Here is a 114721-nt window from a genome sequence, read left to right as displayed (position 1 = left end):
AGTTGGATGTAAACCCAAATCGCAGAACAAACAATTCCACAAGCGAATGTCGCCAACAATGGAGACCAACTCACCTGGCCATCTCCAATTCAACCAATAAAAAGGAACAATTCTAGAGCTAAAAAAGAAAAAAGATTACATGGCCAACCATGTTAGGGCGGTGGTTTGCGGAAAAAAAAAGCCAAACTTAACAAGACCCAAAACATGATTCCATGGACAAAGTCTTTCAAATCAAGAAGAATAACATAAGCACAAATTCCGCAACTCTAGAAACCCAGGTGAAACAAAAGGGAAATCGAAAGAGAAGGAAAGACCGTTTTAGCATTCCTCCATTTAATTCATGCCGGCGTTCACAAGCCAAAAATGGAAACTTATTCACAACATAACAAGCAAGAAAAGGCCCAATATACGCTTAATTTTTTAAACCCCAATCGTATCCGTGAAGCTCAATCTGTCTACCTATTGGGACAAAAAAAAAGATATAGAATCCTCGTCTTCTTTGAGGAACACATAAAAACAGAGCAAATCACGAAAAAGGAAAACATGGGGTTGGTTTATACACGGGAATTAGTGCACCAAAAGATAGATGGAAGGGATGAAGATGCCGTGGACTCACCATGAATGGAAAGAGCACGCCATGGAAGCCATGGATGAAAGGGTGCCTTGACTAAACAGTGCGCATGAGGGGAGGGCTCTCCATATCCCTCCCTTCACTACTCATCCACATTCAAAACGACGAGTGCATTTTAATTGACGCCATGACCAGTGTAAAATTTAAAGTACCTATAAGACTCAAAAAACAATTACATAGAATTTAGGCAGGGGCAGCGGGGGCAGAGTTATAGTCAACCAGACTGAATCAACTAAGCCCAGTGAGAAAGTGCTAGAACATGTGACAAGTTCGAATACTAATAGTGTGTGCTTGCAATTCGAGAGCAATGGATTTTGCGTTGGACTACAATTTTGACAAATCAGACAATAATTATAAAAAAAGACAGCAATCATCTAACATGACCCTAAAATCGTACTTATGCAAGTTCAACATGGATATTAATTAGAAAGAACTTATCAATTTAGCAAACAGATAAAAACTTGCAAAACATGGCCAATTCTGAGTGTGTTGGTTCCTATTTTGTGTCAGTGTCACTCAATTCTTCATCCTTATTAGTTCTTATGTTGTGTAGCAATAATCTGTAATCATCCTTGAAGGAACAGCTGATAGACTGATTCTGTGATCCTCTCCTGCAGTATCAAACACTTTGATGGTTTCAAATTATAAAACTGTAACCATGATGATGATTTGGTATGTTGTCTACTAAAAGATTGAATTTGCCTGACTGCAATTATCTACAAGAACGGTTACTGTGGCTATCAAGCTATCCTGTATAGGAAATAAAATAAAAATTAAGTAAAAAAATGTTAAGGGTACTTATTTTATATGAAGAACCTCAACTTAAACTTATGGCACAGGAATGTCAGCAACAAGCAATTGGCCCAACGATTAGTTTTGGAAAACTAGAGTGTTGTTGGGGCTTTGTCATTTCTCGTGTCCTGCACAATTTAGTATGTCAAATTTTCAGGTAAGCGTATGAACACCGACAGGGTTTAGGTTGTTAGGGAACGACGTTCTGACTGGGATGCATAATATAAAGGAGGATCCCTGCTTAAATATGAGGAATCTATGGATTTTACAAGTGTTGTTGAATACTACAAGAAGTTTAACATAAAATTACATAACTACCTTAAAAAAATAGCCTCGGGGCTAACACTCACTAACCCCAGCTTATGGACTGGGAAGCTGACCCTCCTCTAGCTAATTTATATTCAGGTAGGAAACAAGCTCCACAATTCTTCAACACAGGCATACATACAGAGGGAAAGTTTAACTAGCAGTCTAGAACAATTGGCTACACCAATTCAACGTGGACACAAGTCATGGTTTTGAGATTAGGTGCGAGGTGGATTCGCTGATCCATTATTCTTGCATGCTAGCTACACTAGACCAATGGCCCCACTAACTGCTGTCAACATGGCTTCAGTGGTGCGATATGTGGGGGTGGACCAATGGAGAAGCTGAGCAGAATCATTCTTTAGCTGAGCGACACAGTCCAGGGATCAATATGTTTTAGCAAATTTTGTAGGCACAATACCCACTGAACACTGTTGGGGAAAACACTGACATTATCGTGCATAGACCATACCTTCCAAATGCAGGCAGTTGGGGACCATCCAAAGTAGCTTCCCAGGAGTTGTTCTTTTACTTTGTAATGCCATAGGGGGGCACTGGGCAGGTAGCCCCACAAGCATATCTCCACGGGGCCCCTTGGAATTGCTGATTCCAAAACAACCACCTTGGGGTAAAAAAGTTTGAAAAAAGCGAACAGATATCATGTTTTGCATGTATGTACACGACAGCATACACATCTCAGCACATGGTAGCTTATAGGCAGGTGCATGGGAGATTTTAATTAGACAATACGCATGTTACCAAGAACCAACACAAACATAAAGTCCCCATCGCTAGAGTCCTAAGCAAGGTAGGCTTTTATATTTTGCAGTTCATTTTTCACTCGCTCCATCACTAGAGACCTAAGCAAGGTAGGCTTTTAAAGGAACAATAGATTAATATTGCAGTCCAATTATTAGTCGTACTTGATCTAAATGGAAGTCAATGCAGCAATCACGTCACTTGATCTAAATAGTTTTGGGACAACTTTTCTATTTTGTAAACTTCCTAGTTCTTTGGACCATAAAAAAATTTCGTTTATCCCTGTTGTTAAAGTAAAAACGTGTCCCCATCTCATAACAGTATTCATAAGAAATAATGGGCAATAAAAAACGGTGTATAAACTCAAATCTTGGTTTGCAAGAGTCCAAATTCAGTCTGGAGGAAGTGATTAGCTTTTCTCTTGATCCTAAATGGACCACAGAACATGCAGAATACCGAGAATGTATACCGACACCAGGTGAGAGTCCTTACTGGCTTCTTCTTCAAGTGGATCAGAAAAATATATTCTTTTCTTTTTTGAAAGAAATAAAAGTGAAGATTACCGCTTTTCCTAAAACAAGCATCAGCCAAACTTTTTTAAAGAAATATTCGTCATGACTGACTGAGATGGGAGGAAGAATTTCATGATGAATGTTAAAGAAGCATAAGGACAGGTAATCACCGTGGGCTCCAGTGATTTACCACCTAACTCCAAGAATTCCAGAAATCCAATTTCCCACTTAATTTCTGTACTTAAACCCTTGACCAAACGCCTCACCCGACAGTCCTATCATATAACATATTCCACCCTCTGCTTCCTCACTGAAGACAGTTGTATATATTACCGAGCAATAATCACATGCACCACGTGCGTCTCTCACGGGTGGCTGCCTGCATTGATGAGAGGACGACCCCCCGTGATGTCTTTGGCTTTGTCCTTTTTTTTTACTGACATAAGTGCCCTAGATAATTTACTCCTTTTCTATGAGTTCTGCAAAGAAGATACAAAGGCATCCTTATTAGTTTTCACGTGAACGGTTGAGTGAGTGAATAGTGTATCTTGAATTCCATGTTGCCACCGTGAGTTGCAGTTACCCACGCTGTGGATAACCTCCGGCAGAATGTGTTCCTTCCGATATACATGCATAGAATCAGAGGGAACAGTTACTCAAATTGTTTCCTTTCTACGCTTATAAAAGGGGTATCCATGAGTGACCCCAACACAGGAAAAATATAAAAGTGAAGAGGTAGAAACCCTTTACCTTTTCATCCAGTATTTTTTCATTCAGAGGGAAAGGTAATCCTGTTCATCGACTGCTACAAGTAGCCTACACTCATTGGAGGGCAACAGTTCGGCTGAGAAAGAGAAGCTCCCCCTGCTCCAGCCACCACCAGCCATCATCCGAGCTCAACGATGGCTGCGTTAGGTATGCTCCTGCATGTTGTCCTTTGCTTTTCTGTCGCTGTGCGCAAGTTGCCGCCCAACAATGGGTTATGGGCCCATGCATCTGTCACTACGTTTATGCCCTTCAGACCAGGGGTTTTTTCTGACGGGATTGTCGCCTGTATGACTACCCCTTTCTTTCCCTTTTCTCGAACTCAATAGGGTCAAATTTTAAAGGTAGAAAGGAGCATATGCCATATTCAGAGATATAATAACCAGTTCATACGGTTTTAAGACCGGTTCAGGAGTTTTATAACTGGTTCTTTCAGTTTTGAGACCAATTCAAGGGTCATTTGACCGGTTCATCCATTTTGGGGACCGTTTCGGAGGACATTTGATCAGTTCTTTCGGTTTTAAGACTGGTTCAGGGGTCTTTTTGTAACGTCTCAAAATTTTAACCTAGATTTTTCAGGGTTTTTTTTTTACCAACAAATGATTCTAGGGTTAAGCATTCCAGAACGATACAGGAAGGTAAAAGCAACCATACCATTTATTTTTATTTCAATAATAATAGAATCCAAACAGAGTTTATCACATCATCAGTCTTAAGACAAAAATTTCAATCAAAAAGCCATTAGGACCGCCAGGGAACAAATAGATCCAGTTCTGGTCAGCGCCGCATCCTGCTTCGCTCATGGACTACTCTGTGCCTGAAAATGATAAAAATTATAGGAATTAGACTACCACGTCTAAGTAGGAAAACTGTAATTATTCTTGCAAGTAGATCATGTGTCAGGTGTGTGATGTGGGTGTCGTGTTTGATTTTCAGTCTAAACATAAACACATAAGGAATTTGATGCAACCGCAATAACAAACATATATCTAAATAAAAAGGTGGGTGATGTAACAGTTATACTTAATCACAAAAAGCACGTTATGCAACTACAACAATTAAGCAAGGTATTAAGCAATTAAAGCAGAACTTATACTAACATGAATAACATCTATATAACATTCATAATATGAATTCAATTAACTAATATATGCACAGTTTAGAAAGTTGTTTCATCATAAGCACCAAATATAAAGCATGATGAAAGAGTATGCAAATGTCTTTTTAATGACTCCAACACAGTGATACCTAACTGTTCTAGTTGATGTTTATCTTTTCTTATCCCGCGGGTACACACGGGCCAAGGCAACCATCACAGAAGAGAACGTTCGGGGGTATATTATTCAAAGTTGTCTTATTAACCCGAACATTCTAACTGTGACTGAAATCCCAAGGGAGCGGCCAGTGACCGAGAGAAACTCCCAAAGGCCAAAACTAAAACAGGATGCATCACTAACTTCTGCAGAAGAACATGAAACTACCGCCTAGGACACAATTGGTAGACCGGGTCCCCCGACTCTGAGGACTGGGACCAACGAGTCGCTTTTACACTCGAAACTAAACACATGTCCCCAGAGTTTTGTACCACCTACCCTCTCCAAGGTAAGCCCGAAACTGAGTGGGTTACTCTTTTTATTTAAATTTATTTCCCGAAGTACAGGGCCTTTTCCCAACTTCCTTCTACTACCACGGCAGTAGAATTCCCATCCTTAGTTTATTTACCAAGGTGACTAAACCCTCCAAATCCTTTTTCTATATTGATTGCTCAAACCCACTCAAAGTGCTCCGGTGCCTTTAAACCAGTCAAGCACAGAAATTAAATTTAAGTTTCTTACCAGTGTTTTGATCATTATTCATAATGTTTCGGTACCTTTAAACCGTCAAGCACCAAGACCCCGGTGCCTTTAAACCAGTCGGGCGCACAACCTTTAATATTAAGTTTTTCATCAGTTTTATTGCCATAGCATACAAGCTAATAGTCTAGTACCCGTACCAGGTATTCAACCCATATTGCCCATTAGGCTGGGTTTCTCAAATGACACTAGTTATAGTTCATCCAATCCATTTTGTGTTATGTTAAATCATAATGGGTATAGTCCCTTTTAGATGATTGAGCATGGTGCATATACACAACAGCTAATGGAGTACTGCTGAAACGACTCACCCAGCCTATCTAAGCCTATAAATTTTGAATCCAACATGTGCAAGAATTAAGTCTTAACATTTTCCTCCAACAGGTACAAGGGGTTTTGGATTGATTAGGTCACAGTCCAACTACAGTAATTGGGCCTGTTGGTTATCACAATTCAGCATGCAAATTTTGCCATGAGCATAAAATTGGGGTAAAGCAAACAATGTATAGGTATCCATTACAAGTAGTTTTCTTCAAAATAATAAGCTGCACAGTTAAGGCTACTTTTCATATGCTACAGCCTATTGATCAACATATTGCAAGCTAATATAAGTTAACCAAAGTTATGTATACAGGTCCTAGGCATGCCTCACATCAACCTTTCATATAATGCTTAAAGAAAGTTGCACAAAACAATTCATGAAATCTTTAAAAATATGTGCAGAACTAATTCATGAGCTTCCAAGCATTTTTCCTTCAAATATCAGATCTTGATGAAATAAAAAATACAATCCTTTAGTTGATATCCGAGTGTACGAAAAACCAAACCGCACTTAATTCAATTACTCGAAACAGTCCTGTATTTAAGTGTGTGAGTGATATGTGACCTGGTTACATACTAATCTACGTGTTTAAGAATCAGCATACTATTTTATGTATTTATTCCACATGTTATTTGCAAGATAGAACCCTTAATAGTGGTACAACAATTTACTTAATAGTAACCTGTGAAACCTTACCTTAAACTTTATGGATTTGGAAACATAACATGTTAATATAAGGGATAATCAGAACCAGAATCATCTAAAAAAAGACAAGCAGAGTCTGATATATGAAGTGAATGTGAAATAGCCATCAACAGCTAACCAGACTTGCTAACAGTAAGCGAAGTCACTTCACTGTCAAATGGTATAAAACCGATTTGATAACAAACTACCTATAATACTTTTTGTCACGTCAGCTTACAGTATCAACTTACTAAGTCCTAAATGTTAGCAGGCATACCACTCATCAATATCTGGATAGATTAACAGTTAACTAAACAAAACAAAAAGATTTCAACACTTTCAATTTAACATGAAATCAAACTCAAAAATTAACAGAGATTCATATACTTGACAACTACACAATCGTCATATTGGTTTGGGTACCAGCAGTGTACCCAATCATGACCCATACTGCAGAAAATTGCACGATACTTCAAAAAAAAAAAATTAAAGAACAGGTACAACTATTTAGAGATTCGTGAATCCCTTAACAGGACTCAGCAAAAATCCCATTTGAAGTCCCCTCATTACACGAATACCCCATCACTTATTTGGATTTTTCACCGTAGCCGAAATTGAAATTCCCTTTTTACAGAAATGTGAAACCATTAACCCCCTTTACGATAACACTCCTAAACAAACCCTATCGATTTGGGTTGTAGACAACCCACACTCCACCAACACATGATAATCCTGAAAAAAAACAATCACAGAAACCTACCATTATTCGGCGAGGGTGTTGCGGCATCCACGAGAGGGGTCGGTCGGCCTGGACAGCACCACCACCGGAGAGGTCGGTTGCGTCTCCTGACACGGCTTCAATCAGCAGGCCCGAGCTCGGGGGAGGGGAATCCGAGGGTTAGAGCGAGAAGAGAGAGAGAGAGAGAGAGAGAGAGAGAGAGAGAGAGAGAGAGAGAGAGAGAGAGAGAGAGAGAGAGAGAGAGAGAGAGAATGGAATTGAGAGAGAGGGGTTCGGGGTCCCCTCTTTGTAGGAGGGTGGCCACCCAAAAAGGAAGGAGCTCCTCCTCCCGGCGGCTGCGGTGTGCTCCCCCACCTCCCATCTCCTTATGTGTTAGGGTTCGGCTGAACCCTAACACCCGATATCTCAGGGGAGAGGGTTTCCCCTCTCAAAAACTTTTTATCGGGCAACCCATATCGGGTTGCCCCCTTTTTAACCCCTCTTTTCATTTAACAGGGTGTGGGTCGAGTCCGGGTCCGAACCACGACCTGCGATGCCGGATCCGATTGCGGTTTGGATCCGGGTCGCGTGGATAGCAGTGGATCCAGGAGTTGGATCCACTTGAGTCCAACAATGGTTTTTTAAAAAAAAATTTATTATTACTTATTTATTTATATAGTATTACTAAAATACTCAATTATGCACATTTTTCTTTTGGATCCAATAATGGATCCCAGGCCCAAATCCACATAATTCTTTAAGTTTTAGTGTAAAATTTGTGGTTGTTACACTTTTTAACTGATTCTTTCCATTTTGAGTCCGGTTCAAGGAATTATGTCTCCAGATCAAGGAATTATGTCACTGATTCATAAAGATAGAGAACCGATTCAATTAATTGGTGACCACTTTCAAGGTTTTATTTCATCGATTTATCAATTTTTTATATGAATATGTTTTTCTTCTTCAGTCTATGGGCATAAGCATTAAGTTACAACAATGATTAAAGCTTTATGTCATATTTTTATGAATATCCAATGTTGGCATTAAGGATAGTTAGATAATTTAGTGAATTCACATCACCAAAGTGACTAAATACATGTATGTTGTCGAAAATTTCAGTACTACCATACAACTTTAGCCAATATAAATATTGTACTTAGATTCGTGAAACAATAAATTATCCAAAGGAAGTTTTATCGTGTTTGAAATTTAGGTAGGATAAAATAAGGTAAATATATCGAGATACATCACACATATGCATCCAAAGGTACCTTGTGTTAATAGTCTAACTTCACATGAACCTTAGTTGTATCAAATATGGTCGGTAGGCGAAGTGATTTCGCGTGTTGGAGCTCTTACCAAAGTAAGGCTTCAATGACCCCCCTACACTCGCCTGAAAATAAACATATCAAGGGCTTTTATTCATTTATTGCTTTTTTCATTTAGTTTTGTCTCGTATGAATGCCTTTTGGTACATATCTTTTGTCATGCAGTTTCTAGTCCTGTGATTCTAGATGGCTCTAGTTGAATTTTCTTTCTACATGAATCTAACTTTAGTGACTGGAAAGAAATTGTTCTCTTTACATTAGGGTATATGGATTTAGATCTGGGCCTAAGAATAAATAAACCTGTTGTCGTGACTAATCAAAGCATTGCTGATCAAAATAGTGCTTTTGATAAGTGAGAGCGCTCAAATAGGCTTAGCCTATTGCTTTTACAATCTAAAGTGACTAAGAATATTCACAATGCTATCCCACAATGCAAGACAGTGAGAGAATTTCTGAGTGCTATTGAAGCACAATTCGTGAATTCAAATAAGGCCAAAGCCAGTACCCTGATATCAAAGCATGAATCTATAAAATATACTGGAGAGGGGAATATTCGTCAGCACATTTTAGAAATGAGAAACATAGTGTCTCAGCTGAATGACATGAAGCCGACAATTTCTGATTCTTTCTTAGTGCATTTAGTTTTAGCGTCCTTACCCTTGGAATACAGACCTTTCAAAAACTCTTACAACACGCATAATGATGAATGAACGTTCAATGAACTTATGTCCAAGTGTGTTGAAGAAGAAAAGTGATTGAAAGGAGAGAATGTATAGTGTGCACATATGGTTTTTCATGGACCCAAGATACGACTGAAGAAGAATGCATTCAAGAAAAATGTTAGAAAGAAGCCAACAAGGGATAAGACATCCTAAGGAAAGCAATCTGACTCTGCTCCCATAAAATGCTTCTTTTGCAAGAAGAAGGGACACAGAAAGATAAATTCTATAAAATACAAGAAGTGGTTAGAAAATAAAGGTAATTTATCATTTATTTTTCATAAATGTAATTTGTTACAAATTCCTGAAAATAGTTGATAGATTGATTCTGGTGCTACTGAAACTGTCTATAGTTGTTCTTGAGTATAAGGGAACCAACAATGCATGAAAAGGGCATCTATTCGGGAAATAAGATGTGTTCGCATGTGAAGGGTGTTGGGACCTACATAATTACTTTAGATATATGCATAGATTTCAATTTTCATGATATCTTTTATGTTTCATCATATAGTAGAAACTTAATTTCAATTTTAAAATTGGATAAATTTGGATATTGTTTTAAGTTTGAAAATTCCAAATTGTCCATTTACAAAAATTCTATTAAAATTGGCTCTGCATCGGTTTATGATGGTTTGTACAAATTGAACATGAAGATCCAAACTCAGAAGTCCCTGACTTCTGAATACACATTTGTTGTAAATAAATATAGCTTAATAAATGATAAATCCTTCATGCTTTTGCATTGAAGGTTGGGTCATATCTCTGAAAAGAGAATAAAGATAATCGTAAATGAAGAGATCTTGAAATCGCTAATTTTTTACCAACAGTGACCCATGTGTTGATTGTATAAAAGCTAAGTATACAAACACATACAAAGAGGGTGTCGAACACAGTAGTGAGATATTAGAGATAGTCCACACAGATGTATGTGGACCTTTTATCTCTTGTTACATAGGCAAAAAATATTTTGTCATATTTATTGATGACTATTCACGGTATATGTATTTCTATCTGATCTTTGAAAAATCTGATATTTTTTAGATGTTAAAAAACTTTAAGAAAGAAGTAGAGAAACAAACTGATAAAGTTATTAAGATAGTCAGGTCTGATAGAGGTGACGAATATTATGGTAGGTTTACTGAGATGGGGCAAAAAAAGGACCATTAGCGTAATTTCTCAAAGAGAAAGGCATTATGCCTCAATATATCATGCCTGGTAGTGCCTAGCATAATGATGTAGCTTAAAGGAAAAATCATACGCTTAAAGAAATGGTCAGGGCCATGTTGAATTAATCAACACTTCACATGAAGTTGTGGGGTGAAGCCTTAAGAATAGCTGTGTATAATTTAAATAAGGTACCTACAAAATCTGTGTCTAAAACTTTCTACGAGTTATGGATAGGTAAGAAACTATCTTTGTCTTATATGCACATATGGGGATGTTCTGCATAAGCTAAGTTGTATAACCCCCACATTAAAGTCTTTGATCCAAGAACAACCAGTAGATATTTTATTGGTTATCTAGAAAGATCAAAAGGATATAGGTTTTATTGTTCATCTCACTCACCACATATTATTGAAACAGATAAGGCAAAATTTCTTGAAGATGGTTTAGTAGGATTAAGTGCACTTCAAAACTTTGATTTTGAGGAAGTAAAAGATTTAGTTTCACCATATGTTAAAGAAAATACTAAAAGATACCACATTATGATCCCTAATGGTGATCTGGTTGATCACCAGGTTGCTGATGCACAAATCCAAAGTGAACCTATTGTGAACTATGCATATGAGTACGAACATGTTCAATCTGAGCCTGAAGAACAACTTGTTTGGAGATCCACAAGAATTAGGAGATCCGCCATGCATCCTGATTATAAAGTATACCTTCAGGAGCTTGATGATTTCATAGATATAGACGATGACCCGTTGACCTTTATGGAAGCTGTAGAAAACAAACAGTCTTCACACTGGATAGAAGCCATGAAAGAAGAGTTATACTCTATGGCTAAGAATCAAGTATGAAATCTTGTCGAGTTACCTAAGGGAGTAAAACCCGTAAGGTGTAAATAGGTCTTTAAGACAAAAAAGGACTCCAAAGGTAACATAGAGATATAATGCAAGATTGACTGCTAAAGGGTTCATCCAGACGGAGTGCATTGACTATAATGAGACATTTTCTTCTATCTCAACTAAAGAGTCAATGAGAATAATTTTGACTCTCGTAGCTTATTATGACTTGGAGCTACACCAGATGGATGTGAAAACAACGTTCCTCAACGGAGATCTAAAAGAAAATGTATACATGGATCAAACTCTTAGTTTCTCTAAAAATGATCGTCTGGTTTGCAAGCTCAACAAATCTACATATGGACTTAAACAGGCCTCCCGACAATAGTATATTAAATTTTTCTAAGTTATTATGACTTTCGGGTTTACAGAAAACATTATTGATTAATGTATATACCTTAAGAAAAGTGAGAGTAAGTTTATTATATTGATGTTGTATGTGGATGACATTTTGCTTGCAACCAATGATATGAAGTTACTTTCAGAGACAAAACAGTTTCTTGCATCACATTTTGATATGAAAGATATGAGTGAGGTTGCTTATGTACTTGACATAGAGATTCGTCGAGACAAAGCAAAAGGTTTTCTAGGCCTTTCCCAAAGATCCTATATAAATAAGGTGTTAAAGCGATATGGAATAAAAAATTGTTCTCTTAGTTCAACACTCATATCAAAAGATGACAAACTGAGCCAAAATGATTGTCCACATGATGATATTGACAAAGTACAGATAAGTGTTTGTCCATATGCCTCAGTTGTTGACAGCTTGTAATATGCGCAGACTTGTTCTCGTTCAGATATTTCCTTCGCAGTAGGGATGCTTGGTAGATTTTAGTCTCTAACACAGACATATCTCATTGAAAGGCTGTCAAGAAAGTCTTGCGGTATTTGCAAGGGACAAAAGACTATATGTTGACGTATCATAAAGTTGATCACCTCGAGGTCATTGACTACTCAGATACGAACTTAGGAGGATGACTTGATAGTAGAAAGTTTACTATTAGGTATGTCTTCTTACTTGCTGGGGGCACGATCATTTGAAGAAGTGGAAAACAGACGACTACTGATGCTCACACTATGAAGACAAAATTTATAACATTGTACGAGACTATCTCGGAAGCCATATGATTGAGGAACTTTATATCATAGTTAAATGTGGTCGATTTTATTGAGAAGTCACTGAAAGTCTACTGTGATAATGAAGCTGCGATGTTATTTTCGAACAAAAGCACTACATCATGCAAGCATATGAAGCTAAAATATTTTATTGTTAAAGAAATGATAGAGAATCATCTAGTGCATATTGTTAATATTGATATCAAAGAGATGATTGTTGATCCTTTTATTAAAGGGCTAGCAACGAGATTATATTCTAAAGAATATGAGTTTGTTAACTCTTTTTGACATATGCGATTACATTTAGTTCATTGATTCTCTTTGTTATTTATTTATTGTCGATCTTATAAAGATTAGACATTCAAAAGATCTATATAATAAATTATAAAAGTTAATATATTCATCAAGTCATTCTCATAAAATCTTTTAATTAAAGGATTTAACGTCGAAACAAGTGAGAATGTTTGGGATAAACCACTCAGAGTTGTAGATAACCTCTCTTACAAGTGTTCCTTCCTGTGTACATGCCTAGAATCGAGAAAAACGGTTAAGCAAACCGTTCTCTTTCTGCGCCGTGATCCTGCTCACTGTACAAGTAGCCTGCGCTCATTAGAGGGCAGCAGTCCGGCTGATAAAGAGAAGCTCTCCCTGCTCCAGCCACCGCCAGCCATCATCCGAGCTCAACGATGGCTGCCTCAGGTATGCTCCTGCATGCTGTCTTTTGCTTTTCTGTCTCTGTGCACAGGTCGCCGCCCAACATTTCACTCAAGTGGCATGTTCTGTCTCTTGCCTCACCAAGGGTTCTGTGTCCATTTGCATCAGAATACGTGGGTGAGTACAGTCCATTAGAATACAAGAAGCTTAAACAACACACACAGATGGACAATAGGCGGTATTAGAGATGCATAAAAAGGGGTTGAAATGTGATAATAAAAGGGTTCGGGAAGTTTCTGTAAAGAGCTGATTATTTGGCCGGCTTTTGCAGTGTACTGTTTCTCTGTTGCTTCTCCCCGGCTAAGGTTCTCTCGAAAAGGCAATCGATGCTTATTACGCACGATATAACGGAGGTGGTCCAATTTGATGCTGGCAAGTAGGTTACTTTCTTTTCATTCTAACTCGGAAAATGACTTCAAAGGAAGAATCATGATCCTTGCTGTTTGCCTAAACCTGTTTACAGATTCTCAATAGTGAAACTACTGCTTTAAATGCTTGTTGGCTGAGCTGGTTGTCTACCTATTCATGCTTATTGCATTTGAACTGAGTTCCACGTTGGTTCCTCGATTTTTAATTGTACCCATCTGTGTACTGATTCTTTATGTTTTGCTGGTTCGCTTGTCTTCCCTCTCATGGCTTATGAAGTTGGATTTTGAATTGGTTCATATAGAGAGATTTATGGCCTTAATTTGATTTACTCTTTCGATATTGTAGTTAACTTGCATTCCATTCTCTATATCTGTTTTGGTGACATCTTGTCACCTCTTCCACTCTTCTGTTACTTGCTGTTTTTACTGATTAATTCAACTTTCCTTACTTTCAACAAAAAAAATAAAAAGGTTCATTACATACCAAAAACTTGGTTACTGGATTACTTGAAGAGCACGTCTCAGAAACCCATGAACAAACGTTTTGCTTCATAGTTGGTATGTTCTTTTGGTTACTTTCATTCAGTTCTTCTTGGTGTTTGTTTTGCGCTTTACTTCATAGTTGGTATGCTCTTTTGGTTACTCTCGTTTAGTTCTTCTTGGTGTTTGATTTGTCTGATTAGTTCCAAGAGTTGGTCCGTGTTGGCTAGTCACAGTTTGGTTGTCGTTGGGTGGTAGTTTGGATATTCAAGTGTCCCAAATTCCCCATCTGAATTTGGTATTGAGAGGAATTGATCAGGTTCAGCTGTCTTTCACCATGAAACCCGGTTTGCTTGCTTCTGTGGTGGTCTTCTGGTGTTGGTTTACTGTCCAAGTTATGGGGCAAAACAGCACCAGTGTTGCTTCAAAGCAGAGAGTTGTGAATGTTGGTGCGTTGTTCACTTTCGACTCAACAATTGGGAGAGTAGTGAAAGCAGCAATACAGGCAGCAGTCGATGATGTGAATGCAGATTCTAGTATTCTACAGGACACGAGGTTAAACGTCATTATGCAGGACACTAAATGCAATGGTTTTCTTGGAACCGTACAAGGTATGGTTGTTTTAATTTTCCTCTATCTCTGTCTTCGGTTTCTAAGATTTTCAAACTTATTCTGCTTTCTGAAGGTGGAATTATTTGTTCTTGTTTATTAGTTTTTTTTTTCATGTGAGATAATTTCATATTCTATTTTTCTTTTAATCCTTATGCGGAATAGTCCTAGGAGGTGGTCACAATTGACACCCCTCATCTAAGCTGGTCTGGCATTTTATCTCCAGCAAAGACATTATGCCAGTCATCATCTCGTTCTGCTGATGGAATTGTTCACATAATCAGATAATGAGGTTGCACACCCACTTCAATTTTGTGAACTTAGAACCCCCATTTTCTGGCATGCTCCTAGTGATGTTGTATATTTTGTGAGCTTATTTATATTCCCTCACACATTTAACAAGGATGTAATCAAATGACGTTCACATCCCTCACTTAAGATGATGGTCCAAATAGATTAGAAACACACACATCATTAACAGAAAATCCATCTTAATCTTCACAATGAAAAAAACAGATGTCATTGGAATTTCTTTTGCAAGATAAAGTGAGATTTCTTGGTAAATACTTATTAAAACTTATAGTGGCTATTGTAGAACAGACATATTAGCAATGATGGATAGCATGTCTATTTGTAATTCTTGAAATTGACTGCCTTGTACTTGCAGCTTTGCAGCTGATGGAAAAGGATGTCGTGGCAATAATTGGCCCTCAATCATCAGTAATTGGTCATGTGATCTCCCATGTGGTTAATGAGCTTCATGTGCCTCTGCTGTCATTTGCAGCTACTGACCCAACTCTGTCTGCACTGCAATATCCTTTTTTCCTCCGTACAATTCAGAGTGACTATTTCCAAATGAAGGCAGTTGCTGATCTAATCGAGTATTACAAATGGAAGGAGGTCATAGCCATATTTGTGGATGATGACTATGGGAGAAATGGGATATCTGCATTGGGTGATGCACTTGCGCAGAAACATTCCAAAATTTCCTATAAAGCTGCATTGCCATCTGGTGCTGATGCCAATTCAGTTAAAGACATGTTGTCTTCAGTAAATTTGATGGAAGCCCGGGTATATATTGTACATGTGAATCCAGACTCGGGCCTGTCAATCTTTTCTATTGCAAAAAACCTTGGGATGCTGAGCAGTGGCTATGTATGGATAGCAACAGATTGGCTAGCTTCTGTTTTAGATTCATCTGAGTCTTTCAGTAGTAATACAACAAATCTTCTTCAAGGAGTTGTGGTGTTTCACCATCATATACCAGATTCAAGCCTCAAAAGAGATTTTACTTCTAGATGGGGCTCTCTTGTTAAGCAGGGGAAAGCTACTTCAGGCTTGAATTCGTATGGGCTTTATGCTTATGATACTGTTTGGATAATTGCTCATGCTGTTAATGATTTTTTGAGTGGAGGAGGAAACATTACTTTCTCTGACGATCCCAAATTACATAATTTGAATGGAAGTGCATTTAATCTAGCAGTACTCCAGGTGTTTAATGGAGGCCAGCAGTTACTTCAGAGATTGTTGCAGATAAACTCTACAGGTCTCACTGGTCAGATCCAGTTTAATTCAGATAAAGAATTGATTCATCCAGCATTTGATATAATTAATATTGGTGGGAAGGGATCTATGAAAATCGGTTACTGGTCCAATTATTCTGGTTTGTCAATTGATCCCCCGGAAACATTATATGGAAAGCCACCAAACACTTTTGACAGCCCACAACTCCCTAGTGTTATATGGCCTGGTGAAACAACAGTAAAACCACGTGGATGGGTGTTCCCAAACAACGGGAAACCATTGAGAATTGGTGTTCCTTACAGAGTAGGTTATAAGCAGATTGTATCAAAAGGAAGTAGCCCTGACACTGCAAAAGGTTTTTGCATAGACGTGTTTGAGGCTGCAGTTAAACTGCTGCCTTATCCTGTACCCCACCAATTTATATTATATGGAGATGGCAAATCAAACCCAAGCTACAATGATCTTATCAGTATGATTGTTTTAAATGTCAGTAAGCATTATGTGTTTTTCCCAGTGTCCTGTGATTATTTATTTAATGTTTACTATGTTCATAAAATTTATCTTTGTTAAGCCACTTTGCATGTTTGCCATCTTCAGAAATTTGATGCTGCTGTTGGGGACATAGCCATTGTTACAAACAGGACAAGGATTGTTGATTTTACTCAGCCTTTTATCGAATCTGGCCTTGTTATAGTTGCACCAGTGAAGGAGATTAACTCAAGTCCTTGGTCCTTTCTGAAGCCATTTACATGGCAGATGTGGTTGGTGACGGGAGTCTTTTTTCTTATTGTTGGGGCTGTCATCTGGATTCTGGAGCATCGTGCAAATGATCAATTCCGTGGTCCACCAAGTCAACATTTGGTGACAATATTTTGGTAATGCATAATCTCTCTTTGTTTCTTTGTTGTTTTCCTTTTCTTTTTGTTTTTATCCCCAGATTATTTCCCATTCAAAGAGGATTCTAAGTTTCCTTTCCCATTGAGTGCAAACGTTTTACTGTACTACAAGCTGGTGTTCATTTATATGTTTTGTTTTTCTTCCCTTGTCATTAATTTTGCATTTCTTGTGGATTAATTTCAATCAGTTATATTTTGTTGCATTGCCCTCTTTTATTATATTTATTAATCATTAGGTAAAATGTGTTATTGGTGCTAAAGACACTAGACCTTTGTAAGAAATAACTTTAGTTTACATCAATGTTTTCTGTATGAAAGGCACATTTTTCATAAACTAGCGCTGTCAGATGGGAAACCACTTTCCCAGGGAGAGGGGTTGTGAAGGCGGTCTCGAGGTAAATGCAATATTTCATAAGAAGATGGTGGGACCAACCATATAGATCTTTGTTTCAAGCATGGTGGGAAAACGTCAAACAAATGGACCCTGAATGTTGGTTAGTTTCCTCTTAACATTGTGAGACATGCTTAGATTATGCTTTGTCATATGGAGGCTTCAATAAGATGAGATGAAACGGAAAGTGCTCATACATTAATTAAATAGTTGGAATCCACCACAGGGAAAAGGACATGTCTTGCACGATATTTATTCAGGCTAATGAATTAAGAAATAGCCCAAGAATATGTGATACTCTTATCATTAAAAAACATATGAAACTATGCATAGTATATTCTTAAATGGTTAATATGTCCTCAAAGGTATCACCTTACGAAGTTACAAATGGGTAATTCTCACTGGTTAGATGACTCACTTTATAGATGTGTAAGACTAGAAAGTGATGATCTATTTATCTTTTTCCCAGAAATTTTAACCCTTTTTGCAACATCTTCAGATTTTCACCTCAAAAAATGCATATTGATGTGCTATTATTTTTCCAGGACATATCAGTTTATATAATATAATATAATATAATATAATATAATATAATATCTATATATACTCTTCAGTGACTTCATTACATTCTTCAGCATCCTATGGATTGGTGAGTGGAGCAGGTGAAAGCGAAACCCAGTTACTAGGATATGCAGTCTTTACATGTGTCAGGATTATGCATCCACACTGATGTACATGTGCACATGCACCAACATATACAATCCAAGAGGTTTATCATACCTTATTAAGATACCAACCTTTATATTGGTGACATATTAAAAGTGTCTATTGTTGAAAGTTTAGGGATTAACAATTGAAGGAATCAAATGAGAAGGGAAATTGAATAAAATTTGATGTTCACCCAATCAATGCTTTCCCTCTTACTCACACTGTCTGCCTCTTCTATTTATATGGCTATCCTGTTTGGTCTCACCGGCCTACCAAACGTCCCAGCCAAAGTTCACAACACCTTCTTTACAAAATGTCTCTCCATTTGAAAAACTCTTTAAAATGACTCCGTATTTTAGAAGATTAAGAATCTTTGGTTGTAAGTGTTACGTGCTTACTCATAAAAATGATAAACTATCTCCAAAAGCCATTGAATGTGTTTTCTTTTGATATGAGAAAAACAAAAAAGGTACTATTGTTTTGGCTCAATAAATAACAAACTCTATGTTTCTAAAGATGTCACCTTCATTTAAAATGAAAATGGATTTGATAGCAAAAGAACTAAAAAAGAAATTGACTATTCATTTATATTTGATCTATTGTCAAGACATGATGAGTTTAACGGTACTTGTGTTAGACCCTATTAGACATACCTAGACTGCCCTAGACTCTCGGGATCAAATCCTTGCAGATCTTGACTAAAAACCCTACTCGAACGACTTATCAGACCTAGTTTCGACCTTTCTGATTTAGCCGTTTGACCTTATTTTTCTTATACTTTCCAAACGATTGAGATGTGTCACGACATAGATCTTAGGATTGCGGGTAGGGGCCACAATATATTCAAACTAGTTATCCTATAAACATGCTTCAAACATATATGACAAATTAATCAATGAATTGCAATACTCAACACAATTATCTTACAAGCATGCTTCACACACACATATTTATAATATTTTAAAGAATGAATTGCAAGAATCAATATAATTATCCTAAAAACATGCTTTACATATACATGATAAGCTAATCAATCAATTGCAATATTCAAATTAGTTACCATATAATCATATTTCACACACACACACATATATACATATATATATATATATATATAAATATAAATAAATAATGTTTTAAAGATTGAATCTCTTTCTCTCAAATTAACTATCCAAAAAGGCTTCATACACACATATATATGATAATTTAATAAATATATATATTTAAACTAGTTATACTATAAACATGCTTCAAATATATATGACAAATTAATCAATGAATTGCAATATTCAACATAATTATCTTACAAACATGCTTCACATACACATATATTTATATATAACATTTTAAACACTGAACTGCAATAATCAAATTAGTTATCTTACACACACATACACATACACACACACACACACACACACATATATATATATATATATATATATATATATATATATATATATATGACAATTTAATCAATGGTCGAATGTAAAATTGATATATAACCTTGCTTCCTTTTGTATTTTTGAAATCTTTCCAGTTTCCAACGTAAATTGCTTATATAGAAATTTGAAACAACACATTCTCCTATCTCCTATATTCCAAGAGGATCTATGTTTGTAAATATTGGAAAACATCCGGTTTTCACCTTCACTACTTTCAACTTATTTTACCATTTCTGCAGTTTTTCCCACTTGACTCCTGTCCAAAATCATCAATCATATAATTTAAGGATGATGAGCATCGAAACCTCATTATCCTCAATACTCAATGCCATGCAATTATTTGGGTGGTGGTGGCTTGCAGGTCATGATAAAGGCACATGTTTTCAGTTTGTTTTTCTCCTCTATACTTAGCTGTAGACTGTCATTTTCTGCACAATTTTCTATTGAAGTGCTAATTTATATGTGTCATTTTCTTGTTCTATTTAAACCAAAAAGTTCTTTAGTAGAAAGTTTTTCAGAAATATGATATGCAGTCCATGTGCTTTTCACAATATCACAGACCGTGAAATTGTTAACCCATTTTTCTCATCTTCTATTTGTTCCATTTGTCCCTTTCATGGTTATGGTAGCGAGTGTCTTGTACTTACTGTTCTTTGCAGCCTAATTTTGGTTCCTGGCCCCAAGGGCATCCCGAAATTCCTCCAAACTGTAGCATGGAATCATCCCCTAGTCATAGCTTTAAATTTTAATATTTTTTTATGTTGAAACATATCTAATACCCTGTCAATGCAATTGAACTACCCAAGCATGTGTTATTCAATTAAGATCATCCTGTACGTATACTTTCAGTTCTCTAATCCAATCCTTCTAAAGCCACCGAGTATTTGTTCCTTAAATCACCTCCCATTCAAATTTTGTGTCTTTTTTATTTGATCTATAGTTAATTTCATATAAGATTTTCTCTGATATCACACTTCATGGATCTTGAGACTACTTATGCTTCTATCCTTTGAAGCTATATCCACAGCCAGCTACCGATTTAAGCACCCATCTGGAACATAAGTGAACTTCCCTTCTCTTCAGAATGGTTTCAGAACTTCGAGGGATTTCGATTTCATTTTTATTATCTTTTATCAATTAATCTTCAAGTTGCTGAAAATTATGGTGCAAAAAGCTCAAGACAAATAATGTCATACAACTCTGTTATGCAACAGTTAAAACTATTTGTGATGGTTCATGTTAACATTCAGTTAATATTCTATAATATGGATTTGTCAATTGCAATGAATTCTATGCAACAAAAGTTAAAGATGACAGAGGTGGTTATGGAAGGCGAAGTCAAGAGAGATGTTAGTACCATGGTGCGATTAATGATTAATCACTTGTCACATTGATATTCAACTGATGGGACAATGTATGCGTGCATGTAATGACTTGACCTGACAAAAGAACAAAAATACCCTTGTAAGTCGTATACAAGAGTTTGTGCTTAGATAGTTGCTTTTGATGCACAACTTTTAGTGTTATCTTGATCTTGGTAAGTTATTGCCGAGTGTTAGTTCCTATTGGATACTAATGACACTAATGGTTTATCTACTCCATCTTGCAGGTTTGGCTTTTCAACAATGTTCTTTGCGCATAGTAAGTACATCTTACAATGTTCATTGCCACAACTTTCCTATATATTTTACTGCCAACTTATTTCCAGTTCGGCTAATTATGCAACCTTTTATTTGAACTATTTGATTAAAATTAATAATGTATGACCTGAATTTATTTCAGGGGAGGACACTGTCAGCACACTTGGACGTTTTGTGATGATCATATGGCTGTTTGTTGTACTGATTGTCAATTCGAGCTACACGGCAAGTTTGACATCAATCCTTACAGTGCAGCAGCTTTCTTCACGGATCGAAGGAATTGACAGCTTGATCTCAAGCAATGATCCAATAGGATATCAAACTGGTTCATTCGCTAGAAATTATATGATTGAAGAGCTGAATGTTGCAGGTTCAAGGCTCAAACCTTTGGGGAATCCTGACGAATATGCAAATGCTCTTTTGCTTGGGCCAAGCAATGGAGGAGTTGCTGCAATTGTTGATGAGCTTCCTTATGTGGAACTCTTCTTGTCAAAAAACTGCAAGTTCAAGATTGTGGGACAGGAATTCACCAAAAGTGGATGGGGATTTGTAAGTATTTCCATGTTAGTCATTTACAGATTGGCATTTATACGGTAAACTATAGAACTCCTGTATTTATTATAAATCATGCCATTATGGCCAGAAATTTGTTCAATCAATAACTACTATACTCTCATTTGGATTGATATTCCTGGTGCTTCACTTTCAGTTAGAACTTTTATTCCTGTTAGTTGGTACCTTTATAGGGCTAAGAGGTTAAACAACAATGATCAAAACTTTCCATTATTTAGCTAAATGATAATTTGAATTAGTCCTCACATGCTACTTCATTCTTTGCCGCATCTGTCATAATTTTGGATTTCCTTATTATAAGTTGTACCTCACTGATCCTAGCTTTCATAACATTCTGATAAGAATGTGCTGGATTTGTTCAAGATTTTGCTATCATTTCTGTGAATTGTGGCATGCATCATAAAAAGCTTTTTTTCATGAGAATACATGTGGTAGTTTGATGTTGCTTTGCATTCACACTTTAGCACCTTCTTTAATTACAATGCATAATGACCAATTTGTAGTTCTTTTCCATTATTCTACTGTTCATTATGATAGCAAGAAATATTTACGAGTCAGTATGAATCCCTGTGTTCTCTGCAGGCTTTCCAAAGAGACTCGCCATTAGCAGTTGATATGTCAACTGCCATACTTGCACTTTCAGAAAATGGTGACCTTCAGAGGATACATGATGAATGGTTACAGAAAAGTGGGTGCACCAATAAGAGCAATGATGCATCTTCTAACCAACTTGGCCTCCAGAGCTTCTGGGGACTCTTCCTTATTTGTGGGGTAGTGTCCGTTCTTGCACTTGCAATTTTCCTTATACGTGCAGCTATCCAGTTCATAAAGTACGGTGGCAACAATGGTGAGCATGCTTCATCTGACTCAAGTCACCAACCTGTGAGAGAAAAATCTGGCATCAGGGACTTTTTTGGCTTCTTAGATGAAAAGGAAGGGGAGGTCTCTAAAACAATGAAAAGGAAACAAAGTGACAAGCACCAAGGAAGTTCAAGTTCTCAGAATCACAATTTTAATGACCACTCCACCTCTCCTGCTTGAGGTATAACTGAGTAACTTCCTACTAAAAAGAATGGAAGGTGCAATGCATGCTTTCTCTTTTTCATCAAACTTTATGCATCAAAGATTATGCCATAGTATACTGAAGTGTAAGAAGGGTGACTAGAAATAGTAACATCAAAGTCTCGGAAGATGAGGATGATTGCAATAATCAACTAAGATTTCTTTGCTGGCATCCAGATGGGCTTTACCTTCATTTGATCCAGAATTTTGAAAAATTGTCCAATTTCCTATGTATCAACAGCAGTTAAGTAGATAACTACTGGTCTGATATTCCATGAATTGAGAAATCCTATCTTACAACTACAAAGTGTAACAACTGCAGCTTGGGTGGAAGAAATGAATATCCACTAGGCTGCTCTGTCAAAAGCTATTACTAAACATAACTGGAATACATAGTGTTGATTTGTTTCATCTAGTTTATAAGTTCTGTTTTCAGACTCTGGAAGCTAGAGCAGACTTGGGCCATTGTTCCATCCAGGACATTGGTCGTGCAAGCTTGGTGTGTTTGGGACAATCAAACTTCACAAGCTCTGCCTAACATGGGCTACTCAAGAACCCTTCTGCCAACCGTATCTACTAAAGTTTGAAACTTCCCACTTGCTTGCTCTAGCATGTCAATTTCTTGAATAAGGACGCAAATGAAAAACAAGAGTCCCCACTGATGCAAATAGTTCAGGCACCTCATAAACTGCTCAACCAAGTGTCTCAAGTCAACAGTAAGCAGCAGCGAGACCTGCAGTTTGCATGCAATTATCAATCCACTATCAAAATACATTTATGGGTTCTGTATGTCTTATCCTTTTTTCTTGTTTCATGGCCGTTAGATTTGAGTGAAGTTTCATGTGCATGTTACCAACAGGGCCGTGTTTCATAAAGTAGCTCTATTGGAAAATTAACCAAAGGGCATGCAAAGAAAGAAGAGTGAATGTACACATTCACGGTTGGAGACAGCAACTTGTCAAGGCTTTGGAAGTCCATGCATCTTCCAAATTCTAATCCAAACTTATAACTGCTTAATTTGGTATAGAATGTACAAGAAGCATGCAAAAATTGATAAATGAACTCAACATGTCTTTGTTGCTGAAAACTAATAAAAAACACAATAAATGTAGGGAAAAAAGTAGCTTGGACATACGGGCTCATTTGCCAACTTGATAACTGTTCAGCTTTAACATGTCCTCCACTTTCCAAGCCTTCCCGCTTCATGTTGATGGTACTCAATACACCACTCATGTGGCTTCACACTTCCCTCTCTCCAAGGTCCAACATCAATTTCCAACCATTCGATGTAAACATAAGAAATGCTTTATTTTTCTTGGATAGGCAAGCTGGGGTTAGGCAGGCCCTTACCACTTTTAATAATAAAAAAGGGCAGATTGCATACAATCAGAATTGTCCCTTATGGGATGTCAGTCAAGGGGATTATCTTTCCAAGATTCACCATCCCCAACCTAGCTAATAGGCTAGTCACCTAGCCAAAAAATTTGTGTGTCTATCGACCTTTTGTATCTTAATTCTATCAAAACTGTACAACAACAAAAAAAAGATGTCCTGATGGCACTCGTTATTGCTCCCTCGACCCTCCAAAACCTTGTTAGTTCGTCTGACCAAATCTGTTATGCCGGTTTCAATAATGAAATTCTCAGTCTTCCTGTCCTACAGAACCCCGGCCCCAAGTTGACCATAGGGATGGCAGTGGACCGGGGGAAAGCGGGGCCCCGCCCCGCCTCGCCCCGTTTGGACTGGGGATGGAGGGTATGAAACGGGGATGGAGGCGGGGACGAAGGTTAAAATCCATCCCCGTCCGGGGGTGGAGGCGGGGATGGACTGGCACGTTCCCCCGCCCCGCCCCGCCCCGCCCCATCCCCGCCCCGCCCCGGCCCATCCCCGCCCCGCCCCCGGCCCATCCCCGTCCCGGCCCCGCCCCGCCCCATCCCCGCCCCCAACCCTTTATATTTTTCTACATGTTTACTAACCCTAACTCCCTTCCCTAATTTCCTAACCCTGGAGCCGCCGAGCCGGGCCGTCGCCTCTTCCCCTTCCCCATTCGCATTATCATTGGAGCTGGGCCGTCGCCGACCACCGTTGGCCGACGCCGACCACCGTTTGCCGACACCGACCACCGTTGGCCGACACGATCTCTCCCTCCTTCCATGGCTGATGCATTGTTTGACATCTTCTGAGATCTTAAAAACAACTTTTGACATGGCTGAGGCATTGTTTGTTTGTCAGCGTATGAACTATCAAAAAAAGAAGGTAAGGTTGGGACACCTGAGAGACCACTCTCCGATCTTGGTAATCTAAGTTATCGTGGCTACTGGACTAGGGTTTTGCTTGACATTCTGAAGAAGCATAAGGGCAATATTTCCATTCTGCTTTCTTTCTGGACCTTCATGTTTTAAATTTGTGTTGCACTCTGTGGTTTTGCTTGTGCTATCAAATCTTCTCATATAGTGGACACATTTTTCTGTGATTATAAAGCAGGTTTCAATAGGTTAATTTTTTCATTTATAGTGGTTGTTTGATTTGGCTTAATTTTTTTTAACATTTCAGATCAACTTATTTGCATATTCATTTTTCTAATTATTAAATAATATTCTCCAGTTCAGAAAAAATTGGAGGATGAGGAACTGAGTCCATTCAATATCTTCTAGAGCATGATCCATGGATGTTATGTATTAGTTTACTAGGCACAAGTAAAATCTAATTTTTGTCTGGGCTATGAAGGCGGGGAGATCCTGTTTTCCATGTGGATGAATTCATTTATCATTAACTGAAATATTAACGTGAATGATTTCTAAGTAGGGATGCAATTTGACAAACGGGGACGGGGACGGGGCGGGGGTGGAGGACACGAAACGGGGATGAAGGCGGGGGTGGAGGATAAAATCCATCCCCGCCGCGGAGGCAGGGCGGGGGTGGAGGATAAAATTTTGAGGCGGGGCGGGGGTGGAAACCTTGTCCCCCGCCCCGCCCCGCCCCACTGCCATCCCTAGTTGACCATCCTCTACCTTCTATGCTATGAGAAGCATCCAACCTCTATAAAGTAGTCGGCATAGTTGCGAATCATGAAACCTATTTTCCACTCTTCCTGGAAAAAGCTGAAAACATTGATTTTTCTCCATCCTGAAGGTGGGGGGTCCCAAGCATCCAAGGATCTCCATCTATTTGCCTATGAATCATTGGAGTTTCGGAGAAAGTGCATCACGTCTTTCCTTACCGTGAGAAGGGACTCATTGAGAAGTGTCTCATTCGTTTTGTTTGTTGTGTCAAACAAGATTTCATTCCTCATAAACTAGGTCCTCCATACATGTAACACCCCGATTTGAGACTTTGAGAGTCCAAGTTCGATTGGTATTGCTTCTCAAAGAGAAAACATACAAACAAAACATGATTAATTTATTTTTTCTAATAACTCAATTTCTTTTACAAAGTTCATCATTCATAATATACAGAAATAATAATTTGATAGGTATTCAATGACAAGAAATAAACTAATAAGTACTCTGCTATAAATTCAGACTAGTCAATCACGTTCTGCTTGTGCTAGTGTGTCTAAAACCTACAATTGTAATTATACAGAAAGTAAGTCTATAACTCAGTAAAGAATATTTATAAGCAAATTAATAATAATTTTAATTTACAACTGTAGTGGAGCTCTAAGCCTTTAGTCTAAATTTAGTTTTCGACACACCACACAAGGTTTGTATGTTTTAAATTTCTCCCTTAACTCTCTCAATCAAACACTCACTCATGTCAGACTATAACACTAAGTCGACTATACCGGTCATAGTTGTCTATGAGCATAAAAACCATCATAGAATACCCAAATTCTACATTATTGACGAGACTATAAACCATACACTCCTAGTAATCCCCGGATCACCAGGTACTACAGTGAAACAATAAGGTAGACCTCACCGGTAGCGGAAGGTCAGGCTCAAACTCAAATTCGACATGGTTCATGATATATCATAACCATAACAACTTTCAACCATCCATGGTTGTCTAGAGTCTCAGATATTATGTGAATATAATCCTAAGTCATATTTTATGTTCATTATATTGAACCTTACTCCCAAGCTCGTGTTTTACCCATTCTTCCACGAGTGCTATCGTGAAATAATCATGTTGGATCTCACTCTCAATCTTAGAATGGCATTAGGGTTCACATTTTGTATCATACTAAGCATGCAAAGAGGTAGAATCTTTACATCATTAAATCACCGACGACCCACTCTCCATAATGGTTGCACTCTGGCCGTGAACCAGGTAGCCCTTTTCGCAGGTCACCACTTTTAGGATTTAAAGGGTTATGCATGTTAATTTAAATATAAAATTCACATGACATGACTAGATTTAAAGAACTCAAGGCTAATCACAATCTCATCACAATGCATGTTATTTGCAGATTATAACATAGATATGTTATCATAAAAATAATTTCTTTCTAATATGCATGACATATCACGACTAACGTGTTTATATAATCATCTCATTGCAATAATCTTATGTATGATCATTTTATGCATATCGTGTTTACACTCAAGAGCTACATTTCTAAACATGCTAATATGCAACATCAATAATAACATGCAACATAATATGGTTTGTTCACAACTAAGATTACTTATAATATCTCTTACCTCGAATACAAATATTGTACTCTGGTCGCAATTGAGTCTCAAGTAGCTCTAACAATAGGATCTGATCATCATACAAGCATGTTCATATTAATACACATAACTTCTCTATATTTTGACAAAATTACCAAAATACTCCTAAGTTGACTTGTTAGACCTCAATTTTTGTGCCCCTGATTTGACCAAAATCAGAGGACAAGAAGATTTTTCTCTATGATATGAGTCCAACACAATAAACCTCACTTAATTCTAAATTTGGAGTGCAAAGTTATGTCTATTTTACTTAATCAGATATTGGGTACACCTAGGAATAATTTGGTTATTTCAACTCTTATGATTTGACCTGACTCATCTTAGGTCAAAACAAGTTCGATTTGAGTTTTAAGTACTAGGTTTACTGAATCTAGTCTCGACTCATCTGAGTTTTGTTTAAAAACTTAATTGGATTATCAAAATTCATAATTAATCACAAGCTGGATCCAAATTCAATTCTGGTCTGGATCTAAAACTGTTAGATTGAATCTAGAGCTAATTCTGATCTAGATCTAGAACTTATCCATCCAGCTATGAGTTGGATCCAGATCCAGCTCTGATATGGATTCAGAACTATCGAACTCGATCCAAAACTGATCTATCTAGTTGGATCCAGATCTAGCTTTGAGCTGGATCCAACACTGATCCAAACCAGATCCAGTTTTGATCTAGATCTAGATTTGTTAGACGAGATTTGGACCCAATTTTGTTTGAATCCAGTTTAATTTGGATCAGTTCAGACCGACTCGATCGAACTTGACCTAGATTCGGTCTGGTTCAGATCAGACCAAATCCAAAAAGGAACCAAGACCCTCTCAAACTTGACTTGGTCAGAACGGATTCGGTCAACCAAGTCGAGTCTGAAACAGTTGACCAAACTCAGTCTAGATTGAACCGAACCGAGTCAATCTTGGTCAAACCCAACTCAGTTTTGTTCACACCTAGATCCGTTCGATCTGACCGAGCCTAACCGGTACAGTAGATTATTTTTTTTGTTTACTTGGTTCGATCTGGGTTTGACCCGGACCGCCTGGTTTGGTTTGGGCCGCACCTAAACCGACCCAAGTCAGAACTTTGTATAAGGCAGAAGGGGCACAACCTCTTTCGACTTCTTCTCCCTCTGCTGCAGAGCGGCGGGCAACCAAAGTTGACCCTCTCTTTCTCTCTCTCTCTGCAACAAGGCTGACAACTATGGTTGTCGTCTTTTATTGTCTAATTTTTTTTCTTCTATGGTCGCTGACGATGAGCTTGGGTAAGCCTCTCTCCCTCTCTACAACTCTTTCTCATTTTTTTCCCTCACACTCTCTCACTCTCTAAAGAGCCCCCACGGTGGGTGAGGATAAACCTCACACCATCCGTCAATCGTGGGGGGCGAGGTTTATCCTCACCCCCCTATGACGACAATGGGGAAGACAGTTCCGCAAATGAGGAGAACCGTCTTCCCCTGATCTATTTTTTTTCTCCACCCAATGAACTCGTCAGGTGGTTTTACAATACAACAAATTGAAGGGCCCTATCCCAACTCACAATAGTCGGTTGGATCTTAGCAGTGGACCGTTTCTTGAGTACTAGTTTGATATTGTTGGGGGAGCTTCCATTTCCTACCATAGAGGGATAAGATTCTATTCCACAAGCTTTTAGTCCACGGGCACTACAGGAAAAGGTGACCAGTGGTCCCTTCTTCGGCGCATTCACACATACTGCACATGTAAGGCAACGAGAAATTTAAATCTTTCAGTCTTAGTGTGAGAAGCTTCCCTTCTACTGCAAACCTAAGGCTTAGGGGTGCTCTTGGGAACCCATGTTTACACCAAATTAGCTTAACTATATGATCTTGACTGCCTTTCTCCCTATGCATTTCTCAGATTGCTTTGATTGAGAAATTCCTGGGGGCTTTCCATACCAACATATCCAGATTGGAGGGTTGCCATTCACAAAGTTGAATGTTCCTATATACCTCATCTGAAAGTCTCAGCCCTAATAAACATGAGAAATGTTTTTCTTGAGGAAAGTGTCTTATTTTCAACGTGCGACCCCTCCTTTGCGCAGACTCATTTTCCAGAGATTGTGTTCTGCGGAAGAAGGCACTACGACAGGCAGACATGCATTGAAGCTATCTCTTAATTATTTGAATTCACCTTCTTAAATGTGTTAGATTTGTCTTGCAATACCTGTGTCTGCAGTGACTGAATGAAGCTACATTGCAACAGAGATGAGCTTACATGCAAGTAAGGCCGAAGGAGACACACATGCTTAAGTACTCATCATTCGTACGTAAGAGCACCATAAAGATGGTGAATCATCGCAATCAACTTAAAGATTGCACTATTTGAATTATACAAATATAAAGTTAGGAAACCATGATCGCTAACCACGGTGGTGATGGTGATGATGATCACAATCATCATGTATTGGCTATATAAGTGTCAAAATTTATCCTCTAGTTATATACACCTAGTAAATGATCGAAGAGGGTGGTGTATGTTCTCCCCCGAAGACGGTCGTTAGCTACATCTCGTGCTCGGGGGTCCCAATAAGTGCCATGTATAAGAGCTCATGGAGCTCGTATCCCCATGTGTGTCAGCATCACTTAGCATCAGAATCTGGTGCGGTTGCAAAGACTTAAGTACCCTTTCCTGCTATGCTCGTCATGAAACATCGGTTCGAGAAAATTACAAAAATATCCTCCATTCAAAAGAAGGGAAACAACGGTTCGAGAAAAGGACAAAAAAATCCTCCATCCAGAAAGTATGATGTTAACTCTTCAAAGTCCAAATGTTCCATTTTCGCCTTAAGCAGTGAACTTTTGCGCCATCTGCTGTAACAGGAGCTCCCTTTGACAACGCAAACTGTGTCGTCGTCTTTAGTCGAGGTTTTCGCCTTATTTTTTAGCATGTTTTACAACACATTATCGCCTTCTCGTTCTTGCCTTGTGTTACAAAACATTCCCGTGTTCGCGATTGACTGGTTCGATCATTGCTGGGTGTCATAGGCGAATTTGTCGACCATCTCTTTTTACAGTCTTATTTTTCTTTGTCGTTAGGCATTATGGAAGAAAGCAATGATGCACAAACATTCCAACCAGTGCCATTAAGGCATCGTGAGTATCTTTCCATGTCATCATGCTATCGTTGAAGAACATATGTCATCTTGAGTGCCATTAAAACATTGTTTTGTTATTACAGGTGGATCTTGTCCTTTCGATGATTGAAAACTTATCAATATTTGTAAGATGCTGGGATCTGTTGACAAGAATGCTTATTTACAAATGCAAGGAAGGGCCTTTTCCCCATTCGATATCCTCCATTCACTCAGTATATGCATTGTATCTCAAATCGCGGTTTAAGTAACATGCTACCGATTTGTGAGATATTGTTTTGTTATTTAATATCGATTTGTTTGCTATTATGTTGAATTTATGTATCGATTTATAATATATTTTGCGATATATTTATCAATTTGTAAGATATTATGTGTTTTGTAGTGTCGATTTGTAAGTTATTATGCTGAATTGTTATATCGATTTGTAATATATTATGATATGTATATCAATTTGTAAAGATATTATGTGTTTTGTAGTATATATTTGTAAGATATTTGTAGAAAGACTTTTAAAACGTGTGCGTGCAGAAATACATTTTTATGCGCTTGCAGTGGCGATTTTCGTATGCAAATCATTGCGCAGTTAGTGATTTCTGTTGAACTCGCTTCACAGCATCATAGATATAATTAAAGCGCTATCGTCAACAAACATATACTACATGTCGTTTCTTTTATTGGCATGGTAAGTAACAACTCGATGCATAGTATAAGCAAATAACAAACCGCAATTGCCTTTATATTGCGATTCACTAAATCGTTTCTTTGACTTGCTTAACCTTATCAGTATCCATTGTTATATGCATCCTGAATGAATCATAGTAAACGTATGTACTTGCTAATGCAAATTGATATCTTGCTTATAGCAGTGGTGAGCTTATCATCTGGTTGTAACGAAAATGATCTATCTCAATCATTTGAAAGATATGGAGAAGTGAACATATGTATTAATGGCACACCTGAAGAAGTGAACACGTGCACTAATGATGCACATGATAACAAGGATGCGTGCATTGGATTCACTCTTGACTTGAATGTTTCGACAGAAGAAATGCAATTCGATAATAAGGTAGACGATCCTGACAGTACACTTGATAAAGGTGCAGGCACTGAGAATATACATGATAGTACACCTGGCTCTGTTCCAGTAGAAGGAATGCAGTTTAATACTGAGGATGCTGCATATAAATGTTACAATGATTATGCCTTAAAATTTGGCTTCAGTGTTAGAAGGTTTTCGTGGTCAAAAAATACACAGGGTGTCGTGGTGAGAAAAACATATGTTTGTTCTAAGGAAGGTTGGAAGAAATCAATTGGAAATCCAACAAGGAGCATGCCAGAATCAAGATGTGGATGTCCAGCGAGAATAATGTTAAGAAGACTTTTGAATGAGAAATATATAGTTCATACTTTAATCAGTGATCATAATCATGATTTATCTGCTTCATTTATGACTCATATGTTAAGGTCACATCGTAAAGTAACTGTAGCGAATGCTGCAATGACTGTAATAATTGATAACACTAGCATTGCACCAATGAAGACATACAATTTATTTGCCCACATAGATGGTGACCACAAGAATATGTCATTCACACCTATGAATCTAAGAAACCATTTGAGAAGGAAGAGGACATATAACATGAAGAATGAATAAATATGTTCTTTGGTTTATTACTTACAGAAGAAATCAAGCATTGACCCTAGTTTCTTTAGTGCAATGCAACTGGATAAAGATGAATATGCTGTGAATATGTTTTGGGCAGATTCAAAGTCAAGAGTAGATTATGAATGCTTCAATGATATGCTTGTTTTTTATACAACAATGAAGATTAATACTGAACAGTGGCCATTTGCGCAGTTTGTCAGAGTGAACCATCACTCACAGAGTTGTATATTAGGCGACACTTTTTTGTATGACCAGACCAAGGAAAGCTTTGAGTGGTTGTTCAGAGTATTTACACATGTAATGAATGAAAAACAACCTGAAGTTGTACTTATAGATGGTGATCACGCAATTGCGGCTACAATGTTTCATGTGTAGCTAGATGCACATCATCGCCTATGTTTGTAGCATATCTTTCAAAATGCAGCAAAGAACATAGGACACATATTTAATCAGAAGACAGAGTTTGACAAAAAATTTACAAGGTATGTACTTGAGAGCATAGACGAGGTCACCTTTATGTCATATTGAGAGGAAATGATTCAGATATACGACCTTGAAGACTGTCTGTGGTTACAAAATTTATATGCAGAAAAAGAGAAGTGGGCATTGGCATATAGAAGACAATACTTTTGTGCAGGTATGATAAGCACACAAAGAGCTAAATCTATGCATGCCACGCTGAAAAAAACTCAGTATTCATGTTTAACAATGTTTCACTTCTTAGAACAATATGAATTATTTATAGATGGTCTAAGACAAAATGAGCTTAAACAAGATGTGAAATGCTTCAATACATGTCCTGTAACTTTTTGCATAAAAATATTGATGCGACCTGCAGATCTGTATACACTAACTGTATTTGAATGGATTAAGAAAGATGTTATACATGTCATGAATTGCAACATAGAAGGACTCATGCAAACCGAGAATATGCACAAATATCATATTTTATGGGAGGGCGAAGAGCATCAGAAAAGACAACAAGCACATGTCACGTACAATGTTGACAACAGAAAAGTTGAATGTACGTGCAAAATGTATGAATTCAAAGGTATTTTATGTTGTCATGCATTAAAGACACTTAATCGAGAGAAGATACAAGAAATACCTGAATCATATTTAATGCGAAGATGGAGAATACAAGTAAAGATTGAACTGCTGGATATGGATAATATCAGTCAATCTGATGTTGATGAGAAATGCCACATAGCCTTCTGTTACCAACATCTCTGTAGGTCATTTATGCATGTTGTAAATTTGGCATCGAAAAGTGAAGAAGCCTATGTATGCATGAGAAAAGCGTCAAGGGAGTTACTTGAAAATGTGCAGTTAATTCACCATCAGTCCGTTGCAGCTCATGAATACCAGTCTAAGAAAATGAGATCGAACAACGTAGGTGAAAATCATGCTTCTTTTGACACTCCTGAGAAGTTGCGCCGAAGCGTAAACATCATCTTCAACAAGTCAGGTGTGAACGTTGTTGATTATGATGAAAATATTCACCAAGCAAAGGGTATCAAAAGAAAACCTGCCTCCATCCTTTGCTCCATCACCTCCGTTCTCTGCTTTTTAATTTCTTCTCTTCCTTCTGCTTTTTCTTTTTCCTTTCCTTCTCTTCCTCCTCCTGCTTCTTCCTTTCTCTTCCTCGTCCTCTTGCTTCTTCCTTTCTCTTTTCTTCTCTTCCTCATCTACTTGCTTCTTTCTTTTCCTTTTCTCTTTCCTTTGTCTTTCCTTCTCTTCCTCATCCTCCTTCTTCTTCCTTTGACTTTCATTCTTTTCTTCATCCTAATGCTTCTTTCTTTGCCTTTCCAATTCCATCTTCATCATTTGTTTTTCCTTCTCTTCCTCCACCTTCTTCTTCTTTAATTGACTTTCCCTCTCCTCCGCCTCCTTATCCATTTACCTTATCCTCTTTCGCTGTGCTAAATACTCCTGGATCATCATTTGTCTTTCCTTCTCTTCCTCCTCCTCCTTATTCTTCAATTGCCTTTCCCTCTTTTTTTTTTGTCTTTTCCTCTCCTCCATCATTTTCCTTTTCTTCCTTTGCTTTTCATTCTTCTCCTCCTTCTTCCCTTGCCTTTCCCTCTCCGCCTTCTTCATTTGCCTTTGCTTTTCATTCTCCTCCTTCTTCCTTTGCTTTTCCTTCTCTTTATCATCCTTCTTCTTCATCTTTAGTTCTTCTTCATTCTTCTTTTGATCTTTAGCCTCAACATCTGATGGATAATCCTCCACATAATACAATTTCAACGTTTTGTCCCTGTCCTTATCATTCTCAATCTTCATTATATTTTGGTACCTTTCATAACGCTTATATAGATGAGACTGACAGATAACTTCTCTAATATTCATCCCATAAAACGCTGAGGGATTTTTTGTCTGACAAGCTTCAGACATTGCTAACCTGCACAACACATAAATTTAACCACATCATTATACGTTACAACTGCCTCCCCAAGTATATAATAGTACAAATTATCCTATTCGTTAAACGATCATCAACATTACAAATCATCACAATATTTGGCTTCATAAGTAAACACCATTGTAAGATTTAACAAACTTTAGTACAAATCAAGGTAACTTCATAAATACACATCGCTATTGTTTTAAATGTATAAATCGTTGCAAATTCAAACTTACAAATTGTTGTATAAATTGCAGCCTTCATAAGTATATATCGTTGAAATGTTTGGCCTTCGTAAGAACCAATCGTGCTAACCATTTTTTGATGCCCACAAGGTGGATAGGTACAAATCAATTTGTTTTCGTATGATAATAGGTGTTATTTAGCATGGAGACGGCCACCCAGTTATAAGATTTAGCATTTAGATTTACAAATCGATTCATTTGCATAACAAAACCTTACACGAAACTCACTGAAATGATAGGAGTTTTGGTAATCTGACAATAGAGGAGAAACACCCAAAAGGTAGATGCAGCTGATGGTGGCAACGATGCTGCCACTGCGCAGATGAAGATAAAGGATGCTCCGATGGCAGCAGACGGCGACAAAGGGTGCTGCGACGGTAGGAGATGACGACAAAGTTTGCGCCGTCAAAGGAAGTTCCTGTTATAGCAGATTGTGCAAAAGTTTACTGCTTAGGGCGAAAACGAAACATTTGGACTATAAAGAGTTAATATCATTGTCGAACCAGCGTTTCACTTTTCTAGATGGAGGATCTCAAACCGTCGTTTCCCTTTTTTTTAATAGAGGATATTTTTGTCATCTTCCAAAACCGTCGTTTCATGGCAAGAATGGTAGGAAAAGGTATTTATGTCTTTGCAATCGCACCGGATTACAATGCTAAGTGGTGCTGACAAACATAGGGATACGAGTCGCACATGCTTATATACGTGGTGCTCATTGGGACCCCCGAACACGAGATGTAGCTAACGACCATCTTTGGGGGGGGGGCATATAACCTGCTTCGAAATGATCACCCTCACGGATGCAAGTATATGCATGACTAATACATCGCACGTCATGCATCCGTAGATCATGGTGACCACAACCATGATCTCATACTCACAATAAAGTCTCATGGTGAGGTGTATACAGGTTTTTTTTTTTGGGATGTGCACATCAATTTTTTTCCTTTTTATTTATTTATTTTCTAACTGTACGTGTTCTACCGGGTTAATAGGTGGTTGAATCAGTAGGGATGCATCCAACTCCAACAAGTAAACATTTTCTTTAGGCTTTGTTTGCCGACCCATGTTGGAGGGAGCTGCAAGGAGTAAGAGGAAGTAGAATTACTGAAATTCAAGAAAAATGAAATTAGGATCTTTTGTTTGAAAGCATAAACAACTCTTTCAAGGATTCAGGCCGCAACTACTCTGGATTCCTCATCTTGTTTGAGAACCCATAGTATGGTATTTGGATAGAGATAGGGCCTATATATATTTAAAAAAGGGTAGGTACCTGATCCTTTTTGTGCCTTAAGCGTGCCTACCGAACTTGGACAAGGGTTTTAAGGTTGTTTTTTAAAAATCTTACCCCACATATGTATTCTGCACGATTGATTTACTAGGAAATGGCACTTGGATCATGCTTTTTTGAGAAAATTTGAATTTTTTAAGCATTGATTACTTTTTAAAATTATAGACCCTTGATTTTTTAATCTTATAAAAACCCAACTTGGTGTTTGAATCAGATGATCCAAAATTTGATTCCCACAAAATCAAGCATGTAGATCACATCTGTATGGTCAGATTTTAGAAAAATAAAAACAATCTTTTCAAAGCTCGATAAGCACAAAAAAGCGTGAGGCACCTACCCGTTACTTTATATATATATTATGTTTGCATACATATTATTATGTATACATATATATTTTGTGTATATATAAAAACTAATATATATATATATATATAACATAAAAATATAGGATTTCCTATTGTTTACTGAGCTAAAATAGGTAAATATAAGATTTATTGAAGTAAATGGGGTAAAGATTTTGAACCATAAAAAAATATAAAAATATAAAAATATAGGAAGCCACCAGAGTCCTTGTGATTTAAGGACTTGAAAATACCTCATCTTTTTAAGGGAAATTCAAATGGGTGTTTTTGGGGAGTTGGAGTCGGCTGATTTCAGCCTAAAATCTTGACTCCTCCCAAATGACAGTTAAATCCGTGAGATGAGTGTCACGTTGGATCTCTAATTACACTACAAATACTTTGTTAACATGCTCTCAAATAGAGCCTTACAGGTTAAAATAATTAACAGTAGATATATTTTTTATTTTAAACTATATATATAGAGAAGGTGGTAGCTGTCTACCACTTTTCTAGTCTACTGCAAATGAACAAGTGTTTTCAGGTTGTGTTTTTTCCAAATCTGACCTCAAATAGTTGATTTGCTACGTATCACACTTGGATATTTTGTTTATCATAAAAATCATGATTTTTTAAGCCTTGAATATTGATGAGAATCTTACACCATTGATTTTTAAACATTATAAAGACCTAACTTGAATATTAATGAGAATCGTACACTATTGATTTTTAAACCCTATAAAAACCTACCTTAGCGTCCGAATCAGACAATCCAAGAATAGATTCCTATAAAATCAAGAATGGAAAACACGTGTATGATCATATTTAAGGAAAACTTGAAAAAACCCATCAAATGTTGGATAAATTGGCATTAGGCCCAAAAAGTGGTAGGCAGCTGCCTCTCTCTCTCTCTCTCTCTCTCTATATATATATATATATATATATATATATATATATATATATATATATATATATATATACACAGAAAACACAAACCAAGGCTGATTCCTAAAAACTGGGGTCATGCCAAATGCCAGGCACATCCATACAGTCGGATTATTTGAAAAAAGTAGCTATGGCTGTTGCACTCAAAGCATATACATTAAGCAAGCTGTGCGCATCCACCCCCCTCTCTCCACGGGTATCTCATCCAACGGTCTCTCTCTCTCTCTCTCTGCCTGATTCTCACCTGACGGCTGACGGAGTCTTCTATCTCTGCAGGATTTTCGCCAGACGCCTGACGGTTTTTATTTGTTAGTTGGAAGAAGGACCGTTGGTTTTTAGTAGGTTTGGTACAAAATGAAGGAGGTTTGTTGTATTAAATTATTTATTTATTTTTTGTTCAAGTGTCACAGGAACATACAACCAAAATAGCGTGTCCGTGTGCTATAAAGTACGAGATACGTACGCTCGTCAACAGCTGGTTATGTCATTTATTTCCACAGCTGTTACAAGGAGCAGCAACGCATTTCCCATTGTGCATGTGCAACGTCCTCCTTTCTCACCCTTCAATGTTCGCATTTCGAGAAAGATATGAGGTTTTGACTCCTAATATCCTCTTGTTTTTATCTTTTTAAAATTCTCTAGTATAAAAAAAAAACAAAAAAAACGTATGAATCAAGTTATCGGGCACCATTAGCACCTGAATCTTGGGAACAGGCCTCTCAGTTGTGTCTGATAGAGGGGCGATCAGGTGCTTAATGCACAAATTTCATGCAACCAAACCCACCCTGTAAAAAAAATTTTTTTTTTATCATTTTTACATTGAAAAATCTCGGGTCTTAATTGGAACTCGGGTCGGGCCTGGGTCTGGTATAAAATTTCATGAACTATACCCGGGTCTGTGTATTAATTGAACCTTCGAGTTCGGATATGGGTCTTATTATTTATCACCATAACCGGACCTTATAGGGTTTGGTTCAAGTGACAACCCCTACCGGCTATTAGCTGGAAAATGGTTAGACAACGGACAACTTATTGTGAGGGGTTAAGAACTCCCTCACCACATTTAAAAAAACATGGATGAGAATGTTTTTTTTCCAAATTTGGTTGAAAACCCAAATTTAGTTAAAACTTGATTTGCTGGCATCCAGATAGTCACTAAGGCAGTTTTGTTTTGTTTTTTGGGTCAAATCTAGACATGATTCTGAGTGTTACCTAAATAGGAGGTTAGTGGAAACTTGGTGAGGACGATGATGATGGGGTGGGCTTAGTTGTAGTAAAACAATAAAAATGATTAAGTAATTGAATACATGTTGTTTGAAAAGAAAAAAGACATTGGAAAACCGAATTAACAAGAAATTCATCAAATAGCATATAACACATGATGTCTTAATGTATTCATTTTTCTGCAACAAAAGCAAAAAGATTTAAAATAACATAGCTGATATGCCTATCCGTATGGTTTATACTTTAAAATACTCCAAAACACGGACACGTTAAAACAGACACGCTCCTAGCGACATGACACGTAGTACGTGCAAGCATTTTTAGTCTTCTTTTGAATATAGTACAAAAGCCCTTTATCAGCTCTTCCGTCAATGCGCGCGCACACTCTCTCTCTCTTCTCTATCATGTAAAATGACAGTAATACCCCCAAGAGGGACGGAATGATCCATTCCTCCGGGACAAATCTCCAAACACGGCCAACCGCATTCACAGGACCAAAAAAAAGGGTAGGGAGTCAGGTCAACACTCCTCGTCGCCATATGATTAGAACATTGATGGTATACTTATCTTTTTATTATAAAAGACAGAAAAGGCGAAAAGCCACCCAGTTCGGGGTACATAGGGTCTCCGGCTCACCTGTTTTTGAGTGTTTGATTGACCAACCAACAACGTCTCCGTCTCCGGCCATTCCTCCTCCAGTCCAGTCCTCCACTGAGGGCCAAGGCTTTGGGACCGGGAGGGTCTCGGGGAGGATGACTCCGCACGACACCACCCTCCGAAGCACAACCCCATCGACATTTTCCCCTTAGAAACTGACAAGGAAAATAAGGTTTGGACATGGCGACCCTTCCCACCAGTAGGCCGCAGCTTCACCCTTCCCTCCTCCTCACCGGATTCCGGCCGCCAGCCATGGCCTACCTACGCCGGAGGATCTCCGCCCTCGCCAACGCCCGCTGCCTCCCTGTTGCCGGCCAGCTCTCCCTCATCAGCCGCCTCTTCCGCTACCTCTGGGACCGCATCGTCTCCTGCTCCTCCGGCAAGCCCCCCTCCTACCGCCGCCTCCACAGGACTTCCTCCTCCTCCGTGCAGTTCTCCGACGGCGACGCTGGCTGTGGCGGGGACGACGTGTTCGCGGCTCCGTCCGTGGCCGACTCGGAGACCGACCCGGATAAGGTGGTTCTTAAGGTCAGCCTCCTGGGCGATTGCCATATTGGGAAGACCAGCTTCGGGGTAGGTGATCGATTCTCTTTGTTTTTGTGTTTTTTTTTTTTATGATCGGGGTTGATAGATTCTACGCGTTCTCTTTTTCTTTTTTAATCCCTTCGATTGATTGTGGTTGGTTTTGTTGAGTATGATGAAGGTCAAGTATGTGGGTGAAGCCGAACAGAGGAGGTGCTTGCAGATGACAGGTTTGAATTTGATGGATAAGATACTGTTGGTGAAAGGAGCAAAGATCGCCTTCAGTATTTGGGACGTTGGAGGTATTGTAATTTTTTTTCATGTATATATATATATATATATATATATATATATATATATATATATATATATATATATATATATATATATATATATATATATATATATATATATATTAAGGTTCTTAAATCTCTAATTTTTTTTGGTTAATTTAGGTGATAGTCAATATGTGGATTACGTTGCGTTGGCTTGTAAAGATGCAGCGGCTATTTTGATAATGTTTGATCTCACAAATCGGTGTACGCTTAATAGGTTGGTTTCTTGATTTTTCCATTTATTCATTGTTTGGGTGATTTTGAAGATTTTTTTTTTTGTTGCTTAGTTCTCGTTTTGGTTAATTTCAGTTGTTTCTTTTGTTTTCATGAAATGTTTCATGCTCTGTTTTTGGGATAAGTTGACTATCTAATTTCACACTGTTTTTGTTTAAGAAGGATCCGGGTTTTTTAATTAGCTAGGGATAAATTGATGGTCTCCCTCCCTTCTTTTTGTTTAATTTTGGTTTATTCTTTCTTTTCTTTTTTTACACTTTGAGACTTTAATTGCATAGTATGTTTCTAGATTTTCTTGACTTCCTGTTTTCAGAAATATTTTTATTAGATGAACTAAAATTTCTTGAGTTTTATCAACTTACCGGGAAGCATGCTAATTTTCCGTACTGAATTATATCTTTACCAGTTTTGTTCTAATATTCTGTCTTGTAATGTTCTGAAATTTTGTATGGAAGTAATAATTGAATACGTAATATGTTATCGTACCTGTGATTGACTTGATGGATGTGCTTCAAATTCTTTTTAGTGGTATTGTGCTTCAATTGTTGTTTAACATGCTAAATTTTCCTTTTCGATTAATTTTCATGTGGATGCAGTGTTATTGAATGGTATAGACAAGCAAGGAGATGGAACAAAGTAAGTTTTTGTTTTTGTTTTCCTTCTCTTCATTTTTTTTCTCACATTTACTTTTTGTTCTTGCCGATTTGGGGTGGCAGATGATTTCACATTCATTGCCATCCATCCGACCATGGGTGCTTAATCTGTAAATATTTGACTCAATTGAATGTTTGTAACTAATCTTATTTCTTTTCCTTGGACACAGACAGCAATTTCAATCCTGATTGGAACCAAATTTGATGATTTTGTTCATCTTCCTCTCGATGTGCAATGGACAATCGTGAGTCAGGTAACACAAACTTTTCATGGTGAATTTTGCCCTTTAATGTCCTTCCACAAGAAGCATGAATGAAACGTTACTTTAATTTACTGTAAGGCTCTGTTTGGGAGCCGGTGTTGGAAGCGGAGATGGGGATTTCCGAGATCCCACTCGTATCTGCTCATTGTTTTGGAGGAGTTTAGAGGGGAGATCAGTTGGGACTCTCTGGTCATTAAGTTTGGCAGAGTTCAACATCCTTCCGAGGATGTTATTGTGAACTCCTCCCTCATCTCTGCTCTCATATCCCTCTCGACACTGGCTCTGAAACAGAGCCTAAATCTTGCTATAGGGATAGTAGGAAATGCCATTGATTTTCTGGTGTTATGAACAATCATGTTTTCAAGACCTTTAGTTTGATTGTGATTCAATTGTCTACTCTATTTGAAACAAGTTTCTGAATCAGCAGCAAACTCTTTTCTCTTGCTTCTTTTGCTCTCAAGATCTGGTTTCTTCCTTCATCTGAAAAATAAATTCATTGTTTTTTTTTCCTGGTGGGCTATTTAATTTACAGCCATGCCCAATCTGTAAATATTAATTATAACTTTATTTTATATGGGAATTACTAGCCCCCTATGTCACAATGGTGCGGTACGGGTGCGTGAAACAATTTCAAAAATTTTGGATGCAGGGACACGACTATATATATATATATATATTTAAATATATATAACAATAATAAGATTGTAAATTTTAAAGCAAAAATAAAAAAATAATTCTATTGAAGTAACAACACAAACTTATCAAAATATAACACATAAAGAAGCTTGTGAATGTGATAACAACAAAACTTATCATAAATCTTCGTCTGAATTAATTTTAATAAATGAACAAAAATAGACTCGATCAAAGTTGATTAAGTCCAAAATGTGAACGGACTCGGCCCCGGTGCGTTGACTGAGTTCGACACTTAGTTGACCGTGTCTGCACCCGTGTCGGGGCATGTCAACGCGGGTGCGTCGACCTTTTAGCCGAGTCCGTGTGACTAGCCCCCCCTTGTATTTTCTGTCTTCTAGTTTGGTGAAGGATAAGCTGTTATAGAAATAGAAGATCAGTCATTCAGTTAATCTTTTCTTTTATGCCTAGTTACCTGTTTCCCTGAATCATCACTTTCTCTTTGTACCCTCATCATTACGAAAGGGATAAGTTTATCAGTTCTGGGGGCTTCTTTTTTTTTTTTCTGAAAATGATAAACTTAAAAAACATGCAAATTACTGTTTGGTACTCGAGTTAATTTGTTCCAACTTCCAAGGACTTCTTTATTCTCTTCCCCATCTTGACTGTGATAGGAAAGAACAAAAAAAGTCATTTCTTCCTGGCCTATACAGTGGCACAATTATTGTAACTTCAAAGATGGTCTTCATTCCAAGCTACTTAGACTGTCCTTATTTGAAGATTAGACAAGAGTTCATCTGTACTCCTTGATAGTCTTCTTTTTTCTTTTTCCCCTCTTTTTCTTGAATAATTGCATAGTGAAGGTTCTTGTTTCTGTCAGGCGAGGACATACGCATATGCAATGAAGGCAACTCTATTTTTCTCAAGCGCAACACACAACATCAATGTGAATAAGATCTTCAAATTCATCACAGCCAAGTTCTTCAATTTGCCATGGACCATCGAGCGGAACCTGACTATCGGGGAGCCCATCATCGACTTCTGATATTTTCTTACCGGTTCGTGGAGCTTGTACATATGCATGTAGTTCAATTCATGAAAAAATCTCCAGATTGGTAGCTCTGGTGGCTTCGGTTTTCCGATAATTTTGTTGTTGTGTGGTTGGATCATAGTTTCTTTGGCAGGGAGGCCGTGTATTTAAGAATGACCAGGTGATTACGTGGTCTGATTTATTGCCTTGTTAACATGTCAAGCTTGTTTTAATTGTAAAGATCACTTACAGATGAATAGAGCGAGCCTGTTCTTCTTCCCCAATGTGATGGTAATAATAGCAACATTGTAAAGCTTACTAGTTATTCATGATATTTTAATGGGTGATCACACCACAGAAGACGAAGGCTAATCTAAGCAACTTGTTTTGTTAATAATTAGAATATGCTAATCTCAAAGCCTTGGGCGATTCTTTAGAAACCATGGAGTGGTTGGTTATCATGCCTCCAACTAATTATTGCCCTCAAAAGTTAGTCCGCTTTAGATATTTATAACTGTGACCACATGAACTTGCTGCCTTTTGTAAATGGTTCAGCCTGTGATGTGGACCCCCTTCTTTTTCTCAAAATCCTTATGACCATCGCTTCAATTATTCATGGGTAATGAATGCTATTATGGTCGGTGAGCTCATCGTTCCTTGCATGAGATGTCACATGGACACGGCAAAAAGACACAGGATACTCCAGTTTTTGTGAATATTTTTTTGTTAAGAATAATATGTAAGAGGACAGGACACGAGAATGAATTGGAGTATCCTTGTGACATATAAGCATGGGCAGCCGATGCTGTTTCAAGAAGCGCCCCAAAGGGGATAGAGTAGTTGGAGCGGTCCTCGGCTGGTTGATGGCCAGTTGGGGTTCGTTCAACTCCTGCTGACGCTACTCCCCTTGCTCAATCCAGATCCAAAGCCTGCATAGGCCCCGTGGTGGTGTGTGCTCCTAGCCCTGGCGTTTCCCATTCAGTCTCCTCATTCAGTTTCCCTAAGGTGATTAAGTCTCCTCATTCAGTTTCCCATGGCAAAAAAAAAAAAAAAAGAGGGGCCTTTTCCCACCAACGTGTATCCAACCAAGTTATCTAGGAAGATCGTTTTCCTTATCGTTTGGGTAAAGGGAAGGGGATTCTTGAGCAGTTCTTAGGCCAAAAAAGCATCCCATCATTTTACATAAGATGGTCAAATGTATTATTATCCATCCAGCTGAAGCATTTGGATGGCTAGGGTCAGTCCGCAACTGGACCAATCCTTGCCGTTGGTTAGACGGCTACGATTGAATGTGAGATGGAACCTATTCTATGTCAAATGATGGGATCCGTGGTCGTTCTTAGACACATCTCATGAGCAAGAGGCCCCAAGTGCTTTCAAATGTAAAGATTGCCACAGCATTCTCCCATGATCCTTTGGGTTTCTATTGCACTGCTTACATGGTGTTTTTCCTTTTCATGTCACGGTACTTGCGTGAGAAATACTTAGGCTTAAGAGGGTGGCCCCCTTTCTAAAACCTTCATGACCTGACTTTCTTTGTTTGGTGATGGCTTGATGGCTTCACTTTTATTCATATTATTGAGCGCCACAATAAGTGAAGGGTCTTTTAATTCTTGGATGGATTTCATCTGCTTTCAACTTTAAGCTCAACGGTTAATGTGTTGTCACATGCAAAGGCATGTAAAGGTAAAGAAGTCTTTTCTCAAAGTATCATACATCATTTCATATTTGCCAAATTGCATTCCTGCTTTTAGAAATCCTTGGTTCCTTTCCTCCCACCGATTCTTAAGGTTACTCATCCAAACTTTTTGCCAAAAACATGTTTTCAAACTTGCATGAATATTCTTTTCCTCTACCCATTCTTTGTATGCTAGTAGAAGTGGTTGTGGTTGTTTGAGAGAGAGCGAGAGAGTCCAAATAACAAAGAATTTTAGGGAAAAGCAAATGAATCACAGGCTTATTGTAGAAACCCCGTTACAAGTATATTATATGAAGGGCATTATTTTCTTCCGTATGTAAGTTTAGGATATTTTTCCACTTTGACCAAAAGAATGGATGTTTTGATTCTTTGTTTCAAAGCTGATTCTTAGGTCAGTCATGCACGTGTTACCTTTCCCCCTCTTTAATAAAGGTTATTTGGCTTTGAAAATGAAAAGAAAGAAAGAAAGAAAGAAAGAAAAAATAAAGAAATAAAGAAAGAGGTGCATGTGCATCTGGATTCTTGCGAATTACACTCCCACTTCATGCCTTTTAATATTTTGGTGATGTACCCATCGTTTTGCCATGAATGTCTAATTTGATAGGAATTTTGATTTGATTTTTTTTCTTTTATATATATTTAAGAAACCACTTTTAGCGAAACAGGTTATATGTTTCCATCCTGAACACGTAGGTGTGCGTTCTCGGGTCTGAATGAGCACCACGTATGTAAGCACGTGGGGCTCGTTTCTCCGTGCGTGTCGGCATCACTTAGCATCGAAGTTCGGTGCATTTGTAAAGACTTAAGTACCTTTTCCGCCATTAGCATCATAAAATGACGTTTCGAGTGAAGGATAAAAATGTTCTCTCACCAGAGTTTGCAAATACTTAAGTACCCTTTCCCGCCATTAGCGTTATAAAATGACGTTTTGAGTAAAGAACAAAAATGTCCTCCCTCCAGAGTTTGCAAATTCTTAAGTACCCTTTCCCGCCATTAGCGCCATAAAATGATGTTTCGAGTAAAAGACAAAAATGTCCTCCTGCTAGAAATGGTTAAAATCATCATTATTTTTGCCCTAAAGAGTAAACTTCTCTACATTAACAGGAGCTCCTCGCAATATGTTGCCCTAAACGTTCTGGATCACCCTTTGACGACGCACCATCTACTGTAACAAAAGCTCCCTTTGACGATACAACCTTTGTCGTCATCTGCTGCCGTCGGAGCACCCTTTGTCGTCGTCTGCTATCATTGGAGCACCCTTTGATGTCATCTGTTGCCGTCGGAGCACCCTTTGTCATCGTCTGCTATCATTGAAGCACCCTTTGACGTCGTCTGCTGCCGTCGAAGCACCCTTTGTCGTCATCTGCTGTCATTGGAGCACCCTTTGACGTCATCTGCTCCCGTCGAAGCACCCTTTATCGTCGTCTGCTGTCGTCAAAGCACCTTTTGACATCGTTTGTTGTCGTTGGAGCACCCTTTGTCGTTGTTTGCTGCCGTCAAAGCATAGTCGGAGCACCGTTGCCACCATCGGCTGCATCTACCTTCTAGGTGTTTCTTCTCCACTGTCGGATTAGCAAAACTTGTGTCCTAAAAGGTGAGTTTTGTGTAAGTTTTCGTTATGTAAACAAATTAATTTGTAAATCCGAATGTTAAATCTTACAAGTGGTTATACTATACATGCTAAATAACACCTATTTTTATACTGAAGCAAGAGTCGTGAAATGCGACGATATGTACTTATGAAGGCTAAATTTCTACAACGATTTGTAAGTTTGAAATTAACAAAGAGTTATACATTTAATCCAGTAGCTATTTGTTCGATGCAGCAACGATTTATACGTTTGAAGCAATAGCGATTTACGATTTATGAGTCATGATTTATATATTTAAAGCATCAATGATTTATACATTTAATGCAATAGTGATTTATGATTTACAACAATATGTATTTATGAAAGATTCGATTTCTACAACGATTTGTATGTTTGAAGGAGCGCTTTGTACGTTCGATGCAACAATGATTTATATGTTTGAAGCAATAGTCATGTATATTTATGATTTATGAAGTTACCACGATTTGTACTTAAGTTTATTAAATTGTACTACGATGTTTACTTATGAAGCCAAAACGTTACAACGATATGTACTTATAAAGGGTGTGATTTGTACAACGATTTATACGTTTGAAGCAACAACGATTTATACGTTTGATGCAGTAGCGATGTATAATTATGAAGTTACCTTGATTTGTACTTAATTTTGCTAAATCGTACTACAATGTTTATTTATGAAGCCAAATATTACGACGGCTTGTAATGTTGGTGATTGTTTAACGAATGTGATAATTTGTAATAATATATACTTGAGAAAGCGGTTATAACATACAATGATGCGGTTAAATTTATGTGTTGTGCAGGTTAGCAATAACTACAATTCGTAAGATAAGAAAGCCTTCGTCGTTTGAGGGGATGACTCTTAGAGAAATCATTCGCCAATCCGATATATGTGAGGGTTATGTAAAGAACATTGAAGGAACAAATTGTTGGATATTTATTATGCGAAACCTGATCCTTCAGATATTGAAGATGAGAAAGATGAGGAAGAACTAAAGATGAAGAAGAAGAAGAAGGATGACAAAGAGAAGGAAAAACAAAGGAAGAAGGAGGAGGAGAATGAAAACTACGTGCACTTATGAGGCAAAAGGATTTCTTCTTGCCGACCATGCAAAATTAAATTTAGATGCACATCATTCTTCATGTTATCTGTCATAATCGTCAGTTGCATCACACTATACTATGCATCAAATTGTTATTTACCGTGCCAATAAAAAAAATGACTTATCGTATATGTGTGTTGACAATAGTGATTCAAGGGACAATGATTTAATGACATCTACGATGCTGCAAAATGATTTCAATTTTAATCGCTAAATGAACAACGATTTGAATACACATATCACCACCGCAATCATGCAACAATGTAAATAGTATGTTAAATACAAATATCATACAAATTGACACTAGCAAACACATAGTATGTTACAAATCGATATACATATCACATAATATATTACAAATCGATACAAAAATTCAGCATAATAGCTTACAAATCGATATTAACAAACAAAACAATATCTTGCAAATCAATAGTATGTTACTACAACCGCGATTTGCGTTATACTATTCCAATATTTTCTATATAAAGGCAAATCAGTGTTGCTTACATAGACGTCATTGCTTAAATCACAAATATCGCAATCGGAATCCAGGTCTCACAAGGCATATCGATTTTTGACAATGAGCGGGATGTGAAACGATGTTTCTTTTATAAATGAATGACACATATTTTTTTAACAAAGGCAAATTGTTGTGGTGATTTATGATTTACACATTTAAAGCAACAACGATTTATACATTTAATGTATTAGAGATTTATGATTTATAAAGTTACCAAGATTTGTAATCAAGTTTGCTAAATCATACAATGATGTTTAATGTTGAAGTCCAACTTATGAACGGTGTGATATCTACGTCGATTTATACATTTGAAGCAGCGATTTGTATGTTTAAAGCAGGAACCCTAAAACCCTTAATGCCTAAACCCTAACCCTAAAACCTAAACCCTAACCCTAAACCCTAAAACTCTAAACCTAAACCCTAACCCTAAACCCTTAACCTAAACCCTTAATATCTTACTAAACCCTAACCCTAAACCCTTAATATCTTACTAAACCCTAATGCTAAACCATAAACCCTTAATATATTACTAAACCTTAAACCCTAAACCCTAACTTTAAACCCTAAACCCTTAACATCTTACTAAACCATAACCCTAGACCCTAAACCCTTAACATAAACCCTAAGCCCTTAATATCTTACTAAACCCTAAACCTAAATCCTAAACCCTTAATATCTTACTAAACCCTAAACCCTAAACCCTAAACCCTAAACCCTAACCCTAACCCTAACCCTTAATATCTTACTAAACCGTAATGTCAAACCATAAACCCTTAATATATTACTAAACCCTAAACCCTAATCCCTTAATATCTTACTAAACCATAAACCTAGACCCTAAACCCTAAACCTTAACCCTAACCCTAACCCTAACCCTAACCCTAACCCTAACCCTAAACCCAAACCCTTAACCTAAATCCTAAACCATTAATATCTTATTAAACCTTAATATATTTGTAAACCCTAAACCTTAAACCCTAAACCCTAACCCTAAAACCTATAAACTAAACCCTCGATTATGAAGATGATTCGGTATATCGATTTATAAGCTATAAACAGAAATTTCCATATCGATTTATATGATATTTGATTATCGATTTGCGTTATACTATGACAATATTTTCGTAATAAAGGCAAATCGACTAAACATTACAACGATTTTTAAGATATCAATAGGATTTGCCATGTTGATTTAAGAAAATGTTTTGATTCTTAATATCGATTTAAGATATTGTTTTGATTCTCAATATTGATTTTTAAGATATTAAAATGAATTTTCAAATTGATTTAAGATATTGTTCTGAATCTTAATATCAATTTCTGTGCTGATTCTTGATATCGATTTAAGTTATTGTTTTGATTCTTAATAATGATTTATATGTTATTGTTATGATTCTAAATATTGAGTTATATGTTGATTTTGTATATCGATTTATAAGCTATCAACATGAATTTCCATATCGATTTGTATGATGCTATGACAATATTTTCGTAACAAAGGCAAATAGACTAAACCGTTGTCACTGAATAAATCGTTGTAATGATCAACGTTCGTAAATAAAAATCAAACAATCGTTTAGCGTTGTGTATATCGAAAATGCCATTGATTTGCTTTTACGAGCTGTTTCTATCGCGATTTACACAGTTGAGTTAATAAACGTCTGAAACAGTGAATTATGAAACGTAAAAGCAATCTACTAGTAATGAATCACTTTGCATAAATTTTGATAAACGACTAAAATGATTTGCACAAATGCGCTCTGTACTCATGCACCGCGATTTTTATTCAGATGTGGCTGACATAGACGTCATTGTGTAAATCGTTATACCATCGCGATTTACACAATGACGTCTGTCTTTTAGACAATGAGCTTTGTCTAAGTGAATGACACGTACCATCATGATTTACACAATGACGTATGAAAGTCACGTGCTATCGCGATTTGCTTTTACAAACAGATATCGTTCTCGCCATAATTTCGTAACTATAAATCCACATGATTTAAAACCATATTCACATATAAAAAATATTAGAATTTAGATACAATACATCATGACCAATGGTTTGGCTCAGATACAATACATGACCATCATAAAAAAGAAAACAGATATCATCACAAGTATGAAACCCACGTCCAAATTATTGATAAGATTCTAATGCAATCCAGGTGCGAGAATGTGAAAAGCTATTTATGGGAGTACATTTTCGTCAAACACATATCTATCTTTATGAGACTCTCATTTTTATAGAAGCGATCACCAAAACATCTGTATCGTTCATCGTCGAGTTCATTTTCTGCTGTAAAACGATTCTATTTGTAGCTACAAGTACCAGAATTCAAATCGCGATGGGTATGTTGTAGAAATCAATACATCATGTTGTTGTAACCAAAGAATATATTCCTCTATTCTTCATGTTGTTCGACCTCTTCCTTCTCAAATGGTTTCTTAGATCCATAGGTGTGAATGATATATTCTCGCGACCACCATCTATACACGCGCACAAATTATATGTCTTCCTTGGTGCAATGCCGACACTATCAACTATTTCAGCAACTACAACATGCACTTCGATTGCTTTACGATGTTACCTTAACATATGAGTCATAAAAGAAGGGGCTAATTCATGGTTATGATCATTGATCAAAGTACGAACTACATATTTCCCATTCGGAAGTCTTTTTAATACCATTCTCGCTGAACAACCACATCTTGAATCTGGCTTGCTTCTTGTTGGATTTTCACTTGACTTCTTTCGACCTTGATTAGAACAAACATATGCTTTTCTCACCACGATACCTTGTGCATTTTTTGCCCAAGAATACCTTCTAACACTGAATCCAAGTTTTAAGGCATAATCATTGTAAAATTTGTATGCAACTTTCTCATTATTAAACTGCATTTCCTCTACGGGAACAGAGTCAAGTGTAATATCATGTAGACTTGAGGTGACTGCATCTTTTGTCAAGTGCACTGTCATGATCGTCTACCTTATTATTGAATTGCATTTTGTCTGATGGAATATCATTATCGAATTGCATTTCGTCTGCTGGAATATTCAAGTCTAGAGTGAATCCAATGTCAGCACCCTTATTATCATGTGCATCAATAGTGCACATATTCACTTCTTCAGATGCGTCGATAGTACGGATGTTCGTTGCTCCATGACTTTCCAGTGATTGAGACACATCATCTTCACTGCAACCAGTTGATATGCTTAACACTGTCATAAGCAAAACATCAATTTGCGTTAGCCAGCACATATGTTTACAGCAATTCAGCAAAATATATTACAAATCGATAATAACAATCAAAACAATATCTCAAAAATCGATACTGAAAAATAAATAACATCTTACAAATCGATTTACAGAAATTCAACATAATATATTACAAATCGAGATTAACAAGCAAAACAATATATCATAAATCGACACTAGAAAACACATAATATCTTACAGACCGAGTACGACAATTCAACATAATATATTACAAATCGATATTAACAAACAAAACAATATCTCACAAATTGACACTGGAAAACACATAACATCTTACAAATCGATATACGAAAATTCAACAAAATATATTACAAATCAAGATTTTCAACCGAAACAATATCTTATAAATGAATCTAGAAAATACATAATATCTTACAAATCCATATACGACAATTCCGCATAATATATTACAAATCGATATTATCAAGCGAAACAATATCTCACAAATCGACACTAGAAAATACATAATATATTATAAATGGATATACGGCATTTCAACCTAATATATTACAAATCGATATTAATAAACAAAAAAATATCTCACAAATCGATATACATATTATTACAACCGCGATTTGCGTTACATTGAATATACTGAGTGAATGGACGATACCGGATGGGGTAGAGGCCCTTGCTAGCATCTATAACCAAGCATTCTTGTCAACAGGTCCCAGCGTCTTATAAATGTCTTCAAGTTTTCAATCATTGAAACGATAAAATCTACCTGCAATAACAAAACAATGCCTTAATGATACTTACGATGACATACGTTCTTCAACAATAGCATGATGACATGGAAAAATACTCACGATGTGACCTTAATGGCACTTGTTGGAATGTTTGTGCTTCCATACTGCCTAACGAAAACGAAAAAGAAGAGAAGATTGTAAAAAGAGATGGCTGACAAATCTTCCTATAACGCCCACCAATGATCGAACCAGTTGTTCGATATATAGTTATCTCTACGAGGTAAGAACAAACCCAAAAAAGTTTTTTATCTAACACAAGGCAAGAACGAGAAGGCGGTCATGTGTTGTAACACAAGCTAAAAACAAAGGCGGAATGTGCAAATCTATTTACGAGGAGCGGGAGGACATTTTTTTCGTCCAACGCATATCTATCTTACGAGAGGACATTTGTATATGTTATTTTATTATAAAGTCATCGTGGGTAACATTGGCATATGAAGTATCGCAAGTCCCAAAATATTCATCCATGCACGGGAACACACAATTTGTGTTCCCGAGAGAATACACAACACCCTCTCCCTTTTAGAACCATACCTAGTGTCTGCCTGCCCTACTTACGATCACTGTCCAGCTTAAAATTTATGGGCTCAATCCAACAAAATACTGAGAAAATTTCATTTAGAGACCAACCCTTAGCACCCAAGTTCCAAGAATGGGCCTCACGTGTTTCTGAATTTTCTGATATAGGCCTTTGTTTTCTTGAAAGCTGCCAAACGCAGACCTACCTTTATTATTACCAATTGGCCCAAGTTAAATCTAAGTCAAACTACAATAACAACATTCATAATCAATAGCTATAAATACTTACCCTTTCTTTTTTGTGAGGATAAATCGCCATTTTTCACCTTCAAGGGACAATCCAAGGAACCTAAAAAGAATCATGTTTTTCAAGATGAGGATGTCGACTTGAGGTCTCTATTTGATATCAGGAATTAAAAAAAAAAGTCAGGCTTATTTCAAGAATTAGGAGAAAAATGTCGGCTCCTAAAAAGAATTTTCCTTATTACATTCAAGCACCTACTCTATTAAATGCATTTTAAATACCTGGTTGGGGCAACTAAGGCTGAGTAATTGTCTCGTCAACTTGGAGTTTTACACATTGTTTTAAAACCAAGTGATGGTCACTCGGCTCGTTCACTAATGACTCGGCTTGGTCAACTAGAGGCCATGTTAACTTTATATATATATATATATATATATATATATATATATATATATATATATATATATATATATATATATATATATATATACTATCTATATTTTATAGTATTTTATTAATATATAATAGATATTATATAATATGTTTTATAATATATTTAATGTGTAATTATATATATATATATATGCATGACTCGCCCATGACTCTCGCCGAGTTTTGTAAAAACCAAGTTTAACCTGAGCGATCCGAGCCGAGTCACTGGGTTGACTGGGCGCGTTTTTAAACCATGGTTTTACCTCACAAAGAGGCGAGCCCATTAAGTGACCGGGTTCTGGTGAGGGTTTACTTTTGCCACAAAAAACAAGGTTTTTATTTAAGCTGAAATTTAATTCTGATTTGGTAAAGAGGCAAATGACATGACACCAAACGTTCTTTTAAGTAGGCCAATAAGATTTGGGAAGCTGTAAATGAGGGATATGCTTTTTTTTTATATATATTATTAAAGTAGGACAGTAACAAGTTGAAGGCAATGTGGGGTCTATTTGAACAGTCGCATTGATGAAGTTGGAAACTCTCACATTAACCTTGGGGACCAAACCTTCCAATGGCTGTTTCAAGCGAAATTGGTAATCTTCAAAACCAACAAGCTGAAGTTTACTCTTGATTTCATGTGTCATAGAAAACAAGGACCAATCTACGATCTTGAATCGTCTATGAGAAAGTAAGTTCTAATATTTGGTGCTGTTTGAAGCGATGATTATAATGTTCCACCTTTTCACAGCAGATTTGGTCATCATCATTGTGGTTTTCTCTACTTGGAGAAATGATGGGTCTTTCATGCGGTTTTAGAAAAAATCAGGGAACCTTATGGGGGCAGAATTCAAGAACTAAATGCTGTGCTTTCAGCTTGGGCTGCAATGATGATTGAGGGTTGCCCACCTGATTTAGGAATTTTATTTTTTTGATACGTGCCTGCTGCTATGTTGCAACCATCATGCCACTAATTAATTAAATTAGAAGGTTTGAACCACCTGAACCTTTCTCAGTGATGAGCCCGTTGGTTGAATTGGAACGTGTGGAGCACCATGCATGATCCATGGTGGTCTGTATTTCTTACAAAAAGGAAGATATATATATATATATATATATATATATATAGCCTTTTATCGGTGGGTGTTGCTCAAAACTATCCTTATGGTTTTTTTTTTATCTATTTTTCATTTTTCTTTGAGATGGTGGGTGTTGGGTTCTTTACAAAAATTTAGTCCTACATCAAGGTTTTTTAAAAACCTTTTGTCCTTGTAGAGAGTGGGTGATGCCTTTAAAAGGCAAGGCTTTTAAGGGCATTAGATCTTGAGTCTTTACCCTTAAATCTTGAATTTTTGAATTTTGATTTGACTTTTTTTTAGTACTTAAAATGAATTTAATCTTTAAGTCTAAAAATGTCTTTGACCAGTTTATTTATGAACCTTGACTTTGTATTGAATCTTTTTGGATCCCTTTGAATCTTATTCTAATCCATTTAGACTTTACCTGACTTTTTTGCATGGGCATTAAAGATTCATACGATATCATTGGCTTGATTGACACTGACTCGATCAAGGTCAAAATTGACCTTGCTAAGGTCATTTTTGTCTCTTTTTGATGCCCTTCTTGGGCTAGCAGTTTAAGCTTTTATGGCTATGGCCCATTAAAGCTAGCGTCATGGGTGACCTGAGGCTAGGGCCTATATAAACCTTAACCCTATCCCATTTTTCTCATCTCATCCTCAGCCCTATGCTCTTTACTCTCCCATAAGCTCTGTACTCTTACTCTTCTTTTGGTTGTTCAGAGTTCGAGTAGTTCGGATTCAATCTTGAGATTCATATTCGGTTATAGTTCTCCTATCTTAAATTCAGATTTGATTACAGTTCGAATTTTATCTTGAGATTCAGATCCGATTGTAATTCATATTTATTTTTAAGATTCAGATCCAATTATTGTTCTGATAAATGACATATAAATTTGTAATTGAAATAAGGCATGCCTTAGTCATAAGTTGGACATGAGCATGTTCTTTTTTAACATAAATAAAGTGAATGATGGCATTACATAATATATTGCATTTTTACTTCACTTTGGAGTATGTTATGAATTGTTAGTTTCATATATTTATGTAAATGATTATCTTATATATGAATGGCTATGAAATTGAATGCCATGAATTAAAATGAGAATGATTTTGAGTTTTCATGCATACAAGTGATGCATTTATGAATGTCATGAAATGAATGATGATTTATGTGATTGAATATCATGTTCTTATTATGATGTGAATTCTCTTGACTCTCATTTCTAAAATGATGAAAATTATACTTGACTGCATCATTTCAACTTGAATTGCATTCTTCAAGTTTAGTTTTGGTTTTCTACGGGCATGTGGTTGATGCCTTACAATATTTACAGATAACCTCATGGAGGATTGAAGCGAAGTGCGGGTTGCTACGTGGCTAAAAACTTCACTTTTACCTACTACGATTCTTGGAGGGATTAGGCAAAAGTTTGAGATCATTAAAAACTTGCATAAATTTTACTTTTTGTCTGAATCCTTACATTTAAAGAAATATAATATTTTAGAATGAGAATATTTTTAAATTCTATCATTTCATTCCTATTATGTTCTTGCATATGGTTTAAAACTTTAAATATTTACATAAATCCTCAATTATCTTAAATCATGATATGTTTTGTCTTCCGTATTTTTCTTTTTCACGTGTGAGAAACCTTTAGAGTAATAGTCTCAATCAAGTTGTGTTTATAAATGATTATATATTGAATCTGATACTGAGAGGTTAATATACACTTGTTCTTGCACTCAAGTAGGTCGTCTAGTATTTGAAACAGTTGGAATGTGACCATAGATGAATGTGTTGATATATTACTTTCGAAAATCATGTGAATTGTTTATATAAATAAAAAGCTTAAAAATTTTCTTAAAATTTAGACTTTGAGAAAGTTTTTTAAAAAATAGATTTTTGAGGGACATTACACTAAAGAAGGATTGAGGACGGAGACAGGGCAGGGCAAGACAAGGCGAGGATCGAGGATGGGGCCGAGCAGAAGAAAGCCTAAGTCCTTCCCCGCACATCTTTTGGTTTTAACTTTCATTCCTGCCTCCATTCCTGTTTCATGTCCTCCATCTCGAGTCCAAACAAGATGAGGCAGAGCAGGGTTCCATCCCTAGTTATTGCATGCAAGACAAACACTTCAACGATCTAAGGTCTATAAAATAGAACATATATAATATATTTATTACTAGTTATTAAGCTTATATGAGTCCAGAAGAGTTGAACACCTGTTTATTGTGTTCGGCTTGCCTAGCCTCATTCAAGTGAGCTCTTTATGAGCCCAAGACAAGCCAAGCCATCAGCAAGTACACCCAACTTCAGCCGTGTGGCAAGGGGCCGCATGAACGTTTTCAAATTTATGTTCATGGTGCCGGATCTGGATTCAGTATTAGCATCTCAAATCAGATCTAGATTGGTATCACCTGAGTTTGAACCAGATCCGACCCGTTAACACCCCTAGACCCATCCCCCACCAGAGCACAGGTTAAGGTGGGAAGGAGGGGCACTGGTCCGCCAAATTTTGCGATATGGGGTGTCTCAACCCGACATTACTGTTCCCTAGCTGCTTGGTCTCATCCATTCGGAGCTCCAAATTGAGGGGTTCCATTGCTTTCAAGACTGTTGCTAGTCATGCTTTAGCCCCTACCCTCTTACTCAATCCCTGCAGAGCTTCGGTTTTGCGTTCACAGCGCTCCCTTATTAGTAGACTGGAGTGTAGGACATGCTGTACAAGTACAAACTCTGCACTCTCTTCTCCTCCAAATGCTTGGTATGCTCTTCTCTAGCATCCTATTCAGTACAATCCCTCTTGTTTGGATGTTCAGTTTTGTGGGTTCTCAATTTCGTGATTCTTATTGGTTTCTTCTGATTTTTGTTTTTCTTTGTGATTTTATTCTTGTGGGGATTGTTTGGTTTACCATGTTTGGTGCCTGCTGAAAGAAAACAAATGCTTGTGGTATTTGGTGGACATAAATGAAGCTTAAGATTATTCATCTCTTATTGAATGAGGTTTTTGGGTTTTCCTTGGTTTGATATATTGAGAATTAAGGAAGATTATGCGATTTTTCTTACATGAAAAAGCTTTATGGAAACCAGACTAATTTCGATTGAGCATCATATTTAACGAATGGTTTTGTCCCTTGTACGTTTGTATTACTATGATTGGTCATTGGGGTAACCCATTTGGTTTCTTAACAGCATGAAGGTGATTCGGATTTGGATTCTGTACTAATTTTGATATGTCGTCCTCTAGTTTCCCTATATATGATGAGGTCAAGGCTTTGTGCTCCTCATGATCGATGGAGATGGTTATTTTTACTTTGGTTTGTAGATTCAGTTGTCATGCTTAGATTGTTAGGAAGCATTCCATGGAAAACATGAAGGAATAAACATATATCAAGCACATAACAGGAAATACAATAAGAGAGAACATGAAAGACATAGGAAAGAACATGAGAAATTGTCAATATGAGAGGCATGGAAGTTTGTACAAAGTACACGCATGTTATATCAGAAGCCTCCAATGGACTTTTAGCCTGAAGATTGTCTGGAAAAGTTTGAATTTCATGTAATTGACAATGTCATCAACTGTAGCTTCTCAATTGGATATCCAATCAGTTATTTCACTATCACTTATTTCATGTTGATAGGCTGTGCACTCTGTTTGTCATTAAAATTTGTGGTCTTGATTTGGTTGCAGCAATCCTGAATATGACCGCTTACTCCCATGTCCATCACATAATAGACTACCGAGGGTGGAACATCTAGTAGTTCTAGGAGGAGGACCTGTTCTTGACTATATTTGTAAAGCTTTGAATCTCCCTCCTCTGTAAGTACAGATGCCTGGTCTTTTACCAATAATCCGTACCACAATTATGCTTTCATATTGTAAAACGTGACAAAGAGAAGACTTATAATTTCTCATGAAGGTATGTTGCAGATCTCATCCATTTTGGGGCTGTTTATTATGCATTGGTGTGTCCTGAACCTCCTGCAAGTGCCACAGCTGAGCAAATCCGGTTGTTCAAGGAAGTTACTGATCCTGCAGTTCTTAAGAAAAGAACATCTATCAAGGGTAAAACTGTGCGGGAAGCACAAAAGACATTCAGAATAACTCATGTTAACGAGTTTGTAGAAGCTGGAACCTATTTACGCGTACATGTACACCCAAAACGTTTCCCAAGGTAAATGACTTGGTAACCAATATTCTGTAATTAGTTCATACTTCAAATTGATTAATTTGTTTGGATATTTCAAAAGTTCTTGGTACCTGAGATACACCACCATGGCATCAGTTTAACTTCATCTTGTGTATTTAGCATAAATTTGTTATTTAGCATGTGAAGGACATGACTATGAGATTATGAAACTTGATATCTCGGTTCAGGTGTTATGAAATTGATTGGAAATCAAGGATTATTGCAACAACTGAATCTTATGTTGTTCTTGACAAACCTGCTGGTACTTCAGTAAGTAATTCATTTATTTCTTGCACTTAACATCATCACCTTTCATCTTTTATGATATCAATGAATGTTGATAGGTTGGTGGAACAACAGACAATGTAGAAGAAACCTGTGCAACATTTGCCTCACGTGCTCTGGGCTTATCTATTCCCTTAAAAACGACCCATCAGATTGATAATTGCACTGAAGGCTGGTGAGTGATCCTGAATAAACTTGAGATGAAAATGAAGACCTCATACATTGTCTTACTGTTTCAAATTATTTACTTACAGTGTTGTGTTTGCTAAAACAAAGGAATACTGCTCCGTTTTTCATGGAAAGATTAGGGTATGTGTATATGAACTATTGGTTCTCAGGAAAGAGTTATCAGCTTTTATATTAAGCTAAATCAATATAATCAGAGTTGAATATACTTCTAATCTTTCATGATTCTAATGACCTTAGTTTTAAATCTTGATATCTGCAAGCCAGGAAAAACAAGTTAAAAAGCTCTATCTTGCTCTTGCTGCTGCACCTGTTCCTGTTGGAATAATCTCTCATTATATGCGACCAGTCAATATAGCCCCAAGGATTGTATCAAGAGGTAAAATTTGATGCTTTAATATAATCATTGAATATGGATATTAGCTTTTCCTCTGGGGATCTTATTTGAGCTACATCTTGAAGAATTATTCCTTCACATCTTTGTATACTTTTTCCTTTTCTATGTGCTGCAAATGGTGTGATGAACTTTATGGTAAGATAAGAAGGGGAAAGCAAGGTCCTTTCTAACAAAGTTTAGAAAAGCAAGCTCTTTAAATATATCCCTTACTACAAAAACACCTAACCAACGCCCAACTTTTGTCTTTATCCACTATTGGAGAAACTTGCGTCTTTGGTTTTTCTGTAGTATTTCTTGTACTATGTATGCAACAATTATCACCTAGATCTAGCCCCTGGTACACATCTGCCACACCTATTTCTATTCTGATAGGCAAAGCAATCAGGTGAATGACTTTTGGGGTTGCTTCTCAAGGGCACTATTTGTCTTTTAGTGTTAGTCATCATCTTTTGACTCCTACATAATGGATCTTGCAATTGGGCAACAGTAATAGTAAATAGACAATCCTAGACATATCAGAGGGTTTAATATAACTTCCACTGATCAGATGTATATCAATGCAAGATATGCGCATATTAAGGCACAGATTTTTCTACTAGAGAAATAGATTTCTCGCACACATGCCGGCAGAGAGCCACTACCACCACATGCTGCCCCCCCCCCCACACACACACACACAGCAGAGGCATGCATGCCTGCATGCACCTTTATCTCTAGCAAGACTTACTGAATAATCAAGTATATAAATTTTAAAGACAGAAAGAAAAGATTAAAGAGCACATAGAGAAGGAGAATGTGCAGGCCTATAAATGGTAACTGAAACCACTCACTGAAATATTCAACAGCACCCCTTTACATTCATGATGCAAAATTTCCCCTTTTCAGATTACACCTCTTACATGGTAATTAGATCAATGAAAAATGTCTATATATTGTCAGCCTTTGCAATCCTTAAGCTAGTTAATTTGGTTTGCTTCTATTTTTTATGGTCCAACTCTGTATTTTGGCTTGTAGGTTTTATTAAAGGATGGCATTTATGTCAACTTGAGGTACTGGAATGTCGAGAGGTGCCATGGACAAATGCTGCTATTTCAGCACAATATTGTGTCGAAGATTGTGGATGGCCATCAAAAGATGTTGCTTATGAATGCAAAATCAATCTGTTAACCGGCAAAACCCACCAGGTGCTGGATCACTTTCTCTCTTCATCTTCTCAAATTTTGACTTAAAATGCATACTGGTAGCATAAGAGGCGTTAGGTAAAAAGAAATACTTTTGAATTATGCATATTTTTTCACCCATCACCCTGGACCATTTCATCTCCTCAAGTTTTCCGCCTCATTCTGGGGATCGTCATGCCTGATCCCAGAGATTTTCTGATATATCGATTGTCATCATGATGAGATTCTTCCGCATATGCAGATCAGAGCACAACTGGCTGCCTGTGGTGCTCCGATAGTTGGTGATTCAATGTACATGCCTGCTGTGGTGAAGGAGATGAAGGATCCAGTCGTCAATCCATTTGCCATGCAGGATATGAGTCGGGAAGATAGAGAAAAATCTATAGCAGAGTGGATTTCTCACCACGGGAAGGAGCCAAGTGTGGCAATTGGTTTGCAAGCTTGTCAGATCTCTTGGGATGAAGGGGACCATTTTTACACCGCAGGAGCACCTTGGTGGAGGTGACTGAAATCATGAGATTCTGAGTTCATCCTTAACCAGGGGATGTGTCTATTTTTATGTTTCACAATGACTGACTCAGAGATGTCTACATTGTTTGGTTCACATGAACCGACTTTGAGATTTATGACTATTTTTTGTTTCACATGGATTTGGTGCTTAGGAGAAGCAAGATGCAGCGTGATTTGGAAGTAAAACAACTCTATAGTTGAAGAGCAAAATAGCAATTCATCCCATTCTTATAAAATTTTATAACTCTGGCAAATTAGTAATGGATTCTTTTGTTGCTTGTGTATTGTCATGCGTGGAACACAGTTTTATGATAAGTGGAACTTGCAATTTGATATGGCCAAAATGCGTGATTTAGCTGAAGTAGACAACGACGGTTGAGGAGATCGTTAAGGAGAATTGAAAATAAAGCAGAAGTTGCTAAGAGAGACTTTGGGGGATCAGTATGTTCCAACATGGGTGCGGGGGAGTTGTGGTTCTTCCATGTTTGCAATATGGGGCTGCCAGGGAGGTGGGGGTTGTGGTGACATTGGAAAGAATAGTTTTGTGCAGCTAAATCTAAAACCAATTCATAAATCTCACTGATCACAAAGCTATACAAGGAAAAACACGTCTCTCTCTCTCTCTCTCTCTCTCTCTCTCTCTCTCTCTCTCTCTCTCTCTCTCTCTCTCTCTCTCTCAGGTACAAAATGCAGGCATACCGTAGTCCAAATAAAGTTCGTTCTTTTTTCCTTTGATAGGATAAAGCTGGGTGTGATATGAACTACATATTGGCTCAAATATTGTTTCTATTGGACACGTTTGAGATAACCAGCAAATATAATGCATTTTTGGTCTTTCTCTATTGACCATGTTGAAATGTAAACATTTACCTAAATGATATCGGAGATAAGGTTTTATATCTACCACTTTTATTACCCATAGGTAATGATTCTCTCACAAAAAAAAAGACCGGGGCAGGGGCAAATAGAACCTTAATTCAGAAGAATGAACAAAAAATGAGTGATTCATAATTTTATGGTTTTCATTTACATGCATCTCCTTTTGGTATAATACACAGTTTGCTATAATACAGATCTTCCCCTCCATGTGTGCCAGTCTTTAATACCAGCTTGTTGATTGTCAAAATTGAATAATTTGTGCAAAGACCCCCCATAATTTGTGCAAAGACCCCCCCATATTTCACCAGAACCTATCCTTATTGACGCTCATGTATCCAGCCATGACTTTCCCTCCAGTATTCCTCATTCCATCTATTAGATAACACCACGTCGATCCAAGTGCACCTATGAAGAAATCTGCTTCGGTTGCCATTAAAAAATTAACCATTGGATAGTTTGTACTGGTCAACCTACCTAGGCTTGCCTCATAATCTGCCATTGATGTATTGCCCACTTGTCTTGCCACATTCTTTGTGTAGTAGAACCTCCAACCAGTGTACATCGTCGAGTTGTCGACTACATCCTGCAGTATCCATACGGTTACATGGACCTCAGAAAACCATACACTAGAAACTGGAAAATTTATGTTGTAGAATACCAAACAAAATACTATTCTACCAAGAGATCATGGAAGCATGAATGGTTGTCAAATATGCTTGTACAGTAAGATTTGGATAATGTGCTTCGTGGGGTTTATCTCAATTTTACCAACATCAACAGCGTGTTGGTTATATTCATATAGCTAATATTGTGAAGTCAATGAAGCTGAAACGCACAGGTTAACCATGAGTAGGGTTGAATTGGGCACCAATCAGGTGAGTCATCTGACCTCCCTATTTCATATCTCAATTTTTTTTTGAAAGAATAATATCATTGAAACAGCAATTGGTGAACCAATACTTTATATCTCAATTCAATCTACTGAACCACAATTTGTACTCATTGGAAGATTGTTTTCTTATCAATCCTTTCGTAATTATTAAAAACTTGTTATCAGAATCTTGTCCACACAGAATTGATTATCTTAAGTGCCTGACAAGAGTTGTCAATGCCCATAATGGCATGCCACTCTCTTATGAGCATTACAACCCAGTAATATATACCGAACACTCTCTAGTTATCTTCCACAGAGCTGGGCTTCAGTTTTGTTATGATATTCTCATAAATACTTCTGCGGTGAAAATGTTTTAATGTCCATTTGCTTATGCATTAATTATACATGTTACACTATTGGTTAAATAATCTTGCTTAGACTGTGTTAAAGAGTATGTTAATGCATACTTGAATTAGTCTAGGTTCCATAGAAAGCGCTCCTATATTCAGAGAAGATGTCAAGACATGAACACTTGTCATCCTAGAAATGTTCTTTATCATGGAAATACCACTGCAGAGTTTGTGTAGGAAGCGCCTTTTGAACCAACAATTATTCGGGCAAGATCCTGGAATATTATCTAAATTCTACACTCGATCTTCGTAACTTGAAGTGATGGAAAAGAGAAAGTGAAAAACTAACGTTAACAATGAATGCCATTGTTATGTACTCTCTAGATGTTAATGGGAAGCCATAACTGTAAGCATTCGGGCTTAGAATGCTTTACTTAACACAACCACAAACATTCTCTCTTATGTTATAATGTTGTGGGTGTCATGAATTCTGTACCCACGCCCATCCATGATCCGGTTCGAAATACTTTTTGAAAATGAGATCTTGAATGAGGATTGTGGTGGTTGTGGACTTCGGTCAAGGGTGCGGGGGACGTAGCCTCCCCCGGTATGTCATGTCCTATTGTACTGACTATGTTCTTGTTCGCTTTTCATATATATAGTTGCTTCCTTTTGGTGTTAAGAGGATGAGGGTTTTGGGGTGTATTAAGGATTAGGGTGTAACCCCCTCCAATGAAATCGTCGGAGGGGATGAGTCTAAAAAAAAAATTTAAAAAGAGGAAAGACGGTTTTCTATTTGGGGGGTGAGTCTACAACTTAATAAAAAATAATTATAAGCAAATAAACACTTAAACTTACAACTGTAGTAGGCTCTATGCCCCTAGTTTGAGTTTAATTTTTTACACACCACACATGTTTATATGTTTTAATTACTCCCTAATATACTTTTAAACACTCTATCACACCACACTACTCCTAGGTCGGTTATACTGGTCATAATTGTCTATGGGTGTAGCAACCCGCGTAGAACACCCCAATTCTACATGTTGGCCAGATAATGAACCATACACTCCCACTGGTCTTCGGACCACCAAGCATTGCAGTGAAACAAAAAAGGAAACCCCGCCGGTAACTAGTTGGGAGGTCAGGCTCAATCTTAATCTCGGTATGGTTTATGCTATATCCTAACTATGATGGTTCTCAACCATCTATGATCGTCTAGAGTTTCTAACCACTGTGTAGTGTGATAAAGTGTTTAAGAGTGTATTAGAGGGTAATTAAAAGATACAAACTTATGTGGTATGTCAAAAATTAAACTCAGAATAGAGGCTTAAAGTCCACTACAATTATAAGTTTAAGTGTTATTTGCTTATAATTATTTCTTACTGGGTTGTAGACTAACCCCATTGTTTAATTACAACTGTAGGTTTCAGGCATACTAAAACAGACAGAACTTGATAGACTACTTCTTCGGCAGAGCACTTGATAGTTTTTACTTCTTGTCATTGAATATTTATGTAATTGTTATCTTCTTTTGTTATGAATGATGAACAATGTAAAGAAAATAAGTTATTGAAAGATAATAAAAAAAATTAGTCATATTTTCTCTGTGTGAACTCTATACACTTTTCCTTTGGAAAGTAATACCAACCAAACTCAGACACTTGAGGTCTCAGATCGGGGTGTTACAAAATGATTTCAGAGCTAGGTTCACATAAAGAAGTTCATCATTTATAACAAATTCAATGATATAGAATATGATATAAATCTCTGCTCAATAAAAATACGTTAGTAACTAGGTTGTTTTGTGATTAAAAAATGGTTAGCAAGTGCAATAATCATGAAGACCCTAGAGCACAAGACCCTTCTGAGCCACTTGTCGTAGGAAGAGAGGAGTTTGTCACTGCAATGGCAATGACAACTAGAGTCATGACAATTATGTCTCAGATAGTTAGAGATTTGACACCACTATTCCTGCCAATTTATATCATAGTCGGTAAGAGAGACGCTTACCGACAGGACTACCCCAACACTACTCGAGGGCGACAACCTCAGTCTTATGGGTGAGGGACTCACCAATCCCACCGTTAGAGAGCTCGATCAGTATGTGGCCGGATGACGAGAAATTAGATGACAGCTCAAGGAGGAGTCATAAGGAAAGCATCCCTAGCGTAAACTTTGTGTCTCGAAGAGGGTCGCGTATGACCAGTGCACGGAGACGACATATGTTCTGAGCCAGTTATGCAGCTGCCATGAGTGCAACAAATCGAGGAGCTTCACATCTAGTTGAGAAGTTTCTTTCTGAAGAAATTGTAAGGATAACAATTCAGGTCACTGAAGCAACATGGCAAGCTGTTGAAGCAAACATGAACGACTCATTATTAGGGCAGGGACGGACAACATCGAGTAGTTCATAGAAATGGGGCAGGATGAAGATCCCACTGATGATTCAGCCTCACCTACCTATACTTCTGCTTCACCGACCTACACTCATGCTTCACCCGAGTATGACCTAAATGCTCCTCTTACGACTCACCTTCAACAGACACGAAGGAGTTTAGAGAGAGAACCAAGTTTAGGATGGATTGGAGAATGATATAGTGAAACATTTAGAAATACTTAGCTTATTTAGTTTAATTTGATTATCTTTTGTCTTGTATTATTTTTTTTTTTTTGCTTTTATATTTTATTTTCATGTAATACAATGAAGAATAAAATAAATATTTTCCTATACGAGTCATAATTCTTTGCCTATGATTAAATCTTGTACGAGTATAAATTATGCAAATGAGGATAAGTTATTTATGTGATAATTTCAATGCAGCATACATAGTCACTCGTAGGGGAACGTCTTATCTATCAAAGGATACTGTAGCGGCCAGATGGAAGAGGGGATAACTCAACGCAACAACTGGAAATAGAAAGCGACTTACCATACCATCCCGAAGGGCACCTTCATCATCCTCCACCTCAGAAGATGCGCAAGTTCATAGAGCATGTTCATTTCTTCATACTCCTGAGAGGCATGCTCCACATGAGAGTAGAGAAGAGAGTATGGAGATCCCTCAAGGATCGCCAAGGGAAAGCATCACAGGAGAAAGTGCGAGGATACCACCAAAGTATACCACAAACAATATTCTATATGAGCTTTTATAAACAACCCGAGCTCAGCAAAATCAACCCTAAACGATTATTTCTGGCATCACTTTATGGGCGAAAAGATTCAAGAACATGCAACCTCCACTTTTCGATGACACTCTTGAAGGTGTTGTAGCAGAGAATTGGCTCATGCAGGTGGAAAATGCCTTGGATGCCATTCAATGTCTAAAGGATTAGAGGGTATGGATAGCTATGTCAAATTTGACCAGTGATGCAGAGCATTGGTGGAGGTCAATCAAGGATACCTTGGAGTAGGACACGTATTTGCTTTGGTCTAACTTTGTGGGGAGATTCTATAGACAATTCTTTCTGAAGTGTTAGAGGGTGCAAAAGGAAGAAGAATTCAAGAAGTTGAAGCAGGGCAATATGATTGTAGCTCAGTATATAGTTCGCTTTAACTCTTTCTCGTTTTGCCAAGTGCTTTGTGACGAATGAAAAGGAGAAGCGCAGGCAATTTGAGAGAGGCTTGAGACCCAAAATTCTGAGGTTGGTAGGGCCACAACAAATAAATAAGTACATCCGGCTCATAGACTATGCCTCAAGGTATAATTTTGGGGAATTGAAGACGAAAGAAAAGCTTCAAGAGAAAGAGAAGCCTAAGAATGAAGATAAGGCCATGCATAATGGTAGCGATGTGACAGAGTCCTCTCGAAGAAAATTTCAATATAAGGAGAGATTTCAGTGAGACCACAAGAGACAGTACGAAGGTCAAACCCTTGGTCAGAACCAAGGTAAGCAAGTCAAGAATGTGGGAAGCTAGCAAGCTAAAAGGCAAAAGATCCAGAAGTCGGCCCAGTCGAACAACGCATGCATGACTTGTGGTCTCTAGAGGCACGAGGGTAAATATGACCTAAGAAATGTCAGGTGCTTCAACTGCCAGTAGATGGGTCACTATGCCAACGACTGCCTGCAACCTGATCGGAGGAGCAGTGCACCCCCAAAGTAGAAGCCCGTGGTACCAGGTCATGCTTATGTGACTGCTCTTCAAGAAGCTTTTGCTAGTCTCGGAGTGGTTTAATGTACACTCCCTATTTCTGGTATTCTAGCACATGTATTGTTTGATTCTAGAGCTACATATAGTTTTACCACCTCAACTTTTGAAAAATGGTTGCCTATTGCACATTCTCGATTGAGTGTTTCTTACTTGATAGAAACACCTATAGGCGAGTCCACCGTTGTAGACACGATATATAATAATTGTATAGTGAAAATAGAAAACTGTGAGTTGCTTATGAACTTATTGTAACTCAATTTCAAAGATATAGATGTTGTTCTTGGCATGGGTTGGTTGTCGGACCATCATGCCACAATTGATTGTAAAAAAAGTGTGTCAGTTTTCAAACCCCCAAGACTCCAACTTTCATATATCAGGGTGTTAGGAAACTATCAAAACCAATGATCATATCTTGACTAAAGGCAAATAAATATATTCAAGAAGGATGCATGGGATTTCTAGCCTACATGAAGACTGAAGAGAGAGATAACCTCACATTATCTGATGTAAACATAGTTCATGAATATGCTGATATTTTTCTGGAAGAACTTCAAATTCTTCCTCTTGATCGAGAAATTGAATTTCATATCAACCTTGTCCCATAAACAACTCCCATTTCGAAGGTTCATTATCAGATGAGACCTGCAAAACTTAAGAAGCAATTGCAAGAATTGTTGAAGAAAGGTTTTATTCGACCGTCAGTATCTCCTTGGGGTGATCCAATTTTGTTCGTCAAGAAGAAGGATGTATCACTGCGAATGTGTATAGATTATCAGCAACTGAATATAGTGACCATCAAAAATAAATATCCATTATCGTGAATTGATGATTTGTTAGATCAACTTCAAGGAGCTACATGTTTCTCGAAGTTGGATCTAGGATTAGGTTATCATCAGCTGAAGATTAAGAAAGAAGATGTGGCTAAGATGACATTTAGATCACAATATGACCATTATGAATTCTTGGTCATGTCTTTTGGTCTGACTAATGCACCAACAATCTTCATGGATATGATGATTAGGGTTTTCAGACCATATTTGGATAAGTTCATAGTGGTATTTATTGATAACATCCTCATTTATTCCACCACAGGAGAGTAATATGAATAACACCTGAGGATAGTTCTGCAAACACTCAAAGAACATCAACTCTGCGCCAAATTCTCTAAGTGTGCCTTTTGGTTGGAACAAGTGTCCTTCCTTGGACATATTGTTTCTAAAGATAAAATTATGGTAGACCCTGCGAAGATTGAAGCAGTCACCAATCGGTCTAAACCCAAGAATCCTACCAAGATTTGTAATATGAATAACACCTGAATACTTGTGAGATAAGGAAGGTGGCAAAGTCAGTCTATATGTCGTCTGACAAACTCTCACAAGTATCTTGAAGGGTCTAATATATCTTGGATTCAATTTTCCTCTTCGACTAAAACACATTACTCCCTTAAAAGAAGATATCTTCAAAAATACATGATCACCTTGCTCAAACTTTAACTCACAACGTCTTTTATCTGCATAACTTTTTTCTCGACTTTGCATTGCCAGAAGACGCTCTCAAATGAATCTCACCTGGTCTGCCATCTGTTGCATCAATTCAAGCCCTAAAAATCTTCTTTCTCCGATCTCATGCCAACACAAGGGTATTTGGCTCTGTCAACTGTACAATGCCTCAAACAAAGCTATGCCTATACTTGTTTGAAAATTATTATTGTAGGCAAACTATATCAGAGGTAAGATATCATTCCATGAGTCATTATACTCTAAAGTGCATGCTCGCAACATGTCCTTCAGGATCTGAATGGTTTGCTTTGATTGTCCGTCTGACTGAGGGTAAAATGTCATAATCATTTTTAACTGTGTTCCCATAGCTTCTTGAAAACTTTGTTAGAAATGTGAAGTAAACTTCGAGTCTCTATCCGAAACAATCGAATCAGGTACTTCATGGAATCTGACAATCTCTTTAATAAACAATTGAGCCAACTGGTCACAAGAGTGAGTTGTCTTATAGGCCAAAAAGTGAGCTGACTTAGTTAGCCTGTCAGCAATCACCCATGCTGAATTCATCATATTTTTGGTTCTTGGGAGACTTGAGACAAAATACATAATGACATCTACCCATTTTTTTTAGATATTAGTGATTGTAGTAACCCACCGGGTCGTTGGTGCTCAATCTTCACTTGCTGGCACAACAGACACTCGATTACAAACTCAACAATATCTCCCTTTATTCTGCTCCACAAAAATGTATCTTTCAAATCTCAATACATTTTGATGCTGCTAGGGTGAATGACATATCTAGAGTGGTGTGTCTCGCCCAATAACTGATGTCTGAGCTGGTTATCCTTAGGAATGCACACTCTATTACGAAATTGAAGAAGTCCTTGATCATTAACTTTAAAGTCTGACTCCTCTCTTTCTGAAATCTCCTGCCTCACTTGGGCTAACTCTGGATCTAAGGGTTACTTTTCCTTAATTTGCTCTCACAATTCTGACTTTAATGTGATTTGCATAGATAATAATCAATTTAGTAAGCATTGAGTTTCTGCTTTCTGATGCACGATCGAAGAAAATAAATCTCAATATGTGAGTCTGGCTAATGCTTCTGACTTTTTGCTAAGAGCATCAGTGACTACATTCACTTTTCTCGAATGATACTTCAGCTCAAAATCATAATCTTTTAAAAATTTCAGTCATCTTTTCTACCTTAAATTCAAGTCTCTTTGCGAAAACAAATATTTGAGGCTTTGGTAGTCAGTAAAAACTTTAAATTGCTCATCATATAAGTAGTGTCTCTATATTTTAAGCGCGAAAATGACCACTGCAAGCTCCAAGTCATGCATCAGATAATTGACTTCATGTGTTTTAAGTTGGCGAGATGCATAAGCTATCACCTTACTATGTTGCATCAGAACGCAACCCAATCTCTTATAAGAGGCATCACTATAAATAGTGAAACCTCTGAATCCATAAGGTAAGACCAATACTTGAGCAGTGGTCAAACACTTCTTTATTTTATGAAAACTCCGCTCACACTTGTCATTCTACTCAAACTTTACGTCTTTCTTAGTGAGCTTTGTCATTAGAGCTGCCAATAGAGAAAACCCGTCTACAAATCATCGATAATACGAATATAATTGTATAATGACCAGATCCTACTGTTAGAGCATCTTGAGACTCGATTATGACTAGAGTACGATATTCACACTCGAGGTAAGGGATATTATAAGTAATTTTAGATGTGAATAAATATTTTTACGTTGCATATTATTGTTGTGAATTAACATGATTAGTATGATAACTTTTAAGTATAAAAATGATATGCATAATTTGATCATGCATGATATTATGAGATGATTGTATACGCATGTTAATTGTGGAATGCATATTAGTTATTGTATGTCATGCATATTAGAAAGATTATTTTGTGATAGCATATCTATATCATAAATAACTAATAACATGCATTTGATGAGATTGTGTTTAGGCTTAAAATTAACATGCATAATAACCCCTTAAATTTTGAAAGTGGCGACCTATGGTAATTGTTGCCTGGTTCGTGACCAGAATGCAACCACCATGGAGAGTGGGACACCGGTAATTTAATGATGTGGAGGCCCTACATCGTTGTATACTTATTATGAGATAAGTGTAAGTCTTAATGTCATCATGAGACTTAAAGAATGAGATATGTCGTGATCATTTCTCGATATTACTCGTGAGAGAATGAATGAAATACCTGTTTGAGAATATGGGTATGTGTTGAACTTAGCCTATGACTTAGGGTTACACTCACACAGTGATTGAGGACTCTATACGATCATAGATGGTTGAGAACCATCATGGTTAGGATGTAGCATGGGCCATACCGAAATTGAGATTGAGCATTCTCCTGACTAGCTATCGGCGGGGTCCTCTTTTTTGTTTCACTGCAGTGTCTGGTGGTCCGAGGACCACTATGAGTGTATGATTCATTGTCTGACCAACATGCATAATTGGGGTGTTCTACGCGAATTACTACGCTCATAGATGGCTATGACCGGTATAACGGACTTAGGAGTAGTGTAGTGTGATAAAGTATTTAAGAGTGTATTGGAGGGTAATTAAAAGATACAAATTTGCATGGTGTATCGAAACCTAAACTCAGAATATAGGAGCTTAGAGCCCACTACAGTTGTAAGTTTAAGTGTTATTTGCTTATGATTATTTCTTATTGGGTTGTAGACTCACCCCCCTGTATAATTATAATTGTTCCAAGTACACTAGCACAAACATGACTTGATAGACGACTTCGGCAGAGCACTTAGTAGTTTTTACTTGTCATTGAATATTTATGTAGTTGTTATCTTCTTTTGTTATGAATGATGAACAATATAAAGAAAATGAGTTATTGGAAGATAATGAAAAAAAAATAGTCATGTTTTCTCTGTGTGAACTCTGTATACTTTTTATATGAAAAGTAATATCAACCGAACTCAGACTCCTAAGGTCACAGATCAGAGTATTACATGGGGTTTTGCAAACTCTGCATCTCGTTATTGTATTTGCTTACATATTGCTAGTGGATTTTCTCTACTTCCGTGGATATAGTAGGCATGAGTGCATGTTTTCTCTCTTTTCCCCCCCTCTTTATCTTGTGATTTGTTGGTTTACATAACATTCTAAATAACATGGTGTAGCCTATATCAATGTTGCTTTTTCGATAAAATGACCTTTCTGATAGGTATTGGCGGTTGCTGTTAATCTCAGCTTCTATAACTTGCCTTTCCATTTATGGATTATGGTTAAACATTATAATCAGGATTAGCGCACAATGCATATTTACCTGCATTTCTGTGGAGAGCCAGACATTTTTTAAATCCAGAAAGTGTCTTCTTATGCGATCAGCAAGCTGCATATATGTGTCAAAAGAAGACAACTTCATTTCACATGATTTGTCTCCCATTCTCACATGTATGCTCAATAATGGTCTGGGAACCCATGGCTTCCAACTGGACCAGACATACTGTTCCATCTCTGTTGGGGGTCCGCCAGCTTCTACCTGTATGGGAAAGTAGCATTCATATCCTTGGCATAGCTGTGATAGCACGGAATTTCTAATTTAACTCCTAAAAATCAACATCTTCAGCAGCTTTAATTTAAATCATAAACCAAATGTTTCTTTTGACATTTATAGGTATTGCTACAATTTCTGTGACTTATTATTATTATTATTTTATATGATGAAGGAAAACCCTCACCGAGAACTGGGACACCTAATGGACCCGTCTACCCGCGAGGTAAAACTTCGGGCTGAGGACACGACCACCCAGCCTGACTTGCCCCAACAGTGATAAAGCAACGACAGCTTCATGCACCAGTGGTGTTCGATCCTGGACATTCAGCATGACACAGGACCCTGCTGACCACATTTGATCCTGAAGCATGTTTAAATAGTATGTAGAATGCATACCTAAGGCAGTTACGTAGAAAGAATCTATTCAAACTCTGCAGACCTTCAAAGTTTCTTGGCGAAGAAGGGTTTGTGCACGCCCTCAAGGATAAAACCATCATTTACGAAACAAATTAAAAAAAAAAAAACAGCTAAGATATGACATTTAGTGCTTCAAAATTCAGAGGTGTAACACAAAAAAGAGTTTCGAAATAATGTCATTATTAAAATCAAAAGCCGAATGAATCAAGCATTATAGCTCAAAGTTGTCTTTTAAAAGTGCATTAGTAAAAGTAGAATATTCTATTTCACCACAAAAGGTAATAATCTGACCCCTGCCCTCTTTGAGAGTGATGGGTCCAGGCTTTGCATTAGAGTTTGCAAAAGGGCATCAATGTGTTTGTACACATCTTTGGCTTCCACTAGGGCCTGTGAATGAGCCCAACAAACCTAACAGAGGGTGTCCAAGCTCTGCTCGTTTCTTGTGCCTAGCTGAGCTGAGCTGAGCTTGAGCTCATGAAAAGTCCGAGCTAAACGAGCTGAGCATGAGCTATCTTATTTACAAAAAAATATATATTCTTTTCAGATTTGAAAATAATAGAATTTGGACTGTAAACCTACTAAGCCAAGCTCAAACTGCTCATTACAAAATAAATAGTTGTTTCAAACTAGTAAGCACAATAGGATTTGAACTCTAAACTCATTGCTTGCAAGCCAAACACTTCAACCATTTTCGCTCTATGATATAAAATATAGGTAAAATATATTTTCTACTAATTAACAAGCCTATGAACGACGAGCCAAACCAAACATTGGTTGTTCATGCTTGAGCTTATCCAGCCTAGTTCACAAGCTCGAACGAGCTCCTTACTAGCCAAACATGAGCTGAACCACAACTCATCTCGTTTCCCAGCCCTAGCTCCTAGGCATTAATTAATCCATAACTGGTGGCCAGGCATTTGAAAGAAAATTCACAAGTGAGGCATAGATACATACCTTTGAGATACTATAGTATATTGATTGGCAAGTTTATATATATAGCTTGAAGACGATATGCGTAAGGGAAACTCAACCAAGAGGAAGACAAAGTCGAGTCTACATTTAAAAATTTGCTCGTGGAGATGGACAGATCTTCTCCATGAGTATGATAATAAACAGTAAGGTGGTAAATAACACATCATGTTATTTGGGACGACTGTATCGTACCTTTGGCCACTGCTTGGGCAGCACACTTAGAACCATTTCTGCAGCTTGCATTCCAAAAGCTTCATGTCTGGCGACGTTGAGTAGCTCACAGGTGTACTCACTTGTGAACCTCATCAAATAGCGCACTGCCTACCAAACCAAGTGTAAACAGACAAATAAGCACTCTCTTGCTTTTCACATTGTAAAGTATTCACAAGCTCTTTTTCTTTTTCTTTTTTTGAAAGGCAAGCTGTGGTTAGGCAGACCCCCACCTGTTACACAACATATCATTGGGTTTTGAACTTGCAACGTCCCAACACATGGTGACGTGCACTAACAGCTCCTACCAAAGAAGTGGAGCCCCCATTGGTTATTCACAAGCTCTTATTATCACCATGCACATACGAAGAGAAACAATAAAACAAAATGTCGTCAAATGTGACCTCAAAATTCTGTGAAACTGGATATTTCTAGTCTCCAAAAAGAACTGGGGATCATGTTGTAGTGTCCAATCCGAGCCAGGGGAACCCACATCAAAATCATACACATGCTAGTGTCAGATTCAGATTATGGTCGAAAAATCATAAAAGGGGCATACTGGATCCAGTCTGTTTGCATCCCTAGCTAACATATTAGGTTGGCATCAAGGCTTTGTCCTTTGGTCTTCTACCGGTTAGCTAAGACTTTGACTAGGTTCGCCTAGCAGCATTACATAGTCAATAGCGTAACTACCCCCCTAGGACTCATTAATTTGATCGGGAGTGCTCAGATTTCACTCGAACTCTCCTGACCTACAACAGGATGCATTGAACTCACACTCTTCTTGAACATTTACCTTGATTTGCTTGAAAATTGTGAAAAAAAAAGCGTATTGAACCTATATTTTTGTGTAAGAATTAGTATGAATGGCTGAGTCACGGGTAGGTGATATTCACAACGCACTTTGTTCTAAAGTTGGCAGCTTTTTAACTCTTAGATTGATCGACCATGCCTTTTTGGTGCCTCTGTGATTTACAGGCTGACAACCCAATGAAATGATGATGTCTGGCAAGATTTATTATCAGATAATAAAAAAAAAGCGCTTTATTTTGGGTCAATTAGTTCTTCAGTGAGAGAGAATCTTGTGCTCACTCACGACCTACTCTCTTATCTTTGGTATTAGTCAGCATTCAAGTAGAAAGTGGAGCAGTTGCCTAGATGTGGTTAGCAATGGATAAACGCTTGTAGGAAAATTTCAAACGCTTTCATTTTTTTTAACTATGTTTAATGGAAACATGCGATTGCCAAACAATACCAAAATCTAGAATTGAATAAGTTAAAGATGGTGGTTAGAACTATTAGGTGTCCCTGATCCCATCTTGTTTCATCTTGGGAATATATGTAAAGGATGCAGGTACCTACCCAATTTGGTTTTGCTAGTCCAGCATAATTTGAATACCAGCATGCTAAATTTTATGAAAGTAATTCTCAGTTAAGTACTCATTACAGAAACACCCATTTTAAAACCGCATAGAACAACCAAAAAGGATCTAAGTTATTAACATAAATTTAATTGCTTGCCAAGTTGAATATGAAGAAGCCTAATGTGATAGCTGTAAAGTTTCAGGTGATACCTGTGCACGCCACCACCTCCTATCCATTTTCCTGTGACTCTTGAGCAACCTTCCATCTATCTCGGTTGTTGGCTGCAAACCTTCCCATGGGCTACCCCACACTCTGCAGATGGGCTGTAAATATTTAATTATAGAGGCCAAAGTTCGATTTAGTTATCTAAGTTAAACTATACAAACACATGCCTCTCTAGCTGTCTCACCTTGGAACCTTTCCAGTCCATATCTCCTTCGATGTATAGTTTACATTTGTTGTTACTGTTTCATTCTTCCAAGCATCTTCCATTTTCATCAGCTGTAAAGCACGTTCTTGGCATTGTGGTGATGTCTCGAGGAAAAAGTAGCAAGACCAGTGAGACCGCAAAGTCCCTGCAGTATCGGATTCAAATTTTATCAGATTGAACTCCTGATTTCATTATGTTATGTGTACCTATACGGTTTCCTTCATGAAGAATTGAGAATAATTGTTTACTTCAACACTGGAATCAGTGGAAAATTCAAGCTATGATTCAGGGTTGAACATTTGTATTTGGAATCATTACAGGAAAAAAAAATGTATTTTATACATGAGAGAAAGTTAGACAGTTATTGCAGGGAAAAAGACTGATTCCAATGAAAGCAGCTACCATATATGGATAATGACAAATGTTCACTAACAAAGATTACCATTTAAACAACCTTTATGGTCTGCTCGATTGAAGTAATTTGTGACAAGAACCCTTTTCTCTTTGATTGCTATAGCTAACAGTCCAGTCATTGCAGCAATTTGAGCCCCAATACCAAAACCACGCTCCCTCTCCCAATCAGCAACAAGAAACCTAATTTGAGGATCATTGCAGTTTTCAGGATGTTGATGCACCCAGAGGTATTGCTGAACTTTTTTGGTTAAAGGATAATTATCTTCGTCTGCTCCAACAACCTAAAATTTCAAGTGATATCAAATATGATCAAAAGGAAGTAAAGAAATCAAAGACACTGTTAAAATGAAAAGAGTTCATATTGTAAACATTCTCCTTAAAAGAGGAAGGCTACAGGATCATTTTTGAGGTATTAAGCACTTGGAACTAATAGTGATATGTGCTATTTCGACCTGTTTGGTTCAAATCTGATCATTTATCTTATTCATACAACAACAACAACAACAACTACGCCTTCATCCCAAAACAATTGGGGTCAGCGATATGAACCAAAAAAGAAATTCATTTTGGGTCTTCCACATGAATCCTTTTCCTCCAATCATTTCTATCCAACGCCATGTCCTCGTTGAGGTTCAAAGCATTCATATCCTTTCCTATCATCTCCATCCAAGTCTTCCTAGGCCTACCCCGACCTCTTTTAACTAATATATTTTCCCATTTCTCCAACCTTCTAACTGGAGCATCATTAGGCCTTCGCCGAATATGTCCAAACCACCGTAAACGATTCTCTCGCATCTTATTTTCAATGGGTGCAACACCTACCTTCTTACGTATCTCTTCGTTCTGAATCTTATCTTTTATTGTATTTCCACACATCCATCTAAGCATCCGCATCTCAGCTACACTCATTTTTTGAATATGATGTCTCTTGGCAGCCCAACATTCCGTACCATATAGTAAAGCGGGTCTAATAGTCGTCCTATAAAACTTTCCCTTCAACCGCAATGGCATTCTACGATCGCACAGCACTCCAGTAGCACTTTTCCATTTCATCCACCCAACCTTTATCCTATGATTTACATCTCCATCAATTTCTCCATACTTTTGAATGATGGATCCCAAATATTTGAAATAATCATTCACCGGTATATCTTGCTCACCAAGCTTCACTACACTCCCATCACTACTTCGTTGCTTACTAAACCGACATTCCATATATTCAGTCTTACTCTTACTCAACTTAAAACCTCTAGCTTCCAATGTCTGTCTCCATAATTCTAACTTAGCATTAACCCCAGCTCTAGACTCATCAATCAAAACAATATCATCAGCAAACAACATACACCACAGTACATTTTCTTGAATTGATCTCGTAAGCTCATCCATCACTATCGCAAATAGGAAAGGGCTTAAAGCAGATCCTTGATGTAACCCAACCGTTATCGAAAAATTGGTTGTCACCCCTCCACAAGTGCGGACATTGGTTACTACTCCTTCATACATATCTTTAATTATACTAATGTACTTGAGAGAAACACCTTTCTTCATCATTGTCCACCAGAGAACGTCCCTAGGTACTCTATCGTATGCCTTCTCTAAATCAATAAAAACCATATGCAAATCTTTGTTCCTCTCTCTATATCTTTCAATAAGTTGTCTAAGAAGATGTATAGCTTCCATAGTTGATCTTCCAGGCATAAAACCAAATTGATTCTCCGATATCATGACAACCTTCCTCAACCTAGACTCAATCACCCTCTCCCAAAGTTTCATAGTATGACTCATGAGTTTTATACCACGATAGTTTGTGCAATCTTGTATATCACCCTTATTCTTATATAAAGGCACCAAAGTACTCTTCCTCCACTCATTAGGCATCTTATTTGTTCGCCAAATCAAGATAAAAAGATTTGTCAACCAATCTAAATCTTTCTCTCCCAAGCATTTCCAAGCCTCGATAGGTATACCATCTGGGCCAACTGCCCTTCTTGATTTCATTTTCTTCAAAGCCTCTGCAATTTCTTTCTTTTGAATCTTGCGCATGAAGTCACGATTTATCTCATGAAAAGGAATGGAGAAGTCTCCAAGATCTTGAGCATGACTATCATTAAATAGCTTATCAAAATAATCTTTCCATCTCTCCTTAATCTCCTCATCTTTGACTAAAACCCTTTGTGTTTCATCTTTGATACATCTAACCATACCCAAATCCTTCGATTTCCTATCTCTCATCTTTGCAAGCCTATAAATATCCTTCTCGCCTTCTTTGGTATCCAACTTGTCATAAACCTCCTTATATACCTTAGCCCTCGCGTTTCAAACAACTTTTTTAGCTTCCTTCTTTGCTATCATATACTTCTCCAAATTCTCATTATCACGACTCTTACTTAGATTTCTATAACACTCTCTTTTAACCTTAATAGCTAATTTGACATCCTCATTCCACCATGATGTATCCTTACCTAGTGGTGCACCGCCTTTAGACTCACCCAATACCTCCTTAGCTACTTTTCTCATACCACCCGCTATATTATTTCACATTGATTCTGAATCCTCCTCGAGACACCAATCAACTTCCTTAACTACCTGCTCTACAAACATTCCTTGTTTAGCTCCTTTCAGTGCCCACCACTTAATTCTAGGATCTATCCTATGTCTATCCCTTTTGCGGCATTGTCTAATTCTAAGATCTAAAATTAAGACTCTATGTTGTATAGCTACACTTTCTCCTGGTATAACCTTACAATCGATGCAACAACCCCTATCTCTCTTTCTAAGTAGGAAAAAATCTATCTGATTCGTATTAACCCCACTTTTAAATGTTACTAGGTGAGACTCCCTCTTCCTAAACCAAGTGTTTGCTAAGATCATATCATAGGACAAACAAAAATCTAAAATCCTTTCTCCACTTTCATTTCTTTCTCGTATACCATAGCCTCCATGGATATTCTCAAATCCATCCCTACTAATGCCTACATGTCCATTAAGGTCACCGCCGATGAAAAACTTTTCTCCATAAGATGTCTCTTGTACTACTCCATCTAAATCTTCCCAAAATTGATGCTTAATGGAATCATCTAAACCTACTTGAGGTGCATAAACACTAATAATATTAATAATATCCGTACCTAATACTAATTTAATAAGTAAAATTCTATCACCCTTCCTACGGACCTCAACTACATTATCTATAAACTGACGACTCATAACAATCCCTACTCCATTCCTATTCCTATTTATTCCTGTATACCAAATCTTATATCCCCAAGGTTCTATCACTTTAGCTTTCTCACCTACCCATTTGGTCTCTTGAAGACATAAAATATCAATCTTTCTCCTACACATAACATCTACTAACTCTACCAACTTACCAGTTAAAGACCCTATGTTCCAAGTGGCTAACCTAATTTTATGGTCTTGGACTAACTTCTTTACCCCCACCCATCCAACAAAGTGAGGGAACCCTTGCCTATTTGACACCACACCCGGGCGCCGGTGTGACGCGTCGCTTCTGGGCGACGACCTAGCAACCCTTGCACATTTATCACTGCCTCCGGGCCTAGAGAGTACAGCGCGTCGCTCAGTAGGGAACGCCCCAACGAAATTTTCATATTGGTTCATTTTCATAGGATATGACAAAGTTTTTATGCTGGCTGTCACAGGCCTACCGCAACCCTCCTCCTTTGTCCGGGCTTGGGACCGGCAGTGTATAACTACACAGGCGGAGTTATCATTTATCTTATTCATGTGTGATCAAATATTGAAATGATGTTTTCGCATATTTCTTAGATTAGCTCTAATAAATATTTATATGTACTTGATGCAGTTCTTTTTCCTTTTTGATTTGTCCCAACCATGGGCATCTTTATGTTCAATCAATACCCTTCAGGATAAACAAACTTGTCTATGGTTTCTCTGATTTTCAGAGCAGTAAGCACCTCAAGGACAACAAATATTGTCGAGAACATTCAGTTTGTAGGTTCCTGTTGCTAGTGTGCCTGTATCTTATACTACTAAAAGAAGCTTGGAAATAACCAAGGCTTGAATGAAATTGGGTTCTGATGGTTCTTGAAATGCCTGTCTATACGATTTTATAATGAAGAATAAGGTAAAGTCAAAGTAACAGAACATTGCAGTCCCATTGAATATTGATCACACATATCTGATATCTCCAGAGAGCAGGCTTCCCCCTTCTCCTGGGATGTGCTTGGCTATAACAATACATCATCAATGCTTCATGGTGAAAGTAGAAAGACACTTTCCCCTGCTTCACGCATCAAAAATAGCATTTTCCTGGCAATTTTTACGAGTAGGAAATGCCATGGTGTGAAGCAACTGGGTCGAGATTCATACCCATGGAGGATTAGCTCCTTCAGATATTACTGGAATTGCCTTGGCACTCTCTTCATCTTTCAGAGATAATGTTAGATCTGAAAGTCCAGTGGTTAGGAATCCTTGCCAACCTGGCCATGGCGGCCCCATCTTATCAAGGTGTTCATACAATTTTGTTCTGGATTTGCAGTCTTCAAGATGAGGTGCTTTGGGAATGCTCAATCTATCTGCACTTGTTTTGCTCCACTGATGTTGTTTCTGATCACCAGAAGTCAGCAGCTCTTGCCAAGCAGAGTATAAGAATGTGATTCTAGGACCAATGCCCATTTCCTTTACTGCTTTAACAGATTCGAACTCTCCACCTATTAAAAAAATACTGTGAAATGATGTATCTCTAGAGAGAAAAAACTGGTGTAGATCATTGGTCCAGAAAATAAAATTTGAAGAAAAAACAGAACTATACAGCGGGAGGTAATTGTCCAAGATTGAAAACTCAAGACCGTTTAGATTACCATATTCACGTGAACAATGTTACATTGATAAATACACTAATTTCTATATCGTGAGTAAAATTAGTTTTCCTTGTTCTTAATTTTTTCTTTTCTTTTCTTTTATTCAAATCTCCTAAACTCAGACATGGAGAAAAACGAGTTATCTGAAACTTATTGTACTTCAGAAAGATTAAAAATAAAAGAAAATTTCTTGCACTGGTTTATATGATGGATTTTGGCAATTGGCATCCTTAACGAAACATCAGAAATTTCTCTGCTTCGTTTCCCTTTTTTTCTTACAATCCTCAAAGTTGCTTGATGTTTTTTGTTGTTAAATTTCAATAAATGACATGAATGTGTAGTGCTGTGGAATGTTTCCCTAAAATAAAATTTAAAAAGTTAAATAAAATCCTTGTACACTTTACCCCTATGGACTGCGGCCACTGTCTGGTTTCTCATACTCCCATCTGCATCTGCCATGGGCATTTTCAATTCCCCTGCTCCGAACTGTTGTAGCCAAACAGAAGTGATGGCAGCAAGAAAAAGATACGTGACACAGACTCCAGCCAAGAAACCCATCACGGCCACCTTGCAAGCAGCAGAGTTGCTCATTTGCATAGCTCTCTGAGATACCACTCTCTCAAAATTCTTCTGCAGACCCCCACCTTCCATTTCCATATTCTCCACCAATTCAAACTCCTCAAGAACTATATCAGCTCCGAATCCTGACACCCATCAAAACTCTCTCTCTCTCTCTCTCTCTCTCTCTCTCTCTCTCTCTCTCTCTCTCTCTCCAAATTTGGCAAAAAGAGACTCGCTCTTTCTCTTCAAAACAACGCAAAGTTCGCAAAAGACGACACACGAACGTGAATAGAACTGTGGCTACTAAACAGAAAAGGAAAGCCTCCACTACTCTACATTAATTCCATCATCAATTTCAGTGCACGCATAAACCAACACTATCACCTCCACTAGCTGAATCCTCATCCTATGTTTTTAATTCCAGTATCAATTTCACTGCACGCATAAACTAACACTATCACCTCCACTAGCTAGCTGAATCCTCATCCTATGTTTTTAATTCCATTATCAATTTCAGTACACGCATAAACTAACACTATCACCTCCTCTAGCTGAATCCTCATCCTATGTTTTTTTACATATTCAATGAGCAGCGGAGAAGCCGTATGGGAATTTGCCTTGCTGCAAGGACAAGGGGCAGATGGAATACAAGCAAAGCAGCTTTGGCAGAAACAAACTGCAAGCTTCGTAACTTCATGGTGGCAGTCTAAAGAGAAGAGGCTTGCCCAGAAATCATTGGTGGTAGTTGAGTTTTAATAATAAACCAAAGCTGTGGTCCCCAGAGCCACTTTCTGACAGCTGTTTCTGGCATGGGATGTTGGAGTAAAGCAGACCCCCAAACAAAACTCAGACGTTTCCTCAAAGATGATGGATAAAATGCGCACCATGCACATGTATCTTGGATGAGGACATGAATTTTGCCTTGAAAAATCTGATCCCCCAACATGGTCAGATGGTCTTGCCAATATATATGATCTTCTCTTATCACGTGTAGTGAAAGGTTTTGAACTTCATCATCCTTGATTAAGTTTCTTTCAACAAGATTTCCCTTGATTAAGAAATGACAAGTATGCCACTAGCGCAAGATGTGGGCAAAAAAATTTTTTTTTTTTTGGCACAAAGGAAAACCCTCACTGAGTTTGTACCTAACGGTAGCCTCCATGCAACATGTAGCCATATGACCCATCATGTTCAACGATGCATCCGTATGTACTATCTATCTCAAGTCATATTGTTGGTCAGATGGCAGACTCATCCAAGATGCATGAGTGGGTTGCTTATATATATATATATATATATATATATATATATATAGATAGATAGATAGATCAGATTCACCTTGTTCTAGATCATTATTAACTTTTTGCATCAAAAGCAGGGAGGAAGGGAAAGGAATGGCGTAGGCCTTAAGAATGTGAAGAATGCAAAGTGATGTCAAAGCGAGAAATCAATGCATTGATTGTTTGTATGTAAAGTTCACTCTTAGTGCCAAGGGACGTTACTGCATTTGATTTTCGTAGGGCAGTGGTAAAGTTTGATAAAAAAAAAAAAACTTTACCACTCTGAATAGCTAAGAGCTAAAAAAACCGAGGTAGGTTCGCAAAGTCTGAAAAAGAACAGAGAACTTAATGCAGGATTTAAACCAAGCTACGTTTAAGCCCGAGAGTACAGTTGGAGAATGAAGACAACCTTCTCATTCTTGACGGAAAGTAGAAAAGAAAAACAGAGTCGAAAAGTGCAAAAAGGAAATAAAAGAACCAACCACCCTAACTTGTCAGGGAAGGATTGAATTAGTAGACTGACATGCTTCAGGGCTCACACTGCATGCAGCAACAAACTCTACCATTTTCCCATCCTGAAAGTCTAAACTCTCACGTGTAACCCTTTTGGTGTAGACTTAAATGCCATCATTCTCTGAGCAGTTGGCGATGCGCCACCCCAGAATTAACCTAGTGCACTGGCTCGACTGGTTTAAGTTGAACGATCGAGCTGCATGTGGCTGGGCCAATTAACCTAGATCACGAACGAGTTTGTGACAAACCGAGTCCCACGAGCTGCTCAGTTAGTTTAGAAGCCCTACACCCCAGAATGAACGCAGTGCGCACCAGCCACCGATTATATATCAAAGATGGATGGATACTTTCACTGAGATACGGCCGCACACATTAGAGAAGATACGAAGCTTTTGCGTTGCAATTTGAAAATCCTGTTCCAAGTGAAAGCTGTTGGTGGGACCTCACCTCCCGATCTCATTGTCCAAATTGTTCGTCCTCCAACTCCAACAGGTACACCCAGACCATGGATTCACCGTTGACAACAAGCAGAGAAGGTCAAGGACTGGCGCACTAGATTTCCCAACGGAGTTCGCTTCCCTTCAATAATTGCTCATCTTAGAAGCAAGGATGCAGTTTACGAAAATTTTACGTAAAGGTTCTGTATCCCTACATTGCCTTTGTGCGGACAGCGTGCATACGGACGCGCATGTACAGTTTGATTCTGCAAAAAACAGCACCATATACTTTCTAGTTATTTCTAGGTACAAATGCCTCTCTATTTTTTTTTTCATGAAACTAACTTTACAGGTCTGATCTATGGGAATTTATGTCACATAGGTAGATAGGTTTTTATATAGCTTCAAAAATCAATGTGCAATACTTTCCTAGGTCCTAAAATCAGGCTTTTTCATAAAAACAATATTCAAAGGCCAATCCTCACTATTTTGGACATGCTGAATCCATCTATGAGGTCTGATTGGATCAAAACAAATGGAGATCTAGACTAGTTTGTACGAACATATATATATATATATATATATATATATATATATAGTAATGGGCAGGTGCCTGATGCTTTTTGTGCCTACTGAGCTTTAGAAAGATTGTTTCTGTTTTTTTTTTTTTAGATCTGACCATACAGATGTAATCTACATGCTTGATTTTATGAAAATCGAATTTTGGGTTGTCCAATTCTAACACCAAGTTAGGTTTTTATAAGATTAAAAAATTAGCTGTTTATAATTTTTAAAAATATTCAATGCTTAAAAAATATTCTTTTTTCTCAAAAAAAACATTATCTAAGTGTGATTTCCTAGCAAATCGATCGTGCAGAACACATGAAAGGTCAGATTTTTGAAAAATCAAAACTCCTCTCGACTGGTGGTAGGAACACAATAAACACAAAAAGCGTCAGACACCTACCCATTAATCTATAGTAACGCTTTTTGTGCCTTCCCCGTGCCTACCGAACTTTAGAAAGATTGTTTCTATTTTTTTCTAAAATCAATATAAAAAGTGGTAGGTGCACAACTACCGGTGGGATCACGTTGGCCGTCCATCACACCCCGTGATGGAAGGCCAGCACTCAAAAACTGTAAAAATGTGTTTTTGCGCATTTTTGAGCCTGTAGCGATGCTTTAAAGTGTCGCTAACACCTCAGGAGGGATGCATTGGTTATTTTCTAAAATGATATTTAGCAGCAGCATTTTTGGGTAAAAATGTTGTTTTCAGCATTTTTTGCGGCAAAAAAGGCTGTGCCTCTATCACGGCCCCATGATGGAGGCTCAACGCTCAGCAGCCTTCCACTGGCAGCTGCACACCTAAGGGTTACACAGCTCTCTCTCTCTCTCTCTCTCTCTCTCTCTCTCTCTCTCTCTCTCTCTCTCTCTCTCTATATATATATATATATATATATATATATATATAGTTTTGCAAAATTTTGCATTGAATGCTTCTCTTTTCTTCCAGAGCAGTAAGTATTACATTTAGGTGTGTTTTTTATTTCGACAAGAAAGATGGGGTTAGGAAGACTCCTACCAGTTATACAATCATACAATTTGGGGCTTGAACTTGTAACGTCCCAACACAAGGTGACGTGCACTAACTGCTCCTGCCAGACAAGAGGAGACCCAGTTGGTATTTTTAGATACAAAGATAACACCTTTTTCTTTTGCTTTATTTGGAGGTTCATTCCACGAGATTCCAGTTCCTCCTTTTATCATGAATTCCAACAAGACCGGTTCACTGCTGCTCTAATTCATATTACCACCATATAAGAGGTTATTGTGCTTTCCCATCTGCTGCTGTTTTTCTTTATTGCGATTACTTGAATTCACAGTTCACTCTTTTGAGAATTCACATCCAACAGTCAGCCTTAAATCCAAACGCAACCTTAATTTCCATAAATATAACGGATTCCTCATTTCCAGTTAAATTTCCATAAATATAACGGTTCATTTCCAGTTAAGGGCTGGTGTGCGACAGATTCAGCTAATAAATCCTTATTACTTGCTGGATGGTAAACAGATGATGCTAGATTAACCCATAGGTAAATGGCTTTGGTGGAAAGAGGCCATGAAACAACTGAAGAAATCATGGACGGTTTGTGTTGACAGTCCTATTATTCAACAGCCATGTGGTACAACTTGATAGTAAATGCAAGGACAAACCACTGGATTGGTAATAAGATGAAACCAGATCGACGAGTCAATTTGGTAATATATATGTGGAAGTGGCTAACGATGTTGGAAGGCCATAAAAGCAGGGACAATCACCCCCAAGTCACGAGCAGGGACCATCACTTAACAGAGTAGGTAACTCTCTCTCTCTCTCTGTCACATACATACATACACACACACTCACACTCTTCAGCACTAGAGTGTGCATAAGAGGCACTTTTTTAGTGAAAACATTTAAGATGTAGATAGCATAGCACCTGCACTATGGGGCTGGTCCACTCTCACGGTGTTTACCACTCCATAGGGTGGGACCAATTAGGGATTTATCCTATTTTCTCACAAAAAAAAAGAAAAAAAGAAGCCCATCATTCTCTCAAGGCCATTGTCCACAATAACTCACAACCACGTACGGTATACAGAAAACAGGAAGCAGAAGCCCGAGAAAAGCATCAATCAAAAGACTAAACCAAGAACTATTAACAGATCTTTCTTATCACAGTAACAAAACTGCAAAGCAAAGAGTTGCTAAATGCTGGAGCAACTCAGCAAAGTAGACAAACTGCGGATTTAGTTTATTCTTCTCTTATTACTTCTTCCTGGCTTCAGCTACTAAACCGGCACATTTATTAAAAAATTCAGCTGAGCTTGGGATCTTCTCTCTTTGGAGGATCAAGCTGCAGATAGTAAAATGGTTCAGTTGGTTCTTCCCTGCATAAAATTTAAAGGGTCGCAAGATCAGATTATGACCCCCAATATCATCTGAAGGTAACAGCCTCAGATTAGAGAACAGCATTAGATAAATATTCCAGAACCATCCAAGGATAAAAGGTCCAGCATGGTAAGTGTGATCCTACTGTTTTCGTCCATCTTAGAGATGAATGCATGGGAAGGTGTACCAATGCCACACAGTAATGGTAAGGATTGTAGTTAACATGTTTTTACGGAAAAAAAAAATGAAAATGCACACATACATAAGTCTGAGATTCTCAGCATGGCAACATACCAGGAATCATAGATACATAATAAATCTTGAGAAGATTTCAGCATCTAGAAATGTGAAAAACATAAAATAACAAAAAAGAAGAAGAAAAGAACATGTTTTATTAATTTTCATTGAAAAAAGAAGGGACAGAAGACGTCTTTAAAATATTAAAAATTAGCATAACTCTTATTTCAAATAGAAAACAGAAACATTCCTAAGAATATAATGATAGTATTGCATTAGCATTGCAATAGTAACAAGAATATTTTTGTTATCACGATATCTTCAAAATATCACATAAATGCACCATTTAAATAGGTTTTCATTTTCCAGCATTAACATCATGATTTTTCAACAGAATGGCAATATCTGCAACAATGATAATCAACAATGAAAATGTCTCATAAAAGTACGATGTGAATAGGTTTTCACATAAATGCCTGTGCAAATGCTGTCCATGTGAAGGATGTGGATGGATGCGTGCCATCCAAAATATTAGATCAGATGGTCACAAACTGAGTGTCGCGAAAGACCTTTTTTGCGAGATCTTCACAGATCAGATGGCATGTGTCCACCCACACCTTGTAAGAATGGACGATAGTTGGCATGGACACACACACACACACAAGGGGTAATACATCCATGCTAGATGAAACATGCTAAATGGGTTTTTTGGGCTTTTTCATTTTATTTTTAAATTATCTATGTACTTGATTCTATAGGGATCAGCTCTTGAAGCATTTGATTCTGACACATGAGTGGGTTTTTATAAGGTTTGAAAAATCAACGGTCCAAAATTTTTGAAAATTTTTGAGGCTTCAATTATAATTTTTTTCATCAAAAACACATGACGAAAAAGAGACCATGCCCAACATTTAGCATGTTTCATTTAGCACGGATGTATTACCCCCCACACAAGCATCAAGAGAGAAAAGGGGACCTGTAGACTTCCATGCTGTTGTGAACATCAACAGTTTGTTAAAATGTAAAACATATAGATATAATAATAATATAAATAATATTATTATATATATATTTTTCTGTAATTTTATTTTATTTTTCTGTATTTTTTCTGTATTTATTTTTGTGTTTTTTAGTGTCTAGTTCTAATAGAACTAGACTAACCTTATCTAGTTAAGTTCCACTTGAAACTTAACTAGAAAGGTAATTGATGGAATAGTCCAACGGTTACATTTCTAACTGTTGGACCATTCCAACGGCTACAAAGAGAGCTCTCAACTACTGGTTTTTGTGTGTTCCTAGGTGAAACCTTAATTTCGTGGAGGTGCAAGAAGCAGCAAAAAGTCTCTCTTTCCTCCACCGAAACTGAATACAGAGCCATGGCAACCACCACTATGGAGGTTGTTTGGCTCAGACGATTGCTAGCGGATATGGGAGCTAAAGCAACACAAGCTTCAAAGATGTGTTGTGACAACAAAAGTGCGATCTACATTGCAAACAACCGGACATTTCATGAGCGCACTAAACACATTGAGATGGACTATCACTATGTCAGAGAGGAATACTTACATGGAACAATTGATCTGCCATATATTACATCAGAATATCAATTAGCAGACTTTTTCACCAAGCCTCTAGTTGCTCCCAGATTTCACTTCCTCTTAGACAAACTTTCGCTCATTGTACCGTAAGTTTGAGGGGGAGTGTTAAAATGTAAACTGTAATATATATATATATATATATATATATATATATATATTATTTAATATTATTATATTTTCTTTTATTATTTTTCTTTATTTTCTTTTTTAGCATCTAGTTCAATAGAAACTAGATATTTGATCCAATCAAGTTCCTGTTGGAACTTGACTGTGCAAATAGCTGTTGGACTGTAGTCCAACAGCTATAATAAATGATGTTGGACTATAGTCCAACAGCTATAATAATAAATGTTGTTGGACTGTAGTCCAACAGCTATATTAAGAGACGTTGGAATCCAACGTCTCGTTTGGAGAGCTCAAAATGAGCTCTCCTCTCTCTTCCACTTTTTTGTATATATAGGGGTGAAACCCCTTCAATGTAAAACAATGCTTCTTAAGCATTTTGTTCATGAATAAAGTATTATTTATTTTTCAAGTGTTCTTCCTTTTATACCCTTTCAAGGGTCATGCTTGTAGTGTCTCCAATAGACACTTGTTTGTGAGTTATTTGTGCATTTGTTGAAGACCACCATTTCATTACATGGTATCAGAGCTACGAAATCCTTAGATCTTGAAGTGCTTCCGCCTCGATTTTCGTGCCACATTTACAAAAGGTGTTTCATCACCTTGTTCTTGGCTCAAGAAGATTTGTTTGAAGAAAGGCGAACTTGTGCTACAAAAAAATTTGGTTTTGTATCCTCTCTTATTCCTTTGTCTACTCTTTTTCTTTTCTTTTTATTTTTCTCTCTCTCTCCTCCTATTTATTCCTCTCTTACCCTTGTAAAAGATGGATGACAATGATAAGATCACCATCATTCCTATGAAGCTAAATGATACTAACTATGTAATGTGGGCTTCGATTATGAAGCACCACATTTGGGGAAAAGGTTTATGGGGTATAGTGGATGGTTCCGATTTGGAACCTAAACTATCTCTTACCAAAAAAGAGAGTGATAAAGAGGTTCCTCTAACGGAAGAAGAGAAGAGTAAGGTGTTAGCCACTTATGAAAAGAAATGGAAAGAATGGAGGATAGGGCATGCAAAAATTATGTCATGGCTCATCAATAGCATAGACATTAAAAAATGCTCTAGTCTAGCTAAGTTTGAGCATGCCGATAAGGCTTGGGAATACCTCAAAAACATGTATTCCCTTAAAGATATTGCACATGTATGCAATTTACAAGATAAAGTTCGGACAATGACTCAAAAAGATAAAACTATTCGAGAATATTATAATGAGTTGTCCGAACTTTGGGAAGAGTTGGCTCTTCTTGAGCCCAAATGGCATTGTGCCGAAGACATCGAGCTTCGCCAAAAGCAACTCGATATGGAACATTTCTATCAATTTGTGAATGGTCCAAGGCCGGAGTTTGAATCCACCAAATCGACCCTTTTACATCGTGGAAAAATTTCTTCTATTGTTGATACTATAGAAGAGCTCACTATGGAGGAAAATAGACTTATAAAAAGTACTCCAAAAGTTGATGATGACTCTGTTTTAGCTGTATCTAGACCGGGGAATCAGACTCGTACTTACAAGCCGCCTCATTTTGGAAGGCAAAATGGCGACTTAAATAAAAGAAAATAATAAAAGAAAATATAATAATATTAAATAATATATATATATATATATTACAGTTTACATTTTAACATCAATGACCCAAGGTGATAAAACTATACGTGAATACTATAATGAACTATCGAAACTTTGGGGTGAATTGGTTATTTTAGAGCCAAAATGGCATTGTCCTGAGGACATTGAGCTCCGGCAAAAGCAACTTGACATGGAACACTTTTATCAATTTGTAAATGGTCTAAGACCAGAATTCGAGTCAACTAAGTCGGCCCTTCTTCATCGGGAAAAAGTTCCCTCTATTGTCGATACTATAAAGGAATTAACTATGGAGGAAAACAGAATAAAAAAGAATACTCCAAAGACTGAAGATGATTCAGTGCTAGCTGTATCTAGACCGAGGAATCATGTACGATCTTATAAACCTCAACATTTTAACCGACAAAGTGGTGACTATGACAAGAAAAAGGTTATTTGCCATCATTGTCATGAACCTGGACACTACAGGCCACAATGTCCCAAGCTTAAGGAGTTGAGAGAGAAAAGAGCTATGATTGCTGGATCGGAGCTCAAAGATCAGGATGCACCAGTTTTCATGGCTCAACTAATGGAGATTCTCCAACCTCTCATCAAAGGAGCCTCATCTTCATCTGAAGCTTCAATTGGCGCAGCTGCCTCATCTTTTTCCGATCCAGGTAACTTTCCTTGGCTCCTTGACTCTGATGCTTCTTTCCATATGAGTCCAAATAATCAAAGTCTATCCGAATGTGTTAAAAATAAAAAAGTGTGTCAAAAGTTTTTACAGCTGATGGAACTTCTCTTGAAATAGAAGGAATATGAAATTTTGAAAAAATTCATAAAACTAAAAAAAATTTTATCCCAGAAGTTAGATATATTCTCAAATTAAATTTAAATCTTTTATTTGTATCTCAAATATCTGATTATGGATGTAATATTTCATTTTCTTCTCATGGTTGCTGGGTTCAAGATCGTCAGTCAGGAAAGTTGATTGGGGAAGGCCATAGAGAAGGAGGACTCTATTACATGGATTTTTTGGAAATGCCGAAGAATGCCTTTTGCTATAACATTCAGAAAATTGAGTTGGAACTGTGGCATAAAAGGCTTGGTCAACCACATGTAGCCAAAATCCAACATTTTCCAAATCTAGAAAAAATTTGTAACTCTGAATCATTTGATTGTAAAGATTGTATTCTTGGCAAAATGAAAAAATTATCATTTTAGAACAAAACTTTTATCTCTTCAAGACCACTTAAATTAGTACACTCGAATGTTTGGGGTCCCGCACCAGTAATTTCTAAAAGAAGACTTGCTTATTACGTTATTTTTGTCGATGAATTTTCCCGACATACGTGGATTTACTTTCTTAAACATAAGTCTAAAGTATTTTCATACTTTCCAACATTTCATAATATGGTTAAAAACAAGTTTCAAAATAATATTACTATTTTTCGCACAGATTCAGGGGGAGAATTTTTATCCACAGATTTTAAAAATTATCTTAATTTACATGGCATCACACATCAAAGGTCATGTCCATAGACACCTCAACAAAATGGGTTGGCAGAACGTAAACATCGACATATTATGGAAACTACTAGGACTTTATTAATAGCAAATTAAGTCCCGAAAGAATTTGGGGGCAGAAGCTTCCTTATCTGCCACCTATCTGATTAATAGAATGTCATCCTCTTCTTTGCAAAATATAACTCCCATTGAAAAACTTATGAACGTTTCTCTAGATTACTCTAGACTCAGAATATTTGGATGCAAGTGTTTCATATTTACCGACAAAAATGATAAACTTTTTCCTCGTGTGATTCCTTGTGCCTTTTTAGGGTATGCTGAAAATAAAAAAGGTTATAGGTGTTTTGACCTAAAAAATAATAGATTATGTGTTTAGAAATGTTTCCTTTCTCAAAAAGGAGAGCTTCTTTGATTTTGAAAAACCAAAGGAAGTCATTGAGTACTCTTTTTTGTTAGATCTGACATCAAAATCTGATGAATATGATCTTGACTATAACTTTGATAATGATCAAGGAATTATTGATCTTGATCATAATGTTGACAATGAAGAAATTCATAGAGACACTAGTATAGGCGACGAGAGCCTAATCTTTCTGTGCACTTAAAAGATATTCTGACATTCGAACTAGACGGTTATCCCGAGTTTCGAGGCCTCCAGGAAAGTTTATGTCATACGAGTCCTTCTCACCTACGTATAGGGCAGTCATTGCATTAATTCACTCATATGAAGAACCATCTACATATCTTCAAGCAAAAAATGATGTCAAATGGATAGAAGTCATGAAAACTGAATTAGATGCACTCGAAAAGGCTTCTACATGAAATATTCAAGATCTTCCTCCGGGCAAGAAAACTATAGGATGTCGTTGAGTTTATAAAATTAAAACCAAGGGTGATGGCACTCTTGAAAGATATAAAGCCCGATTAGTAGCCAAAGGGTATGCCCAAGAATATGGCATTGATTATGAAGAAACCTTTGCACCTGTAGCTCGTATGACAACAGTCAGAACCTTAATTGCCTTAGCCTCCATCAAGAAATGGTTCATCTTCCAAATGGATGTCAAAAATGCATTTTTAAATGGAAAGCTAGTTAAAGAAGTATACATGGAACCCCCTCCAGGTCTCAATATTCCTAAGGGTAAAGTCCTTCGCTTAGAAAAAACCCTTTATGGACTTAAACAAGCACCAAAAGCTTGGTATGATAGATTTAGTCGTGTTATGATTGATATTGGGTTTCAATTTTGTTTAACTGACACTGCTTTGTTTATTAAGAATTCTGATGCAGGAATCATTGTGCTTCTTCTCTATGTGGATGATATGATCATCACCAGAAGCGATAAACAGAGAGTTGAAACGATCAAAACACTTCTTAAATCTCACTTTGAAATGACTGATTTAGGCTTATTGAGATATTTTTTAGGCATTGAAGTTGCCTATTCTACTAGAGGATAATTATTGTCCCAAACTAAATTTGCTTTTGATATTGTTTTCAGGTTTGGTATTACTGATGACAAGAAAGTAGACACTCCAAAAGTTGTCAATGTTAAAATGAAGGTTGATGATGGAGTTCTTGCAGATCCTACCCCTTACAGACAGCTTGTCGGGGCACTTTCCTATCTATTCATTACCAGACCAAACATAGCACTAGGGATGGCAGTGGACCGGGGGAAAGCGGGGCCCCGCCCCGCCTCGCCCCGTTTGGACCGAGGATGAAGGGTATGAAACGGGGATGGAGGCGGGGACGAAGGTTAAAATCCATCCCCGTCCGGGGGTGGAGGCGGGGATGGACTGGCACGTTCCCCCGCCCCGCCCCGGCCCATCCCTGCCCTGGCCTCGGCCCATCCCCGTCCCGGCCCGGCCCGGCCACGCCCCATCCCCGTCCCGGCCCCGCCCCATCCCCGCCCCCAACCCTTTATATTTTTAAACCCTAACTCCCTTCCCTAATTTCCTAACCCTAGAGCCGCCGAGTTGGGTCGTCGCCTCTTCCCCTTCCCCATCTGCATTATCACTGTAGCCGGGCCATCGCCGACCACCGTTGGCCGTCGCAGGGGGAGGCCTCCACCCTCATACTCAGCCTCCTCTGCAAGCTCGACGGGAGGGCGGAGCTCTACCGAGACGTACCCCTCTCCTACCTCTTCCTTACGAACAATCTTCAGTACATCATCGTTAAGGTGCAGAGCTCCAATCTCCGACTCGTCCTCGGCGACGCTTGGGTGAGAATGCACACCAAGAAGCTTCGGCAGTACGTCGCTAACTACGAGCACATGGCGTGGAGCGAGGTCGTGGCGGCCATGGCGAAGATGCCGGTGGTGATCGATGCCGAAAGCGCGAGGCGGGCTTTCAGGCGGTTCAACTCCGCCTTCGAGGAGGCATACCGGGCGCAGACTGCGTCGATCGTGGTGGAGGACATGAAACGGGGACGGAGACGGGGACGGGGACGGGGACGGGGCGGGGACGGGGACGGGGCGGGGGTGGAGGACATGAAACGGGGATGAAGGCAGGGGTGGAGGATAAAATCCATTCCCGCCGCGGAGGCGGGGCGGGGGTGGAGGATAAAATTTTGAGGCTGGGTGGGGGTGGAAACCTTGTCCCCCGCCCCACTGCCATCCTTACATAGCACATGTTGTTCACACAACAAGTCAGTTTCAGCACGCTCTCACCTCTGTTCATATGGGAGCAATCATGTGTATTATCAGATACATTCAGTCCTCTTTTTCACGAGGACTTTTCTTGTCTTCCTCCTCCTCTCTTGATTTAATTGCATATACTGATGCTGATTAAGGAGGTGATCCCAACAACAGACACTCAACCACTGGTTTTTGTGTCTTCTTAGGTGAATCATTAATCTCGTGGAGGTGCAAAAAGCAGCAGAAGGTCTCTCTATCATCCACTGAAGCTGAATACAGAGCCATGACAACCACGACCATGAAAGTAGTTTAGCTCTGACGTTTGATTGCTGACATGGGAGCTGAAGCAACAAAAGCTTCACAAATGTGTTGTGACAACAAAAGTGCGATCTACATTGCAAGTAACAGAACATTTCACGAACGCACCAAACACATCGAAATGGATTGTCATTACGTAAGAGAGGAATATCTACATGGGACAATTGATCTGTCATATGTTACTTCAGAATATCAGTTAGCAGATTTCTTTACAAAGCCTCTCGCTGCTCCTCGTTTTCACTTCCTCTTAGACAAACTTTCGCTCATTATACCGTAAGTTTGAGGGGGAGTGTTAAAATAAATATAATAATAATATAAATATTATTATTATATCTATATTTTCTGTAATTCTATTTCATTTTTCTGTATTTATTTTTGTATTTTTTAGTGGTTCTAATAGAACTAGACTAACCTTATCTAGTTAAGTTCCACTTGGAACTTAACTAGAAAGGTAACTATTGAAATGGTCCAATGGTTACATTTATAACTGTTGGACCATTCCAACGGCTACAAGGAGAGCTCCTTAAGAGCTCTCCTCTTCTTCCCTTTTTCAAACTTGTATATATAGGGGTGCAGACCCTCTTGTAAAAGTATTCCAATGCTTCTTAAGCATTAGGTTCTCCAGCTTCAATAAAGAATATATTTTATTCTTTTTTTGTTTCCTTTTATACCCTTTTAAGGGTTATGCTTAAGTGTCCTTTTAAGACACTTTTCTTATGAATCTTAGTTCGTGTTTTGAAGATCCTCATTTCATTTCACAGTTCACCACAAATTTATACACTAACAAACATAAGAATGATATGATAGTTTCATCCATTAATTGTCACAAGCTATGGGAAATGTACAATGACTATTGCTGAAATTTCTCCATAAAATTACAAAAATGTCAGGTTTTTCTGCTTAATCTGAACCTATAAATGTGTTTATCATGGTTTACTCAGCAGAAAACATACATCAGATTACATATTTTAATGTTCTGGTGTGTTTTTTAGAGTAAAAAAATCAACTGCTCATATCATATCGCACAAAAACTTCATGACAAAAGACTTAAGTAATGCTAATCCAAAATAAAAGAAATATTCAAGTTTTTTTCGCTAAATCACTTTAATTTAAAGCATTTCTTTTAGCAAACAAGCTAGGAGAAGAACACCTGCAACTATGAGAGAGAGAGAGAGAGTCTATTATATATGGTACTGGATGTCCATAACTTAAGTTGGTACACCCTTGGTTTACATAGATCTAATCACCAAAAGTCAAAACAAACCTTTGGATCATGTTTAGCATGATCTATGTACTATTTCCGTGTGTTAAAGTTCACCCAACTTGATTTCTTTGGCTACTTTTAAACCATTCTCATCTTCATGAGTTGTGAGATGATCTTTCACCATCTTGAAATTGAGTCTTACGGCAGAGATGATTAAACCTGGTACCATGATAAATAGATCATGCTAAACACATTGGTACAGTTAGATCCAACATTTTGTGGCTAGATCCATGCAAACAAGAGTGTGCACCATCATATGGTATCATGGTGTCTCATGCAATTGAAATTCTTTGGAGGTCGATGAATTTTAAAACATAATCAATATTCAGTACAAATTCAAGATATGATTGAAAAAAAAAACTCAATCATCTGCAAGTGCTTTGTTTGTGATCCAAGTTACTATCTAATAGTTAATTTTTTAAATTTTTATACAACAACAACAACAACTACGCCTTCATCCCAAAACAATTGGGGTCAGCGATATGAACCAAAAAAGAAATTCATTTTGGGTCTTCCACATGAATCCTTTTCCTTCAATCATTTCTATCCAACGCCATGTCCTCGGTGAGGTTCAAAGCATTCATATCCTTTCCTATCATCTCCATCCAAGTCTTCCTAGGCCTACCCCGACCTCTTTTAACTAATATATTTTCTCATTTCTCCAACCTTCTAACTGGAGCATCATTAGGCCTTCGCCGAATATGTCCAAACCACCGTAAACGATTCTCTCGCATCTTATTTTCAATGGGTGCAACACCTACCTTCTTACGTATCAATTCGTTCCGAATCTTATCTTTTATTGTATTTCCACACATCCATCTAAGCATCCGCATCTCAGCTACACTCATTTTTTGAATATGATGTCTCTTGGCAGCCCAACATTCCGTACCATATAGTAAAGCGGGTCTAATAGTCGTCCTATAAAACTTTCCCTTCAACCGCAATGGCATTCTACGATCGCACAGCACTCCAGTAGCACTTTTCCATTTCATCCACCCAACCTTTATCCTATGATTTACATCTCCATCAATTTCTCCATACTTTTGAATGATAGATCCCAAATATTTGAAATAATCATTCACCGGTATATCTTGCTCACAAAGCTTCACTACACTCCCATCACTACTTCGTTGCTTACTAAACCGACATTCCATATATTCAGTCTTACTCTTACTCAACTTAAAACCTCTAGCTTCCAATGTCTGTCTCCATAATTCTAACTTAGCATTAACCCCAGCTCTAGACTCATCAATCAAAACAATATCATCAGCAAACAACATACACCACGGTACATTTTCTTGAATTGATCTCGTAAGCTCATCCATCACTATCGCAAATAGGAAAGGGCTTAAAGCAGATCCTTGATGTAACCCAACCGTTATCGAAAAATTGGTTGTCACCCCTCCACAAGTGCGGACATTGGTTACTACTCCTTCATACATATCTTTAATTATACTAATGTACTTGAGAGAAACACCTTTCTTCATCATTGTCCACCAGAGAACGTCCCTAGGTACTCTATCGTATGCCTTCTCTAAATCAATAAAAACCATATGCAAATCTTTGTTCCTCTCTCTATATCTTTCAATAAGTTGTCTAAGAAGATGTATAGCTTCCATAGTTGATCTTCCAGGCATAAAACCAAATTGATTCTCCGATATCATGACAACCTTCCTCAACCTAGACTCAATCACCCTCTCCCAAAGTTTCATAGTATGACTCATGAGTTTTATACCACGATAGTTTGTGCAATCTTGTATATCACCCTTATTCTTATATAAAGGCACCAAAGTACTCTTCCTCCACTCATTAGGCATCTTATTTGTACGCTAAATCAAGTTAAAAAGATTTGTCAACCATTCTAAACCTTTCTCTCCCAAGCATTTCCAAGCCTCGATAGGTATACCATCTGGGCCAACTGCCCTTCTTGATTTCATTTTCTTCAAAGCCTCTGCAATTTCTTTCTTTTGAATCTTGCGCATGAAGTCACGATTTTTATATTATTAAAAAAAAATTAATAAATATAATGGTTGGGTTACATCAAGGATCTGCTTTAAGCCCTTTCCTATTTGCTATAGTGATGGATGAGCTTACGAGATCAATTCAAGAAAATGTGTCGTGGTGTATGTTGTTTGCTGATGATATTGTTTTGATTGATGAGTCTAGAGCTGGGGTTAATGCTAAGTTAGAATTATGGAGACAGACATTGGAAGCAAGAGGTTTTAAGTTGAGTAAGAGTAAGACAGAATACATGAAATGTCGGTTTAGTAAGCAACAAAGTAGTGATGGGAGTATAGTGAAGCTTGGTGAGCAAGAAATATCGGTGGATGATTGTTTCAAATATTTGGGATCTATCATTCAAAAGTATGGAGAAATTGATGGATATGTAAATCATAGGATAAAGGTTGGGTGGATGAAATGGAAAAGTGCAACTGGAGTATTGTGCGATCGTAGAATGCCATTGCGGTTGAATGGAAAGTTTTATAGGACGACTATTAGGCCCGCTTTACTATATGGTACGGAATGTTGGGCTGCCAAGAGACATCATATTCAAAAAATGAGTGTAGCTGAGATGCGTATGCTGAGATGGATGTGTGGAAATACAATAAAAGATAAGATTCAGAACGAGGAGATACGTAAGAAGATAGGTGTTGCACCCATTGAAAATAAGATGAGAGAGAATCGTTTACGGTGGTTTGGACATATTCGGCGAAGGCCTAATGATGCTCCAGTTAGAAGGATGGAGAAATGGGAAAATATATTAGTTAAAAGAGGTCGGGGTAGGCCTAGGAAGACATGGATGGAGGTGATAGGAAAGGATATGAGTGCTTTGAACCTCACCGAGGACATGGCATTGGATAGAAATGATTGGAGGAGAAGGATTCATGTGGAAGACCCAGAATGATTTTCTTTTTTGGTTCATATCGTCGACCCCAATTGTTTTGGGATGAAGGCGTAGTTGTTGTTGTTGTTGTATTAAAAAATTAATAAATAACTCAAACCCATCAGGCCAGCCCGATAGCCGGCGGGCCGGGTTTCAGCCCGATACCTAACGGGCCTGGGCTTCAAATCATGGCCCAAACCCGGCCCATGGCAGGCCGGGTCGGCTTGGCCGATGGGGCCTCCAGGGCCGTTGCCCACCCCTACTTTCAAGTACTACAAACACTTTAATGTTTGCATATGGATGTTATCATAAGGACTACTAATCAATTTCTATAAAACAAAAACTCTGTCTAAACAAACTTAATCCATGATTAAAAGTTCCAATGGCAAAAAAAATCAAGCCCTGTACGAATAAGCACATCTATCAGCTACATGATCATATCCATTTGCCCCATTATGCTTGATGGAGTAAAATTGTAGAAAAACAAATATAATCTTCATAATGAACATTCTAGAAGTTTGGCAGTAAAATCTCCAAAGTAAAAATTGGGTATCCCATATGGTAACATACCCAGGCTTGGAACGCATGCATCTCCAGAAAAGCTTGAAAGGGCCTGGGACTGTTTTAAATGGATTTCCTTCAAAACAAGCCTGCACAAGGTTTAAGAATAAATGAGGCCTACACATAACTACCTATATATGAAGCACTATATGAAATAGGCAAAGAAATATTCATCCACAAAAAAATTTCATTATTCATGAAATACAGAACCTTACATAACGAGTGAACTTCAACAAAGTGAAAACGAGAAAACGTTACCTAAATAGAGCAATAGAAAAACTGGACTCGCAAATGAATATTCACATAAACAACAGATGATGCCAATGCTACAATTGATGTTGCCATGCATGAATTGTTTACTCTTCACTGGAAGGCGAAAAATACAAAGTTGATGTTGTTAAGTTCCATGTCTCTGCATCTAGAAAACTAGACATCCCATTTTTATCCAATGCCTTCACCCGGCCTATATTACTAGTAACTAGGAGAGGTGGTCATACCCCCACATATTCCTAGCCATTTTCCCACAATTCCTAGTGACGCCTACTGCTGCAGCTCGCATCCAAAGCCAAGAATGAAAAATTTTAGCTCAAGGATGAAAAGCTCAAAAGACGATTGGCTTATTGCACTTCCATTCGAACTCGAACTAATGTGGCTACACCTGGTTTTCTCCATTTGCAGCCTAAAGTCCCAGTACAGAAACGAATCAATGAATAATTGTGGTCCAGAGATTGCACTAAAGGCGAATTAAATTAAAATAGAATATGAATTCACCATATGCATCGCGAGGAAGCGTGGACACCACATCAAACACACACACGCACACACACACGCGCGCGAAAACAACACTGAAGCCTCGAATCGACATAAAAACAACCAGAAAATATAAATTGACGAGAACCCAAATGTTTGCACTTCAATATGAGATAACAACGAGCAAATAAGTCGTAACTAAAGTCAACCAGAAGAAAGGGGAATGAATGCATCAACCCCTTCTGATTCAATAGTAGCATAGAAAACTAAAACACAAAGAAGAAGAAACAAGAAATTATATCAACTTCAAAATGCTCGCTCAACATAAAAAACCATGATTTCGTTTTTTTTTTAAGAAAGGGGGGCAATGGGTTCTCTGTGATTTGGGGTTTATGGAATTCATAAAATTTAATCTTTTCTAACGAACAGAAACAGGAAAAAAGGTGGGGTGAAGGGAAGAGTGAGGGGGGGAAGAAAAGGAGAAGGAAGGACCTGGATGACGTCCTCGGCTCGATCGTTGCAGCGGTGAGCCTTGGGTTCACGAGTCTCACCTTCCGGCAGACCCCACGGACTCTCCCGCCTTGGGACGGGCCTGGACGTCATCTCTCTCTCTCTCTCTCTCTCTAATCGGGGTCAGATTTTAAACAGACCTGTTTTTTAATCGGGTCCAGCAATTGGACCTGACCTGACACTAAACTCATTCGGGTTCAGATTTGAGCTTGGTATGAGAGGTAGTTTTAATTGGAAAAAACCGCAAGTCCATTTCTCTTGTGATCAACCATCAGATCTTTATTGAGGCTGCCCCTAACTAGCCGGGCTTTAAGCCTCTCTTTTTTCAAAGTATAAAGTTAAAAAAATAAGTAACAAAAAATCTAATTTGTTTCATTTGCAACTCGAATAAACATAGGATATAAACAAGTTATATTTGGTTCATTGTGGACATTACGGAACCCAACTTAAACAGATTTACATTTATATGAAAAAAAGCTAATATCGAATCTGGATCCCGTTAACTATTTATACTAATCGAACCAAATTCAACTAGGATGTGAGCATTATTGATGAGATATTGAGAATTTGGATGTGAATGCAAAAACTCTAAGCTAAATCAAAATCTTCTTAATAATTAGATTACTCTACCAGATCTAATCAATTGGATATGACCAAATGCATACTATTGAGTCTGACTTCCTTATAAACACAAATGCAGGCCGTTTGACCTGTGTTGGCTGAGTTAGATTTGCTCTAAATAATCAAAATAAATATATACGAAGTTAAAAAACAAAAGAATAAACATTTTGATGGAAAAATAAATATTTCCAATTGATTATTTAATAAAAACCCATATTTTCTGATCTACATGCACGTTGGATTTGGATTTGGATTTGGGTTTCAGATTTTCTGTCACCTTACCCAATTGGACCATGATCTTGGGAAAGAGAAAATGGATTTGCTCCATTTGAAATTGTCGTTAGCCTACTAGGGCTCCACTCATCTGGTGGACTCTATGAACATCACTAAGGCCTGTGTGGGAGCTAGACTGCGGAGGAGATGAGAATGGAGATGGTATTTAATGAAGGTGTAATTAATATTGGAAGATGACAATAAAATTTAGAGTGAAGATAGGTCATTTTTAACTCCATCTTGTTGACAACTCCTTCACCAGGGGAAGCCACGTTGTAGGGAGGGTGGGCACCCACCCTGACCCACAATAATCACCCAATGGGGTATGGGTCAGGGTGAGCTCACCATGACCCGCTTGCTACATGTGGGTAGTGCACACCTGGGTGGGCACTCGTGCCATACCTAAAGGTGTTGACGGTCCACAACTCTTTCAAACCCAACCACCCCGATACCCTAACCTAACCCCTCTCTCTCTCCCTCTCTTCATGCGACCCCATTGTGCAGTTGCACATGCCCTCCCTATGATGGTTCCACTCCGATGGCCCGTACCCTGTCTAGCGGCATCAACAATGGCCTGTCCTCTATCTTTGAGCAGGGTTCTTGGTTCTTTTGGAGAGTTGCACCTTCTTACGAGGGACTTTAATTGCTTGTTGTTCATCCATGATTCCAACCTTCCAGTTTTTCCATCGGCATCTATGCAGGGTTTCCAGAATTTTGTCCAACTGCACCAACTCTACCTTGTTCCTCCCGTCGGTGAGGCTTTCTCGTGGTCTAATAGACGATCTTGTTCATGTTGCAGACTGCTAGACTATGTGCTCGTCTCCCCAAATCTTCTGGTGATCCTTTCCGACATCACCTGCTTTCTTCTTCCTCTTTCTGTCTCTAACCATAGTCAGGTCATTACTTATTGGGGGAAGAGTTTTCCTCTACTAGGTTTTTCATCTTTGAACAGTGGTGGCTGAAGAAGCCGGATTTTGAATCTGTGGTCTTTCGTTCGTGGAACGGGCCTTCCAATGCGGTGAAAGTTGCCGCTCGTTGCCTTATGAAGCTCTTTCGCCTGTCCCGCGACATAAAAGCTTGGCTTTGGTCTAATAGCATTAACAAATTCCAGCAATTGGACGCCTAGGAACAAGAGTTGTTTGTCGTTCATCACTCTTTATCGTTCCCGGACTCTCTATTTGATTCCTCTATTTAAAGCTTAAAGGCCAGATCTGCTGAGCTTTCTCTGCTTTTGCAATCCTTACAGATCAAGGATGAAATTCGATGGAAGCAGCGGTCGAGAGTGCATTGGCTTGCCACTGGTGATGGCAATACCAGATTTTTTCACTCCTTCGCTTCATACCGGCATAGAAGGCATGTTACCCCTTCTATCTCCATTGAGGGTGTAACCTATTCTGTCGACAATGTCATCTTCGTGGTTTCTCTCTACTTCAAGGCCCTTTATGCTACCTAGCCCTCCGCCAACGGCTCTATTGGTCCTCTCCTCGTTCAGACTATTGACCCAGCCCAATCCAGATCCATGCAATCTCCATTCATTGACGATAAGATCTTTTTGGCTATTAAGGACCTGTTAGGTTGGAAAGCTCTTGACTTCGACGACTTTTTTGTGGACTTCTTCTGTATCCTTTGGTCCTGCACTAAGAATGATGTTATCAAAGTCTTCGTTGAGTTCCAGCGCAATTGTTGGTTGTCGATTCACACGCACTTAGCCATTGTCTCTCTCATCCCTAAGGACATGGCATCCTCTGATATCTCAAGATTCCGTCCTATCTTAGTTTTTTTTTTTTTTTTTTTTGGGGGGGGGGGGGGAGGAGGCTCTACCGCATTATTGCTAAAGTTTTGGCTAACAGGCTCAGAGTCATCGCTTCTTAGATTTTCTCAGATTTCCAGATCGCTTTTATCCTCCTTAGGCGAATTCATCACTCCTTTATCCTGGCCTCGGAAGTCCTACACTCTTGAAATATCAGTGGCTAGCCTTTTTCTCTCTCAAGCTCGACTTCTATAAAGCCTTCAACTCGATTCATTGGCCTTTCTTATTCCATATGCTTGACAACTTCGGTATCGGTCATCGTTTCTCTCGATGGGTGCGTAAGCTAGTTTCAAATGCTCATTCTATGATTAAGATCAATAGAGTTAGAGGCTCGCAGTTCAAGCTTGGGTGTGGTATTCGGCAAGGCTGCCATCTTTCTCCTTTGTTATTTAACGTTGTTGTTGAGGGCCTCATGGTTTTGTTCAAGAGGGCTGCGAATTATGGCTTTATTGATCCTCTCAGCATCCAGGAATTCCCACATCGTATTCTCACCTACGCTGACAATATGATCCTTTTCGACCGCGTCTCTGTGCAACAAATGTTGAGATTCAAGCTTATTCTTCAGTTTTTCCTCTCTCTGTCGGGTTTATCTTTGAAAGACAGTAAATGTTGTATGTCCATGTTCAATGCCTCCCCTTCCTTGCTGGCCATTGGGCAACAGATTTTTTGTTACACTACTTCGGATCCTTCTATTTCATATCTGGGTCTCCTTTTGCAATTTACGTGCATTCCCTCAGCCGCTTGGAATGCCACTCTTCAAAAAGTTCAGACCAAAATTTCTTCTTGGTAGGCTTCCTACCTTTCCATTGCAGGTAGGCTTACCCACATCAAGCATGTCTTATCCTCTATCCCAGAATTCCTTATGTCTATGTTCTTAATGCTCAGGGGCGTGAGAAGAAATTCTCTCATTTGATGATGGATTTCCTCTAATCTGGTTGTCATCCTTAGACTAAGCGCCACTTGGTGGATTGAAATTCTTTGTTGCTCCCTAGGTATATAGCGGGTCTGAGGATTCTTGCTCCGAGACTTAGAAGTATTGCTCTTGTCGTGAAGCAATGTTGGATGGCGCACCGTCCTAGCAATCTGTGCGCTCCCTTATTGCATGCTAAATATGGCTTCCTTGAGTCATTCTTTTTTTATCGTCATCATCACAGGTTTCCTACTTTGCACCTGCATCGCATGTGGCTTAAAGCCATGTCTTTCGTCCTCATGAATGAGGGTGATCTCGACCCTGTCGCCCAACTTTTTCATCGGGCACTTGCTTTTAGTGGCACTTTCTGCACCAAATCTCTTTATCGATCTCTTCTTCTACCTAGAGCTGACTGGCTACCTGAGCATTTGTTATGGGCTAAAGGCCCAACTTCGCGTTCTCGGTTCTTAGCTTGGTTGATTCTGCATGATCGGGTCCAGACGGATAGCTTCCTCAAAAGAGTGGGTTTTTAGCTTCCAAGAAGGTGTGTCCTGTACAATGCGATGGAAGAATCCACCTATCATTTGTTTTGGGCTTGCCCCATCTTTATGGATCTCTTCAAGAGTATGTAGAACAAACCTGATGTCAACGTGCGACAAGACTCCTTCGCACTCGATCTTCTGCAGGGCCCGCCGCAGGTGCGCAGTTGCAAGAGATGACGGCTGATCTGGAGAACTTGGCTCCTCACTACCTGGTGGGATGTTTGGATGAACCGCAACAATGCGATATTCTGTCAAACTCCGATTGTTTTCAATAAGCTCGTGCATTGCATCTTGGTTGATGTATAAGCATATTTGTGCCTCTGCTACTCTGGTCTCCACTGCCTTCAGCCGCCCTCTCTTCCTCCTGACCCTGGCTGAATTTGTCAGAATTTCGTTCTTTTTTTGGCCTTTTGTCCCTATGTTTTCCTGTTTTTGCTTTTGTATTTTTGGCCCTTGGTGTGGGAGTGCTATTTGTTTGCTCGCGGGCTCAACATTTGTTGACCCTTTGTCTTAGTAATGTTGATGTTTCGTTTTGCTCTCTATCTCTCTCAACTTTGTTGGATTGAGTTCGGTCGTTCATCATCTGGCAGCCTTTCCAGTGCACAACCTTAGCTCTGGTGGTTGAGATGCTGAGTCTCCTTCTTTTTTTCAAATCCTTTATTTTTAAAAAGGCATGATAGGGTTTTGATTTTAGGGTTTTAAAATTAGCTTAATCTATTGTTAGGGTTTATGTTTTTGATGTAGTTTTTTTTTAAATACTATGAATGTTTAGTTAGGGTTTTAGGGTTTCTTGTGTTTTATTTTTTTCAATTTGCATTAGGCATGAGTAATAAATGCTTTGATTTGGGTTATAATATTAGGCTTTTTTCAATTTTTTTAAATCTATGATTTTTTTTTTACTTTGGGTATTAATTAGGATTTTTCTAAATGACTTGAGTATGTATGTAATTAGGGTTTCAAGGTGTTTTGTATTTTTTTTAATTATCATTAAGCATGATTCCGTTAATGAATGTTTAATTTTGGTTATCAAATCCTTAAATCTTTGATTTTTGTTAGAATTAAAAAAATTTATTTTGGTTTGTCAAATGACATAAATATTTAATTTAGAGCTTTTTTTTAATTAGCATATTGATGAATGATTTAGGGTTTAGATCAAGTTTTTTATATTGACATAAACAGATAGTTTTTTGTGCTAGTTTTTTTTTTGTGTTTTTAATTACCATTAAGCATGAATCGATAAATACTGTATGACTTGATTTTGGTTAGAATATTAGGTTTTTTATTAATTAGCATAAATCATAACTTTTTTGTTTATTGAAATTGAGGTTTTGATTTTATTTTTTTAGGATGAGATAATATTTGGTTATGGTTTTAAGGTTTTCTTATGCTTTTTTTTAATCACTATTAGGCATGGACCATAAATATTGCTTGATTTCATTTTAGTTAGAATACTAGGGTTTTCCTATCAACCAGCATAAATGAATAATTTATAATGTTTATAGTTATTAGCATTTTGATTTGTTTTTTTTAGAATGACATAATTAAATGTTTAGTTTATGGATTTAGGGTTTTTTTTGTGTTTTTTATAATTAGCATTAGGCATGAATCCATGAATATTCCATGAACTTATTTCAATTAGAATATTAAGAGTTTTTTTTTTATTAATTATCATAAATAAATAATTATGATGTTTGCCAAAACTAAGGTTTTGATTTGAACTTTTTAGAATAAGATAAATGTTTAATTATGTTTTTATAGTTTTTTTATTTTTTGAAATTATCATTAAGCATGAATCCACGAATATTTTGTGATTTGATTTTGGTTAAAATAGTAGGTCTTTTTTTTATCAATTAACATAAATACATAATCTATGATATTTGAATGAATTAAGATTTTGATTTGGTGTCTTTAAAATGACATAAATGTTTAGTTGTGGTTTTAGTTTTTTTTTTATGTTTTTTTAATTATCATTAGACATGAATCCATGAATATTGCTTAATTTGATTTTTGTTAGAATATTAGGGTTTTTATCCGTTAACATAAATGCACCTGGCTGCCCCCCCTCCCACCCCGTTCCTCGCATCCCATTTTTTTCTCCGCTCTCATCACCGCTATCATCTCCTGTCCGAGACACCGGCTTCCAAAGGATGCTCATGATTTTGAAACCCATGGGTGTGTCTCTTGAGAGGCAAGGGAGACATGGGGGAGTGAGCCATATTGTTTTCCTTGGGTTAAAAAAATTGTAACTGTTGTTTGTTGCTTACCGGTAAGGGATTTTATTGCCAGTTCAGTTCCACTCTTCCCCCTTTGGAGTCCTGATTGGGTGCAATTACATGGCACAAAATTTATGCATTAAGTACCTGATTGCTTTCTATCAGGCCTTGGTCCCCACAATTGACAGGCCCTGTCCCAAGATGGAGGTTGATCAGGTGCTTAATGCACAAATATTTGTGCAATCATATTGCACTTGATCTTTTCACCTTTGGCATCCTCCATGTTCATACCGCCTGTTAACTCTTATGATGTAAGTTGTTTTGATCAAATTTGACTCAATAGATGAATTCAGCATGGTCGATAATTAATTTTTTATTTTTTATAAAATAAAAAAATATGATTTTTTAAATCACATTTTTTTTATTTTGGGGATTTAAAAAATAAATGATATAGATCACATCTGTGGAGTCTGATTTGATGAAAACAACCATAAACATTGGGATGACTTTGGGGATGAGCAGAACCCAGTTATTGCACCACAGACATTGATGGTTACATACGTGAGCATGATTAGGGGTGAGTAATTAAGTGGGTGCTTAGTACGAGCACAATTCTAAGCTTCATTTTTTACTTAACGAATGGAGCTTGTGTGCCAAATAAAACAGACTTGAACTCGTGACAGAGTTTCTTAAGAGTTTTGATGAGCTTGTTTGATACACACACGGTCGCGTGCAAACTGTTTGTAGAAACTCTTAACAAGGTTGATAGAACTGAACTGAAGCTTGGGCTCCCCTTGTCTGGCAGGAGCAGCTAGTGCAGGTCACCTTGTGTTGGAACGTTGCAGGTTCAAAACCCAATGGTATAGTTGCATAACCGGTAGGGGTCTGCCTATCCCCAGCTTGCCTTTGAAAAAAAAAATGAATGTAAGTCAATCTTAGTTTTGGGGCTAACAAACCTCTTTGTATCTCGCTCTTTTTTCTCTCGTTATCTTTACTTCTCGACTCAAAGTTTTCATAATGAATGAAAGTAGCGAAGATAAGTCCAAATATATGATCATCCACGCCCAACCATCCCAACTATGTTCTCCAATGTTTGCCCAATTGAAACGATATCATGACTTGTTTTGCATATTAATTAAAGTCGTCAAAATGCATTTTCTTCCACGGCGTCTCCTCCATCTTCCAATGATCTCAAAAACGTATTAGCATTCTTTGTTTTTTATCCAAACCAACCAACCAGACTTTGTTTTGGACCAAGTTATGCGTGGAGTAACCTGGTCGATCCCAACTCTCTAGATCCAGACCCGGTCGACTCGACCCAATCTACCTATTTGGTCAAAGGATTGTTTTGTCATTGGCCAGGGAGTGCTGAAGATGGGAATAAAGATTTAAAATAGTCGTCGTCCATCTAGAGAGAGAGAGAGAGAGAGAGAGAGAGAGAGTGCTACTGCAAAGTGCAAAGAGAACAAGAGGGGTGATGGCTGCAACAGCTTCCTCCCTCATTGTGCTCGTTGTAAACGCAATCCTGTTTATGATCTTCATCGTGATCGTGTTCGCGGCGTCGCTCATGAACGTGCAAACCATTCTTTCGCACATTGTAATACCCCGATTTGAGACCTCGAGAGTCCAAGTCCGATTGATATTACTTAAGAGAGGAAAAACATACATAGTTCAAATAGAGAAAACATTACTACATTTATTTTTTAATAAACTCAATTAATTTCTTTAACAAAGTTCATCATTCATAACATATGAAAATAATAACTGCATGAGTGTTCAATGACAAAAAAATAAAACTAACAAATACTCTGCTGCACAGTTTGAATAACTGATCATGTCATCCCTAATCTAGTGTGACTAAAACTTACACTTGTAATTATATAGAAGGTGAATCTACAACTCAGAAAAGAATATTTATAAGCAATAAATGACTTTAACTAAAAGTGCAGTGGGCTCTAAGCTTCTAATTTGAATTTAGTTTTTGACACACCATACAAGGTTTGTATGTTTTAAATTCCCCTCTTAACTCTCTCAATCAAACACTAACTCAAAATAGACTATAACACTAAGTCGATTATACCGGTTATAGCCGTATACAGGTGTAACAATCCGAGTAAAATACTCTAATTCTACATTATTGGCCAAACTACTAACCATACACTCTCAGTGATCCCTAGATCACCAGGTATTGCAGTGAAACAACAAGGGGAACCCCATCAATAGCTAGCCGGGAGGTCAGGCTCAAAATCAACATGGTTCATGTTGTATTAACATAATATCCTTTACCTTGAATATGATTGTTGTATTCTAGTCACAATCGAGTCTCAAATAGCTCTAATAATAAAATCTTATCATCATACAAACATGTTCATATTAATACACATATCTTCTTTATATTTTGATAAAATTATTAAAATACCATTTTGAGCAGACTCATCAAATTTTGATTTTTGTGACTCTTATTTGACCAGAACCATAGAACAAAAATATTTCTTTCTACGATACGAGTTCAACGCACCAAACCTCACTCAATTTTAAGTCTGAAGTGCAAAGTTATGCCCATTTTACTTAATCGAATATTAGGTACACCTAAGGGTAATTTGATCATTTTAACTCTTATAATTAGACCCAACTCATCCTAGGTCAAAAACAGATTCGGTCTGAGTTTAGAATACTAGGTTTACTTAACCTACTCTCGCCCAATTGAGTTTTGTTTAAAAATTCAATTAGATTATCAAAATTCATAATAAATCACAAATAGATCCAGATCTAGTTCTGATCTAGATTCAAAACTGTCAAACTTGATCTAGACCTAGTTTTGATCTAGATCCAGAACTGATTCATCCAACTATGAGTTAGATCCAGATTCAACTCTGATCTGTATCCTGAACTGTCAAACTTGATTCAGACCCAATATTGATCTAGATCTAAAATTGATCCAAACAACTATAAGTTGGATCCAAATTCAGCTACTTATTGGATCCAACATTGATCCAAACAATTTTAAATTGAATCTAGACCCAGTTCTGATTTGGATTTAGATTAGTCAGACAAGATTCAAACCCAATTTTTTATCTAGATCCAAAATTGATCTATCTATCTTATACCAGATCCAGACTCAAATTTTTTTAATCTGAATTTAGTTTAACTTGGATCAGTCCAGACTGACTGGATTGAACTGAACCCAAATCTGATTTGGTGCATATCCAAATAAGAAACTGAGACCCTGTTAGACCCGACTCAATTCAATTTGGTCAGAACCCGTTTGGTCAACTGAGTCGAGTTTGAAACTGTTGATCAAACTCGGTTTGGACTGATCTGATTGAGTTGGTACGATCGAGTCGGACCTGACCGAACCAGCATGGTCAATTTTTTTTTACTTAGTTTGGTCTGGATGGCACCCAAACTACTAGGTTTGGTCTAGGTCATACCCAGACCGTCTCAAGATTCGACAATTGGGTATAAGACAGAAGGGGCACAACCCCTTCTCGACCTTTGTCCCTCTCTGCTGCAGACGTTGTCGACAACCTCTGGTTGTTGGCCGTCTCTCTTTTTATATGGTTGTGGATTTTGTTGTTTGCATTTTTTTTCTGCAACTTGTCGGGCTTCTAAACGAATGGAAAGGGGAGGATCAAAAGGAAAAAGGTGTACCTGCGATAGTCGCCCGCGGCATGCTCCAATAAACCTCTCCCACTCCCTCTGCAACTCTCTTTCTCTCTTTCTCACACCCTATCTCTCATTTTTTTTCTTTTCAAACTCTCTCTCGGGGGACAGAAGGGAGCACCGTGAGAGCTCTCACGGTAGGTGAGGATAACCCTCACCCTCCGCATGTTGTTCATGAGGGGTGAGGCTTATCCTCCCCCTTCCATGGTGATTGAGTAAGATGAGTTTTTTTTTTTACCTTTCTCACCTGACAAATTTGTCTAGTGGTTTTACACACACCTCTTCCAGAAACTGTTCATCCGGCTCAAGTCGTGGTACAAGGATCGGTTTGGGGACCCCCAAGTTCTTTGTGGGACTGATGTGAGTGGAGTTGTTGTTCCACTAGCCCCTCACCCTCGCCAATGCTCGCCCTCCTTGCCATGAGGCCCTGGCTTAACTCCACCTGTGTTGCCCATAACTCCTCCATCCTAACCTCCATGGTCTCTCTCTCTCTCTCTCTTTCTCATCATCAGAGATCTGGCGAAACTTAAAGATGGTTCTCTGTTTCTCGATATTCGTATCGTGGACTGGTTCCAGCATGATAAAAATTCATGGTGGAGCACTAGAAAGATTTGGGTTGGCTCCATTACCCTTCAGATGATCTAAATTTTACAGTTACAACAAACCTTTATCTGATCTGAATGAGGGACTATTATTATTTGGAGACCCCGCGCAATAATGCCACATTTTCCCTAAAAAAATATTAAAACAAAAAATTTATTTGTTATAAAGAAACTGTAAATTTGAGAGATTTTTTTTTTAGGCATTAAATGTGTATCTCAAAATTTATGTTCAATATTTTGGAGACTATATCGATTTCTAAAAATAACACGATAAAATGTACTGACTTTGGAACGAAAAAAATTTGGCTACTCTAGCAGTAAAACAAACCAGCACTCACACAATAAAAATAAAACACAACAAAGAAATTGCACAGATACACCAGCGATTTAACGTGGTTCGGTATAAACCTACGTCCACAATAATATCTCTCTATTCTAAACTCACAAATAGAGGTTCTCTCTTAATATATTTATATGTGTTACATTGAGAGTCCAATATAGATAATGTGACATGAGGATAAGGAATCCTAGTCTTAGCCAACAGTTTAGCATCCTTATCATATAGTTTTGATAAAACCAACTGTACACTAGACAATTTGTGCACTATTCTCTCAACAGAATTATCATGATCTTTAAGGAGGACATTTGCCTTATCGTGCTCTTCATCATGACTCTTAGAAACTGTTTCCCTCAGTGGGACTTTGATGGAAGAGTCTGGAATCGTAACTCTAACAGCCCCCCGCAAACCCAATGGGCCTTCACGCACATTGAGCTTGAACTGCAAAAATGAGAATTGTTGAGACGATAACAACTTAGTAAACAAATCAGCTAGTTGATCATGAGTATATAAATACCAAACCTGTAACTCCTTCTTGGCGACTTTGTCATGAACAAATGAATATCTATTTCGATATGATTTGTGCAAGAATGAAACACCGGATGAGAATCAAGGTATGTGGCACCTATGTTGTCACACCAGGTGATAGGAGGAGGACCATTGAAACCTAGTTCACTTCAGCAGCAGAGTTAGAGAGAGCATGATACTCAGCTTCAGTGCTTGAGTGGGAGACAATATGTTGTTTCTTAGAGCTCCAAGAAACCAAATTAGGACCAATGAACACAACATACCCACTCATAGATTTGCGATCGTCGGGACAACCGGCCTAATCCGCATCCATGTACACAGAGATGTCAAAATTAGTGGAGTGAGTCATAAGCAATCCATAGGAAATCGTGGACTTGAGGTAACGGAGAATACGCTTGACAGCCTGCCAATGATCAAGAGTGGGGCGATGCATGAACTGACACACTTTGTTCACAACACAAGACATATTCGGTCGAGTCAAGGTAATGTATTGCAAGGCTCCCACAGTGTTGCGATATAGAGTATGGTCTTCAAAAGCAGTTCCACTAAAGGCAGGCAATGAAAGACTGGTCGCCATTGGTGAAGCAATGGGTTTGGTGCTAGGCATGTTGGTCCGACTAAGAAGATTTAGAATATACTTGCATTGACATAAAAGCAACCCAGTGGAAAGAGAAAGAACCTCAATGCCGAGAAAAAAATGCAGTGGACCCAAATCCTTGAGAGCAAACTCATGCCCCATATCAGATATGAGGGACCGAATGTGAGAAGTAGAGTTCCCAATCACAATAATATTGTCCACATAAATTAGCACAAAAAATAATAATAGACAAAGCCCGAAAAATAAAGAGAGAATTGTCCATCTGGGAACCAATAAAACCCATGTTCAAGAGAAAGGAACTAAGTCGATGATACCATGCACGCAGAGCTTGTTTCAGGCCATATAAGGTACAATGCAACTTGCACACATAGTGGGGAAACCGAGTGTCTTGAAAGCTAGGGGGTTGTGCCATGGAGAAAGGCATTTTGCACATCAAGTTGATGGATCGACCAGTTGTCACCAGTGACAAGAGCAAGGATAATGCGAATAGTAGTGGGTTTAACCACGAGGCTGAACGTTTCAAAATAATTCACACCTTGTTGATCAAATCCTTTGGCGACAAGCTGAGCGTTAAAGCATTCAAGACTGCCATCCGACCGCCATTTAATTTTGTAAATCTATTTGCATCCAATAATGTGATGATTAGCGGAAGGAATAAGCACCCAAGTGCCATTATAGATTAGGGCATTTAACTCTAAGTACATAGCTTGCCGCCATCGGGGATCTTGATTGGCAATGTTTAAGAAAGTCGATTCCATATCTTGGTTTAGCTCAGAGAGAAGAGCAACCAGAAGAGGGTGTTTGGTGGAGAGGAAAAGTTTTGGTTTTCGAGTGTCATCCATGGTGTGAGTAACCATGGGGTGAGTTCAAACCGACGCTGGAGAGGAAGGCACGGATCCCATGAAGACGAGATCGGTAGGTGTAGAAGGGGGTCCATAAAAACTTGCAGGGAGAGGAGAAAGAAGAAGTGGAAGGGATATGTATAGGGGCTGCCGAAAGAGGGTAGGGTGGATGAGGTATGGCAAGTGGAACCGATGTAAGAGATAGAGAGAGAGGGCAGAGATGGGGTCAGAGAAGGACGACTAAGCTGAGAGAAAGGAAACCGAGATTCATAAAAAATATGCCAAAAAATAAGAAGTTTGAAGGTGGTCATGTTGAGACACACATAGCCCTTGTGATGGGGGGTATACCCTAAGAAGGTGCACAAAGTGGAGCGAGGATCAAGTTTATGACGGCGATAAGGACGAAGATAGGGAAAACTGGCATAACTGAAAACATGCAAAAAAGAATAATCGGGAGGGACTTAAAAAAGAATTTCTAGAGGAGTTTTATGAGCAATGGTGTGCGACGGGAGGCGATTGATAAGATAAACTACAGTTTGAAAATCATAAGGCCAAAATTTTAAGGGGACGGTAGAGTGGGTCATAAGTGTGAAACCAACATCGACAATGTGTCAATGTTTGCGTTCGGCGCTCTCATTTTGCTCATGAGTATGGGAATAAGAGATCCGGCCAATCCCACAAGCATGTAAATAGGTAGAAACATTACGATACTCACCGCCCCAATCCATATAGAGGAATTTAATCTTACCATTACAAACATTCTCAACATGCGACTTGAATTGCCTGAAAACATCAAACACTTGCAATTTTTTATTAAGCATATAAATCCAACAATAACGAGAATATGCATTAATAAAACTGACATAATATCATTCATTATTAAGTGAAACAATAGGGGTTGGTCCCCAAACATCAGAAAAAATCAAATCTAAAGGTTTAGTCA

General features: G+C 37.9%; 5 protein-coding genes across 5 annotated transcripts; 3 read left to right on the top strand and 2 right to left on the bottom strand.

Moving 5' to 3' along the window:
* The first annotated feature begins 14458 nt into the window (after positions 1 to 14458).
* On the top strand, positions 14459 to 23390 carry LOC149823109 (glutamate receptor 3.5-like). Its single transcript, XM_089981423.1, has 6 exons — positions 14459 to 14744; positions 15410 to 16752; positions 16864 to 17141; positions 21316 to 21347; positions 21489 to 21895; positions 22502 to 23390. Exons 1-6 carry the CDS (start codon positions 14471 to 14473, stop codon positions 22958 to 22960), a joined length of 2793 nt encoding a protein of 930 aa, XP_089837549.1. The 5' UTR covers positions 14459 to 14470; the 3' UTR covers positions 22961 to 23390.
* Positions 23391 to 39461: 16071 nt separating this feature from the next.
* LOC149823108 (septum-promoting GTP-binding protein 1-like) lies at positions 39462 to 43482 on the top strand. Its single transcript, XM_089981422.1, has 6 exons — positions 39462 to 40102; positions 40233 to 40353; positions 40507 to 40603; positions 41217 to 41256; positions 41444 to 41527; positions 43050 to 43482. Exons 1-6 carry the CDS (start codon positions 39710 to 39712, stop codon positions 43212 to 43214), a joined length of 900 nt encoding a protein of 299 aa, XP_089837548.1. The 5' UTR covers positions 39462 to 39709; the 3' UTR covers positions 43215 to 43482.
* A 13478-nt stretch (positions 43483 to 56960) lies between these two features.
* Positions 56961 to 61433, top strand: LOC149823107 (Pseudouridine synthase family protein). The gene is made up of 9 exons (XM_089980436.1): positions 56961 to 57202; positions 58133 to 58261; positions 58362 to 58616; positions 58820 to 58901; positions 58976 to 59091; positions 59171 to 59225; positions 59370 to 59481; positions 60514 to 60683; positions 60922 to 61433. Exons 1-9 carry the CDS (start codon positions 56961 to 56963, stop codon positions 61183 to 61185), a joined length of 1425 nt encoding a protein of 474 aa, XP_089836562.1. The 3' UTR covers positions 61186 to 61433.
* A 758-nt stretch (positions 61434 to 62191) lies between these two features.
* On the bottom strand, positions 62192 to 81801 carry LOC149823106 (uncharacterized). Its single transcript, XM_089980435.1, has 8 exons — positions 81555 to 81801; positions 80660 to 81000; positions 76347 to 76587; positions 75872 to 76037; positions 75672 to 75774; positions 74070 to 74208; positions 72268 to 72479; positions 62192 to 62652 (listed from the first exon to the last, which is right to left on the bottom strand). The coding sequence occupies exons 1-8, from the start codon at positions 81799 to 81801 to the stop codon at positions 62371 to 62373; spliced, it is 1731 nt and encodes a 576-aa protein (XP_089836561.1). The 3' UTR covers positions 62192 to 62370.
* A 4795-nt stretch (positions 81802 to 86596) lies between these two features.
* On the bottom strand, positions 86597 to 100952 carry LOC149823105 (hexokinase-1 protein). Its single transcript, XM_089980555.1, has 3 exons — positions 100822 to 100952; positions 99589 to 99668; positions 86597 to 86872 (listed from the first exon to the last, which is right to left on the bottom strand). The coding sequence occupies exons 1-3, from the start codon at positions 100930 to 100932 to the stop codon at positions 86800 to 86802; spliced, it is 264 nt and encodes an 87-aa protein (XP_089836681.1). The 5' UTR covers positions 100933 to 100952; the 3' UTR covers positions 86597 to 86799.
* Positions 100953 to 114721: the final 13769 nt, after the last annotated feature.

The sequence above is a fragment of the Nuphar pumila genome, chromosome 11 (genome assembly GCF_984573655.1).
Source record: "Nuphar pumila chromosome 11, dmNupPumi1.hap1.1, whole genome shotgun sequence".
Lineage (NCBI taxonomy): Eukaryota > Viridiplantae > Streptophyta > Magnoliopsida > Nymphaeales > Nymphaeaceae > Nuphar > Nuphar pumila.
This window is presented reverse-complemented; position numbering and strand designations above follow the sequence as displayed.

Bases quoted from the DNA above. Each gene is read 5' to 3' on its own strand.
- LOC149823108 (XM_089981422.1), top strand. From the start codon at position 39,710: ATGGCGACCCTTCCCACCAGTAGGCCGCAGCTTCACCCTTCCCTCCTC. The intron at 40,103-40,232 runs GTAGGTGATCGA...AGTATGATGAAG, and splicing joins TTGGGAAGACCAGCTTCGGG to GTCAAGTATGTGGGTGAAGC. The intron at 41,257-41,443 runs GTAAGTTTTTGT...CCTTGGACACAG, and splicing joins AAGCAAGGAGATGGAACAAA to ACAGCAATTTCAATCCTGAT.
- LOC149823109 (XM_089981423.1), top strand. From the start codon at position 14,471: ATGAAACCCGGTTTGCTTGCTTCTGTGGTGGTCTTCTGGTGTTGGTTT. The intron at 14,745-15,409 runs GTATGGTTGTTT...TTGTACTTGCAG, and splicing joins TTTTCTTGGAACCGTACAAG to CTTTGCAGCTGATGGAAAAG. The intron at 17,142-21,315 runs GTAATGCATAAT...TCCATCTTGCAG, and splicing joins CATTTGGTGACAATATTTTG to GTTTGGCTTTTCAACAATGT.
- LOC149823105 (XM_089980555.1), bottom strand. From the start codon at position 100,932: ATGACGTCCAGGCCCGTCCCAAGGCGGGAGAGTCCGTGGGGTCTGCCG. The intron at 99,669-100,821 runs GTCCTTCCTTCT...AACCTTGTGCAG, and splicing joins GAGCCGAGGACGTCATCCAG to GCTTGTTTTGAAGGAAATCC. The intron at 86,873-99,588 runs GTATGTTACCAT...AATTTTATGCAG, and splicing joins TGCATGCGTTCCAAGCCTGG to GGAAGAACCAACTGAACCAT.
- LOC149823106 (XM_089980435.1), bottom strand. From the start codon at position 81,801: ATGGAAGGTGGGGGTCTGCAGAAGAATTTTGAGAGAGTGGTATCTCAG. The intron at 76,588-80,659 runs GTATGAATCTCG...TTGAAATTTTAG, and splicing joins AAGGAGCTAATCCTCCATGG to GTTGTTGGAGCAGACGAAGA. The intron at 74,209-75,671 runs GTATCACCTGAA...TTGGTTTGGTAG, and splicing joins GGAGGTGGTGGCGTGCACAG to GCAGTGCGCTATTTGATGAG.
- LOC149823107 (XM_089980436.1), top strand. From the start codon at position 56,961: ATGGGGTGTCTCAACCCGACATTACTGTTCCCTAGCTGCTTGGTCTCA. The intron at 58,617-58,819 runs GTAAATGACTTG...ATCTCGGTTCAG, and splicing joins CACCCAAAACGTTTCCCAAG to GTGTTATGAAATTGATTGGA. The intron at 58,902-58,975 runs GTAAGTAATTCA...GAATGTTGATAG, and splicing joins ACAAACCTGCTGGTACTTCA to GTTGGTGGAACAACAGACAA.